At 44.1% G+C, this 124,950-nt stretch overlaps 3 protein-coding genes across 4 annotated transcripts; all 3 read left to right on the top strand.

The window, feature by feature from the left end:
• The first annotated feature begins 3,287 nt into the window (after positions 1-3,287).
• Positions 3,288-58,778, top strand: LOC121575405. Its single transcript, XM_045222875.1, has 10 exons — positions 3,288-3,436; positions 10,482-10,556; positions 11,223-11,964; positions 14,742-14,844; positions 50,443-50,503; positions 51,782-51,785; positions 52,285-52,431; positions 57,915-58,001; positions 58,353-58,470; positions 58,669-58,778. Exons 1-10 carry the CDS (start codon positions 3,288-3,290, stop codon positions 58,776-58,778), a joined length of 1,596 nt encoding a protein of 531 aa, XP_045078810.1.
• A 1,321-nt stretch (positions 58,779-60,099) lies between these two features.
• Positions 60,100-78,755, top strand: LOC121574707 (transient receptor potential channel pyrexia-like). The gene is made up of 17 exons (XM_045222683.1): positions 60,100-60,177; positions 61,008-61,149; positions 61,432-61,553; positions 61,688-61,774; positions 61,889-62,039; positions 62,139-62,300; positions 69,065-69,174; positions 69,328-69,451; positions 69,580-69,591; positions 69,778-69,865; positions 70,225-70,336; positions 70,622-70,734; positions 71,186-71,339; positions 72,123-72,246; positions 72,395-72,599; positions 78,033-78,251; positions 78,509-78,755. The coding sequence occupies exons 1-17, from the start codon at positions 60,100-60,102 to the stop codon at positions 78,753-78,755; spliced, it is 2,250 nt and encodes a 749-aa protein (XP_045078618.1).
• Positions 78,756-79,962: 1,207 nt separating this feature from the next.
• LOC121569444 (E3 ubiquitin-protein ligase UBR2) lies at positions 79,963-121,785 on the top strand. Of its 2 annotated transcripts, none has more exons than XM_041880419.2 (46): positions 79,963-80,071; positions 87,406-87,665; positions 88,146-88,224; positions 88,833-88,943; positions 89,173-89,303; positions 89,430-89,568; positions 89,663-89,725; positions 89,877-89,997; positions 90,196-90,303; positions 90,542-90,630; positions 102,358-102,456; positions 103,162-103,325; positions 103,454-103,553; positions 103,922-104,050; positions 104,187-104,370; positions 104,476-104,537; positions 107,420-107,530; positions 107,943-108,008; positions 108,115-108,237; positions 108,334-108,397; positions 108,578-108,702; positions 109,359-109,411; positions 109,597-109,748; positions 110,478-110,632; positions 110,767-110,869; positions 111,180-111,289; positions 112,358-112,441; positions 112,532-112,713; positions 112,848-113,047; positions 113,280-113,373; positions 114,318-114,476; positions 115,255-115,346; positions 115,526-115,601; positions 115,728-115,876; positions 116,414-116,469; positions 116,598-116,694; positions 116,821-116,888; positions 117,100-117,235; positions 117,438-117,534; positions 117,687-117,817; positions 117,932-118,040; positions 118,584-118,640; positions 119,148-119,225; positions 119,582-119,752; positions 119,829-119,930; positions 120,145-121,785. In XM_041880419.2, the coding sequence occupies exons 1-46, from the start codon at positions 79,988-79,990 to the stop codon at positions 120,284-120,286; spliced, it is 5,265 nt and encodes a 1,754-aa protein (XP_041736353.2). In that variant the 5' UTR covers positions 79,963-79,987; the 3' UTR covers positions 120,287-121,785. The 2 variants fall into 2 exon arrangements, with proteins under 2 accessions (XP_041736353.2, XP_041736361.2); XM_041880427.2 differs by lacking the exon at positions 102,358-102,456 and adding an exon at positions 102,168-102,266.
• Positions 121,786-124,950: the final 3,165 nt, after the last annotated feature.

Here is a 124,950-nt window from a genome sequence, read left to right as displayed (position 1 = left end):
TAGTCAAAGCCCAAACCTCAATCCAATTGAGAATCTGTGGTTTGACTTCAAGATTGCTGTACACCAGTGGAACCCATCCAACTTGAAGGAGCTGGAGCAGTTTTGCCTTGAAGAATGGGCAAAAATCCCAGTGGCTAGATGTGCCAAGCTTATAGAGACATACCCCAAGAGACTTGCAGCTGTAATTGCTGCAAAAGGTGGCTCTACAAAGTATTCACTTTGGAATAGTTATGCACGCTCAAGTTTTCTGTTTTTTTGTCTTATTTCTTGTTTGTTTCAAAAGTAAAAAATATTTGGATTTTCAAAGTGGTAGGCATGTTGTGTAACTGAAATGATAAAAAAAGAAAAAAGAAATCCATTTTAATTCCAGGTTGTAAGGCAACAAAATAGGAAAAATGCCAAGGGGGGTGAATACTTTCGCAAGCCACTGCATATAGCAATCTTTACCTCAGAAGTTGTCAAAAAGTGCTTTGCAGTAACCTAATTACATAAACTCTTCTATGCAGTTTTATTCAGATTTAAATAGAGACCACTGGGAAAATCAATGCCAAATAAATGCGTGTCTTTTCAACTGGTTGTAGTTATTTTCCCACAGTCTGACTGTATGCAGTTGAAGTCGGAAGTTTACATACACCTTGCCAAATACATTTAAACTCAGTTTTTCACAATTCCTGACATTTAATCGTAGTAAAAATTCCCTGTCTTAGGTCAGTTAGGATCACCACTTTATTTTAAGAATGTGAAATGTCAAAATAATAGTAGAGAGAATGATTTATTTCAGCTTTTATTTATTTCATCACATTCCCAGTGGGTCAGAAGTTTACATACACTCAATTAGTATTTGGTAGCATTGCCTTTCAATTGCTTAACTTGGGTCAAACGTTTTGGGTAGCCTTCCACAAGCTTCCCACAATAAGTTGGGTGAATTTTGGCCCATTCCTCCTGACAGAGCTGGTGTAACTGAGTCAGGTTTGTTCTGCCCACAGATTTTCTATAGGATTGAGGTCAGGGCTTTGTGATGGCCACTCCAATACCTTGACTTTGTTGTCCTTAAGCCATTTTGCCACAACTTTGGAAGTATGCTTGGGGTCATTGTCCATTTGGAAGACCCATTTGCGACCAAGCTTTAACTTCCTGACTGATGTCTTGAGATGTTGCTTCAATATATCCACATCATTTTCCTTCCTCATGATGCCATCTATTTTGTGAAGTGCACCAGTCCCTCCTGCAGCAAAGCACCCCCACAGCATGATGCTGCCACCCTCGTGCTTCACGGTTGGGATGGTGTTCTTCGGCTTGCAAGCTATCCCTTTTTACGTCCAAACATAACGATGGTCATTATGGCCAAAGAGTTCTATTTTTGTTTCATCAGACCAAAGGACATTTCTCCAAAAAGTACGATCTTTGTCCCCATGTGCAGATGCAAACTGTAGTCTCGCTTTTTCATGGCGGTTTTGGAACAGAGGCTTCTTCCTTGCTGAGTGGCCTTTCAGGTTATGTCGATATAGGATTCGTTTTACTGTGGATATAGATACTTTTGTACCTGTTTCCTCCAGCATCTTCACAAGGTCCTTTGCTGTTGTTCTGGGATTGATTTGCACTTTTCGCACCAAAGTACGTTCATCTCTAGGAGACAGAATGCGTCTCCTTCCTGAGTGGTATGAGAGCTGCGTGGTCCCATGGTGTTTATACTTGCGTACTATTGTTTGTACAGATGAACGTGGTACCTTCAGGCATTTGGAAATTGCTCCCAAGGATGAACCAGACTTGTGGAGGTCTACAATTATTTTTCTGAGGTCTTGGCTGATTTATTTTAATTTTTCCATGATGTCAAGCAAAGAGGCAATGAGTTTGAAGGTAGGCCTTGAAATACATCCACAGGTACACCTCCAATTGACTCAAATGATGTCGAGTTTTAATGACGCCAACCTAAGTGTATGTAAACTTCCGACTTCAACTGTATCTAAAGCTGCTAGCTCCAGATCTATCATACAGTCTGAGCTGTGCTAGCTGTCTCGCATGGTCGAACTTCCAGCTTTCAGCCCCAGCCAACTTCATTACCACCATATCATTACAAAACAAATCCACACTGTTGAACCGAGAAAATGAACCAGATCAAATTAATTTATGTTTATATATGTGCGAGTCATTTGGCGTGCCAGGCTTCTCGGGGTGAAATTATTTCCCGTCTATGGATTAGTGCACAAACGAGGACCTCTCTCTCTCTCTCTCTCGCTATCGCACCGCTCTCTCTTTAATAAGCTCTTTGCTGTATTGAGAACCTGTTTGCGCTGCTTGCCACAGCTTATTTGCATCACAAATTCCACACGGTTCTCTGAAAATGCACTGCATGAAACAAATGCTAATGTATTCATTTCCTGCTTATAGAAAATAGATATTTGGACTTTACAGATCTAGAGTGCTATGTGTAAATACTGGGGCTGATTTGGAATGGAATGGCAGCTACCATTACTACAAGAAAAGTGACACTTTAAGATAAAGCATTGACTGCTGGTGACACAAGCACACATTTCAGAACTGTTTCTATTTCATATTTTCCATTTCACCCAATCATCTGAGATGTGTGTGAGATTTGATATATTAGTTGCTGTTTTCCTGGCTCTCCTCCAGTGAAATGCTGGTGTTTTGAAACAAACATTTCCTGCTGTTTACGCGACTATGTTTTTTGACAGGAAAGAGATTCTGTGGTTTTTATTTTCTCCCTTAAACTTGAAAGAAAAGCCACATTGAGAGCTACAAACAAACTTCAGGGAGATAAACTTAAAAAATCTAACTTTAAAGGGTAAATCCGCAGTTGCTACATTCATTTTTGAATCTGAAATAAGTGATGGATTTGCATATCATTTCAGTGACAACATGAACAAAAATCCTTTAATTGTGCATTTTAGTTGAGATGGAAAATGTATTTCCTGAAAATTGCAAACCAGCTGTATGGCAAATTATGAGGTAGCGATGTACCTAAAGACAGATCAAGTGATCATTGATTTAAATATTGAAATTATCTATATCTGTAGGCATTTTGATATATTTGTATCTAATTTACTGCAGTGGTATGGGACTAATCTTATGGCTGGTTTACAGTCAATCTGACAAAAGGTTTGTACAGTGCAATGTGACATGACGTCATACCTGCTCTAAACCAAGCTTTAAACAACAGTGTGGTAACCTCTCTCTCTCTCTCTCTCTCTCTCTCTCTCTCTCTCTCTCTCTCTCTCTCTCTCTCTCTCTCTCACCTGCAGGGTTGTGATCTCCCGGAGCAGAATACGATGCACATGGTTCTACCTCCCCCTGGGTCAGCCTGGCACTCTGACCTGGCCCTGCAGCACCGTCTGGGTCGGGGGGTGGAAAGCATTACCCGCCTGGACCTCACCACCTCCAGCATGCCTACCACCTCCACTGGCCTGCGAGCAGAGAGGTGAGAGTGTGTTCCATTTATGTTCAGGTGTTTCTTCCAATGGTTAAGAGTGCAGTTAATTTAACCCACCGGCCACTGTCCACTGTGTTGTGTTCCTGAATGTCGGATCTTGGGAGTTCCAATTGACACTGTCCGTGGTGCTGAATCTAAACAATGCTATTAGGGCTACTTTGCAGATTTTTTGTTCTTACTATTCTTCATGACAAAGTCACCCTCAGAGACAGAATCTGTGTGTGTGTGTGTGTTCGCATGTAACCATGCATGCTTTGTCTTCCATAAACTCTAAAAGCATAGACAATTACACAGTAATAAGTAGGGCCAGGACGATACCAGTATTGCGATACTTGTTAGTATCGTGGCAAAGAAACAAAACACAAAGCGGAATCAACTTCTTTAGGAAAACAAATCAAATCAAAGTTTTTGGTCGCGTACACAGTTTTGTGTAGTGAAGGTGCAGTGAAATGCTTATGTTTCTATCTCCAACAGTGCAGGACTATCTAGCAATACAATAACAATACACACATCATCCAAAAGTTTGAAAAAATTACAAGAATTAAGACATATGAGAACAATCAATGTCAGAACGAGCAATGTCAGAGTGTGCATAACATTAGGATCACCTTCCTAATATTGATTTGCTTCCCACAGTTGTGTCAAATTGGCTGGATGTCCTTTGGGTGGTGGACCATTCTGGGTACACACAGGAAACTGCTGAGTGTGAAAAACCCAGGAGCATTGCAGCTCTTGACACACTCGTACCGGTGCACCTGGCACCTACTACCATACCATGTTCAAAGGCACTTAAATCTTTTGTCTTGCCCATTCACCATCTGAATGGCACACATACACAACTCACATCTCAACTGTCTCAAGGCTTAAAAATCCTTCTTTAACCTCTTAAATGTAAAGTCCCCATATTTGGGGACCCTATTTGATTTTTTAAATTCAATTCAGTTTGGTATGAGAACGGTAGCCCCTATCTGCAAAAGCAGGGTGTCTGCGGAAAGCTGGGTTTCTTGGCTATTGATCGGTGGTGTGACTTACTACCATATATGGGCATACGAATATATAAGGGCAGGCCGAGCCGATGACCTCATTTCAAGATGGCTGCTATCTACATTCCGGTTAGCGTTGTGAAGCATAAACGAAATAGACATGGAATACGTTGATACACACCGAAAGCCTGGACTTCACAGATCATGAGGATATATTATTTGTCTGCCTGTGACCTACAGTTATTGATCACCAGCCCCGAGAGTCGTTTTCATCAAACAGCAAACATCTTACAAGGTAAGCTTCGATTTGGTCTGTGTTTGAGCTATAGCTACATGGGGGTTATCAAATTTATCTAAAACAAATCTAACCTATTGCCAGTGATATCTGATGATGTATGACTTAATGGCAACATCGAATGTCCACGGAGTGACTAGATCTTTGCCCATCAAAAAGATGAAGTCGCCTATTTACGTGCTGAAGGCATCCATTACACTACTACTATGGCAACTTGACGGTCTTGTAACCAATGAGATAAGCTTTCCAGGGATATGCAGTTGACCTGGGTGGGACAAAGCAAGGCCTAGAACCTTTTATGCGTAAAGCGAACTATTGCTACCTGGCTCAGAGACGAGACTCACCGACTACATTACATTGTAAACAGATTTCATCGCTTTAGCATAAAAGATGGCTTCTCAAGGGTGGAAAAAAAAGTCAAAACTAAGAATATTGAACAGGAACCTAAAAAAAGGATTTCGACTCGGCCGAAGATTGCATTTAAGAAGGATTGCATCCACTTTTAGATCTGTAAGTAAATTATTTTTATGACTTTATATACCTAATTTACTATATGTATTTCAATTTTTATAAGTTGTCTGCATTTTGTGCTTTGTATTTAGTTTACATAGGCCTATGTAACAAGTAATTTTAATGTTGTATAATAGTAGTTATTGTCTATGTTTCATATTAGTTCACTGCTGTTCTAAGTTTTAACCTTGTAACTTTGGAGAGGCCACTAAACTCTCATGGCCATTGTTTATTTGTGGTTCTCACCTCTGCCTTTGTCTCCAAAGTGTTACTGTTTGCATTGTGTGTGTGCTTCACACCTTCTATGTGAGTCACTGTACAGATAAAGTTTAGGCTTGGTGTTTTTACTTTACAGTAATGCCATTTTGTAAATGTAGTCAACTGTAATTCTGTGTGTCTTACAACAATATATCCCTTTATTTTATTCACCACAGAGTGGAGGATGCAGAGGATTTGGATTATGACGTTTGGGAGCCACCCCTCCCCAGTAAGCGCCCCCTACCGGTCAAGGTCTTCACCCTCCACTGCTATGTCAATCACCCTGTCTGATGGTTCTACATCCACTTTTCATAGACCTCTTGGAAAAATAAAATAGGGGCTTGTGGCACCATTCGTCCTAACAGAATCGGTTTCCCCAAGACCAAGGTAAACAACATGACAAAGACAGTGGAGAGGGGGACCATACGTTGGATCAGGACTAACAAGCTGCTTTTTGTGAAATGGAAGGACACTAGGGAAGTAACCATGCTCACCACACAGCATAAGGCATTCAATAACAACCATGTCTCTAGGAGGGTGAAAAATGCCAATGGGGCATGGGTGAGGAGGAATGTCCCCATTCCTGTTTCTGTGAAGGTCTACAATGCCAGCATGGGGGGTGTCGACCTATCTGATGCTACCAGATCCTCCACAAGACCAGGAAGTGGTATAATACTTTTTTTTACCACTTTGTGGACATTGCTACAGTAAATGCTTTCATTCTCCACAAGCAGATGGCCAAAGCAAAATGTCAAACCCCTCTCTCCCAGTTGGCCTTCCGAGAGCAACTGGTGTTGGAAATGGCTGAATTGGGGGCCCACACATGCCAAAAGGAAGAACTGCAAGCATTGCACAAAACACTAGGGGGGATATGCCAGATCTTCTGTCCGAAATGCCAGTTCATTTTTTGTTTCCTGGCAGAGAGGGACTGCTTCAAAGACTATCACGACATGCACAAGCTACGGTGAAAGTGAAATCTAATCATCTACACCTGGGATGTAAAACGAACACGAATGCCATTTGTAAATAGTTAAGCTTATTTCTATTTTTTTTTTATTTTTTAGTGAAGGACACGTGTGTTTGTGTTTGATAATACATTTTTATATATTATTTTATGTACACTACCAGTCAAAAGTTTGGACACACCTACTCATTCAAGGGTTTTTCTTTATTTTTACCATTTTTTACATTGTAGAATAATAGTGAAGACATCAAAACTATGAAATAACACATATGGAATCATGTAGTAAACAAAAAAGTGTTAGACAAATCAACATATATTTTATATTTGAGATTCTTCAAATAGCCACTCTTTGCCTTGATGACAGCTTTGCACACTCTTGGCATTCTCTCAACCAGCTTCACCTGGAATGCTTTTCCAACCGTCTTGAAGGAGTTCCCACATGCTGAGCACTTGTTGGCTGCTTTTCCTTCCCTCTGCGGTCCGACTCATCCCAAACCACCTCAATTGGGTTGAGGTCAGGGGATTGTGGAGGCCTGGTCATCTGATGCAGCACTCCATCACTCTCCTTCTTGGTAAAATAGCCCTTACACAGCCTGGAGGTGTGTTGGGTCATTGTCCTGTTGAAAAACAAATGATAGTCCCACTAAGCCCAAACCAGATGGGATGGCGTATCGCTGCAGAATGCTGTGGTAGCCATGCTGGTTAAGTGTGCCTTGAATTCGAAATAAATCACAGACAGTCTTGACATGCAGCAAAGCACACCATAACACCTCCTCCTCCATGCTTTACGGTGGGAAATACACATGCAGAGATCATCCGTTCACCCACACCGTGTCTCACAAAGACACGCCGGTTGGAACCAAAAATCCAGACCAAAGGACAAATGTCCACCGGTCTAATGTCCATTGCTCGTGTTTCTTGGCCCAAGCAGGTCTCTTCTTCTTATTGGTGTCCTTTAGTAGTGGTTTCTTTGCAGCAATTTGACCATGAAGGCCTGATTCACACAGTCTCCTCTGAACAGTTGATGTTGAGATATGTCTGTTACTTGAACTCTGTGAAGCATTTTTTGGGCTGCAATTTCTGAGGCTGGTAACTCTAATGAACTTATCCTCTGCAGCAGAGGTAACTCTGGGTCTTCCGTTCCTGTGGTGGTCCTCATGAGAGCCAGTTTCATCATAGTGCTTGATGGTTTTTTCGACTGCACTTGAAGAAACTTTCAAAGTTCTTGAAATTGTCCGTATTGACTGACCTTCATGTTTTAAAGTAATGATGGACTGTCGTTTCTCTTTGATATTTTAGCTGTTCTTGCCATAATATGGACTTGGCGACCGGGAGACCCATGGGGCGGCGCACAATTGGCCCAGCGTCGTCCAGGGTAGGGGAGGGAATGGCCGGCAGGGATGTAGCTCAGTTGGTAGAGCATGGCGTTTGCAACGCCAGGGTTGTGGGTTCGATTGCCACGGGGGGCCAGTATGATTTTTTTTTAATAATGTATGCACTCACTAACTGTAAGTCGCTCTGGATAAGAGCGTTTGCTAAATGACTAAAATGTAAATGTTGGTCTTTTACCAAATAGGGCTATCTTCTGTATACCCCCCTACCTTGTCACAACACAACTGATTGGTAAGAAGGAAAGAAATTCCACAAATTAACTTTTAAGAAGGAACACCTGTTAATTGAAATGCATTCCAGGTGACTACCTCATGAAGCTGGTTGAGAGAATGCCAAGAGTCTCATAGCAAAGGGTCTGAATTTCTAAAAATCTGTTTTTGCTTTGTCATTATGGGGTATTGTGTGTAGATTGAGGGAAAAAAACAATTTAATCAATTTTAGAATAAGGCTGTAACGTAATAAAATGTGGAGAAAGTCAAGGGGTCTGAATACTTTCCGAATGCACTGTATGTGAATGGTGTGTATAAATCAGGGCTCTCCAACCCTGTTCCTGGAGAGCCCTGGTATGGACAGTATATTTTTACATTTTTATGAATAGAAAATGTGTGTACAGCAGTAATTATATGACTAGAATATAGTATATACATATAACGTGAGTAAAACCGTATGTAAACATTATTAAAGTGACCAGTGTTCAATTACTCGATCTACATACAGCAGCAGTCTCTAAGGTGCAGGGTAGAGTACCGGGTGGTAGCCGGCTAGTCACAGTGTCTAAGGTTCAGGGAAGGGTACTCGGCGGAGGCCGGCTAGTGATGACTGTTTATCAGTCTGATGGCCTGTAGATAGCTGTTTTTCAGTCTCTCTGTCCCAGTTTTGATGCACCTGTACTGTCTCCACCTTCTAGATGGTAGCGGGGTGAACAGGCCGTGGCTGGGGTCCTTGATGATCTTCTTGGCCTTCCTGTGACACGTGGGGTGCTGTAGATGTCCTGGAGGGCAGGCAGTGTGCCCCTGATGATGCGTTGGGCTGACCTCACCAGCTCTAATGTTGGAAACAAACATCATTATGTTGTCATCCAGAGTCACATTTATTTGTTTTCCAAGCTATAGCACACAATATGTTACATACTGTAAGTCGCTCTGGATAAGAGCGTCTGCTAAATGACTAAAATGTAAATGTATACAGCAGGTTTTTTAAGGACCAAAGAGTTCGCGTTTTCATTTTTGCCATGGAAAACATATTGCGATACTGGTATCTTCACAGCCCTAGTAATAAGTGCTATTGTTGCCAGTTTTCCAGGAAAGCATTTTGGCTCAGTATGAACACATAGAAAGCTCAGATGTGGCCTTGACATGTGTGCCCTATTTGAACAGTGTAACTGCTCCCTGAATGCAGCCTTCTAAACAGTTAAATGGGATTCATCAGTCAGTCTCCAGACATCTGTGGGAAATGAGCATGCATACAGGTATTGTAAAGGCAAACGTTTTAAAAACCGTCCTCTGCCTGCCCTCCACCCTCACCTCCCTCCGTCTCTCATCCCTCTTTCCTCTCTTCCATCCAGCCCATCATAAATTCTCCTTTATCTGCCCCCTCCATTCAGCAGGCTCTCCATCCATCCTCCAGTAAAGGCATTACCATAATGGAGGCCTCTCTCCCAGGAAAAATAAATTAGCCATGGGAAGGCTTATAAAGCCACTCCGCCCCATTTATTGGGTATCGTGTCAAGGTAGCGCAGCCCACTCCGGGCCCCATCCTTTTAGCTCTAATGAGAATGCTGTTCCTTCCTCGTCCCTCTCACTGTGTGTGTGTGTGTGTGCGTGCATGTATTCGCACGTGTGCAGGAGAGAGAGAGAGTGTGCGTGTGTGCTGTATGAATGTGTGCTTGTATGGTCTCGTGACTTTAGTAGGCAGGACGCGTCCTCTTCTCTTTACTAAATCATTTGCCATGAAGACTCTGGTTGCTTTTCTCTGCTAATTGGATCAGTGTCTGTGTTCTGGGCTGTAGTCAGACAGACAGTACAGACTGGAGATGTTCCTTGTCTTGTCTCCCACACACTCCTCATAACATCATCCTCTCATCAGACGGGGGCTCCTTCAAGGCTTGTTCAAGGACAAATGCTGACACAAATAGGACGTGCTCACCTACAGATTCCGTAAGGGCATTATTCAATCACAACCGTTTACAAGGCTATGATGATAATATTAAACATGGATAGGGTTAATGGTCTTACATAGGACCTATTCTGGGGCGTCAGAAAAACACTAGGTTTTTTACCTGCTACACTGGACGTGGAACTTTTCCCGGCGTGAGGAAAGCGCAAGCCATTTTATCGTACTTTTCTCGGGCGTGAGCTATGCCTTTGAAATCTTGAAAATAGAACCAGAGCATACCTTTTGCGCTGAGCAGGATCAATCTAATAAAATAAGTGCTTAGATTGCACAATATCTATGACATTATGGGGATAGTACACGTCTACTTCTACCATCAGTGTCAAATCTCCTTTATGAGAGCTCAGTCACACCTGTTGCTGATGTTAAGTGGTCTATTGGTTTCATTTCAGAGTGGCTACAATGGGCTACTGTCATTCTATTGATAGAAGCATGTGTTGTTTGGGATTGTGTTCCTAGAGCCCGACCTCACAGCAGCTTCTATGTGTACTGCAAGAGTGTGTGTTGGGCCATCCAGCCGGGGAAGCTACGAGTGTAGACCCGGGTGAGCCGGGTAAGTCAACCAAGAATGTAAGACTACAATACTGTAGCCAAGAACCACTGCTACATAGGAACTCTCACTGAGAGGCACTGATCTTAAGCTACACTGTCTCTCTGAGTACAATCAAGTCACTTAGACAGGTAGGTCCGCAGCGTACAATAATCCCACACAGAGCGACATACCCTCCCTCTAGCCTCTCCATTGTTCCTGTATTACACTAGCAATAAATATGTTTATTCTCAAATGGAAATATTCAGTCACAAATCTCCACAGTAACTCAGCAGTATTCTCTGCCTGTCTGTGCAGCCTGCAGCCATATTTACCTCAGGTCCATATGGGACTTCTATGTGTGTGTGTGTGTGTGAGTGGGCTGGAGTCCCACAGCTCAGGATCCTGCCATTGTTTAGACTGAGACTGAGTGACACCTCTAAGCCCACCTGCCTGCTCTGCCGCCTCTACCCCTCTGGGACTGTTTGTCCACTGTCGCCATGCCAACTGTCCACTCTCCGTGTCAGTTTCCTGCTAGGGCTGGTGATTACCTACCCGAAGCTTGGAGAGGACCCAGTCAGTACCTTCAAATCATCTTTCCCTCAACATATCACCAGAGCTGATATCCAGTCACTCCCACAATCAAATCTAACGTCCCTCCCCATATCCAGACAACCCAGAGCAGATATCCAGAGTAACATTCTTTCCCCTCTGACCACTGTCCTCACCATCATGGCCCTGTCTCCATACCTGACCACTGTCCTCACCATCATGGCCCTGTCTCCATACCTGACCACTGTCCTCACCATCATGGCCCTGTCTCCATACCTGACCAATGCCCTCACCATCATGGCCCTGTCTCCATACCTGACCACTGTCTTCACCATCATGGCCCTGTCTCCATACCTGACCACTGCCCTCACCATCATGGCCCTGTCTCCATACCTGACCACTGCCCTCACCATCATGGCTCTGTCTCCATACCTGACCACTGTCTTCACCATCACGGCCCTGTCTCCATACCTGACCACTGCCCTCACCATCACGGCCCTGTCTCCGTACCTGACCACTGCCCTCACCATCACGGCCCTGTCTCCATACCTGACCACTGCCCTCACCATCATGGCCCTGTCTCCATACCTGACCACTGTCCTCACCATCATGGCCCTGTCTCCGTACCTGACCACTGCCCTCACCATCATGGCCCTGTCTCCATACCTGACCACTGTCCTCACCATCATGGCCCTGTCTCCATACCTGACCTCTGTCCTCACCATCATGGCCCTGTCTCCATACCTGACCTCTGACCAGCTGAAGCTGCCACTCACACTGCTATCTCCCCCAACCACAGTCTCACAGACTCCCCTGCATCCACCCCATCCATCTGAGACCCATCACTCTCGAGATAGACCTGTCAGTTACAGAGCGATGAGGGGTGTGTTTGTGTGTCTGTGTGCACGTGTGTGTATAGCAGGGGGCCTCAGTCACTTAGGTGAGAGTGTAGGAAATTAGGCTCAGTGAGTTCCTGTCCCTGAGGCTGGTATTAGAGTAGGTGGTAATGAGCATGCTGCTCTCAGTGTGTGTGCCCCCTGCTGTGATTGTGTGTGTCCGTTTGTGTGCGTTTTTTTTTTTTGTGCTTGTTCAGTGTGCTGTATTGACAGAGGGACTGTAATAGACTGAGGTGAGCACAGGTCATGTCCTCGAACTGACCAATCAGCTTAGCCGATAGAGTGGGGTCCCTCTTCTGCCCACCAATCATATAGCTCGGTCAATGCTGTGAGATTAGCACAGCTACCACAGAGACCAGCCCCTATTTGTTAAAAAATAATGAAATTAAAGCTTTGCGGGATGGAGACGTTCAATCTGCTCCCAGTAAAAGAAGGAGAGGAAGAGAGACACAGGGGAACAAAAGGCGATGCATTTCTGAATTATTCATAACTGCTTTTCTCATTAATCATTTATATTTAGAGGGAGGTGTGTGTGTGTGTGTGGTGCGCAGACACGCCAGGGGTCTGTGTGACCTTTCCTGGCTGTCTCTGAGCAGGTGTGTGTGTAATCTCCACGCAGGATCCCCTCCCTCTCTCCCCCATGCCTCCCCCCCACCCAACAGGGGAGTAATGATTTTCTTAACCTTTTCGGAGCCTTATTAAGGCCGCTGTCAGAATGTGTAAATGCTTATGCTAATGAGTGGCATGCAGGAAGAACAGAGTAGGATGGGGAAGGGGGAGAGAGATCATCCCAAAACAATTAGGATGCAGCAAGCGACCAACGTCTAAATCTGCACCATGTGACCAGACAGTAGCAATGTTTCCGATGCTGTGGTGATGATGGTGTGTGGTGAAAAACTGAGGACACTTAATGATCTCCCTCTCTCTTTCCCTAGCCCTCTCTCTCTCTCCCCCCCATCAAAAATGAAATGCTAATTAGCTGCTAATGTGGCTATCATAAAGAACTACAAATGCCATGGTGATCTGAACGAGACTGCCAAATCGAGGCAAAGGTAAGAATCTCTGGATGAACTTTCTAATGTTAGGTAAATGTAGTAATGAATAAATAGGCTACATTTCTTTAAATGGATAATTCTGTGAACTGTCTTGTGCAAGTTTCAAATTTGCACAATACCTGTTAGCAAAGGTATCAGCTAGAGATGACATGCAGGAGCTTGCAGGGATTTGTAGTTTTGCATGATGTCTACTTTGATGCTAATTAGCATTTTCGAATCTGAGAGTAAATAGAGCCGCATATATTGATAAAGGTCACCTTGTCTGAGAGAGATTTACATGGTTATCAAAACGTCACGCCAGGATAAGCCTACACGAAACACAGCCCTTAAGTGTTTCTAAAATCCCCTATGGGAAAAATGAATGGTGGAAAAACGATTGGAACCTTATCCCTGTTTGACTGCTAGGTTTTATGGCTATTATGACACCTCCACTGTATGGCTTTATAGACAGACTTAGGTACACACACACGCAAGCCCTCACACACACTCTCAAGCAGGTAGACAGACGCACACCCCTGGTCTCTCCCTTCTGCAGTCCCTCCCTCCTGCAGTCCCTCCCTCCTGCAATCCCTCCCTCCTGCAATCAGTGGCTCCAGACAGACAGAGCTGTGATTCTGTCAGTGTGGTATATAATAAATGAAGGTCAGACTCAACAGCCATGCTGTCACTGCCTCACCCACAGAGGATAAGAATGGAAGGCCAGTCCGTCGCCTGGTTCCTGCCGCCGAGACAATGGAGCCCAATTACAAACGGCCTCATCTCAATTCAAGGTCTCGCCGCTAGGAGCGTGATTGAAGTGGGGCCGTACAATTACCCTCCTGAGTGGAGCATTGTTTTCCTCTGCGCTCCTCTCGTGTGCTGCTGCTGCCACTTAGCACAAACAGCTCCTAGCTTCTTGGTTTGTTTAAAAGGACAAACGGAGGAGGACACACAGCTACTGTAAGACTGCTTCTGGTTTAAGAAGCTCGTTGGCGGTAAGAAGTAAAGGGGTGCTCTCTGGCTGAGTGAGTGGGTGCTTGCTAGGACTCTTGAGTGTAATTAGTGGGTGCTAGATGGGAGAAAGTTCACCCGAGGAGAGGAGAGGGTCTGAAGGAGTTTTCTGGCTGGGGTTGGACTGGCTTAGTTTATTTAATTGATTTAGGCGTTACTCAACCAGGTCAGTTAATTGAGTAATTTAACTCATTTGCAATTAATGGTTTGAAGCAATACGTGAAGTCATGTGCAGATGTTGGGGAGAGACGTCATCTGTTAGAAGAGGGTAAGAATGAGAGATGTGTGATAGAGAGACAAGGAAGCAGGTGAGGAAGATGGATCTGGAGAGAGACCACACACACCTGTATCCTCACTAAAGTCGATGTTGCTCGATTACGTTACCCGTTGTGAACGGTTTCACCCCCCCTCTCTCAGTATCCCTGGCCCTCTTTGTCTTTGTAGCAGCCATGATATTATCAGAACAAGATCAGGCTGGCGGCAGGGGGCTCCTCTGAGACCTCCAGTCCTTCACTGCTGCTTTTCCTGGAGGGCACTATCTGTCTTCCCCTGCCTCCCGCACTAAATGAGTCCCCCCTGTGGGGCTATGATAGAACAACACACACACACCCTCTCTCTCTCTTACAGAGTCTGTTTCAAGTCAATGATACTTCATTGGTATAAAATGTATCTGTCTGTCCTCCTGTCCACTCTGTAGGAGTCCAGCAGTCTAGACTGCTTCCACATGTACTGTGTGACCCGCCTCAACGAGAGACAGTTCATCCACCACCCAGACGGCGGCTACTCATTTCCCTGTGCAGGTAACTTCTGTGGATGTAAGTCAGTTGCACTAACGAGTTCTGGCAAGAGATTGTATGATTTGTGGTAAGACTGTGAGCTGTTGTAAGACTGTGTGTGTGTATCTGTGGGTGTGTGTGCTAGTTGTGGTAAGACTGTGTGTGAGGGGCCTGTCAGTGATGGATTGTGGCTGCTCCCTGGCTGCAGCGAGAGGGATATGGTATCAGAGCTCTGTCCTCACAGACACACAGACTGCCCTTCTCCCTGCCCTCCTCTGTGCCCTCCTGCACTGGGACATCCGTTAGTGCCACTGTGTAATGGGGCTCTGGGGAAGACCACTGATCCTCCACCACTGACAACACCCTCTCTCTCATCTCGTTCTCTCTCTCTCTCGTCTCGTTCTCTCTCTCTCTCTCGTCTCGTTCTCTCTCTCTCGTCTCGCTCTCTCTCTCTCGTCTCTCATGCCGTGGGAGGAGGGGTTGGTTCGTTGGCAGAGAGCAATGGCTAGCTAGTATGCTAACTATTCTAGCTAACTAACTGGCTGAATAAGTTGACGACGTACTCACTCAAACTGTCAAAACGAACCCAAACTTTACACAATGTTAGACACGGACACGAATGATCTGTTTGGCGTGTTAACACACTGGTGGTTTGTTGTAACCGAGTATTGGAGCTAAACCGTGTTATTGGAGGCTGGCATGCTAGTTGGCTATGGCGTCATAGGATTCGGTGCCCTGGGCGGCTTTCACAGAAGAATACTGTACCAAGTTAGCTAGCTGAATAAACTAAGTTAGTCTATTCCTAGAAAACATTGAACCGCTGCAGTTTACAACAATTATAATTTCTAAAGTGGAAGTTGGGAGAGTTATATTTGAGTGTTTCAGTGAAATGTAAGTGAGGGAGGCAACTGACAACTGTTCTGCAGCCAACAAGGCAGAGTTCATCTCAGCCTATGCTACCCTCCAGTCCCTCGACTTCTTGGCGCTGACGGAAACATGGATTACCACAGACAACACTACTACTCACTACTACTCCTACTGCTCTTTCCTCGTCTGACCATGTGTTCTCACATACCCCGAGAGCATCTGGTCAGCGCTGCGGTGGCACAGGAATCCTCATCTCTCCCAAGTGGACATTCTCTCTTTTTCCCCTGACCCATTTGTCTATCTCCTCATTTGAATTCCATGCTGTCACAGTCACTAGCCCATTCAAGCTTAACATCCTTGTCATTTATCGCCCTCCAGGTTCCCTTGGAGAGTTCATCAATGAGCTTGACGCCTTGATAAGTTCCTTTCCTGAGGATGGCTCACCCCTCACAGTTCTGGGTGACTTTAACCTCCCTACGTCTGCCTTTGACTCATTTCTCTCTGCCTCCTTCTTTCCACTCCTTTCCTCTTTTGACCTCACCCTCTCACCGTCCCCCCCTACTCACAAGGCAGGCAATACGCTTGACCTGATCTTTACTAGATGCTGTTCTTCTACTAATCTCACTGCAACCCCCACCAAGTCTCCGACCACTACTTTGTATCCTTTTCTCTCTCGCTCTCCTCCAACACTACTCACTTTGCCCCTACTCAGATGGTAATGTGCCGTCGCAACCTTCGCTCTCTCTCTCACGCTACTCTCTCCTCTTCCATCCTATCATCTCTTCCCTCTGCTAAATCCTTCTCCCTCCGATCTCCTAATTCTGCCTCCTCAACCCTCCTCTCCTCCCTTTCTGCATCTTTTGACTCTCTATGTCCCCTACCCTCCCGGCCGGCTCAGTCCTCCCCTCCTGCTCCGTGGCTTGACGACTCATTGCAAGCTCACAGAAGAGGGCTCTGGGCAGCCGAGCGGAAATTGAGAAAAACTAGTCTCCCTGCGGACCTGTCATCTTTTCACTCCCTCCTCTCTACATTCTCTTCCTCTGTTTCCACTGCTAAAGCCACTTTCCACCACTCTAAATTTCAAGCCTCTGCCTCTAACCCTAGGAAGCTCTTTGCCACCTTCTCCTCCCTGCTGAATCCTCCTCCTCCTCCCCCTCCCTCCTCCCTGTCTGTGGATGACTTCATCAACCATTTTGAAAAGAAGGTTGATGACATCCGATCCTCATTTATTAAGTCAAATGACACCGCTGGTCCTGCTCACACTGCCCTACCCTATGCTTTGACTTCTTTCTCCCCTCTCTCTCCAGATGAAATCTTGCGACTTGTGACGGCCGGCCGCCCAACAACCTGCCTGCTTGACCCTATCCCCTCCTCTCTTCTCCAGACCATTTCCGGAGACCTTCTCCCTTACCTCACCTCGCTCATCAACTCATCCTTGACCGCTGGCCATGTCCCTTCCGTCTTCAAGAGAGTGAGAGTTGCACCCCTCCTCAAAAAACCTACACTCGATCCCTCTGATGTCAACAACTACAGACCAGTATCCCTTCTTTATTTTCTCTCAAACTCTTGAGCGTGCTGTCTCAAGCCAACTCTCCTGCTATCTCTCTCAGAATGACCTTCTTGATCCAAATCAGTCAGGTCTCAAGACTGGTCATTCAACTGAGACTGCTCTTCTCTGTGTCACGGAGGCTCTCCGCACTGCTAATGTTAACTCTCTCTCCTCTTCTCTTATCCTTCTAGACCTATCCGCTGACTTTGATACTGTGAACCATCAGATCCTCCTCTCCACCCTCTCCGAGTTGGGCATCTCCGGCGCTGCTCACTCTTGGATTGCGTCCTACCTGACAGGTCGCTCCTACCAGATGGCGTGGCGAGAATCTGTCTCCGCACCATGTGCTCTCACCACTGGTGTCCCCCAGGACTCAGTTCTAGGCCCTCTCCTATTCTCTCTATACACCAAGTCACTTGGCTCTTTCATGTCCTCACATGATCTGTCCTATCATTGCTACGCAGACGACACACAATTAATTTTCTCCTTTCCCCCTTCTGATAACCAGGTGGCGAATCGCATCTCTGCATGTCTGGCAGACATATCAGTGTGGATGTCGGATCACCACCTCAAGCTGAACCTCGGCAAGACGGAGCTGCTCTTCCTCCCAGGGAAGGACTGCCCGCTCCATGATCTCGCCATCACGGTTGACAACTCCATTGTGTCCTCCTCCCAGAGTGCAAAGAACCTTGGCGTGACCCTGGACAACACCCTGTCGTTCTCCGCTAACATCAAAGTGGTGACCCGATCCTGCAGGTTCATGCTCTACAACATTCGCAGAGTACGACCCTACCTTACACAGAAAGCAGCACAGGTCCTAATCCAGGCACTTGTCATCTCCCGTCTGGATTACTGCAACTCGCTGTTGGCTGGGCTCCCTGCCTGTGCCATTAAACCCCTACAACTTATCCAGAACGCTGCAGCCCGTCTGGTGTTCAACCTTCCCAAGTTCTCTCATGTCACCCCGCTCCTCCGCACACTCCACTGGCTTCCAGTTGAGGCTCGCATCTACTACAAGACCATGGTGCTTGCCTACGGAGCTGTGAGGGGAACGTCACCTCCTTACCTTCAGGCTCTGATCAGACCTTACACCCAAACAAGGGCACTACGTTCATCCATCTCTGGCCTGCTAGCTCCCCTACCTCTACGGAAGCACAGTTTCCGCTCAGCCCAGTCAAAGCTATTCGCTGCTCTGGCACCCCAATGGTGGAACAAGCTCCCCCACGACGCCAGGACAGCGGAGTCACTGACCACCTTCCGGAGACACTTGAAACCCTACCTCTTTAAGGAATACCTGGAATATTATCAAAGTAATCCTTCTTCCCCCACCCCCCATTAAAAAATAAAAAAAGTGTTTTTCCCACTGGCTATCATAAATTGAATGCATTAATTTGCAAGTCGCTCTGCATAAGAGCGTCTGCTAAATTATGTAAATGTAAATGTCTCGTTCTCTCTCTCTCGTCTCGTTCTCTCTCGTCTCATTCTCTCTCTCTCTCCCGTCTTGTTCTCTCTCTCTCGTCTCGTTCTCTCTCTCTCATCTCTCTCTCTCTCATCTCGTTCTCTCTCCCGTCTCGTTCTCTCTCGTCTCGTTCTCTCTCTCCCGTCTTGTTCTCTCTCTCTCTCTCCCGTCTCGTTCTCTTTCGTCTCGTTCTCTCTCATCTCGTTCTCTCTCTCATCTCGTTTTCTCTCTCATCTCGTTTTCTCTCTCATCTCGTTCTCTCTCATCTCGTTCTCTCTCTCGTCTCTATCTCATCTCGTTCTCTCTCTCATCTCGTTCTCTCTCTCTCTCTCATCTCGTTCTCTCTCTCGTCTCGTTCTCTCTCTCGTCTTGTTCTCTCTCTCATCTCGTCTCGTTCTCTCTCTCGTCTCGTTCTCTCTCTCGTCTCGTCTCGTTCTCTCGTCTCGTCTCGTTCTCTCTCTCGTCTCGTCTCGTTCTCTCGTCTCGTCTCGTTCTCTCTCTCATCTCGTTCTCTCTCTCATCTCGTTCTCTCTCTCATCTCGTTCTCTCTCTTGTCTCGTTCTCTCTCGTCTCGTTCTCGCTCTCTCGTCTCGTTCTCGCTCTCTCTCATCTCGTTCTCTTTCTCTCTTGTTCTCTCTCTTTCACTCTCACTCTCTCTATCCTTCACTTTACTATTGCCCCTTCCTCCTCACTTTCTCACTTCTAACTGTTTCTCTCCCCATCTTTGCCTGTTCTCTTTCTTCTCTGGCCTCACTTATTCCTTTCTTTTTCGTCTCGTTCTCTCTCTCTCGTCTCGTTCTCTCTCTCTCTCCTCTCTTTTCGTCTTACTCACACAAGAGAAGGACACTTCTGTTGGAGTTTGTTCACTTTGATATCCACTCTTTCCTCTCAATGCCAGATGCGGCTTTGCAAAGTGGATGTGTCTCTCTCTACGTTTAGCAGGTGTTTGGGAGTGGGTATGTTTAAGCCTCGGCTATGGAATTGTGTGGGTGAGTGTGTGTGTGTGTGTGTGTGTGTGTGTGTGTGTGTGTACGTGCATGCATGCGCTCACGTGTGTGCCAAGCAGCGTTCCTAGTCTGTGTGTTCAGGCGATTCATCACTGTTTCTGCGTCTGCAGACAGGAGATTGTGCAGAAAGGTCAGACTTCATCCTCAAATGCCATTTCCACGTTTAAATAACTTTTAACAGCCCAGCCAAAGCACACTTGCCCAAAAGGCATGGATGAAAGGAGAAAACAAGTTGAAGCCAGCGACCACTGAATTTAAAATAAAGATTGGGCCAAACCGATAAAGAGTTTGTGCTAGGAAGGCTGAAGCAGCTTTTCTCAGAGAAAACTATGCCGGAGCCAGATGAAGTCCTAACCTTCTTTTGAGATGTTTTACACACAACTATATTACATGGTTCAAAGACATGAAACCCTGCAGAATATCCCAGTTTAACATTCACACAGAGCACTTGCTCTTTAAAGGTAACTGTAGCTATCTGCATAATATCCCTACACGCTCTCCTTGTCTTTATACAACTCTGGCTCCTTCTCTTCTTCATTTCTCTTCTCTCACCCTCCTTCTCTCTCTACAATTGTTGAGCTGTCAGGAGCTATAACTTCTTTTGAGTGACAGGTAGTGTGAGACAGATTCGCTGTTAATCATTTCCCCTCTTTTCTCTCGTTCATGACCACTGCCTACAGTAGTATTTCAGACTTAACTAGAGTTGGTTTCCAACAGCAACAGTGAAACCTTAGAGGCTGTCTCTCTGATATGCTCCTTCTCCAAGGGGATCTAGGGTTAAGACTCCATCTTGTCCTCCCTCCAAGGATACTCTGCCGGGGTCACCATATCAAGCAAACACTATCTCACACTCAGGAACTGTAGAGTCTGCAGTACTAACAAACCAATGAGCTTCTTCATATGTGCACTGTGTTGTGTCAGAGATTGGGGGATAAATGGTGGGGTTGTCACAAGGTGCAATGATTCATTTCCTGCACTGTCTTTTTGGGGTCTCTGGGCGCGGATGGCCACCCGGGTTAGCATGTTAAACATGCTAAGCCAGCCCGTTGGCTGGGGGAGAGGTAAGAAAAGTTGGAATTTCTGTTGTACTGTTGGACTCCTGTAATACCACAGAGATACAAAAAAACAAAACATTAAAACCTATATCTATCTCCGATTCATATTCCTATGAGGACAGGGAACTACTGGCGACATATTCTTCTGTTATGGATTAATATTTTCATGGACATATGCATTTGCTTTATCAGTCTAATCTTGTAAAAAAAAACTATCTGCTCTTGATTAATATTCCTTTTGGGCCCTGTATCTGCAGTAGATTTATATTCCTCTGAGGATTTATATTTGCCCCATATAAATATTCCTGCATCAGCTGTAGATTGATACCCCTGTGAAGACCTTTATCTGCTATGGATTAATAGAACCAAGAACCAAGATCTGCTGTTGATTAATATTCCTCAAAAGTATCCCTGGTATCCCTGGCTCTATGCGTTCTCTGGAAAATAATGCAACTCTGTGGAAGGTCAGTTCCACTCCGCTAGTGCATCGTGGAACACACCTTCCACGTCGTTCATTATTTTCCAGAGAACACACAGCCCCTCGTTGATTATTCCTGTTATACCATGGCTATAATTTAACACATTTGCCGCTAGAAATGTGTTAATTTGCTGGTAGAAATGAAGTAGCTAGCAAGTTTACTAGATAGCTACAGTAGTTGCCATGGTAACCAAACAGACTTACTAGTTTAGCCAAACCATCAGTCCTAGCTTGAATTAAATCGAATTAAACAATGCCAATAATGTTTTCAATTAGACTTTTGCTTTCAAAAGGAGCTCAAACATGGAACATGTAAGAATGAACTATAGCCATTGAATTCTACGGTGCAAATATAATGTGCGTTATAGGGAAATAATGCACACTCTAGAATGCCTTTCAAGCCAATCAGAAACAAGTATTCAACAATGCCATGGTATAAATATTAATAATCCATTGAAAACGAATTCTCCTTGAGAAAAGATAGGTCCTATTTCATATCATGTACATACACCGAGACCGTGGGACAAAGAAAGGACGCAAAACAGTTTGAGCAACTACTGGGACATTATAAACAAACACAGATTAGGTAAAAGGCAGTTAAACAGTATGTAATGAATTGGCAATTAATATCTATTTGGGCTATTTGACATTAGGTTGTTGATTCTAATCCCAGTGTTGAGTCTTTAGCAGAAAGTTGCAAACTTTTCACCAGAAGTGGTGTGTGTGAGCATCGAAGAAATGAGACAGTAATAGAGTGAATATTGACTCCATGCACTCTAGAGATCACTGTTATATTCCGGTGAGGGCTCTCTACCCCCCTCCGCCCCCAACCCCTCAGTCCATCCAGCCCCCCGTGCTGCCTCCCTGCCTTTGAACTCCAGAACCTCAAAGCCCAGCTCTTGGCTGCACTAGGGCTGGCACAATTACTGTATAACCGTATTACCGACGGTTATGGATGAAGACCGTCATGAAAATAAAATAACCATGATACACTGTATACATTTTTTTAATGGTTGTGTGTGTGTGTGTGTGTGTGTGTGTGTGTACTGCTCTAGAGGAGATCTGCATGGAGGAATGGGCCAAAATACCAGCAACAGTGTGTGAAAACCTTGTGAAGACTTACAGAAAACGTTTGACCTGTGTCATTGCCAACAAAGGGTATATAACAAAGTATTGAGAAACTTTTGTTATTGACCAAATACTTATTTTCCACCATAATTTGCAAATAAATTCATTAAAAATCCTACAATGTGATTTTCTGGATTTTTTTTCTCAATTTGTCTGTCATAGTTGACGTGTACCTATGATGAAAATTACAGGCCTCTCTCATCTTTTTAAGTGGGAGAACTTGCACAATTGGTGGCTGACTAAATACTTTTTCCCCCCACTGTGTGTGTGTATGTGTATATATATATATATATATATATATATATATATATATATATTATATATATATAACAGTGTGGAGAACAAGTATTTGATACACTGCCGATTTTGCAGGTGTCCTACTTACAAAGCATGTAGAGGTCTGTAATTTTTATCATAGGTGCACGTCAACTATGACAGACAAATTGAGGGAAAAAAATCCAGAAAATCACATTGTATGATTTTTAAGTAATTCATTTGCATTTTATTGCATGACATAAGTATTTGATACATCAGAAAAGCAGAACTTAATATTTGGTACAGAAACCTTTGTTTGCAATTACAGAAATCATACGTTTCCTGTAGGTCTTGACCAGGTTTGCACACACTGCAGCAGGGATTTTGGCCCACTCCTCCATACAGACCTTCTCCAGATCCTTCAGGTTTCGGGGCTGTCGCTGGGCAATACGGACTTTCAGCTCCCTCCAAAGATTTTCTATTGGGTTCAGGTCTGGAGACTGGCTAGGCCACTCCAGGACCTTGAGATGCTTCTTACGGAGCCACTCCTTAGTTGCCCTGGCTGTGTGTTTCGGGTCGTTGTCATGCTGGAAGACCCAGCCACGACCCATCTTCAATGCTCTTACTGAGGGAAGGAGGTTGTTGGCCAAGATCTCGCGATACATGGCCCCATCCATCCTCCCCTCAATACGGTGCAGTCGTCCTGTCCCCTTTGCAGAAAAGCATCCCCAAAGAATGATGTTTCCACCTCCATGCTTCACGGTTGGGATGGTGTTCTTGGGGTTGTACTCATCCTTCTTCTTCCTCCAAACACGGCGAGTGGAGTTTAGACCAAAAAACTCTATTTTTGTCTCATCAGACCACATGACCTTCTCCCATTCCTCCTCTGGATCATCCAGATGGTCATTGGCAAACTTCAGATGGGCCTGGACATGCGCTGGCTTCAGCAGGGGGACCTTGCGTGAGCTGCAGGATTTTAATCCTTGATGGCGTAGTGTGTTACTAATGGTTTTCTTTGAGACTGTGGTCCCAGCTCTCTTCAGGTCATTGACCAGGTCCTGCCGTGTAGTTCTGGGCTGATCCCTCACCTTCCTCATGATCATTGATGCCCCACGAGGTGAGAACTTGCATGGAGCCCCAGACCGAGGGTGATTGACCGTCATCTTTAACTTCCATTTTCTAATAATTGCGCCAACAGTTGTTGCCTTCTCACCAATCCGCTTGCCTATTGTCCTGTAGGCCATCCCAGCCTTGTGCAGGTCTACAATTTTATCCCTGATGTCCTTACACAGCTCTCTGGTCTTGGCCATTGTGGAGAGGTTGGAGTCTGTTTGATTGAGTGTGTGGACAGGTGTATTTTATACAGGTAACGAGTTCAAACAGGTGCAGTTAATACAGGTAATGAGTGGAGAACAGGAGGGCTTCTTAAAGAAGAACTAACAGGTCTGTGAGAGCCGGAATTCTTACTGGTTGGTAGGTGATCAAATACTTATGTCATGCAATAAAATGCAAATTAATTACTTAAAAATCATACAATGTGATTTTCTGCATTTTTGTTTTAGATTCCGTCTCTCACAGTTGAAGTGTACCTATGATACAAATTACAGACCTCTACATGCTTTGTAAGTAGGAAAACCTGCAAAATCGGCAGTGTATCAAATACTTGTTCTCCCCACTGTATATATATATATATTTATTTATTTGGTGGAATGAATAGCTGTCTGAAGACGGGACGGCCAGACATTCAAGTTGAAAGAAGCCAGGTGTTGTAGCAAACGAGTCTTCGGTTGCCTAGGCAGTTGCACACAGAAATAGATTAGATTTAGATTTTAGTCATTTAGCAGACACTCTTATCCAGAGCGACTTACAGTTAGTGAATGCATACATTATTTTTTTCATACTGGCCCCCCGTGGGAATCGAACCCTCAACCCTGGCGTTGCAAACGCCATGCTCTACCAACTGAGCTACATCCCTGCCGGCCATTCCCTCCCCTAACCTGGACGACGCTGGGCCAATTGTGCGCCGCCCCATGGGTCTCCCGGTCGCGGCCGGCTACGACAGAGCCTGGATTCGAACCAGGATCTCTAGTGGCACAGCTAGCACTGTGATGCAGTGCCTTAGACCACTGCGCCACTCGGGAGGTTATGGATAGATGGTTAAATAGAATGAATAGAATGTGCTTAGAACCTCTAATCCTGGAAATTTGACTGGTAAACTGTCTTTCCTATACAGTGCCTTCAGAAAGTATTCATACCCCTTGACTTATTCCCCATTTTGTTGTGTTAAAGCCTGAATTCAAAATGGGTTAAATTTCTCACCCAACTACACACAATACCCTATATTGACAAAGTGAAAACATGTTTTTGATTACATGTTAAAATTACCTTTGGCAGCCATTACAGTTGTAAGTCTTGCTGGCTAAGTCTCTAAGAGCTTTGCACACCTGGATTGTACAATATTTGCACATTATTATTTAAGCTTCAAGCGCTGTGAAGTTGGTTGTTGATCATTGCTAGACAGCCATTTTCAGGTCTTGCCACAGATTCTCAAGCCGATTTTAAGTCAAAACTGTAACTAGGCCACTCAGGAACATTCAATGTCATCTTGGTAAGCAACTTCATTGTATATTTGGCTTTGTGTTTTAGGTTATTGTCCTGCTGAAAGGTGAATTAATCTCCCAGTGTCTTTTGGAAACCTAGGATTCTGTGCTTAGCTCTTTTCCGTTTATTTTTATCAACAACAAAAAAACTCCCTAGTCCTTGCCGATGACAAGCATATCAATAAGATGATGCAGCCACCATCATGCTTGAAAATATGAAGAGTGGTACTCAGTGATGTGTTGTGTTGGATTTACAGAAAAGAGGTAGTCATTAAAAAATCATGTTAAACACAATTATTGCACACAGAGTGAGTCCATGTAACTTATTATGTGACTTGTTAAGCACATTTTTACTCCTAAACTTAATTAGGCTTGCCATAACAAAGGGGTTGAATACTTATTGACTCAAGACATTTCAACTTTTCATTTTTAATTAATTTGTCAACATTTCAAAAAACATAATTCCACTTTGACATTATGGGGTATTGTGTATAGGCCAGTGACTCACAATCTCAATTTAATTCATTTTAAATTCAGGCTGTAACACAAGAAAATGTGGACAAAGTCAAGGGGTGTGAATACTTTCTGAAGGCACTGTATACACTGAGTGTACAAAACATTAGGAACTATTTCCATGACATAGACTGACCAGGTGAATCCAAGTGAAATCTATGATCCCTTATTGATGTCACTTGTTAAATCCACTTCAATCAGTGTAGATGAAGGGGAGGAATCAGGTTAAAGAAGGATTTTTAAGCCTTGAGACAATTGAGACATGGATTGTGTATGTGTGCCATTCAGAGGGTGAATGGGCAAGACAAAATATTTAAGTGCCTTTGTAGTAGGTGCCAGGCGCACCGGTTTGAGTGTGTCAAGAACTGCAACGCTGCTGGGTTTTTCACGCTCAACAGTTTCCCATGTTTATCAAGAGTGGTCCACCAGCCAAAGGACACCCAGCCAACTTGACACAACTGTGGGAAACATTGGAGTCAACATGGGCCAGCATCCCTGTGGAACGCTTTCGACACCTTGTAAAGTCCATGCCCTGACGAATTCAGGCTTTTCTGAGGGCAGAAGGGGGTGCAACTCAATATTAGGACGGTGTTCTTAATGTTTTGTACACTCATTGTATATAGAGTTAGGCCAATGTGGTTTCTGTCTGTACGTTCCACGTTCTCCTCCATTGCCGTTAAGTGATAATTGAGGCTTCCGTGTGGTCCTCTGTAGCTCAGCTGGTAGAGCACGGCGCTTGTAACGCCAAGGTAGTGGGTTCGATCCCCGGGACCACACATACACGAACATGTATGCACGCATGACTGTAAGTCGCTTTGGATAAAAGCGTCTGCTAAATGGCATATTATTTATTTATTATTTGTGCAGTTTAATTCTGATCGTTTTCAAAACCTATGAATATGTTTGGTGTTTTGGTGTGTGTTGACGTGTCTGTGTTTGTGTCCCTCACCTGAGTTGTGTTGACTGACCTGTTGGCTTATCTCAAATGACAGATGGGTTGTCTACTGTGTGTGTGTGCGTATATGCATGTGTGCATGCATCTGCATATAGGTAGGTGTGTGTGTGTGTGTGGTGTCACTGTCTTGCCGGTGGCATTAGCGTCTCATCAGAGCGGTGGATGGAGCAGGCTCCATTAATCCTCATCACAGTGGCTGTCAGGACTGCGAGGGAGCAGTGCGTCACACACTCCTTAATCAAAGACGTAATTAGCCAATAATTAGTAGGTTGGAAGTATGGATTAGAAGAAGAAAAAAAACAGTTTTACTTCCACCGTCTGAGAGGCCAAATTGATGTGCAATCTGCCCATGTGTTTGGCCCAGGCTGACAGGAACAGGCAGGGATAGATGGTTGGAGGGAGGGATGGAGTGCAGACAGTAAGATGCACTGTGTGTGTTTAGGCAAACTATTCCTGTGGGGTTCTAGTGGAAGTGTTCACTGTGGAGGAGCTGAGGGGAGCGACCAGGGGTTAAGGTGCATGTGTGTGTCTGCGGCGACCCTCTCTTATGTCTCTGCCTCAGCCTCAGAGAGACGGAGATTGAAAAAGAGAAATGTTGATTGAGAAGATGGATTCTCAAGGTGAGCTTGTTGAGGGAGAGGGACGCAAACGGTCGCTTTTGTCGCTTACTGGTCGGGCTGGCTCTGTGAGATATGAATGAATATTGTTCCTTCTAACCAGCTTTTGTTTAATCTAGTCTTTTGTTTTGTGTATTATTTGTTATTCTTAAAAATATATTTGGGGTGGGGTCAGACCCGGCGCCAGGATAAAGTGACTAAGGGGGCAGTTGAAATCCCTCAGGGACATTCTACCACCCTACGGACATTTACCCTGCCTCCACCCCCCCAAATGGACATTTATCATTATTACAGTTGTAAATATGTATATATTATAATAATAATAATAATAATAATAATAATTGTTATTATTATTTCATTATTATTGTTTCATTCACTTCTCTTTTTGACCTGCATGTTGGCTTAAGAATTTCACTGTACCCTGCAATTACATCTGCGACCATGTGCATGTGACTAATAAACTAATTGAATTGATCTAATCTAATATGGCACAATACACATTTGTGGATAAAATTTGACCCACGTAATCAATTAAGCAATGCCTGCCTACCATAAACTAATTTACAATATATACAGTTCCATTTACAACCACGAAAACCAATAGGGAGTTAAGAACCATAATAGCATGTATCTATTTCTATGATGAAACCATACTGATATGTAGCTATACCCAGGGGCGTCATTTGGGTTCTTCCATTGGAATTATATTGAATTCTGGTTATATCACGCTATACCGCAATAAACACAAAAGTGTCAGGTTGGCGCGAAGTCTCCGCTGCACTCTATCAGAACCATGAACAGCGCCCTACACACTAAAACAAGATTTTGATAAAAACCAACCAGCTAGATTGTTTCTTAACTTTTCAGAAAAGTTGAAGCCTCCTTGATGCTCTGTGCAACTTCCTGAGTAATCAATAATTCCATTCTCCCCGAAATCTTCTTGTAAGATTCCCCTCAAATGCAGTTGGATTAGTTGAGCTTTCCTTGGATGTAGCTTGCTTCTTCTGTTCTGACTGAACACGCTTGTCAAAGTGGAAAATGAGTTCTTGCATATAGTTGTGTACGCCCCAAGTCAATCCATGTTTCAATGCAGTAAGCACGGTCGGCATAGCAGAGAGAGGCCCAGAGAATCATTGCAGGATATCAAGTGGGGTCTATTTGGAGCGTGCGATTTCAGTCTGCAAAAACAGGCGAGCTTCCACCAAATTTGTTTTGCTTAGGTCGAGCAGTGGTTCCACCTTTTTCACGTCATGGCTCTCTGGGTCAAAGGCACACAGGGTCTCCACCAGTTGGCTGTTGCATTCGCGGAATCGTTCTGACATTTCACCAATGACGGCATCCAACAGTCTTTTACACTTAGTGTCTTCTCCTCTGTCCTGCTGGCCTACTGTACTGTACACCACTTATTGCTGGAGATGTGTACTTACAGTGCCTTCGTAAACTATTCAGACCCCTTGACTTTTTCCACATTTTGTTATGTTACAGCCTTATTCTAAAATGGATAAAATAGTTTTCCCCCCCTCATCAATCTACACACAATACCCCATAATGACAAAGCAAAAAATTGTTTTTATAAACAATTAAAATAAATATCACATTTATATAAGTATTCAGACCCTTTACTCAGTACTTTGTTGAAGCACCTTTGTCAGCGATTACAGCATCGAGTCTTCTTGGGTATGACTCTACAAGCTTGGCACATCTGTATTTGGGGAGTTTCTCCCATTCTTCTCTGCAGATCCTTTCAAGCTCTGTGAGGTTGGATGGGGAGCGTTGCTGCACAACTATTTTCAGATCTCTCCAGAGATGTTAGATCGGGTTCAAGTCCGGGCTCTGGCTGGGCAGCACAACGACATTCAGAGACTTGTCCCGAAGCCACTCCTGCGTTGTCTTGGCTGTGTGCTTAGGGTCATTGTGCTGTTAGAAGGTGAACCTTCGCCCCAGTCTGAGGTCCTAAGCGCTCTGGAGCAGGTTTTCATCAAGGATCTCTCTGTATTTCTTTCCCTCGATCCTGACTAGTCTCCCAGTCCATCACACCACCACCACCATGCTTGACCTTTGGTATGATGTTCTTACTGTGGAATGCAGAGTTTGGTTTTCGCCAGGCATTACTGGAACCATGTTGTCCAAAAAGTTATACTTTTGAATCATCTGTCCATAGAACGTTCTTCCAAGAGTCTTGATGATCATCCAGGTGCTTTTTGGCAAACTTGAGTCAACTTTTTGGACGAGATGGGTCCCATTATGCCTGGCGAAAACCAAACTCTGCATTCCACAGTAAGAACATCATACCAAAGGTCAAGCATGGTGGTGGTGGTGTGATTGTTTGGGGATGCTTTGCTGCCTCAGGACCTGGACGACTTGCCTTAATAGAAGGAACCATGAATTCTGCTCTGTATCAGAGAATTCTACAGCAGAATGTCAGACCATCCGTCTGTGAGCTGAAGCTGAAGCGCAGCTGGGTCATGCAGCAAGACAATGATCCAAAACACACAATCAAGTCTACATGAAAATTGCTAAAAAGCAACAAATTGGAAGTTTTGGAATGGCCTAGTCAAAGTCCAGACCTAATCCCAATTGAGATGTTGTGGCAGGACTTGAAACGAGCAGTTCATGCTTGAAACCCACACGTCAATGAGTTAAAGCAGTTCTGCATGGAAGAGTGGGCCAACATTCCTCCACAGCGACGTGAGAGACTGATAAACAACTACAGGAAGAATTTGGTTGGAGTCATTACAGCTAAAGGTGGCACAACCAGTTATTGAGTGTAAGGGGGCAATTACTTTTTCACACAGGGGAATTGGGTGTTGCATAACTTTGTTTATGAAATAAATATGTAATTGTTGTGTTATTTGTTCACTTATGTTCCCTTTTATCTAATATTAGGTTTTGGTTGAAGATCTGATAACATTCAGTATCACAAATATGCAAAAGTAGAGAAAATTAGAAAGGGGGCAAATACTTTTTCATAGCACTGTATATATCTTTTTTGTTACTGTTCGACTAAAGAAATCTCGGTCAACCAACAGCTTATCGACCAAACAATCGACCAGTCAACTAAATGGGGTCAGCCCTAGCATAGAATATTGAAATATTTGCTGACACATTTTGGAGCAAGCTGCAATAACTGCAGTAATCAAGTAAAGCAGTTATACTGAAGTGTTCTTTTTTAAAGGTAGGACTAGATTTCCTGTCCTTGTGGACACTTCTGACATCTCTGCATCTCTCCATCCTCCTCCCCTCTCGCAGTGCTATCTAGTGGTTTTCTGCAAATGAAGCTGTGCTGCATGCATGTGAAAGTAATGCCTTGTAAAGGCTTTGCCATCAGAAGATGAGATAAAGTACTCTCTCTCTCTGCTGCACTGCTTTTAAGTGACAGCCTTTGAAGTGAAGGCAATTAGTTCTTACTTTGTGTTTCGCCATGGAAATACTGGGATTCTGACCACAAAGCCCACTGGGCAAAAACGGGTTGGATCAATGTTGTTTCCACGTAATTTCAACAAAACAATTTAATGTGATGACGTTGAATTAATGTGGAAAACTGATTGAATTTGCAAAAAGTCATCAACATAAGGGAATTTAGACTTTTACTTTTAACCTAAATCCAATTACATGGTGCCATTCTTTTTTTAAATTTCACTTTGAATTCACGTCAGTTGTCAACTCAACCAAATGTAAATCAAAACTAGATGTTGAACTGAGGTCGGTGCCCAGTGGGAGGAATCTGTAATGTGAGAGTGTATGATTGGACTGGTCGACTTCCCTCTCCCAGGTGTGTGTGACCAAAATGTGTCACTGTCAGTTTCTGACAGTTAAGATCATCAGTCTTCCTCTCCCAGAAGTGTGCATGGTTGTCTGTGTGTATGACATTTTTGTTAGTGGGTAGATCAGCTTTAATATTGCAGATAGATTGTGGCTTCTATCAATGTAATTGTCTTTATCATTTCCAATCCCCCATATATTTTAAAAAATTAAATAATATATATATATTTATTTGATTTTTTTCCTTTATTTCCCCCCCCTAACCCTACTACCCCTCCCTAACTAATGTAAACTAATGGACAACAACAATTAGGCTTCTACTTTCAGCTTATACATACTATATACATTTTACATGAATGATCTTTTGTTTGTTTTTAGTCCCATCCTTCAGCTAACCTCAACGCCTCCCATCTATCTCTGAACACCATCCAGTTTTGATTTCTATTTGCTGTGCTATGATATTTCACAAAAGGTCTGAACCTTTTTATTCTCATAGTTTCAACAGATTGTAAATTAAAGATAAACATTTTTGCTAAGATTATTATTATTATTATTATATTATTGATTGATTGACTATGACTTTTCAAATCACCCAGCAGCGCTATTAGCAGAGTTAGCTCCAGGTAAATGTTGCAATTCTTCAGCCATTCCTGAACCTGCGACCAAAAACAAGCTACAAGGACAGTACCAAAACAAATGATCTAATGATTCTGTCTCTTCGCAGCAAAATCTTCACAGCTGGGATAGTTGTATCCCCCATATACAGTGGGGAGAACAAGTATTTGATACACATTGAAAGAATATGGCACCACAACAAACCTGCCAAGAGAGGGCCGCCCACCAAAACTCACGGACCAGGCAAGGAGGGCATTAATCAGAGAGGCAACCAAGAGACCAAAGATAACCCTGAAGGAGCTGCAAAGCTCCACAGCGGAGATTGGAGTATCTGTCCATATGACCACTGTAAGCCATACACTCCACAGAGCTGGGCTTTACGGAAGAGTGGCCAGAAAAAAGCCATTCTTTAAAGAAAAAAATAAGCAAACACGTTTGTTGTTCGCCAAAAGGCATGTTGGAGACTCCCCAAACATATGGAGAAGGTACTCTGGTAAGATAAGACTAAAATCAAGCTTTTTGGCCATTAAGGAAAACGCTGTGTCTGGCACAAACACAACACCTCTCATCACCCTGAGAACACCATCCCACACAGTGAAGCATGTTGATGGCAGCATCATGCTTGGGGATATTTTTCATCGGCAGGGACTGGGAAACTGGTCAGAATTGAAGTAATGATGGATGGCGCTAAATACATGGAAATTCTTGAGGGAAACCTGTTTCAGTCTTCCAGAGATTTGAGACTGGGACGGAGGTTCACCTTCCAGCAGGACAATGACCCTAAGCATACTGCTAAAGCAACACTTGAGTGGTTTAAGGGGAAACATTTAAATGTCTTGGAATGGCCTAGTCAAAGCCCAGACCTCAATCCAATTGAGAATCTGTGGTATGACTTAAAGATTGCTGTACACCGGTGGAACCCATCCAACTTGAAGGAGCTGGATCAGTTTTGCCTTGAAGAATGGGCAAAAATCCCAGTGGCTAGATGTGCCAAGCTTATAGAGACATACCCCAAGATACTTGCAGCTGTAATTGCTGAAAAAGGTGGCTCTACAAAGTATTGACTTTGGGGGGGTGAATAGTTATGCACGCTCAAGTTTTCAGTTTTTCTGTTTTTTTTGGTCTTATTTCTTGTTTGTTTCACAATAAAACATATTTTGCATCTTCAAAGTGGTAGGCATGTTGTGTAAATCAAATGATACAAACCCCCAAAAAATCCATTTCAATTCCAGGTTGTAAGGCAACAAAATAGGAAAAATACCAAGGGGGTGAATGCTTTCGCAAGCCACTGTATTACTATAATTGGGGATTCATCAATAAATGGGGGGAAAACACAAGATAAGTTTATACGCTAAATAAAAATAAAACCCCTTGCAACCTTGAGGTACCAAAGTTACAATCTGATGCCGCGTTCAAAATAACTGGGAACTGGGAAATTTCCGACTTCCGACTTCAGTGCGTTCAATACAACTGGCAACTCGGGGAAAAAACGAGCTCCAACTGGGAAAAATCATTTTGAACGGTCATCCAACTCGGAATTCCAACAACTTTCTAGAGCACCGACTTTCCGACCTGAAGATCATTGACGTCATGATTTCACCTAGTATTTTTCCGAGTTCACAGTTGTCTTGAAAGCCCAATTAGTCAGTCGAGTGAACTATCCCTTGTTATAACATCTTTGGTCTGACATATGCTTACGTGACAACCAGAATGCATTGTATGATGTCAACAAACATGGCGCCACACATAGCCGGCAAATAGCTTAGAATTAGCTCATCATAATCAGTACAACATCCAAAAAAGTATTTTACACACTTGTCCATTAAAATCTATCCAAGAATCGAAATGCATGAGTTGTCACTAGTACTTGAAAACGTGAAAAAAACTATAAATACATTATGATCCATACGTTCATACAGTGTGCTACAACAGAAACGACAACACTATATACAGAAAATAGGCCACTTACTTTGATAGGAACGCACACATGTCCAAAGTACAATTTGTAAGGAAAACAACCATGAAGGCAATGTGGGCGCCAGCCTGAAAATGTGCTGGGGGAAAATGTTTGCGCAAGGCCTGTTCTGACTAGAGATGTGCAATGTCTTCATACTTGATCTGGGGAAACACTAGAGAAGTGCTTGGGCTCTCATTGAAGAGAAAGTTTGTCCGGCTCAGTAAAGACTCAAACATAAATTGTCCACAACAGTAAAATGGGCTACTTCTTATGTGAATTAACGAGGAGGCAGAACACACCTCAATTCCAACTGTTGTTAGAAAATACAACTTGTTAGAAAATAATTTGAAATTGACAAGTTGAAACATAGCCTATAGATAATTAGCAGCCAGCGTGCCTTGGTTTGAGGGCAGTGTGGGTAACTGTCATGTTGCGTAACAATCACATTTTGGAACAGTGAGAAATTCTGACATCACGCAGGGGCAACGGTTAGAGATATTTGGAACTCGTGTGAAAAGGTTAAAAATTAAAAGATTAAATACCTTATTCAGACCCTTTGCCATGAGGCAGGAAATTGAGCTCGGGTGCATCCTGTTTCCATTGATCATGCTTGAGATGTTTCTACAACTTGACTGGAGTCCACCTGTGCTAAATTCAATTGATTGGACATGATTTGGAAAGGCACACACCTGTCTATATAAGGTCCCAAAGTTGACAGTGCATATCAGAGAAAAAACCAAGCCATGAGGTCGAAGGAATTGTCCGTAGAGCTCAGAGACAGGATTGTGTCGAGGCACAGATCTGGGAAAGGGTACCAAAATATTTCTGCAGCATTGAAGGTCCCCAAGAACACAGTGGCCTCCATCATTATTAAATGGAAGAAGTTTGGAACCACCAAGGCTCTTCCTAGAGATGGCCGCCCGGCCAAACTGAGCAATCGGGGGAGAAGGGCTTGGTCAGGGAGGTGACCAAGAACCCGATGGTCACTCTAACAGAGCTCCAGAGTTCCTCTATGGAGATGGGAGAACCTTCCAGAAGGACATCCATCTCTGCAGCACTCCACCAATCAGGCCCTTATGGTAGAGTGGCCAGACGGAAGCCACTCCTCAGTAAAAGGCACATGATAGCCCGCTTGGAGTTTGCCAAAAGGCACCTAAAGGACTCTCAGACCATAAGAAACAAGATTCTCTGGTCTGATGAAACCAAGATTGAACTCTTTGACCTGAATGCCAAGCGTCACATCTGGAGGAAACCTGGCCCCATCCCTACGGTGAAGCATGGGGGTGGCAGCATCATGCTGTGGGGATGTTTTTCAGCGGCAGGGAGACTAGTCAGGATCGAGGGAAAGATGAATGGAGCAAAGTACAGAGAGATCCTTGATGAAAACCTGCTCCAGAGAGCTCAGGACCTCAGACTGGGGTGAAGGTTCACCTTCCAACAGGACAACGACCCTAAGCACACAGTCAAGACAACGCAGGAGTGGCTTCGGGACAAGTCTCTGAATGTCCTTGAGTGGCCCAGCCAGAGCCCGGACTTGAACCCGATCGAAAATCTCTGGAGAGACCTGAAAATAGCTGTGCAGCGACGCTTCCCATCCAACTTGACAGAGCTTGAGAGGGTCTGTGAAGAAGAATGGGAGAAACTCCCCAAATGCAGGTGTGCCAAGCTTGTAGCGTTATACCCAAGAAGACTTGAGGCTGTAATTGCTGCCAAAGGTGCTTCAACAAATTACTGAGTAAAGGTCTGAATACTTATGTAAATGTGATATTTCAGTTTTTTATTTTTAGTAAATTTGCTAAAATGTCTAAAACCCTGTGTTTGCTTTGTCATTACGGGGTATTGTGTGTAGATTGATGAGGAAAAAATATATTTAATCAATTTTAGAATAAGGCTGTAACAACAAAATGTGGAAAAAGTAAAGGGGTCTGAATAAGAGATTCTCCAAAATTGAAATATTCCAGGCATTTATATATAAATTCCAGTCGTACTTTATCAAAAGCCTTTTCAAAGTCAGCTATGAAAGCAGGCCTGGTTTCCCAGATTTTTCATTGTGTTCTATTGTTTCCAGTACTTGTCTTATATTATCTCCAATGTATCGTCCATGTAAAAGACTGATTAGGATGAATAATATCTGACAATACCTTTTTAATTCTATGCGCTATGCATTTTGCATCACAACACTGAAGTGTAAGGGGCCTCCAATTTTTTTAATGGACTGGATCTTTATATTAACCATCTGGGTCCTGTTTCAGTAATAGTGAAATCAGACCTTCTGGTTGAGTATCTGATAATCTACCATTTTTATAGGAGTGGTTAAACATGCCAGTAACGGTCCTCTGAGTACATCAACAAAGGTTTGATATACCTCAACTGGTATGCCATACATTTGACATTTTAGTCATTTGGCAGATGCGCTTATCCATTGCGACTTACAGGAGCAATTAGGGTTAAGTGCCTTGCTGAAGGGCACATCGACAGATTTTTCACCTAGTTGGCTAGGGGATTCGAACCAGCAACTTTTTGGTTCCTAGCCCAACACTCTTAACCGCTAGGCTACCTGCGTGTATGTGTCAGTGTGTGTGTTTTGTGTGAGTAAGAGACAATGTCCCCTCTTATCGCTCTCTTGCATGTGTCAGTGTGACTTCAAAAATGAATATTTGACACAATTGAGTGTAGGTTTGTGTAGTCCTATTGCGATGAACGTGTATCTCTCAGGTGTGTGTTCCCTCCTTCCCTCTAAAAATTATCTTATTTAGCTTCTTGCTCCTATTTCAGACAAGTGTGATCCCAGGGCGCTCTCTCTCCTGCATGTTTCTCAGCGGCAGGCGCATCTAATTTAATTCAACTAATGACTAAAACTTCAACTAAAACATCCTCCCTTGTCTAGTTTAACCTTCAACACACACGCACATGCACACACACACATACACACACACACACACACACACACACCTTCCAAAACTTTAAACAGTGTGTGTGTAGACAGACAGTGTTGATTCCTGGGGAATAATGTGTGTGATGTCCTCCTGACAAGGGGTTTGGGCTGGGGAAGGAGACTGTGTCATTTGTTACACAGGGGCAATTAGAAATCACGTGTAAACAACACTTGCCTGAGCTTTAGTAGACAGTCGCCGTGCTAACTTTGAGCCAGGAGGAAAAGGTGAACGTCGGTAATGGAACTCATTTGTCAAAAGCCTGACCTTGTCCAGAATTGCGTCTGTCTTTAACATGGATGTAAAAAAACACTCCTCATAATATGAAGGATACAAACCATGCAGGCCCTTCCAGCTTGGCCCCATGGGCTAATGCATCAACAAGGGACTGGCCATTACATATGTATTTTGGATTGTTTAAAATACATATACAGTGCAATCGGAAAGTATTCAGACCACTTGACTTTTTCCACATTTTGTTTACGTTACAGCCTTATTCTAAAATGGATAAAATTAATGTTTTTCCTCATCAATCTACACACAACACCTCATAATCACAAAGCAAAAACAGGTTTTTAGAAATGTTTGCTAATGTATTACAAATATAACCCAGAAATACCTTATTTACATAAGTATTCAGACCCTTTACTATGAGACTCGAAATTAAGCTCAGGTGCATCCTGTTTCCATTGATCATCCTTGATTGGAGTCCACCTGTGGTAAATTCAATTGACTGGACATTATTTGGAAAGGCACACACCTGTCTGTATTAGGTCCCAAAGTTGACAGTGTATATAAGAGAAAAAACCAAGCCATGAGGTCGAAGGAATTGTCCGTAGACCTCAGAGACAGGATTGTGTCGAGGCACAGATCTGGGAAAGGGTACCAAAACATTTCTGCAGCATTGAAGGTCCCCAAGAACACAGTGGCCTCCATCATTCTCAAATGGAAGAAGTTTGGAACCACCAAGACTCTTCCTAGAGATGGCCGCCCGGCCAAACTGAGCCATCGGGGGAGAAGGGCCTTGGTCAGGGAGGTGACCAAAAACCCGATGGTCACTCTGACAGAGCTCCAGAGTTCCTCTGTGGAGATGGGAGAACTTTCCAGAAGGACAACAATCTCTGCAGCACTCCACCAATCAGGCCTTTATGGTAGAGTGGCCAGATGGAAGCCACTCCTCTGTAAAAGGCACATGACAGCCCGCTTGGAGTTTGCCAAAAGGCACCTAATGACTCTCAGACCATGAGAAACAAGATTCTCTGGTCTGATGAAACCAAGATTGAACTCTTTGGCCTGAATGCCAAGTATCACGTCTGGAGGAAACCTGGCACCATCCCTACGGTGAAGCATGGTGGTGGCAGCATCATGCTGTGGGGAAGTTTTTCAGTGGCAGGGACTGGGAGACTAGTCAGGATCGAGGGAAAGATGAATGGAGCAAAGTACAGAGAGATCATTGGTGAAAACCTGCTCAGGACCTCAGACTCTGCTGAAGGTTCAGCTTCCAACAGGACAACGACCCTAAGCACACAGCCAAGACAACGCTCGGAGTGTCTTTGGGACAAGTCTCTGAATGTCCTTGAGTGGCCCAGCCAGAGCCCGGACTTGAACCTGATCTAACATCTCTGGAGAGACCTGAAAATAGCTGTGCAGCGACACTCCCCATCCAACCTGACAGAGCTTGAGTGGATCTGCAGAGAAGAATGGGAGAAACTCCCCAAATACAGGTGTGCCAAGCTTTTAGCGTCATACCCAAGAAGACTCAAGGCTACAGTGGGGAAAAAAAGTATTTAGTCAGCCACCAATTGTGCAAGTTCTCCCACTTAAAAAGATGAGAGAGGCCTGTAATTTTCATCATAGGTACACGTCAACTATGACAGACAAAATGAGGAAAAAAAATCCAGAAAATCAAATTGTAGGATTTTTAATGAATTTATTTGCAAATGATAGTGGAAAATAAGTATTTGGTCAATAACAAAAGTTTCTCAATACTTTGTTATATACCCTTTGTTGGCAATGACACAGGTCAAACGTTTTCTGTAAGTCTTCACAAGGTTTTCACACACTGTTGCTGGTATTTTGGCCCATTCCTCCATGCAGATCTTCTCTAGAGCAGTGATGTTTTGGGGCTGTCGCTGGGCAACACAGACTTTCAACTCCCTCCAAAGATTTTCTATGGGATTGAGATTTGGAGACTGGCTAGGCCACTCCAGGAACTTGAAATGCTTCATACGAAGCCACTCCTTCGTTGCCCGGGTGGTGTGTTTGGGATCATTGTCATGCTGAAAGACCCAGCCACGTGTCATCTTCAATGCCCTTGCTGATGGAAGGAGGTTTTCACTCAAAATCTCACGATACATGGCCCCATTCATTCTTTCCTTTACACGGATCAGTCGTCCTGGTCCCTTTGCAGAAAAACAGCCCCAAAGCATGATGTTTCCACCCCCATGCTTCACAGTAGGTATGGTGTTCTTTGGATGCAACTCAGCATTCTTTGTCCTCCAAACACAACGAGTTAAGTTTTTTCCAAAAAGTTATATTTTGGTTTCATCTGACCATATAACATTCTCCCAATCCTCTTCTGGATCATCAAAATGCACTAGAGCAAAATTCAGACGGGCCTGGACATGTACTGGCTTAAGCAGGGGGACACGTCTGACACTGCAGGATTTGAGTCCCTGGCGGCGTAGTGTGTTACTGATGGTAGGCTTTGTTACTTTGGTCCCAGCTCTCTGCAGGTCATTCACTAGGTCCCCCCGTGTGGTTCTGGGATTTTTGCTCACCGTTCTTGTGATCATTTTGACCCCACGGGGTGAGATCTTGCGTGGAGCCCCAGATCGAGGGAGATTATCAGTGGTCTTGTATGTCTTCCATTTCCTAATAATTGCTCCCACAGTAGATTTTTTTCAAACCAAGCTGCTTACCTATTGCAGATTCAGTCTTCCCAGCCTGGTGCAGGTCTACAATTTTGTTTCTGGTGTCCTTTGACAGCTCTTTGGTCTTGGCCATAGTGGAGTTTGGAGTGTGACTGTTTGAGGTTGTGGACCGGTGTCTTTTATACTGATAACAAGTTCAAACAGGTGCCATTAATACAGGTAACGAGTGGAGGACAGAGGAGCCTCTTAAAGAAGAAGTTACAGGTCTGTGAGAGCCAGAAATCATGCTTGTTTGAAGTTGACCAAATACTTATTTTCCACCATAATTTGCAAATACATTCATTAAAAAATCCTACAATGTGAGTTTCTGGATTTTTTTTTCTCATTTTGTCTGTCATAGTTGACGTGTACATATGATGAAAATTACAGGCCTCTCTCATCTTTTTAAGTGGGAGAACTTGCACAATTGGTGGCTGACTAAATACTTTTTTTCCCCACTGTATATTCGCTGCCAAAGGTGCTTCAACAAAGTACTGAGTAAAGGGTCTGAATACTTATGTAAATTGAATATTTCCGTGTTTTTGCTTTGTCATTATGGGGTATTGTGTGTAGATTGATGAAAAAAACTACAATTTAATACATTTTAGAATAAGGCTGTAAAGTAACAATGTGAAAAAGGTATAGGGGTCTGAATACTAACGCATCATGCAAGAATTTCAATGATTTTACTCAGTTACAGTTCATATAAGGAAATCAGTCTATTGAAATAAATTCCTTAAGCCCTAATCTATGGATTTCACATGACTGGGCAGGGATGTAGCCATGGGTGGTAACATAATGTAATGATGGACTGTCGTTTCTCTTTGCTTATTTGAGCTGTTCTTGCCATAATATGGACTTGGTCTTTTACCAAATAGGGCTAACTTCTGTACCACCCCTACCTTGTCACAACACAACTGATTGGCTCAAACGCATTAAAAGGAAAGAAATTCCACAAATTAACCTTTTAACAAGGCACACCTGCTAATTGAAATGCATTCCAGGTGACTACCTCATGAAGCTGGTTGAGAGAATGCCAAAAGTGTGCAAAGCTGTCATCAAGGCAAAGGATGGCTACTTTGAAGAATGTCAAACATAACATATTTGATTTGTTTAACACTTTTTTGATTACTACATGATTCCATATGTGTTATTTCATAGTTTTGATGTCTTCACTATTATTCTGCAATGTAGAAAATAGTAAAAATAAAGAAAAACCCTTGAATGAGTAGGTGTGTCCAAACTTTTGACTGGTACTGTATATTCAAATGTTCTTCTTCAAATGATGCTATTAACACTTGGACCTAACCCTTCCATCTCAAAGGAGAGTTCAAACAACACAGGGAAGGCTAGAACCTTTTATTCACAAGGGTTATTCTATTCAATTCTCCAGCGGTGCTAGACCCCCGTCCTCTCAGTCCTTTCTATGTAGATGAAATCTAGACCCAGTCAGTGTGTGACGGACTCAGCCTGGTAGAATAAGCCATCTCATCTCTAACAGTGGGCTTATTAACTGGGTCATTAGGTATGGCTGCTCTGCAGTCAGCATACTGTCTGTGCTGACAGACAGGCCTTGTGGTCATTAGACCATCTATCATTAGATGGCTTAGTTACAGACCGACAAACAACACAGCGCCAACTAGGAAGCCTGTTATGATCTCTGGGTTATGTAAGGTAGCTAGTTAAGGGTGACTACCTAGGGTGGCTTTCACCATACAAATAGATAGATCTCTATGGTTTTGATGGGTAAACATTAGTGAGGTCATCATTGTGCGACCAGATAGTCAGGCCAGGGCTGTATTCATTAGTTGCAAACAGTTGCTAAACGTTTTGCAACGGAAAACAATAGTTTTTATTGGACAAATTCAGGTAGGTCCCTCCTCGTTTCGTTCTGTTTGCTTCTGTTTGCTTCCGTTTCGTCCGTTTGGTTCCTGGTGAATAAACCCCAGGTTAGTCTGTTATTAATAGGTCAACACCTTTGATCACCACTTTGGTCATGCAAACATTCAAATATTCCATGTTATGTACATGGAAAGTAGAGCAGCAAGTTGATAGCAAATTGATAGTACGACCTGGAGTGTCATTTCGAAGTAATTAGAGGTCACGTTAGTATAGTTGGAGTTTTTTTAGTTTTTTGCCCATTGTGTCAAGAATCTCTCTGTTTTATTTTCAGTTGCACAGTATTTGGTAGCATTGTCTTTAAATTGTTTAACTTGGGTCAAATGTTTTGTGTAGCCTTCCACAAGCTTCCCACAATAAGTTGGGTGAATTTTGGCCCATTCCTCCTGACAGAGCTGGTGTAACTGAGTCAGGTTTGTAGGCCTCCTTGCTCGCACACACTTTTTCAGTTCTGCCCACAAATGTGCTATAGGATTGAGGTCAGGGCTTTGTGATGGCCACTCCAATACCTTGACTTTGTTGTCCTTAAGCCATTTTGGCACAACTTTGGAAGTATGCTTGGGGTCATTGTCCATTTCAAATACCCATTGGCGACCAAGCTTTAACTTCCTGACTGATGTCTTGAGATGTTGCTTCAATATATCCACATCATTTTCCTTCCTCATGATGCCATCTGTTTTGTGAAGTGCACCAGTCCCTCCTGCAGCAAAGCACCCCCACAGCATGATACTGCCACCCCCGTGCTTCACGGTTGGGATGGTGTTCTTCGGCTTGCAAGCCTTCCCCTTTTTCCTCCAAACATAATGATGGTCATTATGGCCAAAAAGTTCTATTTTTGTTTCATCAGACCAGAGGTAGGGGGGCTAGCAGGCCGGAGGTGGATGAACGTAGTGCCCTCGTTTGGGTGTAGGGTCTGATCAGAGCCTGAAGGTAAGGAGGTGACGTTCCCCTCACAACTCCATAGGCAAGCACCATGGTCTTGTAGTAGATGCGAGCCTCAACTGGAAGCCAGTGGAGTGTGCGGAGGAGCGGGGTGACATGAGAGAACTTGGGAAGGTTGAACACCAGATGGGCTGCAGCGTTCTGGATAAGTTGTAGGGGTTTAATGGCACAGGCAGGGAGCCCAGCCAACAGCGAGTTGCAGTAATCCAGACGGGAGATGACAAGTGCCTGGATTAGGACCTGTGCCGCTTTCTGTGTAAGGTAGGGTCGTACTCTGCGAATGTTGTAGAGCATGAACCTGCAGGATCGGGTCACCACTTTGATGTTAGCGGAGAACGACAGGGTGTTGTCCAGGGTCACGCCAAGGTTCTTTGCACTCTGGGAGGAGGACACAATGGAGTTGTCAACCGTGATGGCGAGATCATGGAGCGGGCAGTCCTTCCCCGGGAGAAAGAGCAGCTCCGTCTTGCCGAGGTTCAGCTTGAGGTGGTGATCCGACATCCACACTGATATGTCTGCCAGACATGCAGAGATGCGATTCGCCACCTGGTTATCAGAAGGGGGAAAGGAGAAAATTAATTGTGTGTCGTCTGCGTAGCAATGATAGGAGAGACCATGTGAGGATATGACAGAGCAAAGTGACTTGGTGTATAGAGAGAATAAGAGAGGGCCTAGAACTGAGCCCTGGGGGACACCAGTGGTGAGAGCATGTGGTGCGGAGACAGATTCTCGCCACGCCACCTGGTAGGAGCGACCTGTCAGGTAGGACGCAATCCAAGAGTGAGCAGCGCCGGAGATGCCCAACTCGGAGAGGGTGGAGAGGAGTATCTGATGGTTCACAGTATCAAAGGCAGCAGATAGGTCTAGAAGGATAAGAGCAGAGGAGAGAGAGTTAGCTTTAGCAGTGCGGAGAGCCTCTGTGACACATAAGAGCAGTCTCAGTTGAATGACCAGTCTTGAAACCTGACTGGTTTGGATCAAGAAGGTCATTCTGAGAGAGATAGCAGGAGAGTTGGCTAGAGACGGCATGCTCAAGAGTTTTGGAGAGAAAATAAGGGATACTGGTCTGTATTTGTTGACATCGGAGGGATCGAGTGTAGGTTTTTTGAGGAGGAGTGCAACTCTCGCTCTCTTGAAGACGGAAGGGACATGGCCAGCGGTCAAGGATGAGTTGATGAGTGAGGTGAGGTAAGGGAGAAGGTCTCCAGAAATGGTCTGGAAAAGAGAGGAGGGGATAGGGTCAAGCGGGCAGGTTATTGGGCGGCCGGCCGTCACAAGTCGCAAGATTTCATCTGGAGAGAGGGGGGAGAAAGAAGTCAAAGCATAGGGTAGGGCAGTGTGAGCAGGACCAGCTGTGTCATTTGACTTGGAGGTGTACCTGTGGATGTATTACAGAAGTAGTTTTGATGCAGGAGGGACTGGTGCACTTCACAAAATACATGGCATCATGAAGAAGGAAAATGATGTGGATATATTGAAGCAACATCTCAAGACATCAGTCAGGAAGTTAAAGCTTGGTCGCAAATGGGTCTTCCAAATGGACAATGACCCCAAGCATACTTCCAAATTTGTGGCAAAATGGCTTAAGGACAACAAAGTCAAGGTATTGGAGTGGCCATCACAAAGCCCTGACCTCAATCCTATAGAAAATCTGTGGGCAGAACTGGAAAGGCGTGTGCGAGAAAGGAGGCCTACAAACCTGACTCAGTTACACCAGCTCTGTCAGGAGGAATGGGCCAAAATTCACCCAACTTATTATAGGAAGCTTGTGGAAGGCTACCTGAAACATTTGACCCAAGTTAAACAATTTAAAGGCAATGCTACCAAATACTAATTGAGTGTATTTAAACTTCTGACCCACTGGGAATGTGATGAAAGAAATAAAAGCTGAAATAAATCATTCTCTCTACTATTATTCTGACATTTCACATTCTCAAAATAAAGTGGTGATCCTAACTGACCTAAGACATGGAATTTTTACTAGGATTAAATGTCAGGAATTGTGAAAAACTGAGTTTAAATGTATTTGGCTAAGGTGTATGTAAACTTCCGACTTGAACTGTACACATATATACACTACCAGTCAAAAGTTTGGACACCCCTACTCATTCAAGGGTTTTTCTTTATTTTTTACATTGTAGAATAATAGTGAAGACATCAAAACTATGAAATAACATACATCATGTAGTAAGCCAAAAAGTGTTAAACAAATCAAAATATATTTTATATTTGAGATTCTTCAAATAGCCACCCTTTGCCTTGATGACAGCTTTGCACACTCTTGGCGTTCTCTCAACCAGCTTCATGAGGTAGTCACCTGGAATGCATTTCAATTAACAGGTGTGCCTTCTTAAAAGTTAATTTGTGGAATTTCTTTCCTTCTTAATATGTTTGAGCCAATCAGTTGTGTTGTGACAAGGTAGGGTGGGTATACAGAAGATGGTATTTTAACAAATAGGGCTAAGTCCATATTATGGCAAGAACAGCTCAAATAAGCAAAGAGAAACGACATTCCATCATTACTTTAAGAAATGAAGGTCAGTCAATACGGAACATTTCAAGAACTTTGAAAGTTTCTTCAAGTGCAGTCGCAAAAACCATCAAGCGCTATGATGAAACTGGCTCTCATGAGGACTGCTACAGGAATGGAAGACCCAGAGTTACCTCTGCTGCAGAGGATAAGTTCATTAGAGTTAACAGCCTCAGAAATTGCAGCCCAAATAAATGCTTTACAGAGTTCAAGTTACAGACACATCTCAACATCATCTGTTCAGAGGGGACTGTATGAATCAGGCCTTCATGGTCGAATTGCTGCAAAGAAACCACTACTAAAGGAAACCAATAAGAAGAAGAGACCTGCTTGGGCCAAGAAACACAAGCAATGGTCATTAGACTGGTGGAATTATGTCCTTTGGTCTGGAGTCCAAATTTGAGATTTTTGGTTCCAACCTCCATGTCTTTGTGAGACGCAGTGTGGGTGAACAGATTATCTCCGTGTGTGTGTGTGTGTGTGTGTGTGTGTGTGTGTGAGGGTGTGTGTGTGTAGCTGTGATGGCAACTCCATTCTCTCGATGTTGATTTCCTTCAGCACAGTGAAGTCATTTCATTCCTGACCCCAGGAATTGATATCAGTGTTGCAGGAGTTGATATCAGTGCTGTAGTAGTTGATATCAGTGCTGTAGGAGTTGATTCTCTGGGAATCTCATCTCTTGGATCAGATGTATAGAGTGGTACGGACAGTTAGATTAATGACTTGGCTTCTCTGTCCTTTCAAAGCCATACATCCCCCCCAGCCAACAACCCCATAAACAATAAGAGTCCCTTGGCAAACAAGCAGCTCTTGTAATCTCAGATTTCAGGCCAGATCCACATTAACCAAGATGCTGCACTAAAAGGACTTACGCTAGCCCAGGTCTGGGGACCCTAGGACAGAGTAAGTACTAGGCCCATAGGAAACCTGTGTACAATGACAGTGATCCTATTAGTTCTAATACTGTATGTAATTGTATGTGTCCAACCTTCAACTGTCCATGTTTCTCTGTAAGGAGCTGATCAGTGGAGCCTCCTACACAGACACAGTTAGCTGTAGGTAGGGCCCTGTAGGCTCCATCATGCTAATGTCGCTAGTCTCTTCTGGAGTCTCGTACGCCACAGCGCTGCCGCGGTTGTCTCACTGTGCTTATACAAATCCATCCGACGAACGCTAATCACGTCGAGCCCGAGCTGGGAAGGAAGGTTCCGATGGGGGAATGTGAAAAAGAGGAAGAAGGAAAAAAACAGACAGTGACTTTTGTCTAAATGCAATTAAAGATACAGATGGAGTCCACTCTGCTGCTCAACTGAAAGGACAACCAGTTAAGAAGAAGATCAGCTTCTCTCAGTGTCAAATCAATTCACTCTGCACTTCCTTAATGACTGTTGTTTAACCGTTGTGCTCGTTAGTTTATTGATCCCTTCATAACAGTGTGTAAAATTGCCTTTAGACGTCCGCATTGAGCTTGTACGGCTAAAGGGAAAAGACGGGCGTCAGAGGATGTGGAGGGGCTGGAATGGTTTGTTATCATCGGTACATGATGTATCATCTCTATCAGTAAAGTATATATTGTAATTTGTAATATAAAATAATTACACTTTGATAAGAGCAAGAGTATCACTTGGCTCTGATGTAGTTCTAAAATAAAGCCATTGCAACCAGTTGCAATGCATTGTATAAGCCATTTCAAAGTAAAACCCTGCACACACACTCTGTCTAACTGAGGTCGTGTCTACACTTGACACTTACATGCGACTTCTGCAATCAGAATACAAAGATCGCATTGAAAAGACGGGTCGCTTTGTGGTCTGATTGTGTTCAGATCTGGCTGACCACTTCAGGAGGTGGTCAGGGATGCATTGACTGCAGATTTCTCCTCAGTCTGGACTCAATCAGGCTACCGAAAGCGCATACAGTGGGCGATTTCATCAGCACTCCTCCCACAAGTCTCCAGAAAATGTGTGTTTTGGGACCGAGAGGCACCTTTTCATTAAAACGTTGGAGGAAATACGTTGCTAGCGTGTGAGGAATGTGTTTGCTGGCCTCATAAATGCTAGCTAGCTAGCTAATATTTAGAAAAACGATTTATGCTAACCCATTTGCAATCCCTTTAGCGTTGCTTGCTAGTTTGCTGGCTAGCTACAGAGGTTAGCTGGCTAGTTAGCTACTGCCACCAGTTGTTGTGTTATTATCATATTTATCCTATTCCACCTTTTGTAGAATGCATACTGGTATTTGAATATATCCGCATAATTTTCCTTCCTCATGATGCCATCTATTTTGTGAAGTACACCGGTCCCTCCTGCAGCAAAGCACCCCCACAGCATGATGCTGCCACCCCCGTGCTTCACGGTTGGGATGGTGTTCTTCGGCTTGCAAGGACCCCCTTTTTCCTCCAAACATAACGATGGTCATTATGACCAAACAGTTCTATTTTTGTTTCATCAGACCAGAGGACATTTCTCCAAAAAGTACGATCTTTGTCCCAATGTGCAGTTGCAAACCATAGCCTAGCTTTTCTATGGCGGTTTTGGAGCAGTGGCTTCTTCCTTGCTGAGCGGCCTTTCAGGTTATGTCGATATAGGACTCGTTTTACTGTGGATATAGATACTTTTGTACCGGTTTCCTCCAGCATCTTCACAAGGTTCTTTGCTGTTGTTCTGGGATTGATTTGCACTTTTCGCACCAAAGTATGTTAATCTCTAGGAGACAGAACGCATCTCCTTCCTGAGTGGTATGACGGCTGCGTGGTCCCATGGTGTTTATACTTGTGTACGATTGTTTGTACAGATGAACGTGGTACCTTCAGGCGTTTGGAAATTGCTCCCAAGGATGAACCAGACTTGTGGAGGTCAAAAAAATTGTTCCTGAGGTCTTGGCTAATTTCTTTTCATTTTCCCATGATGTCAAGCAAAGAGGCACTGAGTTTGAAGGTAGGCCTTGAAATACATCCACAGGTACACCTCCAATTGACTCAAATGATGTCAATTAGCCTATCAGAAGCTTCTAAAGCCACGACATCATTTTCTGGAATTTTCCAAGCTGTTTAAAGGCACAGTCAACTTAGTGTATGTAAACTTTTGACCCACTGGAATTTTGATACAGTGAATTATAAGTGAAATAATCTGTCTGTAAACAATTGTTGGAAAAATTACTTGTGTCATGCACAAAGTAGATGTCATAACCGACTTGCCAAAACTATAGTTTGTTAACAAGAAATGTGTGGAGTGGTTGAAAAACGAGTTTTAATGACTCCAACCTAAGTGTATGTAAACTTCCAACATCAGCTGTATGTGTGATGGGATGTACAGTTGAAGTCGGAAGATTACATACACTTAGATTGGAGTCATTAAAACTAGTTTTTCAACCACTCCACAAATTCCTAAAACAGGGAATTTCTACTAGGATTAAATGTCAGGAATTGTGAAAAACTGAGTTTAAATGTATTTGGCTAAGGTGTATGTAAACTTCCGACTTCAACTGTATAGGCATTATGGATAGTATGTGGATAGAATAGTATATAGTATATCTGAAGAATACTTGGATTGAATAGTATGTGTACAGCAATAGTTGAATAGGATGGCCTTGACTAGAATATGTAAACAATATTAAAGTGACCAGTGTTCCATTATTAAAGGGACCAGTGTTCCATGTCTATGTACATAGGGCAGGGGGGTAACATTAGGCTATAAAGGTACACATTTAACAGGATTCATCAAGGATTCATGAACAGGATTATCAAAATACCAACAAAAAAAACATTTCAGCACTGTCTCTCTCTGGCCAGCTCCCAAGACGCGGCCAAATCAGAATGCTACTTTCTAGTTGTCTATCACTTTGTCCACATCAATATTCTCTGTAATTTCTCATTCAACAAAAACAATTGCAAGGTAAGAGAGGCGCTTTATTTAAAAGTTTTAATCAACTTCAGGCGGCTGTAAGACTGCTCTGCCTGCGCGCTGCTGATATATAGGCTAATAATAGAGTTAGCCTAAAGATGAAATTAAATTGACAATAGTCTGATGGTTGAGAATATTAATTGATTGTTAAATTGTAGGCCTATCTGAAGAATATGATGAAAAGTGCAGCTAGGAATTGACACAGAGGCAAGGAAGCAACGCCAAAAAGAATGACACATTTAGCTTCTACAGAATCACATTTTGATGTCTATATAGTATCAGAAAAAGAACATTCTGTGGTTTCCAAATCACCTATCCTTGCCAAACAACTCGTAAAAATTACCCCTTGAGCTCTATTTCAAAATAGCCTATATATTTTTGGCAGAATTATCACAATTCCTTGCACTCCCTGTACCTGCACTCTCAATACTCAAAGCACAGTAATACTGCATATTTAAACAAAACAATATGCCATTCTGTTGTTTTGAAATGAATAATGTTCTTTAAGACCTACCGTAACTCATTTACAATTAATGATCTTTGTGATGGTGTTTGTTTAATAGATTTTAACACTTGTGGTCCTCTGTAGCTCAATTGGTAGAGCATGGCGCTTGTAACGCCAGGGTAGTAGATTCGATCCCCGGGACCACCCATACGTAAAAATGTATGCACGCATGACTGTAAATCGCTTTGGATAAAAGCGTCTGCTAAATGGCATATTATATTATACTTGAATTGTGGTGTTTTAGTGGTTTTTCATTTGTTCATATAGCCTACAGTTACACAAACTGAAGAAAATGCTATTGTGTTCTTTAACATACATTTTATTTTGTATTATAATCTTACTTAAGACCTTCATGAACACAACTAAATTATTATTTTTGGGTTTGCATTATGAAATGTATTTATTAGACTGTTAGAATGTTGACATCCAAAAGACTCATCATTGGCTCAAAGGGGTGTCCGTCGAGGCCAGGCTTTTCTAGTGTTAAACAAATGCAGATATATATTACTTATCAATGCCAAAATACCTATTTTGTAAACTAAATATAGAAATCAACAACAACAAAATCATAATAGAATTGTATTCTGCTTGTGACCATTTCTTGCAATATGACAAACGTTCTTGTGGGCCCCTCTCATTGGCTGCCATGGGTACGCGGTACCCATTGAAGCTCCGCCCCTGGCTGTGTAGTTCCAAGGAGAAGCCTTTGGTCCAAAGCACACAATTTACCTGTGAAGGGGACCACATAATTATACCCAGCTTGTTAAAAGAGGATAGAGGACCCCACACGCCTGGTTGGTCACACATACATACACACACCTGTGTCACAGTCCATTTGCTGCGTGTGATTGTCCTATGTAGATTTCAGACAGCTATATGGAGGACAGCTATATGGAGGACACAACATCCCATTGATGTTCTACTACTCTGCTTCTCGTGGGAATTTCTGGGCTGTGATGAGGGTCCTTGTCTCTCACAGTTAGACCTGTGCTGGATATGGAGTCTTACACGCCGCCTTTTTCCAATGAGTGTGTGGGTGTCTACGTGTTGTGTGGCACAAATGACAGTGTTTGTTTTGCTCATTGACGATGATCAATCTCTCTCCTCCCTTTCTATCTCCTTCCCCTTCTCTTTTTCTTTCTCTCTCTTTCCCAATTTTCTTCACTCTCTTTTTGTCTCTAGCTGGCTGTCCAGACTCTCTCATAACGGAGTTGCATCACTTCTGGGCCCTCTGTGATGAACAGTGTACCCAAACAAACAAACAACCCCACCCCAAACTCCTATCTAGAGGGAAACTAGAATCCCTACCTCTACCTCCACCCAGCCTCAACCTCAGCCATCCTGTCTCACTCAGGTCACATGGGAAATCTGCCCCTGGTCTCTGTCACATTGTCACATCTGACACTCCTTTAATTGTCTCCTCTGGTGCCACAGCTCCAAACAGCCTATGGAGCAACACCTCTCTCTCCATCCATCCCTCAACCCCTCAGCCAGGGAGAGCAGGAGTCATTCTCTTCCTCGGAGTGGACGAGAGGGTTTTAAAAGGGAGCATCTAATTCTCTCCACTCTACCGCTCAATACACTTTATTCACCCTCTATACCAGGGGTATTCAAATCTTACCCTACGAGGTCCATAGCTGATGTTTTTTTTCTGTTCTACCTGATAATTAATTGCACCACCTGGTGTCCCAGGTCTAAATCAGTCCCTGATTAGAGGGGAAGAATGAAAAACAAAAAGCAGTGGAACTGGCTTCGAGGTCCAGATTTGAATTTTAGGGCCCCATACTATCCTGATCTTCAACACTTCTATACTTCCACTGGGAAGTAGTGTTCTTTGAAATATCTCACCAATAAAAATGACCATAAGCCTGTTTTTCTATTTTCTGCCATTCACTCCTGAGACTCTTCAGGCAAACACACTTTCTTCAACATTATTTCAATTTACTCCAACATAGTATTATCACGTTTGCCATAATAAATATAATGAACTAATGAAACCATGCTTCTATTGCATGAGTCATTGGCATGGCTTTGAATTCTAAATCTGAATACTTAATCAACTCTAAAGGTGACCTGTGGCTCCATCACTCAGTGAAACACTCCATTCTGAAAGCTTAAAGGGATGCTTCGAGGTTTTGGCATTGAAGCCCTTTATACTTCACGAGAGTCAGATTAAGAGTCAGATTAACTCTCTGCATCCAGTATGGAGAAATGTAGAGGTAGTTTCGCGAGCCAATGCTAACTAGATCTAGAGCAATGACTGGAAGTCTATGGTATCTACTAGCATAATAGCAGTTACCATAGAATTCCAGTCATTGCGCTTACACTAGTTAGCAATTGTGCTAATGCTAGTTAACAACTTCCTACAAAATGCACGCAGGGACATAAAAATGGTATCCACAAGTTCATTTGACTCTGGGGAAGTAGATAAAGGGCTTCATTAAAAAAATCCTGAAGTATCCCTTTAAGTTGTGTGAACTGGATGGTTAAAAGCCCCTCCCAGAGCTGGCCGTTTATGCAGATATGTGATTGATGAACAGTGTACCCTGTAGCTCAGTTGGTAGAGCATGGCGCTTGCAACGCCAGGGTTGTGGGTTCGTTTCCCACGGGGGGCCAGTATGAAAATGTATGCACTCACTAACTGTAAGTTGCTCTGGATAAGAGCATCTGCTAAATGACTAAAATGTAATTGAGGCATGCATTAAAGAAGGCAATTAGCCTTTGTCACAAACACAATTAGCATGACTATGTGTCTGGTCATAATAATGCTGTGGTTGTGTGTACGAACTGTATAATGTGTACCTGCTTGTGCATGAATGCACCTTTTATCTCTCTCTCTCTCTCTCTCTCTCTCTCTCTCTCTCTCTCTCTCTCTCTCTCTCTCTCTCTCTCTCTCTCTTCTTATATCTTTCTCTCATTTAAAGACTTAAAGACATGAAATACTGTATTGCCAAAGCAGAAATTCATAAATAGTTGGATAACTAATGAAGTAACTACTGAATCTCTCTCTGAGTGTATCAGTAGAAGCAGTACCAGCGGTATGCAGCAGAGGAGGGCCTACTCCAGATGGGAGGAGTGTTGTGTCCAGCCCTTGGCTGTGGAGGAGGCCTGATACCTGAGGACGACAGAAGGATGATCCTGTGTCTGCTCAGCAACGGTTTGGGATGCATGGTGAGACACGCATCCATGCACATATATATATATATATATATATATATATATATATACACATACACATACATACACACACACACGCGCAGCAACAGCACACACACACACACACACACACACACACACACACACATGCAACCACACAACACATGAAAAGACACACACACACACTCACAATGTATTTACAAAACAATTTAAATAAACATGTAGAGCTCTCCCTCTCTGAATGTTCTTCTACTATTGTTCACTGCCCTTAATTTAGATTGGGTACCCTGACCCTTGACCCCTCCCCATCTCTTCTCGGATTGGTGTTTCCATCAGCAACGCCCCTCCCTGCCCTCCATCACGCAAATGCAATCATAATACAATTAAGATGTAATTATGACACAATTTGCATGATGTTCTCTAATTAGCCAGTCGATTAAAGATTAGGATGTAGTTCACCATTCATTAGTGCTGACTGATTGCATGTTTGCAAACATCAACACACGTCATTACAGGGCTCTCTCTCTCTCTCTCACACACTTTTTCTTTCTCTGTCTCTCTCTCTCTCTCTCTGTCTCTGGCTCCACTAATGGAAACAGCAGCCTAGCTTAGGAAACAAGATTCATTTATTGGAGCCACAGGAGTCTCCTTGCCTTTAAAGAGATATCTGTCTCTCAAGACTGCTGTTTTTAAAAGTGAGAAAGAGATCTAGAGAGAAAGAGTTTGTGTGTGTGCGCCTGTGTTTGTCGCTGTGTGTGTGTATGAACGCGCGCGTGCATTCCAGTCCATCCAGAGGTCTGGGGGAAGCAGATAAACCCTTTATAGGTGTCAGGCTGCTACTATAAGAGGGGGGTCCTATCACTTTAACACTCTCCGAGATGCAGTTCTCTTTCAGGGGGGTTGATGTGCTCAAGGCCGTGGGATATTGGTGAGCTGGCTTCTCTTACAGACTCCACATACAGTATCAGTCAAAGGTTTGGACACACCGACTCATTCCAGGGTTTTTCTTTATTTTTTACTATTTTCTACATTGTAGAATAATAGTGAAGACATCCATCCAAACTATGAAATAACACATATGGAATCATGTAGTAACCAAAAAAGTGTTTAACTAATTCTATTTTAGATTCTTCAAAGTAGCCACCCTTTGCCTTGATGACTGCTTTGCACATTCTTGGCCTTCTCTCAACCAGCTTCATGAGGTAGTCACCTGGAATACATTTCAATTAACAGGTGTAACTTGTTAAAAGTTAATTTGTGGAATTTCTTTCCTTAATGTGTTTCAGCCAATCAGTTGTGTTGTGACAAGGTAGGGGTGGTACAGTGCCTTGCAAAAGTATTCATAATGCTGTGTGTGTGTCTGTGGTTGTGTGTATAAACTGTATAATGTGTACCTGCTTCTCTCTCTCTCTCTCTCTTCTTATATCTTTCTCTCATTTAAAGACTTAAAGACATGAAATACTGTATTGCCAAAGCAGAAATTAATAAATAGTTGGATAACTAATGAAGTAACTACTGAATCTCTCTCTGAGTGTATCAGTAGAAGCAGTACCAGCGGTATGCAGCAGAGGAGGGCCTACTCCAGATGGGAGGAGTGTTGTGTCCAGCCCTTGGCTGTGGAGGAGGCCTGATACCTGAGGACGACAGAAGGATGATCCTGTGTCTGCTCAGCAACGGTTTGGGATGCATGGTGAGACACGCATGCATGCACATATATACACACACACACACACACAACTTCAAAGTGGTAGGCATGTTGTGTAAATCAAATGATACAAACCCCCAAAAAATCCATTTTAATTCCAGGTTGTAAGGCAACAAAATAGGAAAAATGCCAAGGGGGGTGAATACTTTCGCAAGCCACTGTATACATTTTAGTCATTTAGCAGACGCTCTTATCCAGAGCGACTTACAGTTAGTGAATACATATTTTTTTTATACTGGCCCCCCGTGGGAATCGAACCCACAACCCTGGCGTTGCAAATGCCATGCTCTATCAACTGAGCTACATCCCTGCCGGCCATTGCCTCCCCTACCCTGGACGACGCTGGGCCAATTGTGCGCCGCCCATGAGTCTCCTGGTCGCGGCCGGCTGCGACAGAGCCTGGATTCGAACCAGGATCTCTAGTGGCACAGTTAGCACTGCGATGCAGTGCCTTAGACCACTGCGCCACTCAGGAGTGTACAGAAGATAGCCCTATTTGGTAAAAGACCAAGTCCATATTATGGCAAGAACAGCTCAAATAAGCAAAGAGAAACAACAGTCCATTACTTTAAGACATGAAGGTCAGTCAATACAAAAACTTTCAAGAACTTTGAAAGTTTCTTCAAGTGCAGTCGCAAAAACCATCAAGCGCTATGATGAAACTGGCTCTCATGAGGACCGCTACAGAAAGGAAGACCCAGAGTTACCTCTGCTGCAGAGGATAAGTTCATTAGAGTTACCAGCCTCAGAAATTGCAGCCCAAATAAATGCTTCACAGAGTTCAAATAACAGACACATCTCAACATCAACTGTTCAGAGGAGACTGCGTGAATCAGGCCTTCATGGTCGAATTGCTGTAAAGAAACCACTACTAAAGGACACCAATAAGAAGAAGAGACTTTCTTGGGCCAAGAAACACGAGCAATGGACATTAGACCGGTGGAAATCTGTCCTTTGGTCTGATGAGTCCAAATGTGAGATTTTTGGTTCCAACTGCCGTGTCTTTGTGAGACGCAGAGTAGGTGAATGGATGATCTCCGCATGTGTAGTTCCCACCGTGAAGCATGGACGAGGAGGTGTGATGGTGTGGGGGTGCTTTGCTGGTGACACTGTCTGTGATTTATTTAGAATTCAAGGCACACTTAACCAGCATGGCTACCACAGCATTCTGTAGCGATACACCATCCCATCTGGTTTGCGCTTAGTGGGACTATCATTTGTTTTTCAACAGGACAATGATCCAAAAACACACCTCCAGGCTGTGTAAGGGCTATTTGACCAAGGAGAGTGATGGAGTGCTGCATCAGATGACCTGGCCTCCACAATCACCCAACCTCAACCCAATTGAGATTGTTTGGGATGAATTGGACTGCAGAGTGAAGGAAAAGCAGCCAACAAGTGCTCAGCATATGTGGGAACTCCTTCAAGACTGTTGGAAAAGCATTCCTCATGAAGCTGGTTGAGAGAATGCCAAGAGTGTGTAAAGCTGTCATCAAGACAAAGGGTGGCTACTTTGAAGAATCTAAAATTTGATTTGTTTAACACTTTTTTGGTTAGTACATGATTCCATATGTGTTATTTCATAGTTTTGATGTCTTCACTATTATTCTACAATGTAGAAAATAGTACAAATAAAGAAAACTCTTGAATGTGTAGGTGTGTCCAAACTTTTGACTGGAACTGTACATAAATCAATACTGCCCCCGTCCCTGTCTTTTTTATGTCCTCCCTGCTAGTGTTTGTGAGCTTTAGGAGCCACCTGCTGCAGCTCTGGCAGGATGTACAACTCAGATAGGCCCTGGCGGACCCGGCTGCTGCCGTAGGCTCAAATAGACTCTGTGGTCAGGAGAGGCGACCTGTAAACATGCAATAGGACTGGTTATCTCTCTGGACCATGCAGGTCCTCGTCTCGTCCACCAGCCGGCTCTCGGTTGCAATTAGAGGGGGATGAGATTATACAGGCCCCAGCACAGAATCTGAACTCAGTCAGTGGAGGGGTTTAGGGGTGGATAGGGAGAACTGCAGGGTATGTGTAGGTGTTCTTATACTGTGTGTCTGTGTGTGTGTGTGTCTGTTCGTGTTAGAGAGATAATCATGCAATATTCCCTTGAGACTTTTGTGTGTCTGTGTAATTTTAGTTAGCCGATGTACAGCAAGAGAGTGTTTTTATGTCTTGTGTCTTGAGTGACGTGATTGTGTGAGAGTCAGAGGCTTTCTTCTTATGAGAGAGAGTGATGAAGAGGGAGATGGAGAGAAAGTAATGGTGTCAGGGATGACTTTGGCACTTCATCAGTAAGCTCTCTCACAGAGCTGCTGTCACACTTAGTTCAAACCTTCACATGTGCCACATGCTTCTGTACTGAGACAGACTCTGCAGTGTCCTGAACCTACACTACAAAACTATGTCAGTCTGTCAGGTGTGTGTGTGTGTGTGTGTGTGTGTGTGTGTGTGTGTGTGTGTGGCTGAGTGGGTGGGTGGGTGTTCCAATCACCAAAGGCTAAACACCCAGCTGGCCAATGGGCTGGTGCGTGAGGGCCTGTTAGTGTGACCATGTATTTGTTTGTGTCAGTGTATGTTTGTCCTCTGAGGGTGCTGTCTGGGGTACTGTGATCCGTTGTGTTGCTCAGTGGAGGGAGGCGAGGGGAAATGGGTTTATCAGCCACCGGAGCCCTGCTACACCCACTCATGTGTCTTCCACACTCCATTGGGCAGCTCTGTCTCTGTACCATCCATGCAACCCACCCACTGGCCAGCCCTCAACCCCTCAACCCAACACTCAACCCTCACCCCCACCCCCCACCCAACCCAACTTAGCTAGACAAAAGACTTAGTCTTTTTTTGCTGACCAAGTGACCTGATCAGGAAGAACAGAACCCTGGTCATAGGCTTTTGTAGATAGGCTCTAGCCGTCAAACAGTTTTCAATTTGAGTTTGTTATAGTGATATGACGCTTCTGCTGAATTGAGACTTAAGGCAAGCTACTGTGAATGTTGCAGTAAAGCATTAAAAAGTACAATCAGGTCACTGTGCTACAGTTTAGTATAGTGTTGAGTCCTGCACATCGCTGTGTGTCTCAGACAAGCTTTTTGCGAAGACGCCACGGGCGTTTGATGAAGCGACTGTTCAGAATTTTCTGCCGAAGATGGTGATGGAGGCTCATTGAGGGAAGACTGGGAAAGAACGAGGGAGGGGGAGGAAGAAAGCGCCTGTCAGAAGCGCTCCTCTTCTCCCCTCGTCTCATCACAGGCGGCACCATGCAGGAGTTTGGAAACAAAGAGGTGTCTGTCACCCAGACCCTGAGAGGAGATCTGCTATCTGCCACACTTAAAAACAGAAGATAATATAAGGAAAAAACAACAACAAGCCCCTTCGATGAAGTGCAAAATCACTGTTGCGCTCCAAAAGATGCAGTCTAGCTAAAAATACAAAGCATCTTCTAGACTTTCACATGCAGGTTGGGTGGCTGCTAGTGGGGGAGCATAGAGAGATAGCACCACCCAGTGTCTAGCTTAGGAACTTGTATACAACCTGTGAGAGAAAATGCAGCCGGTCATTAGATGCCTTGAAACCAGGGGTGCATCTCAATAGTCAAAGATGGCTTCCTCTCCACGACTCGTTTCCCTCATCTGCAGTGATGTGATGGGACTAGAACGATGAAAGCAAATTCATGGCTGACATCCATTGGAAAGGAAAGGGAGCCACTATAGACTATTAAGATGGATCCCAGTTCAGGTTTTCAGTGTGACTAAATGGATAATGTTATTCAGGCAACGTGTTGTGTGTCTCCTTGAGTTTGTGTTCTGCTGTGACTGTAAGGAGGGGTTCCATGAGGGGAGATGTTGTGTGAGGTCAGCACCTGTCACAGGAGGAGCTGTGCAGGTAACTGAGCCAATCAGCTATGTGCTGCTCACTGATGCATTGTCTCTGCTGCCCCCTACTGTCGACATAACCAGCATTAGTATCTCAACACTGAAGAGGGAACGCTCTGAAACACACTTGTAATGGCTTGTAACAGTTCATAATTCAGAGTTGTGAGTAAATATGAATTTAGAGATATTTTATGCATTATGTATGACTTGAGTTTTAAAACATGCCACAAGATGGCAATCCTAAATCAACCACCATTTTGCACACCATTCATTGTATTCACTCAAGAAATACTCCCTGTCTCTCTCCACCCCCACCCCCGGTCTCGCCTCTCTTTATTCTCTCCCTTGCCCCCCCTCCCAGGGTTATGTAGTGGACGATGAGGCAGCTCTTCAGGCTCAGTGGGAGCATGCCCCCCTGGAGACTATAGATGAGACCACCCGCCCATGTCCACATTGCAAGGTCCCTGTGGAGAAGAGTGGTAAGGCACTCTGTTTCTCCATCCCTCCATCTCTCTCCATCCATTCTCTGATCCTTATTCCAATATATACACATTATGTTCTATAGCTACATTTTTATTTTGCCCTTAACACTACCCTCTGCAGTGGGAACAAAACTGTATAATAGATTTCTCCTTCTTGCCTGTCTGTAATGTTGTGTTTCTATACTGTGTTCCCAGGGGGCTGTATGCACATGGTGTGCCCCCCTGCCCAGTGTAAGTTTGAGTGGTGCTGGATCTGTCTTGTGGAGTGGAACAGGGAGTGTATGGGCAACCACTGGTTTGGCTGACTCTATGACCACAGGAAGGCATGCTGCCACTCAGGAATCCGTACCAAGGATTGGAATGCAAAATCAATCATGTGTTTTAAAGACTCAATAAAGCTTTGCCCTGACCTATCACAAACTCTCAAGCAGTGACCTCATTGCCTTCAGTCACATTGTTTAAAGACAGAACTGTTATCCAGCTTTAACTGGACAATATAGTGGATTACACTATATTCTTGTCTCTGCGTTCGTTGTACATCACAACCTTGTTATAAGAATACAATTATATCTGTGTTTATTGTCTGTGTTTATATAATAATATATGCCATTTAGCAAATGCCTTTATCCAAATCGACATACAGTCATGTGTGCATACATTTTACGTATCGGTGGTCCCGGGAATTGAACCCACTATCCTGATGTGGCAAGCGCCATGCTCTATCAGATGACCACTCTTTTAGTCTTTATGTAACTCAATGGTCTGTAGTCTTTCTCTTTTTCACTTGCTTTGTTGACCTAGAGTGGACTTTAGCTCTTCAACAATCCACCCTTCTTATAACATTATTGTGGCACCTGTCAATCACATTGCTATGGAGACCACGTCCTGTCAAACAATGACAGCTCTGAGCTGTCGCTGCATGTGGCCAAGTCATGGAGTTGTCATTTTGGAGGCCTTTTCTAAGATAAAAATAGATATGAAAATACCATTGGAAGGCATGTCTAGGCATGAAACTGGTTGTTTGTCAAGAGTGGGGCCACATGTGTGTCAGGATGCATACTTGGTGATTATATATACCTTAACAAGCTAAAATACATCTGCAATGAGCACACATTAGCTGATAAGAATCCATAAACATGCACAGAGTTAACAGCTCAAACAAACTCCAATGTTGTTAAACATTAGAAGATAAGACCATTGCTTTGTCAGTGTCATTGCCTGTCAACTTTATGACATAAAGGCTGTTTAGGCTGTTGCAAAACAAGCACATGTGTCAGACATGGGTCAGAATGTACCATATTGTTCAGGTACAGTAATACAGGTAGGGAACACTTCTCACTTGCAAACAAACAGCTTGAATGAGAAACAGTGAATGGGCCTGCAGAAGACGTTCCTTCTATCTGCCTAACAACAATCCACTCCTTATCTCTCTGGATCACAAGGCTTTAGCAGGTTCAGAATCTCTCGGAATCTACCAACTCCCTGTGTTTTGAGTGAAAGCCTTTGTTTGGAAATAGCAGCTCATTGCAGAGGTACTGTACCTACACTGGCAGGCTGGTCGCAGTCATATTGAAGCTGTGTGGTTAGTTGTTTACAGAGAGGCCTTCAGGCCTGGAACACAGCAGGATGAGGAGGATGAACCAGGTTAGTGCCCCTGGCCATGACAACCCTGCCATGGAGATGACTGATGGAGTGGTCAACCAGGTGAGGAGAAAATGGCACTTTGAAGTTTAATCAATCAGCCTCTCAATGTTGTTATTTGCAGTGGGGTTATCTGTACTTCATTTTACTATTTATATTTTTGACTACTTTTACTTCACTACATTCCTAAAGGAAATAATGTACTTTCTTCCCATACATTTGACCTGACACCCAAAAGTACTCATTTTGAATGCTTAGCAGGACAGGAAAATTGTCAAATTCACGTACTTATCAAGAGAACATCCCTGGTCATCCCTACTGCCTCTGATCTGGCGGACTCACTAAACACACATGCTTTGTTTGTAAATTATGTTGGAGTGGGCCTCTGGCTATCCATAAAATAAAATAAACAAGAAAATGGTGCCGTCTGATTTGCTTGATATAAGGAATTTGAAATGATTTATACTTTTACTTTAACTTTTGATACTTAAGTATATTTGAGCAATTACATTTACTTTTGATACTTAAATATATTTAAAACCAAATACTTTTAGGCTTTTACTCAAGTAGTATTTTACTGGGTGACTTTCACTTTTACTTGAGTCATTTTCTATTAAGGTATCTTTACATTTAGTCAAGTATGACAATTGGGTACTTTTTCCACCACTGGTTATTTGTTTATATTTTTTCATTTCTTTCTAGAGTAATCCGAAACCCTCTTCTCAACACATTTTCAATCATCGCTACTCAGTTCCAAACTGTATATGATTATAGAGTGGTGTGTTACTATACTTGCTATTATTGGGTGATACATTTTAGTATTGGACATTTGAGTATGCTATGATGCAGTACTATGTACTGTAGTGTGATGTACTGTATGTGTGTCACTGCAGTCTGAACGGCAGCCAGTTGATGAAACTCAGATCTCTAAGACATCAGTGTCGAGTGCTGTGAGGGCAAATGCCCAGTGGGCATCTTACACCTGCAGCCGCTGGAAACTAGCCTGCCTTCAGTGTGTGAGGAGAAAACCCATAGGTACCATTGCAGATAACACACCAAACTCAGATAGGACTTCAAATACTCAGCACTCTTTCAGTGGACACTGGACACCACCGACTCACAGAATAACTGACAATTCAGATAAACTACTCTAACCGCCTAACCCCTGCATGCCAATATCAAGTGATTTAACCATTCAACTTCCGGTGCCAACTGCAGTTCATTCCACTGTATCTCAGCCCTTTACTTCAAGGAAGTTTCACTCACTCTCTAGTCTCAAATTGATATAATACAGTACGATAACCTTTTTGTTTAAAGGGGAATTCTTTGAGAGCATGTACAAAGGCCTGGCGGATGGAGGAGATAAAAGCTTCAACCTCAATAAAAGTCTGCTGGACCATTTCAGAGATCTGGCTTCCAGCAATCAGGACACTGATGAGGTAAGGGGTGGATGGCATTCTGCCTTTATATTGTAAATTGGGGCTAAAGGTATAGATTAAGATATAGATTAGATATGGTCTGATTGAAGGCTGGTGATATGATTCAAACAATCACTCATCCTGTTTGTTCATAGGTAGACTTTCAGTACCTGAATGATGTGATCGTAGATGGAGCCGACCCCAACTCAACAGACAGATTCGGACAAACTGTCTTACATGAGGTGAGACTTAAGTCTTTACACGTTATCAAATGACTCAAATACCTGTTGTGGCAGATCGTTCTCAGTGGCCTCCAGACAGTGTGTGTTCAACAGGGTTCTTCTGCCTGGTTGTAGATCTCGAGGGCGTGGAATGTGGACATGATGCATTTCTTCCTGGAGAGGGGGGCTGATTTTCTGCGTCCTGACTCCTACGGGGTCAGACCTCTGCATGTTGCTGCAGCTCTGGACTATGTGGAGATGATCCACTTCCTGTTGGAGAGGAAAGGTCAGAGATCAAACGTGTGTGTGCCACTTACTGTATGTGTGTGAGTACTTTTAATGTGTATTGTACTGTAGATCACATATGCATGTCCCGTCCCTTCAGCTGACATTGGTGCTACGACCAACATGGACCATCAGACGCCTCTCCATTACGCAGCTAAGAACGACACGGTGGGGGCACTCAGGGTGCTGCTGCAGTATGGGGCAGACATCTCCGCACAAGACTACAAAAAGAGAACCCCTCTACAACTGGCTGCCAACCTAGGTACTACTACCCTTACAGATGTAGGATCTTAATTTGAGGAAAATAATCCTGCAACAACAGGAATCAAATAAAATAAAATAAAATGTTATTGGTCACATACACATATTTAGCAGATGTTATTGCGGGTGTAGCGAAATGCTTGTGTTCCTAGCTCCTACATTGCAGTAGTATCTAATAATTCACAACAATACACAAATCTAAAAGTAAAATAATGGAATAAATAAATATATAAATATTAGGACGAGCAATGTCGGAGTGGTATTGACTAAAATACAGTAGAATAGAATACAGTATATACATATGAGAAGAGTAAAGCAGTATGTAAACATTATTAAAGTGACTAGTGTTCCATTATTAAAGTGGCCAGTGATTCCACGTCTATGTATATAAGGCAGCAGCCTTTAAGGTGCAGGGCTGAGTAGCCCGGTGGTAGCCGGCTAGTGATGGCTATTTAACAGTCTGATGGCCTTGAGATAGAAGCTGTTTTTCAGTCTCTCGGTCCCAGCTTTGATTCACCTGTACTGACCTCGCCTTCTGGATGATAGCGGGGTGAACAGGAAGTGGCTCGGGTGGTTGATGTCCTTGATCTTTTTGGCCTTCCTATAACATCGGGTGCTGTAGATGTCCTGGAGGGCAGGCAGTGTGCCCCTAGTGATGTGTTGGGCAGACCGCACCACCCTCTGGAGAGCCCTGTGGTTGCGGGCTGTGCAGTTGCCATACCAGGCGATGATACAGCCCGACAGGATGCTCTCAATTGTGCATCTGTAAAAGTTTGTGAGGGTCTTAGGGGCCAAGCTGAATTTCTTCAGCCTCCTGAGGTTGAAGAGGCACTGTTGCGCCTTCTTCATCACACTGTCTGTGTGGGTGGACCATTTCAGATCGTCAGTGATGTGTACGCCGAGGAACTTGAAGCTTTCCACCTTCTCTACTATGGTCCCGTCGATGTGGATAGTGGCGTGCTCCCTCTGCTGTTTCCTGAAGTCCACGATCAGCTCCTTCGTTTTGTTGACGTTGAGGGAGAGGTTATTTTCCTGGCACCACTCCGCCAGGGCCCTCACCTCCTCCCTGTAGGCTGTCTCGTCATTGTTGGTAATCAGGCCTACTACTGTTGTGTCGTCTGCAAACTTGATGATTGAGTTGGAGACATGTCTGGCCACGCAGTCATGGGTGAACAGGGAGTACAGGAGGGGGCTGAGCATGCATGCTTGTGGGGCCCCTGTGTTGAGGATCAGCGAAGTGGAGGTGTTGTTTCTTATCTTCAACTCCTTGGGGCGGCCCATCAGGAAGTCCAGGTCCCAGTTGCACAGTGTGGGGTTCAGACCCAGGGTCCTAAGCTTAATGATGAGCTTGGAGGGTACTATGGTGTTGAAGGCTGAGCTATAGTCAATGAATAGCATTCAGACGAAGGTATTCCTCTTGTCTAGATGGGATAGGGCAGTGTGCAGTGCGATGGCGATTGCATCGTCTGTGGATCTATTAGGGCGGTAAGCAAATTGAAGTGGGTCTAGGGTGTCAGGTAAGGTGGAGGTGATATAATCCTTAACTAGCCTCTCAAACTAGCCTCTCAAAGCGGTGGTCCTCTGTAGCTCAGCTGGTAGAGCACGGCGCTTGTAACGCCAGGGTAGTGGGTTCGATCCCCAGGACCACCCATACACAAAAATGTATGCACGCATGACTGTAAGTCGCTTTGGATATTTGCGTCTGCTAAATGGCATATTATTATTATTAAAGCACTTCATGATGACAGAATTGAGTGCTACGGGGCGATAGTCATTTAGTTCAGTTACCTTTGCTTTCTTGGGTACAGGAACAATGGTGGACATCTTGAAGCAGGTGGGGACAGCAGACTGGGATAGGGAAAGATTGAATATGTCCGTAAACACTCCAGCCAGCTGGCCTGCGTATGGTCTGAGGATGCGGCTAGGAATGCTGTCTGGGCCGGCAGCCTTGCGAGGATTAACACGCTTAAATGACTTACTCACGTCGGCCACAGAGAACAAAAGCCCACAGTCCTTGGGAGCGGGCCGCATCGGTGGCACTGTGTTATCCTCAAAACGGGCGAAGAAGGTGTTTAGCTTGTTTGGGAGCAAGACGTCGGTGTCCGATACGTGGCTGGTTTTCCCTTTGTAATCCGTGATTTACTGTAAACCCTGTCACATACGTCTCGTGTCTGAGCCCTTGATTTGCGACTCGGGCCGGACCGGGCTGACGACGCGCACCCCTGGCTTGGTGCGGGGTGCAGGAACAGGCACGGGCTGTGCCGGACTGATGACGCGCACCACTGGCTTGTTGCGGGGAGCAGAAACGGGCCGGACCGGGCTGACGACGCGCACCCCTGGCTTGGTGCGGGGAGCAGGAACAGGCCGGACCGGGCTGACGACGCGCACCACTGGCTTGGTGCGGGGAGCAGGAACAGGCCGGACCGGGCTGGCGACGCGCACCACAGGCTCGGCGCGGGGAGCAGGAACAGGCCGGACCGGGCTGGCGACGCGCACCACCGGCTTGGTGCGGGGAGCAGGAACAGGCCGGACCGGGCTGGCGACGCGCACCACAGGCTTGGTGCGGGGAGCAGGAACAGGCCGGACCGGGCCGGCAACGCGCACCACAGGCTTGGTGCGGGGAGCAGGAACAGGCCGGACCGGGCCGGCAACACGCACCACAGGCTTGGTGCGGGGAGCAGGAACAGGCCGGACCGGGCTGGCGACGCGCACCACAGGCTTGGTGCGAGGGATAGGAACAGGCCGGACCGTGCTGGGAACACACACCACTGGCCTTGTGCGGGGATCAGGAACGGGCCGGACCGGACTGGTAACACACCCCAGTACCTCTCGCCGTGCCTCTACACTCTCCTTCCCCCTCATGACCAATGGCCCCCGTAACCTGGTGGCCTCCTCTCCTAGTCCACAAACTCGCCCTGTAGCTGCCTCCAGCAGCCCCGTCGTCCATGCCGTGTGCCCCCCCCAAAAAATTACTTGGGGTTGCCTCTCGCCTGTCCGACGACGGCACGGTAGGCGCCGTACCTCCTCTCTCGCCAGGGCTTTAACTTTTGCCCATGGCCCTTTGCCCGCGAACATGTCCTCCCAAGACCACCATTCGCCCACCTGGGACATCGCCAACTTCTCCAGTTCCTTTCCCGGTGTTTGCTCCTGAACACGCTGCTTGGTCCTTCTTTGGTGGGATCTTCTGTCACGATCGTCGTAAGAACCGGACCAAGGCGCAGCGTGATAGGCGTACATCTTTTAATGAGTACTATACATCAAATAACAAAACAACAAAACGATACGTGAAGTCTACAGGTTCACCAACACAAACCTATACAGAACAAGATCCCACAATAAACTAGTGCCAACCGGCTGCCTAAGTATGGTTCCCAATCAGAGACAATGAGAATCAGCTGCCTCTGATTGGGAACCACCCTGGCCAACATAGAAAACACGAACTAGAACGAAACATAGAAAATACAACTTAGACACTACACACCCTGGCTCAACATTAAAGAGTCCCCAGAGCCAGGGCGTGACAGTTACCGCCGCTCTGATATCCAAAAGTTATTTCTGGCTGTATGTAATAACACAAAACAGGTTCTGGGCTAATAATGTAACAAATAACACACAAAAAAACAAAATACTGCAAAGTTGCTCAGGAGCTAGAAGCAGCGCTTCCATGTCTGTCAGCACCATCTTACTATGTGGATTATAATGAAGGGACATTTTTGTAGGGGTTGATAAATTTTTCATTAGAGCAAATCAATTCTGAAATTTCAAAGTGGAAATGACAAACTTTAGAAGCCTTTTTAAAACTCAAATAAACTTTTTAAAAAGTTTGCATTTCCTGCAACAAAAGAGTGATCAAATTACAGTTTTTCTCAGTCGCTTTGGTGCATTTTTCACATCATCCCTAACATGTGCAAAATAATAAGTGCATTTCTCAGAACAATTTGTACAAACTGCAATATACAATAGATATGTTTCTAAAGCTAGTCAGTCACTAAAAATCCTTAGTACATCTCTCAAAAGTAAATATTCATGCCAATGATCATGTCAGTGTCATCAGAATGATAAGTCATTGAGTCATTGTTCACGAACAAGGTTGTCAAAATGTTTAGGCATGTTGTCAATGGAACTGTGTACTTTGACAGTATTACCTGATGTAAACTTAGGCTACAGTTTGGATGACAGTTACTGTATTGAAAATGCACAAGGCTGCACTTCTATGGCATATATCAATTTCAACAGTACTATTTACATATTACTGTATGTGGGTTATTGATTGAAAGAGACTGGACAACCCAAGGGGCACAAAGGAAAAAAAACTAAATTAGAAAGAAACACAGGAAACCACCCCTAAGGCACAACTTTGCCCACAGCACTGTTCTAGTGCTGTCTCTACACATCCAGACGTTCCTGTCTGTCAGCCCACATATTCTCATCCACATCACACCGGATATTTTCCCTTCCAATGCAACGTGGAAAGAATCTTTTGGAATGCCTTATCCATCCTCTGCAGGCGTCTACTGTGGTGTCCTCACATGCTGCATCCATTGCAGCCAGCAGGGTTATCTGTGTGTGTGGCTGACGATCGTACACCTTCCACCTCCATGCTGAAAAGAACTCCTCAATTGGGTTAAGGAATGGTGAATAAGGTGGGAGGAATTCTATGAGCATCCTCGGGTGGGTCACAAACCATTGCCTTATGATGTTTGATCGATGGAAACTCACATTATCACAAATGACCACATACTTTGGCAAATCCTCTCTAAACAGACCCCTCTCATCATCAGGGATGAGAGCCCTGTAGAGAGTCTCTAAAAAGTTGAGTAGATGCTGGGTGTTGTATGGCCCTAAAAGGGGGATATGGATTAGGACACCATGCTCCGAAATAGCAGCACACATGGTGATATTTCCTCCCCGTTGGCCTGGCAAATCCACAGTAGCTCTGTGACCGATGATATTCCGACCCCGCCTTCTGCATTTGGTCAGGTTGAAGCAAGCCTCATCCACGTATACAAAGTTGTGAGAGGGTTCACTTGATTCCAACTCCATTATACGCTATATCCCAGAACACACAGTTGAATTTGTTTTGGTAAGGAAGAATGACATAAAATGTACATATATTGCATGTTCCTTCCACAGCAATGGAAATGTGTGCAGTTTATGCTTACTGTACTATGTAACACTATAAAATGTTGCTGTAAAGTAGTTACATAGATATATGTTTTACCTGTACATACTGGTACCGTAGCTCCTTAACTCTGTCCTCATTCCTTTGGAATGGTACACGGTACAGCTGTTTCATACTCATCTGGTTTCTATGCAGCACCCTGTCGATGGTTGAGATGCTAACCGTATGGATGTTTTCAAAGACATCGTTGTCTTCTATAATGGTCCTTTGTATTTCCCTGAGTCTCATGGCATTGTTTGCTCGGACCATGGTGCAAATAGCCTCCTCCTGTTGAGGTGTGAAAAGGCGTCCTCTGCCACCGGTTTGAGGTAATCTTGCAGTCCTATGTGTGGAAAAATGCAGTGATGCATCGCACACTTTCACATAGACAAAAACTATGCGAACACACATTTTACTGTAAAACATACAGGTGGGTGCATGTAAGGTGCAGTATGTATCTGTATAGAGTATATTTCTGTATGCTGTGAAATACAAGTGGACTACTGTAATATGAAGCATTGTAGGAAGTATACAGTATACTGCTTATATACAGTAACAGTGCACTGTACATTGGTGGACATACCTGTTCTCTCTTCGAAACGTTTGTACTATTGAGGACACGGTTGATCTCCCAATATTCGGCTGCACCCTTCGACCCGCCTCAGCCATTGTAAGGCCATGATTGACAACATGGTCTACAATAGTGGCCCTTATGTCATCAGATATGCGCCTATGTCCTCTTCTGCCTCTTCCTCTGTTTTGCCTTCCACCACGCATCCTTGCTCCTCTTCTTCCTCCTCTTGGCTGTTGACCCTGTTCGTTTCCTGGTCCATCCATTATTGGAAAATTGCAACTCTGTGTTGTGGTCTGTCTATATATGCTTGCCAATTGATTCTTCATGAGATGCACCTTTGAGCAATTTAGACAACTGGTTGATTGTTGGTTGAACTAACACTTTACATTCCTTCATGAGTGAGGGTTAATTTCACCTGCACGATTCAGCAATTTACGTTTTTGTACAAAAGGTCTAATAGAAATGTGTAAAACTATGCTTGACAGTTTATGACAAATAGTTCAAAAAATTTTGCATGTAATGGCTTATGCAAGGAACTAATGCCTAGATGTTTTGAGGGGTAAGACTATTCAACAGAGAACCATCTACTATATTTTGATCAACATGACATGAGCAATTGAAAATGTGGAAAAAAGCTGACACTTGTACATTATCAATTGCAATATGTACAAAAGCAATTGCAATTTGTTCAAAGGAATAAGAAATTGCTTTAATGATGTGCACAAGTGACTAGATGATTTGGAATTTGTACAAGTAGTATCAAGAATTGCACTTTTGATCTAAGAAATGCACCAAAGCGACTGAGAAAAACTGTAAGATCCTACATCTGTACTTGCCTCTTTGTGCACTGTTGATTCAGTGCATTTCACATTCAATGCGTTGTTTTAGAATAGAATAAAACACAACTTTATTGTCCATCTGTAGATGGAAACGTGCCCTCGACCTCACCTTACAAATAACTACATTGGACATTACACAGTTATACTGTACCTGATCATACTGCTTTTGTGGTGCTCCTGTGTGTATTCAGACCGGAGTGAGGCTGCACGGACGCTAATGGTACTGGGGGCAGATGCTGGAGTGAAGGACTCTGATGGTCAACTCTGCATCACCACCATGATTGACAAGATAACCTCAGTGGTAAATAAGGGTTGGATGGTCACGGACCCAATGAGTTACAGTATAAGGCTCCAATTGTATAGTTTGGCCTGACAATGTGCTAGTTGTTGTGAATTAGTGGGTTCTGTATGTGGTCATCCTATAGCTTTGTTTAGCTCTCTTTGGTCTTGTCAGGCTCATTTGGCGCTGAACCAGTTCCATGGGACTGACCGGATGACCAGGCAGCAGTTCTACTACCTCCACCTGCTGGAGCCAGAGCCACCCTGCAAGCAGAATCCGCAAGGACAGGGCTCACAAGGTAACCTGTTTAAACAGTAAAATAAATAAAAACTCTTTCCACAGAACCTCAGTGGGTCAAACCATGCAACCGTCGCCTAAACTGTAAACTTTTTTGTCATCTCTAATTTCTCTTTTCTTGTCTTCTAGAGAGAGTGGCCAGTGAGCCTACACATCACCAGTATGTGCTCCTCTTTAAGGCTAAACAGACTAATAAAGTGATAATGCATGAAAACTAAAATGGAGGACTACGTATGAGTCAAATTTGTCAAATGAGTCAACTAATTTGATGATAATTGCTGTAGGAATATTCTCTGAGATGTTTTTTCTCTCTCTCGCCACGGTTAGAGTTCATAGTGCACCAGGGAAAGCTGGATCTCATCATGCACCCTGTGGTTTTAAAGCTCATCACTGTCAAGTGGAAACTATATGGCTGGTCAGTTCATCAGACAGACAGACAGACAGACAGACAGACAGACAGACAGACAGACAGACAGACAGACAGAGAGAGAGAGAGAGAGAGAGAGAGAGAGAGAGAGAGAGAGAGAGAGAGAGAGAGAGAGAGAGAGAGAGAGAGAGAGAGAGAGAGAGAGAGAGAGAGAGAGAGTGGCAGGTGTGTCAGAGGGGCTCTGTCTCTCCTCTTGCCCCCCTCCAGTCTCCTGCTCTCTCATAAATAAGATACACTATATCCCTGACCATTCACGCAGTTAGACACATAGCTAAACAGATCTGTTAATACAGTACTGAATGGTGGTTCAGTATTTCACTCGGAATAGTAAACTGGTGTCTCTGTAGGTTGGTGGATTGGATACTACTACTCCTCGACTTCCTGTTTATCGTCTCCTGGACGACCGTGGCCATCTCTGTGTCTGTCATCCGAAACAAGGACCCTTATGTTTTCCCTGAGGTGAGAAAGTGAAGGAGAGAGGGAACATTACTATTTTTTCCCCTTTTTTTTCACATAGACTCTTCAGAACTACATTAAAAGGGTGATGTTTAAGATTCACACACATTTGAATCCTTCATTTGGATCCAAAATGAAAATATAAAGGTCCCAACTATTTTACAGGTCATACAGATGCTTGGACATGCTTGGATTGCTCATGAGTCATTGATAAAGTCATTGTGGACTCCATTGTAACAGCTAATGGGGATCCAAATAAATAAATATAAAAGGTATATCTTCCTGTAGGACTGGTGGCGTGTGTTTGGGGTGGTGGTAGCTCTGGGGCTGACAGTGTTGGAGGTGGGCCGGGAGGTGGCGGAGATGATAGGCTCCAGGAGGAAGCTGAGGAGCAGGCAGCGGTGATGTGAACGCCGGATCAACAATGACCTGCGCTGCCTCCCCATGTGGCCCGAGGTACAGCACCTTTTCTCACCCAGTAGACACACATAGACACACATCTTATTGAAGTTTCTAGACCTGATCTAGGCTTACACAGTTAACCAAATTAAACTGAATTAAGATCTAAGGAGAGTCCTCCTATTGGCAGTATGCCCTTCGTAAGGCTACAGGTTGTTATAATCCCACTGAGAATGTAATGTGCAACATGACATATTCTTTACATTTTTTGTCTTCCTGCTCCAAAGGAAAAAATATTATTGGAAGAGCAAATCAAGATCATCCACTGCATGAAGGGAAACTACTTACAAGACCCCTGGTAAACATGTTTGTGTTCTACACGATACATCTCATATGGATATGATTTAACTAACTGGCAAGCAGGCAATGATATCGATTTTGGCTGTGTCACAGGAACATCTTTGATTGGCTGGTGTACATTCTGCTGATGGCAGTGTTTGGGATCCATGTGGCAGATATCTTCTTGCTGGCAGGCACACTGCGAGACTACAGCCTGCGCCTCTTCGCTGTGGTCATAATTTTCCTCTGGCTCCGGCTGATGAAGCACGTCTGAGCTTTCAGGTGACCACACTGGCAACCACTAAATAGATTCCTCTTTTTGGCACCATTTCTTTACTTGATCTCACTATCCCTTCATTTTAGAGCACCAATCTGGTGGAGATTAATGAGTCTTTACTTCCGAACTTCACTATTCATGACTGTTCCTTGGTCCCCAATGGATCATGGAAGGGACCAAAAAAAGGGAAAACATAGCTAAATAGATCACCTGGACCGGTGTTAGGTTCTCATAGCAATGCATATTGTTTATGGGGTAGCTCAGGTATAATAGTGACACCTGGTCAGCGTCCTCATAGGTACATGATGTTCTCAGGTTCCATGACAACAACACCTGAATGGGGCGCTACATTGTCCCCCCCTGTAGCCATGACAACAAAGGAACTAGAGCTCATAGGCCCCAATATGGTCATGGCCCTCATGTCCAAAATAGGATACTTTTTTGAAATAGCATGTCTGGATATTTTCAAGTATAAAGTAGCCAAATATGCTGACCCACATAATACTTATACAGCTGATCTTAAAATCATTGCACCTGCTTCTGCATATTCCACAACATTACACCAATACCACTACCTTTCATCCTCATTTTGTACAGGGTTATTACATTTACATTTTAGTCATTTAGCAGATGCTCTTATCCAGAGCGACTTACAGGAGCAAATAGGGTTAAGTGCCTTGCTCAAGGGCACATCGACAGATTTTTCACCTAGTCGGCTCGGGGATTAGAATCAGCAACCTTTCGGTTACTGGCACAACGCTCTTAACCACTAAGCTACCTGCCGTTATGGGTCCTTTCATTGTCATGCTGGGGAAGATTGAGGATGTCCTACGTTTCCTCTTCCTATATGCAGAGATCTTTATCCCTTATGCATGTGTTTTCTGGATTATATTTGGAGGTAAATTGGGCAACAAATTTGATCAAACAGATACCCACAATATGAGATAGTATACCCTACTGTAGCTGTCCTAGTATGAAAAAAAATATGCATAAACAAATATATTTACAGTAAGTCTGTCTGAGTCTGTGTGAACTGTCCTCCCCAGGTCAGGTGTCAATACCCAGTATGCGGACTGTGCCCCAGCTGCTCTACAGCCTGTACCGCATCACTCTGGTGGATGAGTACGAGTTTAATGCCATTGTTGAAGTGGACTCTATCATGGCCCACTTCCTCTGTGGCACCTTCCTGGCTCTGTCCTCCATTCTGTGTGTCAACCAGATGATTGCCCTCCTCTCGGACACCTTTCAAAGGTAAGGGCCGCTAAAATTATATTTGGTGAGCTAGGGGATCCGTATGCATATAAGCCTTTACAGCTTCGAATCAAATCAAATCAAATCAAATTTTATTGGCCACATGCGCCGAATACAACAGGTGCAGACATTACAGTGAAATGCTTACCTACAGCCCTTAACCAACAGTGCATTTATTTTTAATAAAAAAGTAAAATAAAACAACAACAAAAAAGGGTTGAGAAAAAAAGAGCAGAAGTAAAATAAAATAACAGTAGGGAGGCTATATAGACAGGGGGGTACCGGTGCAGAGTCAATGTGCGGGGGCACCGGCTAGTTGAGGTAGTTGAAGTAATATGTACATGTGGGTAGAGTTAAAGTGGAAAAAAAATAAATAATAATAATATGCATAAATAATTAACAGAGTAGCAGCAGCGTAAAAAGATGGGGTGGGGGGGGCAGTGCAAATAGTCCGGGTAGCCATGATTAGCTGTTCAGGAGTCTTATGGCTTGGGGGTAGAAGCTGTTCAGAAGTATTTTGGACCTAGACTTGGCACTCCGGTACCGCTTGCCGTGCGGTAGCAGAGAGAACAGTCTATGACTAGGGTGGCTGGAGTCTTTGACAATTTTGAGGGCCTTCCTCTGACACCGCCTGGTATAGAGGTCCTGGATGGCAGGAAGCTTGGTCCCAGTGATGTACTGGGCCTTACGCACTACCCTCTGTAGTGCCTTGCGGTCGGAGGCAGAACAGTTGCCATACCAGGCGGTGATGCAACCAGTCAGGATGCTCTCGATGGTGCAGCTGTATAATTTTTTGAGGATCTGAGGACCCATGCCAAATCTTTTCAGTCTCCTGAGGGGGAATAGGCTTTGTCGTGCTCTCTTCACGACTGTCTTGGTGTGTTTGGATCATAATAGTTATTTGGTGATGTGGACACCAAGGAACTTGAAGCTCTCAACCTGTTCCACTACAGCCCCGTCGATGAGAATGGGGGCGTGCTCAGTCCTCTTTTTTTTCCTCTAGTCCACAATCATCTCCTTTGTCTTGGTCACGTTGAGGGAGAAGTTGTTATCCTGGCACCACACGGCCAGGTCTCTGACCTCCTCCCTATAGGCTGTCTCATTGTTGTCGGTGATCAGGCCTACCACTGTTGTGTCGTCGGCAAACTTAATGATGGTGTTGGAGTCGTGCCTGGCCATGCAGTCATGGGTGAACAGGGAGTACAGGAAGGGACTGAGCACGCACCCCTGAGGGGCCCCTGTGTTGAGGATCAGTGTGGCAGATGTGTTGTTACCTACCCTTACCACCTGGGGGCGGCACGTCAGGAAGTCCAGGATCCAGTTGCAGAGGGAGGTGTTTAGTCCCAGGATCCTTAGCTTAATGATGAGCTTTGAGGGCACTATGGTGTTGAATGCTGAGCTGTAGTCAATGAATAGCATTCTCATGTAGGTGTTCCTCTTGTCCAGGTGGGAAAGGGCAGTGTGGAGTGCAATAGAGATTGCATCATCTGTGGATCTGTTGGGGCGGTATGCAAATTGGAGTGGGTCTAGGGTTTCTGGGATAATGGTGTTGATGTGAGCCATGACCAGCCTTTCAAAGCACTTCATGGCTACAGACGTCAGTGCTACGGGTCGGTAGTCATTTAGGCAGGTTATCTTAGTGTCCTTGGGCACGGGGACTATGGTGGTCTGCTTGAAACATGTTGGTATTACAGACTCAGTCAGGGACATGTTGAAAATGTCAGTGAAGACACTTGCCAGTTGGTCAGCGCATGCTCGGAGTACACGTCCTGGTAATCCGTCTGGCCCTGCGGCCTTGTGAATGTTGACTTGCTTAAAAGTCTTACTCACATCAGCTATGGAGAGCGTGATCACATAGTCATCCGGAACAGCTGGTGCTCTCATGCATTCTTCAGTGTTGCTTGCCTCGAAGCGAGCATAGAAGTGGTTTAGCTCGTCTGGAAGTCTTGTGTCACTGGGCAGCTCGTGGCTGTGCTTCCCTTTGTAGTCTGTAATAGTTTTCAAGCCCTGCCACATCCGACGAGCGTCAGAGCCGGTGTAGTACGATTCAATCTTAGTCCTGTATTGACTCATTGCCTGTTTGATGGTTCGTCGGAGGGCATAACGGGATTTCTTATAAGCGTCCGGGTTAGAGTCCCGCTCCTTGAAAGCGGCAGCTCTACCCTTTAGCTCAGTGCGGATGTTTCCTGTAATCCATGGCTTCTGGTTGGGGTATGTACGTACAGTCACTGTGGGGACGACATCATCGATGCACTTATTGATGAAGCCAGTGACTGATGTGGTGTACTCCTCAATGCTATCTGAAGAATCCCGGAACATGTTCCAGTCTGTGCTAGCAAAACAGTCCTGTAGCTTAGCATCTGCGTCATCTGACCACTTTTTTATTAACCTAGTCACTGGTGTTTCCTGCTTTAGTTTTTGCTTATAAGCAGGAATCAGGAGGATAGAGTTATGGTCAGATTTGCCAAATGGAGGACGAGGGAGAGCTTTGTATGCGTCTCTGTGTGTGGAGTAAAGGTGGTCTAGAGTTTTTTTTCCCTCTGGTTGCACATTTAACATGCTGGTAGAAATTAGGTAGAACGGATTTAAGTTTCCCTGCATTAAAGTCCCCGGCCACTAGGAGCGCTGCCTCTGGATGAGCGTTTTCCTGTTCACGTATGGCCTTATACAGCTCATTCAGTGCAATCTTAATGCCAGCATTGGTTTGTGGTGGTAAATAGACAGCTATGAAAAATATAGATGAAAACTCTCTTGGTAAATAGTGTGGTCTACAGCTTATCATAAGATACTCTACCTCAGGCGAGCAAAACCTCAAGACTTCCTTAGTATTTGATTTTGTGCACCAGCTGTTGTTTACAAATATACACAGACCGCCACCCCTTGTCTTACCGGAGTCAGCTGTTCTATCCTGCCGATGTAGCGTATAGCCCGCTAGCTGTATGTTGTCCATGTCGTCGTTCAGCCACGACTCGGTGAAACATAAGATATTACAGTTTTTAATGTCCCGTTGGTAGGATAACCGTAATCTTAGATCATCCAATTTATTCTCAAACGATTGAAGATTGGCTAATAGGATTGATGGGAGAGGCAGTTTACTCGCTCGCCATCGGATCCTTACAAGGCACCCCGACCTACAGTGGGGAAAAAAAGTATTTAGTCAGCCACCAATTGTGCAAGTTCTCCCACTTAAAAATATGAGAGAGGCCTGTAATTTTCATCATAGTTACACGTCAACTATGACAGACAAATTGAGAAAAATTCCAGAAAATCACATTGTAGGATTTTTAATGAATTTATTTGCAAATTATGGTGGAAAATAAGTATTTGGTCACCTATAAACAAGCAAGATTTCTGGCTCTCACAGACCTGTAACTTCTTCTTTAAGAGGCTCCTCTGTCCTCCACTCTTTACCTGTATTAATGGCACCTGTTTGAACTTGTTATCAGTATAAAAGACACCTGTCCACAACCTCAAACAGTCACACTCCAAACTCCACTATGGCCAAGACCAAAGAGCTGTCAAAGGACACCAGAAACAAAATTGTAGACCTGCACCAGGCTGGGAAGACTGAATCTGCAATAGGTAAGCAGCTTGGTTTGAAGAAATCAACTGTGGGAGCAATTATTAGGAAATGGAAGACATACAAGACCACTGATAATCACCCTCGATCTGGGGCTCCACGCAAGATCTCACCCCGTGGGGTCAAAATGATCACAAGAACGGTGAGCATAAATCCCAGAACCACGCTGGGGGACCTAGTGAATGACCTGCAGAGAGCTGGGACCAAAGTAACAAAGCCTACCATCAGTAACACACTACGCCGCCAGGGACTCAAATCCTGCAGTGCCAGACGTGTCCCCCTGCTTAAGCCAGTACATGTCCAGGCCCGTCTGAAGTTTGCTAGAGTGCATTTGGATGATCCAGAAGAGGATTGGGAGAATGTCATATGGTCAGATGAAACCAAAATATAACTTTTTGGTAAAAACTCAACTCGTCGTGTTTGGAGGACAAAGAATGCTGAGTTGCATCCAAAGAACACCATACCTACTGTGAAGCATGGGGGTGGAAACATCATGCTTTGGGGCTGTTTTTCTGAAAAGGGACCAGGACGACTGATCCGTGTAAAGGAAAGAATGAATGGGGCCATGTATCGTGAGATTTTGAGTGAAAACCTCCTTCCATCAGCAAGGGCATTGAAGATGAAATGTGGCTGGGTCTTTCAGCATGACAATGATCCCAAACACACCGCCCGGGCAACGAAGGAGTGGCTTCGTAAGAAGCATTTCAAGGTCCTGGAGTGGCCTAGCCAGTCTCCAGATCTCAACCCCATAGAAAATCTTTGGAGGGAGTTGAAAGTCCGTGTTGCCCAGCGACAGCCCCAAAACATCACTGCTCTAGAGGAGATCTGCATGGAGGAATGGGCCAAAATACCAGCAACAGTGTGTGAAAACCTTGTGAAGACTTACAGAAAACGTTTGACCTGTGTCATTGCCAACAAAGGGTATATAACATAGTATTGAGAAACTTTTGTTATTGACCAAATACTTATTTTCCACCATAATTTGCAAATAAATGCATTACAAATCCTACAATGTGATTTTCTGGATTTTTTTCTTCTCATTTTGTCTGTCATAGTTGACGTGGACCTATGATGAAAATTACAGGCCTCTCTCATCTTTTTAAGTGGGAGAACTTGCACAATTGGTGGCTGACTAAATACTTTTTTCCCCACTGTATGTCCACGATATCTCCGTCTCTTTCTCATGCGAATGACGTGGATTTGGGCCTTGTCGGGTGTCTGTAGGATATCCTTCGCGGCCGCCTCGTTGAAGAAAAAATCTTCGTCCAATACGAGGTGAGTAATCGCTGTCCTGATATCCAGAAGCTCTTTTTGGTTATAAGAGACGATGGCAGAAACATTATGTACAAAATAAATTACAAATAACGCGGAAAACACACATAATAGTACAATTGGTTACATTTACATTACATTTTACATTTTAGTCATTATCAACAATATACCGTACTTGAGTGAGTACATGACTGTAAGCTCATAAGAATGGCGCCGGAGAAGATGGCTGCCGTTTTACAGCCCCCTGGTCTAAGGCACTGCATCGCAGTGCTAACTGTGCCACTAGAGATCCTTAGACCAGGGGGCTGTAAAACGGCAGCCATCTTCTCCGCCGCCAACTGTGCCACTAGAGTGCCTTAGACCAGGGGGCTGTAAAACGGCAGCCATCTTCTCCGGCGCCATTCTTATGAGCTTACAGTCATGTACTCACTCAAGTACGGTATATTGTTTGTCTACATCAGGTATAAGTGTTTGTCTCACTCTCAACAAACAAACATATCACTCAGTATGCATCTGTCACTCTCAGCATCAGTATGAATGAGTGTATCACACTCACTGTGTGCATGTATCTCTTCTGTCAGGGTGTATAACAATGCACTGGCCAATGCAGTGATGCAGCAAGCAGCCATTATCCTGCAGGTGGAGGAATCCATGCCCCGTCTCTGCCGTTTCTATGATGACCAGCACATCCACCGCTTCTGTGCCTCGCTTGGGGAGTTTTACGATGATGACATCAGAACTGACCCAAAGCGGCATGCAGAGATGAAGACGATCACCACTCAGATCAAGGTGCCAGGATGGTACACAATCTTTAACACCTGCATTTGAACTGTACGTCTGTATATATCTGTGTCTGCCTGTGGGTGGTTAAGCTCAGGGAGGGAGAGTGCTTGTTTCTCTTAAACATGCTTTTTTACTTGTTCCGACACTTCAGGAGACCCTAGATGAGTTCCTGGAGATGCAAAACGAAGTGAATCGCTCAGAACAAGGAAGATCTGATGAGAGTGACAGGGGCTCAAAGTAGGCACAGCACTGCCTCTCTTTTACCTGAATTTAGGAGTATGACACAGCTTCGCTGTATTGTGGAATATTTCCAGGCGTGTGCCAAGATCTATCTCTTCTTGTCTATCCTAGGGGAGGCGCTTCTCATCCCCTGTGCAGGGGGAACGCCTACAGACTCTGCAGAGGCTCCAGATGGACCAGACCCAGCAGAACCAGACCTCAGTGCCCTGAGGGCAGACATGAAGATCCTGCAGCAGGCCCTGATCCACCAACTGATCCAGTCCCAGACCAGCTCATGTTAGTACTAGGTTGACCTCACAGAGAACCTTCTGTATAGGGCCTATATACTAAGACAGACCAGATAACTAGTCTAGTGCAGTCTGACTGGGTCAAAGACTAAACAAAGAGTAAAGTCCATTCAAAACCAGAGAGAGTGCATATATAGAGAGCTAAAATCTGAGTCTTTACACATGATGACGTAATTCGTACTGACATCATTTAAATAAGAGAAGGCCTACCATAGAAATATAATCTATGGAGTTTACTCTTTGTTTAGTCTTTGACCTCGTCAAACTGCACTACATTAATTATATTTATATTAGGCCTACTATGTTAACCTGTCTCTGTGCCTGTTTCTTCTGTGTATATCTGTGCTAGAGTATATGTTTCACAGTCTCCTGTCTGTCCATAGCTGATAGATTACATTATTGTGTCTCTGTGCAGGCGTGGGCTGTGGTGTGAAGGCAGCAGAAAGCACTGGGTCAGAGACCGTCGAAGCTCCACCATACAGGTGAGGTATCACTGGTTTATGCATCTTGGTTTTCTGTAGTGTCTCTTTGTTGTAAGCCTGTAATTGCATGGTGCACTCTGCAGATGGCCACAGTGTGTCTCAGAAGTCTGTCTAATTTGACCTGTTTACTTTGAACTCATTAGTGTTGTAATCTCCAGTCCTCCAGGGCCTCAACAGGCTGACTCCTCGATGCTGAAGATGACTGTAACCACAGAGACTGCACCAGCACCAGCAACCAGAGATACAGGACCAGGAAATAAGGATGAAGCTTAGATTATGATGCTGGCTTTAAATGTGAATTAGCAATGGTCCACTAATGTCTGGCAGTCTGTCTATACAATCTCAATATTATTATTGTACAGTGTAAATAAAGCTATTGCACATATGCCCTTTTGCAATTACTTTATGGAGTATGTCACTACAATTATCATCAGCCTCATCATCATCATCACAACAACATCATCATCATCATCATCACCATCAGCAGCAGCATCATTATCCTCATCATCATTATTCACCCTTTGAACGATTCTGATTTTACAACTACAGCGTGTCTCATGTCCCCAGTGCATCTTAGAAAAAAAGTAACCTAGGTTGGCTTTCCCTGACCCAGTTGTGTCAGCGTTGATCGTACACAGCCTCTCATTTCCCATTAGTCAGTTTAAAAGTTCCCCAACTCTCTCGCTCGCGCTACTAAGCAACGGCTGATATCCGTTTCCTTCGACACTGGGAGAGGGAGTGAAGATGGCGGCGGCCGAATCTGATCGTGAAGTACCGTCTGCGCTGTGTACTGAATTCCTGAATTTCTCTGTCAAAGACACAGCTTCGGTAAGCGACAGTTTTCATATGTGTATATATTTGATGTAATTTTTCTTATCAAAGGGATCAGAGCGCACCAATTTCATCTATCATATTTATTTCCCTATTTTTCCATCTCGATTTGTTTTTCTTCGATGCGATGATGGCCTCGCTAACAGTACGGGAACTTGGCGAACGCTTACTAGCTAGCTAACGTTAACTAGCCTTCTAGAAAATTGCATTTTAGCTAATATATGGAACAGCATAAATGTAAGAATGATTGGATGTGATAATATACCAGATATTTTATATTGAGAGATGTGTCCAGGATTATATATAAAAAAAAAAACTTTAGCTAGCTAGCTACCGGTAACTAGCTAGTGTTTTTCTGAGCTAGCTAGCAAAAGCTAGCTGTTCACTTGGCAGACAAAACAATATTAATTTGCTCGTCTCTGCTGCTGCTGTTGCTGCTGTTGTTGTTGTTGTTGTTGTTGCTGCTGCTGTTGTTAACTCCATAGCTAACACAGCAGTAGCGATCCTGGCAAGCTTGCTAACCAAAACCCCGTAACATTAGTGCTGGGCGATATCTTTCAAATTTATGATTGTATTTGCCGTTATTTTAACTATGGTTTTAAATAATAAAAGTTCCAAATATGCTTAAGTTCTAAATATGACTAGTATGGGACTCTACTCTAGTGTGGCAACACACAAATGAAGTGATTTCAATGGGGCTTTCTCCATTCTGATTGTTTTATACTGTTCGATCTACTTTTCAGTATTTTCATCAATTTCTGCGTTTCCTGCACGTTTGTTATCATTTCCACACTGCCACGTAGGGCTGCATTATAGATATGCATTATGGGCAAACAATCTAGGCCTAGTTTATTGGTGAACTGTTGGAATCATGGAAATATAATTATTATTGTATTTCAATAGTTGGAATATAGTGGGCAGCACTTTGAATACATTGTTGTTTGACATGACAACAAATGACTAAGCCAGGGAGGAATTATTGTGACAGGGTAGGATCCAAAGTGTTGGTCAGTGTTTCCCAGGGGACCGTATACGATGTTACATTACATGTTTTCTCATGTAATTACACTACATGACCAAAATAATGTGGACACCTGCTCGTCGAACATTTCATTCCAAAATCATGGGTATTAACATGGAGTTGAAGCTTAAACAGCCTCCACTCTTCTGGGAAGGCTTTCTACTAGATGTTTGGATTATTGCTGGGGGACTTGCTTCCATTCAGCCATGAGCGTTAGTGAGGTTGGGCACTGCTTTTTTGACACCACAAGTTCTGCAGGCTCTAGTTTTGTCTTATCGTTTATTGTGAGCGGCACGTCTTGCTCTTCAGTGTAATCAGAGGACTGATATAAATACTATGCATGCCAGTCTCTCTTGGCTAAGAGTTGAGGACAGACTGACTGCATCAATTCTTCTTTTTATAAGAAACAATGTTGTTGAAAATCCCAAATTGTTTGCATAGTCAATTTAGACACAACTCTGACACACACACTTACCCCACCAGACATGCTGCCAGGAGGTCTTTTCACAGTCCCCAAATCCAGAACAAGTTCAAGAAAGTGTACAGTATTATATAGAGCCATTGTTGCATGGAACTCCGTTCCATCTCATATTGCTCAAATAAACAGCAAACCTGGTTTAAAAAAAACAGATAAAGCAACACCTCATGGCACAACACCTCTCTCCTATTTGACCTAGATAGTTTGTGTGTATGTATTGATATGTAGGCTACGTGTGCCTTAATTTTTTTTAAATGTATGTAGTTCTGTCTATTAATGTTTTGTATTATGTCATGTTTTGTGTGGACCCCAGGAGGAGTAGCTGCTGCTTTTGCAACAGCTAATAGGGATCCTAATAAAATACCAAAGATGTTGGGTGATTAGGCCTGGCTCGCAGTCGGCTTTCCAATTCATCCCAAAGGTGTTCGATGGGGTTGAGGTCAGGGCTCGCTTTGTACACATGGGCATTGTCATGAGGCGGAAAGCACATTTGACATTTTTAAAGCAAATTTCCTGCAATTCTACACATTTTGCCATGGACTATGTCATGTTTCTTATGCTATCTGAGTGACTTCCCAATCAATGGGGGACCAATGACATGACATTTTTTTGAAATGTTAGATTCTCTCTGACTAGTTTTTATTCTGATCTTATTTTAAAAATATATTACTCCATTATCTTTTCTACATACTTTATATCTGGTTTTAGTCGTTTAAGTTCACACTGAAAATGTTCTACAATCCCGAAAACTATGCAAAACATTTTTTTTATTGTACTTTTTTTGTAGTGGCGGCATGCCGTTGCTAAAATAATATAGGATAAGCACTGCAGTGAGAGAGACGAAGGGATAATTATTTAAATATTTTTTATTGTATTTTGCCCCCTTTTTCTCCCCAATTTCAATCTTGTCTCATTGCTGCAACTCCACAACGGGCTCGGGAGACGAAGGTCGAGTCATGCGTCCTCCGAAACACAAGCGGAGATACAGACTCTAATAAGTCTTCTGTTACATTTCTACATTTTATACGTTGGAGCAGTGCGAGCAAAGTTGATACTTTGTATAATTTCATTGCCTGGTATAACCAAGAGCACAGGCCAGTCTGAGTAGGCTTTGCAGTTGCACGTTCGCTGTCACGCAGCCTCTGAGTGAGAGGAAAATGGAGCACAGCTTCGCGACAGGCATGCTTGCAGCTTTAAAGCAAAGAATGGCATCTCTCTAGCCCAAACGGGTAAAAAAAAAATGACCCATACAGTGGGGGAAAAAATTATTTAGTCAGCCACCAATTGTGCAAGTTCTCCCACATAAAAAGATGAGAGGCCTGTAATTTTCATCATAGGTACACGTCAACTATGACAGACAAAATGAGAAAAAAAAATCCAGAAAATCACATTGTAGGATTTGTAATGAATTTATTTGCAAATTATGGTGGAAAATAAGTATTTGGTCAATAACAAAAGTTTCTCAATACTTTGTTATATACCCTTTGTTGGCAATGACACAGGTCAAACGTTTTCTGTAAGTCTTCACAAGGTTTTCACACACTGTTGCTGGTATTTTGGCCCATTCCTCCATGCAGATCTCCTCTAGAGCAGTGATGTTTGGGGGCTGTCGCTGGGCAACACAGACTTTCAACTCCCTCCAAAGATTTTCTATGGGGTTGAGATCTGGAGACTGGCTAGGCCACTCCAGGATCTTGAAATGCTTCTTACGAAGCCACTCCTTCGTTGCCCGGGCGGTGTATTTGGGATCATTGTCATGCTGAAAGACCCAGCCACGTTTCATCTTCAATGCCCTTGCTGATGGAAGGAGGTTTTCACTCAAAATCTCACGATACATGGCCCCATTCATTCTTTCCTTTACACGGATCAGTCGTCCTGGTCCCTTTTCAGAAAAACAGCCCCAAAGCATGATGTTTCCACCCCCATGCTTCACAGTAGGTATGGTGTTCTTTGGATGCAACTCAGCATTCTTTGTCCTCCAAACACGACGAGTTGAGTTTTTACCAAAAAGTTCTATTTTGGTTTCATCTGACCATATGACATTCTCCCAATCCTCTTCTGGATCATCCAAATGCACTCTAGCAAACTTCAGACGGGCCTGTACATGTACTGGCTTAAGCAGGGGGACACGTCTCGCACTGCAGGATTTGAGTCCCTGGCGGCGTAGTGTGTTACTGATGGTAGGCTTTGTTACTTTGGTCCCAGCTCTCTGCAGGTCATTCACTAGGTCCCCCCGTGTGGTTCTGGGATTTTTGCTCACCGTTCTTGTGATCATTTTGACCCCACAGGGGTGAGATCTTGCGTGGAGCCCCAGATCGAGGGAGATTATCAGTGGTCTTGTATGTCTTCCATTCTCAATTTGTCTGTCATAGTTGACGTGTACCTATGATGAAAATTACAGGCCTCTCTTATCTTTTTAAGTGGGAGAACTTGCACAATTGGTGGCTGACTAAATACTTTTTTCCCCCACTGTATTACCGAAGCTACCTTTTTTCTTCCTGAGCGATTTTGCACACATTTTATATAATTTCACAAACCATGCCGCGGGCTGTTTTTAAACTAATCTCAGGTCGCTAATTATTGGTTTGATAACAAACGTTGTTCAGTCATGTTACCTAGCTAGCTTACAACCTGCTAACTTGACAGTAGGTCTAGGCAAATTTGATTGGCTCAGGAAGAAAGGAAAGGGGTCTTCTGCTCATGAGATGTGCTTCAAAAGTACGATTCATATAGGCCAAAAGTAAACCTAAACTATATTTCTGGTACTCCTTAAATTATGTTTGGTGCCTAATGTTTTTAAAGCTGGGAGCAGTGTTTGTGTGAGAGAGAGAGGGAGACCGAGAGTGAGTGTGTGTGTTAACTGAAGTGAAGAAGGTTTCATGCAGTGTTTTCCCCTTATGCATGTATATTCATTCCTCCAGACAAATCACAGTTAGGCCTTTGCAAATATGAGCAAATCAGCCATTCTATGCAGTATTCTATTATACAGTGTGAAGTTAAATTCAATTGGTGTTGTGTTGAGTAAAAGTGTGAATATCAGTGACAGTGTTTTGTGTAGCACGTGTGTATAACGTTTATAAACGGGAACAAGCATCCGGGGGACGGGGTGAACAGGATGCTAGGCCACTGAATTTGTCCCCCCGTGGTATTGAGATATTCCTCGGTATCGTGATACTTGGCCTGGTATCGTTAGTAAAATGTTAGAATCGTGACAGCACTACAAAGTACTAGGGTAGTGAATTGATGTTAGCTTCAGCTGTAAGTTAGTAAGGAAAGTTGGCCTACAACGCTGGAAGCTACCGGTATCTTCTAACATTGTAAAGTGTTCTAGCCTGTAATGGACATTGTTTTGCGACCTGTAATTAACAGTTGCAATTTCCTACATGCTGCGGTGCATTATTCAAGTCTCTTAACTTCTGTAGGGAGCTAACATGATGCAGCCCAGAGAGTGCAGTGGTTCCTCAGGACATGCTAGAGCTAGCAATGAGTAAGTGGAGCAGGCACGGTGCTCTCGCGTTATAAGGGAACATCGGCTGTGCTGATAGCCAGACTTGGTCCTTTTTCAATCAGAAATTCACTCAGGCTGTTTACCATTGAAAAAAATGGTCAGTTCTGCTTAAGGGGGTGGCTCTCCCATAAATACCAGTGCTGTAGCAGCTGGGTCTGGTCTACTTAGTTCATTGACTGTAATTCAGAGGTACTGTATATAATGACGAGATGGTCTCAGGGGTTGCATTAACACAGAATTCTGTGTTTTTCACACAAAAACTAAAAAGAGAACGCATAAGAAATATCTTTGGAAACTCAGATCTAAAATGCTTCTTAGTTTAATTTCTGCTCGGCATCAGACAAATCTTGTGCTTCAGTTGCACTTCTCCACTCTGAGAATTCACAAACAGGCATCCTATCAGCTACTTTTTTCTGTGTAGCCTACTTTTCTCCAGTAAAATGCAAGATTAACTTTAAGCAAAACATTAGGGAATGTAGCTGGCTACATTCTTTCTATGATAACCATTAGTGGACAGATTGACGGGTGTGGACCCTCTCGCTTCACCTCTTCCTCTCTGACTAAACTAACGTGACCAGCTACTTTTTTTTTTTTTTACTACCACCCTGGTGACCAATTAAAAATCGCTGTTGCACTGCCAAGTCAAAGGGTATTTTGGTCACTGTCTGGAACTCTATAATACCCCCTGCTGGTAGCCATGTATTCTTCTAACAGTAAATTCAATGTCCTACAAAACGTTGCAGTTTTACAAAATGAGGCCTATGCGCACTCACAATGGCAGATGCACATTTTGCACGCTCTTCCTAAAGCTATATCAAATATCTCAGTGGTAAAATAGGTACTTGCTACAGAGCTCAATATTGAGAGGAGAAATAAAAATTATACCTACAGAAAGCAGAGTACCTGTCTTCAACAGTGACAACTGTAGTTTCTTCAAAGGCTTTCCCGCGATATGATTTTGAAATCAGAAAGCCTATGGGCACAAACCCACCGTCGCTGGACCAGACAGGACTGGCAAAAAGTGCTCTTCACTGACGAGTCGCGGTTTTGTCTCACCAAGGGTGATGGTTGGATTTGGGTTTATCGTCGAAGGAATGAGTGTTACACACGAGGCCTGTACTCTGGAGCGGGGTGGAGGATCCGTCAAGACAGGAATGTCAGGGTTCTGCCATGGCCAGCAAAGAGCCCGGATCTCAATCCCATTGAGCACGTCTGGGACCTGTTGGATCGGAGGGTAAGGGCTAGGGCCATTCCCCCCAGAAATGTCCGGGAACTTGCAGGTGCCTTGGTGGAGGAGTGGGGTAACATCTCACAGCAAGAACTGGCAAATCTGGTGCAGTCCATGAGGAGGCGATGCACTGCAGTACTTCATGCAGCTGGTGGCCACACCAGATACTGACTGTTACTTTTGATTTTGACCCCCCCTTTGTTCAGGGACACATTATTCAATTTCTGTTAGTCACATGTCTGTGGAACTTGTTCAGTTTGTCTCAGTTGTTGAATCTTGTTATGTTCATACAAATATTTACACATGTTAAGTTTGCTGAAAATAAACGCAGTTGACAGTGAGAGGACGTTTCTTTTTTTTTGCTGAGTTTAGATAATAATAATAATAATGATATGCCATTTAGCAGACACTTTTATCCAAAGTGACTTAGTCATGTGCACATACATTTTTACGTATGGGTGGTCCCGGGGATCGAACCCACTACCCTGGCGTTACAAGCGCCATGCTCTACCAATTGAGCTACAGAGGACCACATGAGTCATTCAAAAAATCATGTTAAACACTATTATTGCACACAGTTAATGTGAATTGTTAAGCACATTTTTACTCCTGAACATGTTTAGGCTTGCCATAACTAAGGGGTTGAATACTTATTGACTCAAGACATTTCAGCTTTTCATTCTTTAAATTAGTTTGTGAAAATGTAGGAACACATAATTCTGCTTTGACATGTGTAGGCCAGTGATGACAAAAATCTAAATGTATTCCATTTTAAATTCAGGCTGTAACACAACAAAATGTGTGGAAAAAAACAAGGAGTGTGAATATCAATCAATCAATCAATTTTATTTTATATAGCCCTTCTTACATCAGCTAATATCTCGAAGTGCTGTACAGAAACCCAGCCTAAAACCCCAAACAGCTAGTAATGCAGGTGTAAAAGCACGGTATACTTTCAGAAGGCGCTGTAACTAGGTCAAATTCGTACAAGTTGGACCTGGACTGTGTTCACACATGCCACATGCCCTCAAGTCTGAAAGTCTAATAACTGGTTTGTTATAATATTCACGTCTCACTGTTGCCCCCCTCTACACAGAAATGGCTCCAGGTGACTGATCTGTACAAGGAGGTGTACCAGCACCTGGCCCGCTATGTCCCAAAGATCTACTGCCTGGGGCCCAACCTGAACCCCCAGAGTGAAGACCTGCTGGCCCAGATGCTGCTGCAGGCCCCTCTGGAGTGGTACCTTTGTGGGGAGGACCCCTCCACGGGCCTGGCCAAGCTCGAGCAGAACAACCAGCCCTCACAGCTCTGTGGACATGTCTTCAAAGTGGGAGAGCCCACCTACTCATGCAGGTGGGGGTAGTTGAGGTCTCATTCAGACAGACGGAGACGCGCGCACACTCACATACTAGCTGTCCTTTCCTGTGAGTTGGCCAGGTGAATTGGGTCAGGTTGGTCCTGTGTTAAGTCACAGAGGTCAAACCGTAAGCTTCCTGGTAAGCGGTACTGTCTGGATAAGGTCGAGGTCACTTCTGTTTACAGGATCAGCTTGCCAATACTAGTCAATTCCTTACACTCAATTGTGTGTTCAATGGAAAACCATTGCGATGCATACCCATGCTTATTGTACTGCATAGCCTAATTGTACATCCATTCCATGAGTATTGCTGTTTTCATTTTTCCTGAACTCCTCCTTTTGTATTGGCTTTGAGTAACATGGTCACCGGGTCATGTTAACATGGGATCAAGACATGACCTGATGGAACGTTGGAAGACAATGTTAGACACTGGCTGTCCCTCCTGCCTCACTCACAATCAATCTCTCTCCTGCAGGGAATGTGCTGCAGACCCCACCTGTGTGCTGTGTATGCAGTGTTTCCTGGGCAGTGTGCATAAAGAACATCGCTACAGGGTAAGAACGACAACGCAACCTCCACCACACACAAAATGGTTCAGTATTAGCAGACTAGCAGCCTAAACTATGGCTAGGTTTCAGTAGAGGCGCTGTCGTGGAATGAGTAAGTGAGTGGGTGATTGCCATGAGACGGGTCACTCAGTAGCTGCTCTGAATCCAGGCTGAGGATCAGGCAGGCTAATCCCATTTGGGGCTGGCCACTGCTGCCATGTGGGCCTCAGGATGGGTGCACCTAGGCTCCTCAGCTCTTTTTACCCAGAAGTAGGTACAAGTTGCCCCTAAGCACTGATACAGGGTCAGATATATAGTTTTAGTCCTATTAACGGTTAAGGTTGGGGGTAGCGTGAATTGATCCATGGCAAATTTGACCTTGAATGCTGACTCATGCATTCTGGTCTTTCTTACTTGTGTTTGTGTTCTAGAGCATTGTAGAACATTCTAGTTCCGGGCAGCAGATGTACGTATGTCTGTTACAGTTTATGTAGAAGGTTCTAGTTGTTGTCGTCTTCCAAATGTAAATGATCCAGAAGCTTCTCTGTCTGCTGCATATTACTGTGTGTGTGTACACAAGTGTTGACTTGCCTCACATCTCGTCTGCCCTCCAGATGACAACCTCCGGGGGAGGGGGATTCTGTGACTGTGGAGACACAGAGGCCTGGAAGAAGGGCCCTTACTGTCAGAAACATGAGCCCAACATCAGTGACTCCTGTCAGGAGGTGAGCATCTCTTAGCCCCAGCTATATCACGTCTCATTGACATCCAATAACAATACACAGTTCATTCACTGCTGTTGCTCTTACACTCAATATTGCGTTACAAGTTGTTACAGATTGCTAATTGCCACTTTAAAATAGGCTATTTCATTAGATTTAATCATCGTTTGAGTTCGACACTCCCATAGTTATATTTGGCTGATCACAACATTATTTCATTGTCTATTTGCAGGATCCCCTGGCCTACCTCTCAACAGACATGATTGCCCGCTGCTATAATGTCTTCTCCATTGTTCTGAAATATGCCGTGGACATGCTGACCTGGGACAAGGAGGACGAGCTGCCCCCGGGCCTGGAGCCTCCGTACGTATACACACAGGAAGTAATTTCTGATCAGTTTTCACGTTCTTGCTGGTCGTCATGACAACCCGATGATTTCAATCTATAGCCAGTTGACATTTCATGTCTGTCTGTCTTTTTATTTCTCAGAGACCGAAGTGACACCTATTACTGCATGCTCTTCAATGACGAGGTGCACACATACGAGCAAGTCATCTACACCCTCCAGAAGGCGGTCAACTGCACCCAGAAAGAAGCAGTCAGCTTCGCCACAACAGTAGACAGAGATGTGAGTCGTGTGTGTGTAACCTGCAAACCTACGGCATCAATGACTAATGGCTTGATATGTGTGTAATCATTATTTTGTATCTCCTACTATACAGGGAAGGAAATCGGTGCGCTTTGGCGACTTCGCGTTCTGTGAGCAGGCCAAGTCAGTCATTGTGGTGAGTAGCCTGGTCTGGGGAGCTGGATGTATCTCATTGAAATCTCATGAGATGACAGATACCCGCATCCCACCGCTGCCACCAATTAAACCGTTAACAGTCATTTTTCAAGAGTCTATATATTAATCAGTGTGTGTGTGTGCGTGTGCAGAGGAACACGAGTCGTCAGTCCAAGCCCTTGCGGGTCCAGGTAATGCACTCCTCGGTGGTGGCTCACCAGTGCTTCGCTCTCAAAGCCCTCCACTGGCTGGGCCACGTAATAGGATACTCAGGTCAGTCTCCTTCCGCTCTCCTGACTATTAACTTGAGTATTGTCTACCTGCCGTTGGATTCTATTCTCCGTATCCTCTTGAAATATAAAGAACTTAACACAATATTTTATTAAATGCCACTCATAAATGGTTCATTGGGGGGGAAACCCGCGTTTGCGCAAGGGCCCATTGACAGTAGTTGTGTGTGTGTGTGTGTAGATGCTCTGAGGAGGATCCTGTGTCAGGTGGGCCTGGAGAGGGGGCCAGAGGGAGAGAACTCCTCCCTGGTGGACACACTCATGCTCTGTGACTCCAAGATGTGGAAAGGTGAGGAGGAAATGCATCCTTTTAGTTCTTCTGCCAGGTTTGGGAACAATTCCATTTTAATTTCACTCAATAATTTTAAAAAAATCTCATAGATTTTTTTATTTTAATTCACTTTAAGATTTTACTGAATTAGGACGGCATTGACCGACCCCCAACCCTGTCTCCTGCAATGCACATAAAACATAAACAACACTTCCATGAACACTGTTCTGACTCTAACACCCAATTTCCACTCCAGGAGCCAGGAATGTCTACCACCAGCTCTTTATGAGCAGCCTTCTCATGGACCTCAAATACAAGAAGCTGTTTGCTATCCAGTTTGCAAAAGTAAGCCTCTTCTTTTGATCCTTAATATGAAGAGCCAGTATGGCTGCCTATCACAGCTATGTGGGAAGTCATAGTGCATTCTGCATTAGGAGAAGGGCTAATGTCAAACCGCTTCTCCAGCTGACCCCCTTTAATGAGGAACTAATGTGTCAACATCACATCAGCAGGGGCGAGGATTTAGTCCTAATGTACATAAGTGCTAGCTCAATGTTTCTTCTGTGTAAACATACTAGGGATGCAAATTTCGTTCAATTTTGCTGCCGACTAACTGAGCCTCATTACCGGTCAACAAACTGTTCAAAAAAAATAATTAGTAAAATGATGTGACCAACAGAAAATACTATCAGAGGTCTGTATATAATGACGAGATGCTTATGTTTCCGCCCTAACAATGGGAGTCGTCCCAAGGCGGGAAGGCCCAGCATAGGCCCAGAATTAGCCCATAGAAACGCATTGGACTTATTTTGGACAGATTTTGGCGAGAGTTCAACTTCTCGCTTCGCCTCTTCCTCTCTGCATATAAGGACCTGACATTTTTCATTAAGAGCTTAATGGAAACATGCAGCAATAGCAAGCCTGTCGACTTACAGTCAAAAGGCTATAGCATGTCCTGTAATGAAGCAGCTAATAAAACATAATTTTCAAACATTTGCCCAAATGCAATTTGCAGAAAACACAATTCTAAACTGCGCACCTAATGCGAGCAATAGTGTATGTGACAGAGATGAAAATCTCTGTAAGAAACTTAGAAAGAGTGGGTATCTAATAGCAACTACTATGATGGGTTGCTAATATGACTAGGATTGTGCCTTTGGCTTCTGGACAATGAAAGAAAGTTGATATGAAAACTAATAGAACAGCAGAGAAATGCTGGTTGATGGCATGAGGATGTCTTTATAAAAAAATTGCCTCCACATTTCTATGAATGGATTTTCACAAGGTAAGACATGGCTCATTATTTGAAGTGAAGTAAAATGTTCAGGTATAGCTCATATAATTAAAAAGGTAATGTCGGACATTATTCATTCTAATCAGTTAGGTTTTTTTACATGGAAGATACATTGGAGATAATATAAGGCAAGTACTGGAAACAATAGAACACTATGTAAAATCTGGGAAACCAGGCCTGCTATTCATAGCAGACTTCGAAAAGGCATTTGAGAAAGTACGACTGGGGTTTATATATAAATGCCTGGAGCATTTCAATTTTGGAGAATCTCTTATAAAATGGGTTAAAATCATGTATAATAACCCTAGGTGTAAAATAGTAAATAATGGCTATTTCTCCTAAAGTTTTAAACTGTCAAGAGGAGTGAAACAAGGTTGTCCACTATCGTCATATCTATTTATTATGGCCATCGAGATGTTAGCTATTAAAATCAGATCCAACAATAATATCAAAGGATTAGAAATCCAGGGCTTAAAAACAAAAGTGTCATTGTACGCTGATGATTCATGTTTTCTTTTAAATCCACAACTTGAATCCCTCCACAGCCTCATAGAGGATCTAGATACATTTTCTAACCTCTCTGGATTACAACCAAATTATGAAAAATGTACTATATATTACGTATTGGATCGCTAAAAAGTAAAAAAATTACATTACCATGTAGTTTACCAATAAAATGGTCTGATGGAATACATATCCCAAATGAAATAAATGATCTCACTCCAATACATTTGAATAGAAAGTTAGCAAAAATAGATAAGATCTTGCTACCATGGAAAGGTAAATACCTGTCAATTTGTGGAACAATCACCTTGATTAACTCTTTAGTATTATCTCAGTTTACCTATTTGCTTATGTTCTTGCCTACGCCTAGCGAACAGTTTTTAAAATTATATCATCATTATATCAATCATTTTATTTGGAACGGCAAGCCAGACAAAATTAAACGGGCCTATTTATATAATGAATATGAATTCGGAGGACAGAAATGATTAAATATTAAAGCATTAGACCTATCACTAAAAGCTTCAATCATACAAAAGTTATACACTGCTAAAATAAATAAAGGGAACACTAAAATAACACATCCTAGATCTGAATGAATGAAATAATCGTATTAAATACTTTTTTCTTTACATAGTTGAATGTGCTGACAACAAAATCACACAAAAATGATCAATGGAAATCAAATGTATCAACCCATGGAGGTCTGGATTTGGACTCACCCTCGAAGTTAAAGTGGAAAACCACACTACAGGCTGATCCAACTTTGATGTAATGTGCTTAAAACAAGTCAAAATGAGGCTCAGTAGTGTGTGTGGCCTCCACGTGCCTGTATGACCTCCCTACAACGCCTGGGCATGCTCCTGATGAGGTGGCGGATGGTCTCCTGAGGGATCTCCTCCCAGACCTGGACTAAAGCATCCGCCAACTCCTGGACAGTCTGTGGTGCAACGTGGCGTTGGTGGATGGAGCGAGACGTGATGTCCCAGATGTGCTCAATTGGATTCAGATCTGGGGAACGGGCGGGCCAGTCCATAGCATCAATGCCTTCCTCTTGCAGGAACTGCTGACACACTCCAGCCACATGAGGTCTAGCATTGTCTTGCATTAGGAGGAACTCAGGGCCAACCGCACCAGCATATGGTCTCACAAGGGGTCTGAGGATCTCATCTCGGTACCTAATGGCAGTCAGGCTACCTCTGGCGAGCACATGGAGGGCTGTGCGGCCCCCCAAAGAAATGCCACCCCACACCATGACTGACCCATCGCCAAACCGGTCATGCTGGAGGATGTTGCAGGCAGCAGAACGTTCTCCACGGTGTCTCCAGACTCTGTCATGTCTGTCACATGTGCTCAGTGTGAACCTGCTTTCATCTGTGAAGAGCACAGGGCGCCAGTGGCGAATTTGCCAATCTTGGTGTTCTCTGGCAAATGCCAAACGTCCTGCACGGTGTTGGGCTGTAAGCACAACCCCCACCTGTGGACGTCAGGCCCTCATACCACCCTCATGGAGTCTGTTGCTGACCGTTTGAGCAGACGCATGCACATTTGTGGCCTGCTGGAGGTCATTTTGCAGGGCTCTGGCAGTGCTCCTCCTGCTCCTCCTTGCACAAAGGCGGAGGTAGCAGTCCTGCTGCTGGGTTGTTGCCCTCCTACGGCCTCCTCCACGTCTCCTGATGTACTGGCCTGTCTCCTGGTAGCACCTCCATGCTCTGGACACTACGCTGACAGACACAGCAAACCTTCTTGCCACAGCTCGCATTGATGTGCCATCCTGGATGAGCTGCACTACCTGAGCCAATTGTGTGGGTTGTAGACTCCGTCTCATGCTACCACTAGAGTGAAAGCACCGCCAGCATTCAAAAGTGACCAAAACATCAGCCAGGAAGCATAGGAACTGAGAAGTGGTCTGTGGTCACCACCTGCAAAACCAGTCCTTTATTGGGGGTGTCTTGCTAATTGCCTATAGTTTCCACCTGTTGTCTATTCCATTTGCACAACAGCATGTGAAATGTATTGTCAATCAGTGTTGCTTCCTAAGTGGACAGTTTGATTTCACAGAAGTGTGATTGACTTAGAGTTACATTGTGTTGTTTAAGTGTTCCCTTTATTTTTTTGAGCAGTGTACTTAAATCCGAATTGGTTCTCTAGCAAATTAGTAAGATTGTCTCACCCAATGTTCAAGAATGGCCTTATTCAGATTACAACCTCACACTTTCAGTTATTTGAAAAGGAAATAATCTCCCAAATATCACTATTTCTAAAACAAGCCATAGAAAGTTGGTTGCAATTTCAATTTAATCCTCCAGAAACAACAGAACAAATAATGCAACAAATATTGTGGTAAAACCCAAATATACTAATCGAGGTATAATCTTCGTAAATGATATCATCGGTAGGACTGGTGGAGTTATGTCGCACATGCAGCTAACAAAAACATATGGAAATGTCTGCTCTACCCAAAATTACAACCAAATAATTGCAACATTACCGCAAAAATGGAAGAGGAAAGTGGAAGGGGGAAAATGTAAGGAACTTGTCTGTCGGCCTTGCATTAAAGAACATAATTGATTAAAGAAAACTTTGATAAATAACAAAGTATACCAGTTTAATTTAAGGACCAAAGGATTGACAGCCGTCCCATATGGATTGCAAAATAGTTGGGAAGAGGTTTTTGACGTACCGATCCCATGGCATAGTGTTTATGAACTGATACGCAAAATGACGCCGGATTCAAAACTTTCAATGATTATATAAAAATGTTGCTACCAATAGAATGTTATTTATATGAGGGATACAATCTTCCCAGCTCTGCAGATTTTGCTGCAAAGAAACAGAATCATTAGATCATTTGTTTTGGTACTGTCCATTTGTAGCTTGTTTTTGGACACAGGTCCAGGAATGGCTAAAGGATTGCAATATTTACCTGGAGCTAAACCTGCAGATAGCATTACTGGGTGATCTGAAAAGTCAAAGTCAATCGATCAATAATATAATAATACTTTTAGCAAAAATTTTTATTTACAATCTGTAGAAACAATGAGAATAGAAAGGTTCAGAACTTTTTTGTAAAACATCACAGTACAGTTGAAAAATATATGGCAAATAGAAATCCAATATGGATGGTGTTAAGAGATAGGTGGGTGGTGTTGAATGGAGTTGAAGGATGGGACTAATAACAACTAATAACAACAAGATAACTAATAATGTAAGCATACTGTGTCCATAATAAGTATATAGGTTATACAGTGAGGGAAAAAAGTATTTGATCCCCTGCTGATTTTGTACGTTTGCCCACTGACAAAGACATGATCAGTCTATAATTTTAATGGTAGGTTTATTTGAACAGTGAGAGACAGAATAACAACAATGAAATCTAGAAAACACATGTAAAAAATGTTATAAATTGATTTTGCATTTTAATGAGGGAAATAAGTATTTGACCCCTCTGCAAAACATGACTTAGTACTTGGTGGCAAAACCCTTGTTGGCAATCACAGAGGTCAGACGTTTCTTGTAGTTGGCCACCAGGTTTTCACACATCTCAGGAGGGATTTTGTTCCACTCCTCTTTGCAGATCTTCTCCAAGTCATTAAGGTTTCGAGCCTGACGTTTGGCAACTCAAACCTTCAGCTCCCTCCACAGATTTTCTATGGGATTAAGGTCTGGAGACTGGCTAGGCCACTCCAGGACCTTAATGTGCTTCTTCTTGAGCCATTCCTTTGTTGCCTTGGCCGTGTGTTTTGGGTCATTGTCATGCTGGAATACCTATCCACAACCCATTTTCAATGCCCTGGCCGAGGGAAGGAGGTTCTCACTCAAGATTTGACGGTACATGGCCCCGTCCATCGTCCCTTTGATGCGGTGAAGTTGTCCTGTCCCCTTAGCAGAAAAACACCACCAAAGCATAATGTTTCCACCTCCATGTTTGACGGTGGGGATGGTGGTCTTGGGGTCATAAGCAGCATTCCTCCTCCTCCAAACATGGCGAGTTGAGTTGATGCTAAAGAGCTCCATTTTGGTCTCATCTGACCACAACACTTTCACCCAGTTCTCCTCTGAATCATTCAGATGTTCATTGGCAAACTTCAGATGGGCCCGTGTATGTGCTTTCTTGAGCAGGGGGACCATGTGGGCGCTGCAGGTTTCAGTCCTTCACAGCGTAGTGTTACCAATTGTTTTCTTGGTGACTATGGTCCCAGCTGCCTTGAGATCATTGACAAGATCCTCCCGTGTAGTTCTGGGCTGATTCTTCACCGTTCTCATGATCATTGCAACTCCACGAGGTGAGATCTTGCATGGAGCCCCAGACTGAGGGAGATTGACAGTTCTTTTGTGTTTCTTCCATTTGCGAATAATCGCACCAACTGTTGTCACCTTCTCACCAAGCTGCTTGGCGATGGTCTTGTAGCCCATTCCAGCCTTGTGTAGGTCTACAATCTTGTCCCTGACATCCTTGGAGAGCTCTTTGGTCTTGGCCATGGTGGAGAGTTTGGAATCTGATTGATTGATTGCTTCTGTGGACAGGTGTCTCCCTTTAAGAGTGTGCTCCTAATCTCAGCTCGTTACCTGTATAAAAGACACCTGGGAGCCAGAAATCTTTCTGATTGAGAGGGGGTCAAATACTTATTTCCCTCATTAAAATGCAAATCAATTTATAACATTTTTGACATGCGTTTTTCTGGATTTTTTTGTTGTTATTCTGTCTCTCACTGTTCAAATCAACCTACCATTAAAATTATAGACTGATCCTTTCTTTGTCAGTGGGCAAACGTACAAAATCAGCAGGGGATCAAATACTTTTTTCCCTCACTGTAGGTTGAGAGCTTTTGTGAAAGAGCACAGTTAGAAAGATATGGCATATAGAAGAAAACTGGATGGACATCATGAAAATGATTGGAGAGGTTGAGGGTAGAGGAAGTTCAGGAATAAAAACAAACAAAATAGAATTCTTGTAAAATTAACTGTCCATAAAATGTATATAGTATGTATAAGCTGGAAGGCCTAAGCATTGTTGTTCACTAGTTTACTCCAATTAGGGAAGGGGTGGTGGGGTTGGAAAGTAATAAAGGGAAATATATAAAAAAAAGGAAGTGTGTGTGTATGTGTATATTTATGTATATACACTGCTCAAAAAAAATAAAGGGAACACTTAAACAACACAATGTAACTCCAAATCAATCACACTTCTGTGAAATCAAACTGTCCACTTAGGAAGCAACACTGATTGACAATAAATGTCACATGCTGTTGTGCAAATGGAATAGACAACAGGTGGAAATTATAGGCAATTAGCAAGACACCCCCAATAAAGAAGTGGTTCTGCAGGTGGTGACCACAGACCACTTCTCAGTTCCTATGCTTCCTGGCTGATGTTTTGGTCACTTTTGAATGCTGGCGGTGCTTTCACTCTAGTGGTAGCATGAGACGGAGTCTACAACCCACACAAATGGCTCAGGTAGTGCAGCTCATCCAGGATGGCACATCAATGCGAGCTGTGGCAAGAAGGTTTGCTGTGTCTGTCAGCGTAGTGTCCAGAGCATGGAGGCGCTACCAGGAGACAGGCCAGTACATCAGGAGACGTGGAGGAGGCCGTAGGAGGGCAACAACCCAGCAGCAGGACTGCTACCTCCGCCTTTGTGCAAGGAGGAGCAGGAGGAGCACTGCCAGAGCCCTGCAAAATGGCCACAAATGTGCATGTGTCTGCTCAAACGGTCAGCAACAGACTCCATGAGGATGGTATGAGGGCCTGACGTCCACAGGTGGGGGTTGTGCTTACAGCCCAACACCGTGCAGGACGTTTGGCATTTGCCAGAGAACACCAAGATTGGCAAATTCGCCACTGGCGCCCTGTGCTCTTCACAGATGAAAGCAGGTTCACACTGAGCACATGTGACAGACGTGACAGAGTCTGGAGACGCCGTGGAGAACGTTCTGCTGCCTGCAACATCCTCCAGCATGACCGGTTTGGCGGTGGGTCAGTCATGGTGTGGGGTGGCATTTCTTTGGGGGCCGCACAGCCCTCCATGTGCTCGCCAGAGGTAGCCTGACTGCCATTAGGTACCGAAATGAGATCCTCAGACCCCCTTGTGAGACCATATGCTGGTGCGGTTGGCCCTGGGTTCCTCCTAATGCAAGACAATGCTAGACCTCATGTGGCTGGAGTGTGTCAGCAGTTCCTGCAAGAAGAAGGCATTGATGCTATGGACTGGCCCGCCCGTTCCCCAGACCTGAATCCAATTGAGCACATCTGGGACATCATGTCTCGCTCCATCCACCAACGCCACGTTGCACCACAGACTGTCCAGGAGTTGGTGGATGCTTTAGTCAGGGTCTGGGAGGAGATCCCTCAGGAGACCATCCGCCACCTCATCAGGAGCATGCCCAGGCGTTGTAGGGAGGTCATACAGGCACGTGGAGGCCACACACACTACTGAGCCTCATTTTGACTTGTTTTAAGGACATTACATCAAAGTTGGATCAGCCTGTAGTGTGGTTTTCCACTTTAATTTTGAGGGTGACTCCAAATCCAGACCTCCATGGGGTTGATCAATTTGATTTCCATTGATAATTTTTGTGTGATTTTGTTGTCAGCACATTCAACTATGTAAAGAAAAAAGCATTTAATAAGGTTATTTCATTCATTCAGATCTAGGATGTGTTGTTTAAGTGTTCCCTTTATTTATTTGAGCAGTGTATATGTATGTATGTATGTATATGTATATATATATATATATATATATGTATGTATATGTGTGTGTATGTATATATATATATATATATATATATATATATATATATATATATATATATATATATATATATATATCTATATATATATTTATTTATTTATTTGCGAGTAGAAAAAAAACATATGGGGGATTGGAAGTGATGCAGACAATTACATTGATGGAAGTTACAATCTATCTGCAATATTAAAGCTGATCTACCTCCTAAAAAATTTATAAAATCAAAAAATCAAAATCAGGTTTCAAACAATTATATTGCCTCAAGTTCACATTGCAAAGTGATGGGTGATGTAATGGTAGGCAGGCTATAGCCTATGTCTGGGCTTACAAAAGCAAGTTTCACTCCAGTAGCCTACAGGCTTTTTGAGGAGATACAGTGGGGAAAAGTATTTTGTCAGCCACCAATTGTGCAAGTTCTCCCACTTAAAAAGATGAGAGAGGCCTGTAATTTTTAATTAATGAACTGACATTTGACATTTTGTCATTTCTGTGTGGAGTCGGTGTGCCAAAATGAATCAAGGTGAGTCAGTTTAAACTCAGATGCCCTTGTATTTCAACACCCATCTCAAGATGCACATACAGTGGGGGGAAAAAAGTATTTAGTCAGCCACCAATTGTGCAAGTTCTCCCACTTAAAAAGATGAGATGCCTGTAATTTTCATCATAGGTACACGTCAACTATGACAGACAAATTGAGAAAAGAAAATCCAAAAAATCACATTGAAGGATTTTTTTATGAATTTATTTGCAAATTATGGTGGAAAATAAGTATTTGGTCACCTACAAACAAGCAAGATTTCTGGCTCTCACATACCTGTAACTTCTTCTTTAAGAGGCTCCTCTGTCCTCCACTCGTTACCTGTATTAATGGCACCTGTTTGAACTTGTTATCAGTATAAAAGACACCTGTCCACAACCTCAAACAGTCACACTCCAAACTCCACTATGGCCAAGACCAAAGAGCTGTCAAAGGACACCAAAAACAAAATTATAGACCTGCACCAGGCTGGGAAGACTGAATCTGCAATAGGTAAGCAGCTTGGTTTGAAGAAATCAACTGTGAGAGCAATTATTAGGAAATGGAAGACATACAAGACCACTGATAATCTCCCTCGATCTGGGGCTCCACGCAAGATCTCACCCCGTGGGGTCAAAATGATCACAAAAATCCCAGAACCACACGGGGGGACCTAGTGAATGACCTGCAGAGAGCTGGGACCAAAGTAACAAAGCCTACCATCAGTAACACTCTACGCCGCCAGGGACTCAAATCCTGCAGTGCCAGACGTGTCCCCCTGCTTAAGCCAGTACATGTCCAGGCCCGTCTGAAGTTTGCTAGAGTGCATTTGGATGATCCAGAAGAGGATTGGGAGAATGTCATATGGTCAGATGAAACCAAAATAGAACTTTTTGGTAAAAACTCAACTCGTCGTGTTTGGAGGACAAAGAATGCTGAGTTGCATCCAAAGAACACCATACCTACTGTGAAGCATGGGGGTGGAAACATAATGCTTTGGGGCTGTTTTTCTGCAAAGGGACCAGGACGACTGATCCGTGTAAAGGAAAGAATGAATGGGGCCATGTATCGTGAGATTTTGAGTGAAAACCTCCTTCCATCAGCAAGGGCATTGAAGATGAAACGTGGCTGGGTCTTTCAGCATGACAATGATCCCAAACACATCGCCCGGGCAACGAAGGAGTGGCTTCGTAAGAAGCATTTCAAGGTCCTGGAGTGGCCTAGCCAGTCTCCAGATCTCAACCCCATAGAAAATCTTTGGAGGGAGTTGAAAGTCCGTGTTGCCCAGCGACAGCCCCAAAACATCACTGCTCTAGAGGAGATCTGCATGGAGGAATGGGCCAAAATACCAGCAACAGTGTGTGAAAACCTTGTGAAGACTTACAGAAAACGTTTGACCTGTGTCATTGCCAACAAAGGGTATATAACAAAGTATTGAGAAACTTTTGTTATTGACCAAATACTTATTTTCCACCATCATTTGCAAATAAATTAATTACCAATCCTACAATGTGATTTTCTGGATTTTTTTTCTTCTCATTTTGTCTGTCATAGTTGACGTGTACCTATGATGAAAATTACAGGCCTCTCTCATCTTTTTAAGTGGGAGAACTTGCACAATTGGTGGCTGACTAAATTTTTTTCCCCACTGTACTCTCGCGATGTCTGACAGGTGGTAGTCTATTCCGCTCGTCAAACTAGGCTCAGTATGCTGAGTATGCTGAGCACGTTGTGATTAATGAAATGCCTGACGACTAACGAATATACACACGCGGCAATTTAATTCCTCTCAACATTATGCAAATTACCTATAGAAAGATAAGCATGACCGGTCAAATGTATTTCCGTCAGCTAACCGATTTAACGGTTAACCGTTAACATCCCTAAAACATACAGTTAGGCTATAGCTATTAAAGAGAATTTGATACTGTCTTGAATTGAAGATTGATGTGGCAAACAAATGTAATGTATGAATATATATGAGTGTTTCATAAAAAGATCATCCCATGAGTTCTCTTGACAGACTGACACCATACCCATTTGGTCATGTAAACACACACACATTGCCAGTTTCCCCACACACACCAAAGCAGGTATAGTCTTATCACAACAGTAGATTGAGGCTGGCAAGGGTGTTTTGGCACCAGGCCTGGATGGGGCGTTAACTGCTCCCATCACATCCTTTTACTCTGTCCTCCTGGGTGGCATAGCTGAGAGGATGGAAAGACAGCAGGCTTTACCTCTGATCTGCTTTCCTCTCAGCCTGCTTGGAATGTAACACAGCCCCACACACTCCCAATCCCTATCGGACCCGCTGACCCCAAAATCCTAGGATGTCCGCTCTGTTCACACACACCCAAAGCCAAAGTTCTACAGGTGTCCTGAGCTGAACCTGAGACCATAGATATGCACTCACTAGATCACACGAGCTAAGACTTAGACAGGATATTTGAAAAAATTGGCTGGCCAAAATCTTACGTGGAGGAATATTGAATCCAAACTTTGATTAGACTCAATTGGTCTCTGTTGCTATCTTGTGATTCTATATCTATGCTCTCTGAGACCTGGGTGGTCAAGGACCAGAGGGCTTTAGAGGCTTAGCAGGGGGAGTAGGATGAAGTTGCCCTTAGACACTGATCTGAGGTCAGTTTTGCTTTCCCCCTCCAAAAATGGTTAAGCTTACGATTTGGCAAGCAAGCTGATCCTAGATCTGTGTCTAGGGGTAACTGCTCACCAGAGCTTAGAAAGGGATTGTGGGAGGGGGAAGGGGGGGCCCACGGCCTTTGCCTAGGAAGTGAATGTCCCCCTTGTTATTTAGAATTACCGGCGCCTCCAGACAGATTTTATGGAGGATGATCACGAGCGTGTAGTGTCAGTGACTTCTCTGTCAGTTCAGCTCTTCACCGTCCCCACCATGGTGAGTACCCCCAACCCCACGCCTGACCGCACACCTCTCAACACACACACCTTCTCTTCTTCTCTTGTCTTCCCCATGCCACTGCTGTTAGAATTATGAGCGCTTGCAGAGCGACTATGTGAAAGATGACCACGACAGGGAGTTCTCGGTCACTGACCTCTCGGTGCAAATGTTCACAGTGCCCTCCCTGGTGAGTACTGGCCGCACGGGTCGGGGTGACGTGAGTTAGTTCCACCCGAGATGGGACGCATGCTGAAAAATGTTAGACTGTTAATTGATGTCATGTCCATAGAGAAAAAGTATGGCCATCTTAATCACGATTGAAAAGGCTGTTGCATGCCAAGCTGATGTTGGATGTGATTTTTCTTAAGTAAAACAACATTATACAGCTAGGATCCCATTTCATGTGTTTATCACAATAACTATTATTTAAATGAAAATGTTAAATATTTGTGATTGTCACCCTAGCGAAAAGTACGCTGTTCCAGTTGTAGGCTAATGCTGTAGTGTAGTTTAAAGGGATACTGCGAGATTCTACTTACCCAGAGTCTGATGAACTCGTGGATACCATTTTTATATCTCTGCGTGCAGTATGAAGGATGTTAGTGGTAGTTTTACGAGCCAATGCTAACTAGCGTTAGCGCAATGACTAACTCTACAGGTAGGGTAGCATAACCGCTAACGTCCTTCATACTGCACCCAGAGACATAAAAATGGTATCCACGACTGGGTAATTAGGGCTTAAATGCCAGAATATCGCAGTATCCCTTTAAGGCTGTAGTATATTGTCATATTTTTACATAGATTTGCCTAGATTGATTTGCCAAGATGATTTGACTCCAGAATGTCCTGCTACTTGAGGCCTCTAACCCTCTTCCTCTCCCCCATGGCCCAGGCGCGGATGCTGATCACAGAGGAGAACCTAATGACCACCATAATCAGGACCTTTGTGGACCACCTGCGCCACCGCGACCTGCAGGGCCGCTTCCAGTTTGAGCGCTACACCGCCCAGCAGGCTTTCAAGTTCCGTCGTGTCCAGAGCCTCATCGGAGACCTCAAGTAAGATGAATGCGCGAACACTTACACACACACACAAACACTGGGCAATGTGTGTGTGTTGATTAGTTGAGTAAGTGTTGTACAAAGCCAGTGTGTGTTGTGAACAATATTGTTGTGTGTGTGTGCAGGTACGTCCTCATCAGTCGGCCCACAGAGTGGAGTGACCAACTCAGGGAGAAGTTCCTGGAGGGACTGGACACCTTCCTGGAGCTGCTCAAGTGCATGCAGGTAAGGACAAGTCACCAATAGTGGTGGGAGACTGGGAGTCCATAACCCCTCTGGGCATGATTGAGACTATACAGGTCTATGGAACAGAGTGATGATGTGTCTATGTGCATCTCGGTAGTCTAAAGGTCTCTCTTTGTCTCCCCTCATTCACTAACACTGCCCTAAAAAATAAGATTGGTGAAAGAACTATGATGGTAGCCTAGCCTTTAGTAGAACTTGCTTCCACCTGTCCAGTTCTTTCACATCAGAGAAGATAGAGGAAATTAGATTAGAGGAATACATTTTAGACTAATATGATCCTCCCCATGTCTGGTTCATTTGGGGGTAGTGTTAAGGAGAGTCTGTGCGTTCTGTCTCGCCCTAATCAGGGAATGGACCCGGTTGTGAGGCAGGTGGGACAGCACATTGAGATGGAGCCTGAGTGGGAGGCAGCCTTCACTCTGCAGATGAAGCTCACACACATCATCTCCATGATGCAGGAGTGGTGCGCCACAGATGTGAGTGTCTGGACATATACATGTGCACATGAACACACACACTTTCTCTCTCACAAACTCACACTCTATTGCTCACTCACAAACATGCACCTGCCTTTTCTCGCCTGTGTTCCTACTGTTTTTTGTGTGTGTACAGGAGCGTGTGCTGATTGAAGCCTATAAGAAATGCCTGACAGCACTTACACACTGCCACAGTGGCTTCACCGACGGGGAGCAGCCCATCACACTTAGCATATGTGGACATTCTGTGGACACTATCCGCTACTGTGTCTCTCAGGAGAAAGTCAGCATCCACCTGCCTGTGTCCCGCTTACTAGCAGGTAGGACACATGCACACAGCTGAATGACAGACCATTAATGGTTTGGCTATGATATTGACGGAGAGTCTACACATTGTTAATATGGTCACTGCTTTTTCTGTTTAGGTCTCCACGTTCTCCTCAGTAAGATAGAGGTGGCCTACAGATTCCCTGAACAGCTTCCACTGGTAAGTAGGGCTGTTACGGTGACTGTATTACCGCCACACCGGCAGTCACGGGTCATGACCGCAGAAAATTCCACGTGACTGTTTAGTCATGGTAACTAGGCTTCTCCAAGCTCTGATGCTGCTGATGGTCATTAGTAGCCTACCAAACTTGCTAACTGCCTGGTAACTCAGCACTCTATTGTCCCTCTAATCACTCTGACATCAATGCAAATATAATCCAAAATGTAATCAAACAATTAATGAGAGCCCATGAGCCCATGTTGCGCAACATTTCGATAGGCTATGCAATTGCGAGAGAAAACAGAGTTTTGATGGCCTATTATATTTATTTCTCAACTTTCCTAATATTAAGCACATTGCTTCCCTTTATAACAGGAGTATAGCCTACCTGGCTGGCATGAAAATGAACCATGGGAAAGCGTCCTCCATTCACAATTGAAGTGCATAGATGACATGTTTTTTTCCCCCTGCCCCTGTTTCGAGACCGGTGCATGATAATGGTCCATTCTAAATCAAAACAAATTTCACAAATATATTATTTAGTATATGTAAATACAAGATTAAATCAAGAATAGTCTGATGGGTGACAATATTAGCCTATCACTTGTGAATGATATATTATCACTTGTGAATGATGCCCAGCTTGTGTGCAGTAAGGCATGAAACAGCGCATGCTTTTCTTTTGAGACTTTTTCTTATCCTAATCGCACACCTCATGTAGCCTAGCCCATAGGCCTATATTTTCTGATAATGTTTGTATTACAACTAAAGTGGCCAAATAACTTCTTAAAATTAAGCAGATTAATCAACCGGTGTAGAGCCTAACTGGCATACATAGGCGGCGCGTGAGTTTCAAGTTTGGGGAAGAACATTTTTACCATAAAAATGCACCTATATAATAAAGCATTACATGCATAATTGCAGTCACTTTTGAGAATGGTGTTTTCCCGCTAATTGATAGCATTTTGGAACATTCACGCTTATAGCCTTCTGCCGTGTGCGCATTGCTGTGCTTATAATGTGAAGAAATAGCCTAATAGTTTATTAACTTTTATTAGTTTTTTTTTATTCAAATCTTTTTTGTTTGTTGTTGTTGTACATTTACCCCTTTTTCTCCCCAATTTTGTGATATCCAATTGGTAGTTACAGTCTTGTCCCAACGCTGCAACTCCCTGCGGACTCGGGAGAGGCGAAGGTCGAGAGCCATGTGTCCTCCGAAACACAACCCTGCCAAGCCACACTGCTTCTTGACACACTGCTCGCTTAACCCGGAAGGCCAGCCGCACCAATGTGTCGGAGGAAACACCGTCCAGCTGGCGACCGAAGTCAGCTTGCAGGCGCCCGGCCAAACCCTTCCCTATCCCAGACGACGCTGGGCCAATTGTGCGCCGCCTCATGGGTCTCCCGGTCACGGCCAGCTCTGACGCAGCTGGCTGTGTCAGCCTCAAGCAATGCAGTGCCTTAGACCGCTGCGCCACTCGGGAGGCCCCAGTTTATCAACATTTTAACCTAAACGTTCTGATCTGTTGCGTCAGCCTCATTGCTTTTAAAAGGTTTTTTGATGCTAGTGGTTGTATTAATCTGTCGCTGTCCCAGACTATGTTTGGAATATTTATTTGTCGTACAGAAGCACAAGTTGACCAATAGCATAGGTCAACTTTTGTACTATGGGGGATAGTAGATTGACATAGGGTAGTGCTTTTGCGTTAGGCCTGCTCATCTTGTTGGCTGACAAAGTAAATGTGGACAGTTCTTCTTTTCAATATGCGCCTCGGAATTTGATAAGGACACGCGCAGTTGCGTCACAGATGTGTCTGTCTTCACTTGTAGCCTGTGAGAAGGACCCTAGATGCCTGCTAGGACCCAATCACGTGACAGGTATTGGTTAATAAGAATTGAGATGCAGTATCTGAGAGAGCCATGTGAGTGAGAGGTGCTTCGGAGCACAGTGGGGAGAAGGGAATTATGATTATTATATTTAGTCCAAGGGCACAACGGCCACTGGCTGCAAAAGGTATGGATTTGTTTAGGGAGACGGCCACACAAAGGGGATGCCGCCAGGAAATTCGAGGCATTATCAAGTGCTTGTCAAATTGTGAGTGAGAGACTGATGAAGTGTGTACAGCCTGCGCAAAAAACAAAGCGGAGCTCATGTCTTTTCATGAAACTTTTTTCAAATCATCATTAGTCGCATCATGCAGCCTTAGAATGTATTAAAAATCAAAACATATAGCCCAACGTTTGTATCACAACTAATGTTACATAAATAAGTAAAGTAAGCATATAGGAGGATCGGTTTCTTTGTTAACCGCTCAACACAGAATAGCCGCATGTGCGCACTTCCTCAAATCGTTTGGAGAAAATATCCTTTCTTTTTTATTCAGCTTTGTTCAATTGTATTCTTCATACTATAAAATAATGCCACGGAATTCTAAGCAAATCTTGTCTGCTAAATGAACTAGAGTAGCCCACAGCCATTTGGCACAGCCAGATCAGGGCCTAACATAAGGACAACTCAGTATGCTATTCTGTTCTTCTGAAATGGACTACATTTTCTTCATATCATGTTTCTTTAGACCGGGCTAAAATAAATAATGGATTTATTGTGATGGTGTAGGCTATATTAAATTGATTTATTAGACTTGTTAAAATGTGGATGTTCCAAAGGTCTGCGTCAATGGCTTGTAGGCTATGCGTAGAAGCCAGGTGATGCTAAATGTGTTTTTCAATTACCGTGAGACGGCAGTTATTTGCTTGACTGTAATGTAATGCCTGCCACAGCCCTAGTGGTAAGCTTGCAGGAGTGTCTCTGTGTATTGTTGTAACAGCTTGCCTTGGCAAAACGTGTGTGTCTTCTAATAAATATATCTCATTGTCTACAGAGTGAGCTAAGCCCCCCCATGCTAATAGAACACCCCCTTCGCTGCCTGGTCCTCTGTGCCCAAGTGCACGCTGGGATGTGGAGGAGAAACGGCTTCTCATTGGTCAATCAGGTAACATTTCCCCTTCCATCACTATATTACCTTTCTTACTCTGCGCTGTATATCAAATCAAATTTTATTTGCCACGTGTCGAATACAACAGGTATAGACCTTACAGTGAAATGCTTACTTACAAGCCCTTAACCAACAATGCAGTTTTAAGAAATAAAAAAGTAAGTTAAGTAAAAAAATAGAAGTAGCAAATAATTAAAGAGTAGCAGTAAAATAAAATAACAATAGGGAGGCTATATACAGGGGGTACCGGTACAGAGTCAATGTGCGGGGGCACCGGTTAGTCGAGGTAATTGAGGTAATATGTACATGTGGGTAGAGTTATCAGAACACTAACACGTGTGTTGTTGTTGTTGTTGTTGTTCTTGTGGCATTTATAATGAAGATAGTTCATAGTGTACTCTGGTTGCAGATCTACTACTACCACAATGTCAAGTGCAGAGTGGAGATGTTTGACAAGGACCTCATTATGCTGCAGGTCAGTTTGTTGCTTCAGCTGACAACATAATGATGCTAATGTTAAACATCGTGTTACAGGCTTTAACAAGTGTGCGTGTCTGTCGATGTTTGTGTGTTCTCTACAGGCCGGAGCTTCCATGATGGATCCCAACCACTTCCTGATGATAGTCCTGAGCCGCTTCGAGCTCTACCACATCTTCAGCTCCGCCGACTGCAGGAAGAGATACAACAGGGAGAACACCAACAAGGTCTGCTCTCTCACTGACAATGACAACTTCGATTAGGCTTTATACTCTTGCTTAAACTCAGTGTGTGTCCATCTCTGACTGACCTGTGTCTGTTAGGACTTGGTCCAGCAGAGCAACACTCTAATAGAGGAGATGCTGCACCTCATCATGATGGTTGTGGGTGAGTGCCACACTATGCTACTGCTCATTAGGACTTGTTTTGTTTCAGCATACATTGTTTGAGTACTCTGAGCCTCTGTTTGACTTGTTTCCTTTATGTTATTGACCTTTTTTAAAGGTGGGTAAATGGTTGTGGTTTGGCTGGCGGTACAATACCTGATGGGTATGTGTGTTGTTTCAGGTGAGCGCTTTGAAGCTGGTATCGGCCAGGTGGAAGGCTGTGACGAGATCAAGCGGGAGATTATTCACCAGCTGTGTATTAGACCCATGGCCCACAGCGAGCTGGTCAAAGCCCTGCCTGAGAACGTAAGGCATTTAGCTCTCTCTGTCTGTCTGTGTCTCTCTCTCTTCTCTTCTCTCTCTCTCTTCTCTCTCTCTTCTCTCTCTCTCTCTCTCTCTCTCTCTCTCTCTCTCTCTCTCTCTCTCTCTCTTCTCTCTCTCTCTCTCTCTCTCTCTCTCTCTTCTCTCTCTCTTCTCTCTCTCTTCTCTCTTTCTCTCTGTCTCTCTCTTTCTTCTGTCTCTGTCTCTGTCTCACCACACCTAGATCAGGCTGACTTCCCGGCTGCAGTTTTCACTTGGAATAGCTCAACAACGAGTTATAGCCAAAAATATTTAACTGGTGACATAAGCTGTCCTGGCATCTGCTTAGACAGCTCCCATTTCCCATGATCTACACATAATCTGGACTTTTGAGTTGGATGATTTCACTGCAAATGAATTAATAGTGTATCTATTTGACTAGCCTGTCACCTAGTGGTGAATCTAGGCAGTGCAGAACAGGTGCAAGTCAAAAGCTAGTAATCTCGGACGGTTAACCCAGAACTAAAATCTTGCATGATTTGGTCAGATATGTTTACATAGTCTGTCCATTAAGCTTGGCCAAATTACCGCTACAAATGGCTTGGAACAAGGCTATTCTAAAGCGAACCCCAGTATGTGTCTGACACTACTCTGTCCCTTAGGAGAACAAGGAGACTGGTATGGAGAGAGTGATCGACTGTGTTGCTTCGTTTAAGTAAGTAGCTTTCTTTAGTTGTTTGATGTTACATTAAGATTCAACTGACCACCCAGGTTGTTAATGTAAAATAGTTTGTTCCTGTTTACTTGGCTAAATGAAGATCAGACAATTGGATATGGATGATGCGCTCATTGTGTCCAGTTGTGTGACATGTTGATCACGCATGCCCTTTGTGCCCACAGGAAGCCTGGCGTGACAGGCAGAGGGCTGTATGAGCTCAGGCCAGAGTGTGCCAAGCAGTTCAACCTCTACTTCCACCACTACTCCCGGGCTGACCAGTCCAAGGCAGAGGAAGCCCAGAGAAAGCTGAAGAGACAGAATGGAGAGGACACAGGTAGAGAGTCTCAACCAGAAACACTTCCTTCATCCCTGTGGTGTTGGTCGTGGGATACAAGAACATCTTGAAATTAGTATTAAATGGAATTGATTATATGTGATTATTGCAGACATTGTGGTGATTGGTTGTGGTCTTTCAGCGGTGTCAATCGAGTGCTGCTTTGTTCTGACTATATACACTAAGTGTACAAAACATTAGGAACACCTGCTCTTTCCATGACAGACTGACCAGGTGAATCCAGGTGAAAGCTATGATCCCTTATTGATGTCACCTGTTAAATCCACTTCAATCAGTGTAGATGAAGGGGAGGAGACCGGTTAAAGAAGGATTTTTAAACCTTGAGACATGGATTGTGAATATGTGCCATTCAGAGGGTGAATGGGCAAGACAAAAGTGCCTTTGAGCGGGGTATGGTAGTAGGTGCCAGGCGCACCGGTTTGTGTCAAGAACTGCAACGCTGCTGGGTTTTTTACGCTCAACAGTTTCCCATGTGTATCAAGAATGGGCCAACACCCAAAGGACATCCAGCCAACTATACACAACTATGGGAAGCATTGGCGTTAACATGGGCCAGCATCCCTGTGGAATGCTTTCGACACCTTGTAGAGTCCATGCCCCGACGAATTTAGGCTGTTCTGAGTGCAGAAGGGGGGGGGGGGGCAACTCAATATTAGGATGGTGTTCTTAATGTTTTGTACACTCAGTTTAAGTATGTGTGTGTTGTAGCCCTCCCTCCTCCAGTGCTGCCCCCGTTCTGCCCGCTGTTTGCCAGCCTGGTTAACATTCTGCAGTGTGACGTGCTGCTGGGCATGCTGGGAGCCGTGCTGCAGTGGGCCGTGGAGCCCAGCGCAGGACACTGGTCTGAGTCCATGCTGCAGAGGGTGAGGGAGACCAGGACCACACTGTGTGTGTGCGTGTACATGTGTTAGAGAAAGTGTGTGTGTTAGTGTCCTACTTAGTTTATTTGCGGGACCATTAGAGGTATCTCTGTACATAACTTTGTCTCTCTCTCCAGGTGCTCCACTTAATAGGCATGGCTCTACTGGAGGAACAGCAGCAGTTAGAGAACAGTAGTGAAGACAGTGACGTCTGCTTCAACTTCACCCTCAAAATGTCCTGTAAGTTTCTCTCTCTTAGCCTGGGTTCCAGTTTGTTTGAGTTATCATTCCACTGCTTGCCACTCCTTGTCATGCTAAACATGATGCGGAGTACAAGGAGTGGATTGTTAGCCTGAAATCCAGAACGTGTTTTGCTAACTTTCTCTCCCTCTCTGTCACTCTGAAACTGTATCTGTGAAACTGAAAAGGGAGAATACCTGCACACTGTGAAGTTTGACAGTTTGAACGACCCAGATTTTTAAAATAGCACCATTTGTAATATTTCCACTACTTTTTAACTAGTGTATATACTGCCCTGTGTGTATCCTAGGCCCAGGGGAAGCCCCCAGTAACACAGCCAGTGTCCTGGCCCTCCTGGAGAACCTACAGAATGCCCCTCACCTGGAGGTCCACAAGGATATGATCCGCTGGATCCTCAAGGTGGTGCAGCGTTATTACAACCTCCACTACCAATACAACTCTCACAGTTAGGGTGACCACATTTGAATTACCCAAATGTGGGACAACGGGAAGATTTTGCTGGACAGTGTAGCCTATACATGAATAATTTTTCCCCACACACACATCTCCTTCCCGCTGGCATGTTGCCTTCTCTTTTGCCTTGCGCAAAATTTTGTGATGCATAAATGAGACCACTTGTGTGTGTGTGTGTGTGTGGCTGTTTTATGAAAATCTGGGAATATTTGGCCAAGGAAACATTTCTGGTTGGTCTCAGGGAATGTAAACAGTTAGGAAGCGAGACTTTTAAAAGAAACGGGTTTGAGTGAAGTAGCAGCAAATACGTTGAATGAGCATGGAGAGCCTGAAATGACCTTATCTTTCAGTCTAACACGGCTATTTACTTATTTTTGTAGCTCTTCGTTAGACGCACACTTTTTGTAAGTAGTTAACTATCCTCTCCAAGTTTATCTGGAATTTACCCCGAAAGGATTTGACAAATGTGATTGGGTGACGATATGACATTGGCCTCCTGCACTGTGCAGAAGATCAGATCTCAACAACGATTGGAGAAGTGTTTAACATCACCAGTAACACATCCTTATGATATATCTTGTCATAAGTGCAACGTGACTGCAAAAGATACAGGTTGGAATGTCTATTCTCGTCAAATGAATTGGATGTTTCCCTAAAATACGGGACAAATCAACACTTTTTGTAAAAAAATGATTTGTTGATAAAATCCGGGACATGTTTGTTTGGTTGCGGGACAAAGGGTCAACATTCGGGACTGTCCCGCACAATCTGGGACATGTGGGCACCCTACTCACAGTAGACATCTTATCCAAGGGTGACATCTAGCATTTGAGTTGGTACACTGCAATATTGTACATGCCATGGCCACCAAGAGACAGCATGCAACCAGTGGTCCTCATGACTAATACATATCCACGATTACTTCCAATGTCAGAGTACAAAGATTTATTATTATTATAATTTATTCTGTACCTTTACTGTTTGCCGAGGTAATATTATTGTGTCCCTGTGCAGACGGTGGCCAGCATTAAGACAATGCGGGAACGTACCGTCTCCACCTCTACAGTGACCGCCAGCGGCAGCCACAGTCAGGAAGAGGTGGGTCTAGTGCATCTATGACCATTTCTTTGGTTTCTCATGAATTTAATTCAAAAATATATTGCCACATCTGCGTCTCCCCTCCTTCAGACAGTGTGTGATAAGGACAAGGCAGAGAGGAAGAGGAAGGCGGAGATGGCTCGCCTTCGCAGGGAGAAGATCATGGCCCAGATGTCAGAGATGCAGAGACACTTTATCAATGAGAACAAGGAGCTGTTCCAGCAGAGTCTGGAGGAGCTGGATGCCTCCACCTCTTCCTCACTGGAGCACAGGTACTGACAACACACACAGTTTTAAACTCTATCCCCCACCACACAAATACTTGTATTTCACCACCCAATCCCCACCCTAAACTCAATCAAACTTTATAAGCCTGTCTCTCATCCCCCCCCCCCCACTCCTGCAGCCCCACGTCGTCAGATGCAGCCCTGGTGTGTGTGGGCCCCAGGCGGTCACGTCCCGGGGAGAAGAGGCAGGTTGTTACGTGTATCCTGTGCCAGGAGGAGCAGGAGATCCGGGCTGACGGCAAGGCCATGGTGCTGGCTGCTTTCGTCCAGCGCTCCACCGTCATGTCCAAGAACCGCAAAAGACCACCGCACGACCCCGGTGAGAGAAAGAGAGAATGGAGGGCCTTAGGTCACAGATGGGTAGAAGTTGCCCTTAGGTACAGATCTAGGATCAGCTTTCCCTCCTCCAAATTGTTACTTTAACGATTAAGATCAGTGTCAACGGGCATCTTCATCCTACATCCCTTCCATGGTCTTGTCTATTTCTGGGTTTTGTCTGTGAATGATATACTAGCATTGCTTGAGTTACCTCTTTGGTGTGTGTTTTCCAGAGCGTTACGACCCTCTCTTCATGCACCCTGACCTGTCGTTTGGCACACACACAGGCAGCTGTGGCCACATCATGCACTCTCACTGTTGGCAGAGGTGAGCCAGGCTCATGGTTCTACAACACACTGGTAGTAGAGGACCCGATATGCATAAATATGTTTTGGGGGAGACCCGTTCCGAGGATAACTAGACTGTTCCGTATATACCTGGTCGGATCCAGACCCGATCTGAGTGAGAAAAGCAGCGGAAAATAAAAAATGAAAGCTACTTTATTAACCAGAGCTGATAAAGCGCGAGGGAGAGGAGATAAGAGGCAGGGGCCGTGTTGAGTGGGGAGGCTACTGAGCGAGTGACAGGGAGGACGGAGGGAGAGACAGCAACCAACCAAGCCGACTCGCGCTATAGTAGACTAATAGCTGCCATAGCTAGGTTATTTATCATCCAATATGATTACGTAGTACCTGTCTTGACTACTGCATCAAACCGGGAGAGGCTAGTTAAGCTAGCTAGCTAGGTTTATTGAGGATGCATTCGCTTTCTCGTCCTACACAGTTCTCCTTTAACTTTTAATTTGATCATTTTAATTCCATCTTCCATTGATTAGATATCTCCTAACTTTTGCCACATGGACACTCTGACTGTAGCCTATTGCCGCTTTGATGACTTATGATTGGCCAACAACATGCTACACTGGCCACTCTCTTGAAAAGCAAAGAGCAGCAGCATAAATTATAAAATTTCTCCCTCTACCTCAGCAGTCTCATTCGGATCTGTATGGGTCCTTCCGGACAAGTCGGTTAAAATTACACATACCAATCCGACCTGTGACATTATTTAGAATTCTGGATCGGGTCTCGGGTATTCGGGTACAGGTGAATCCGTGAAGATCTCTAACTGGCAGTATACCACATACAGGGGATTGTGTAGAATTGAAGGTTTGGATCTTGAGGTCGAAGGATTCTTTGGGCCTGCAGAGGGGTTGGGTTATGGTCTCTGGAAATGAAAAACTCTGGACAATAGTTTTCATCTCGTGTGTGCAGGTACTTTGAGGCGGTGCAGGCCAAGGAGCAGCGGCGTCAGCAGCGACTGCGTGTCCACACCAGCTACGATGTGGGGAACGGGGAGTTCCTGTGTCCGCTGTGCGAGTGCCTCAGTAACACCGTCATCCCCCTGCTCCCCCGCACTAAGGGCTCCAGCAGGTACCCAATCTCTCTCTCACACACACACACACACACACACACACATAGTCTCATGTTGTTTCCTCCTTTCCTTTATCTGTGCTGATCTGAAAATGGATAGGTGAAAGCAGAAGGTCTATAGTGAATTCTCAATGGTAATTGACTTTCCCCGTCCAATACCGTTTAGATTAGTACAGATGAAGGAGACTAAGAGAGGAAGCCACTTAAGACTATTGAGATGCACCCTCGGTCAGGAAACCAAACCTTTGACTGGTAGTGGGTACATGGCCACAGCAACCACAGACTGCTTAGTGGTTGTCACGAGATTAATCCCCTCTGGTCACTCGCTTCTCATTCACCGGTTCCCCAGTCCATCCCCCCAGTTAAACCAGTGTAATCCCCTTGAGCATTCTGATGTCACTGGTACCACTCTCACACGAGGTCAAGGCTCAATCGTCACCTCCACAACCACAGAGGTAATTCAGGCCATTCACACTTTCACATAGAGAGGGCTGAGAAAAGGTCTCAAAGATTGAAAAACAAAAGAAAAAGTTAGCAAACGTATATGTTAGTTCTTTTTATACAATTCTGGTCAATATTGTAAAATAAAATGTGATTACCTGGTTAAATAGATACATATCAATCAAAGAACGGCTTTGATTCATCTATACCAACAGCCTTGTTATTAGCATGTCAAATGAAGAAGCAAGGGCCAGCCCGTATTAATATGCTGTCCATAAGTGTATTAATGAGTAGGTCAAGGCATTGTCCAGTCCACTGACCGTCTCCCCCTCTCCAGTTGTGAGCAGCCTAGTCTGGGTCAGTGGCTAATTACCAGCGGTCAGCAGATTAAGGCCATGCACTCTGCCCACAGGAAACTCCAGCCCATCAGTGAGTATTGGAACACAGATCATTGTATTACCGCAACACACATTCTTGTCGTCCGACAAATGTCTGTCATTATTACACCGAGGTCCCGTTACACCGGTGTAGAGAGGAAGTAGTGCTAGAAACACTACTGTATGTCTGTGTATGCCTTCATGTTATGTCACTAAACTGTGTGTGTATAGGTGCAGACACTGTTGAAGAGACGGTGGAAGAGGAGTGCCCTGCTCCTGAGGGTTTCAGAGTGGACTACATTCCCATGTAAGTGACCCTTGAGGGAATATGAGAGAAATGCTTTGGGGACAGGACAGTTGACAAAGTCTTGAGATTAGTTTGAATGACTTGTATGTTGACTTGCCTGTGTCTTTTTTTTTTTTTTTTTTTCAGGAATCCCTACTCCAGCACCATAAAGGAGATGCTGACCACTTTTGGGACAGCGACCTACAAAGTTGGCCTTAAGGTACACCCCAATGAGCAGGACCCTCGTGTCCCCATCATGTGCTGGGGCAGCTGTGCCTACACCATCCAGTCCATAGGTGAGAACAACACACACACACACACACACACACACACACACACACACACACACACATTTGTTTTACTATCCTTGTGGGGACCAAACAATTGATTCCAATTCAAAATCTTGTTTTCCCTAACCTTAACCCCAAACCCTTAAACCTAACCCTAATTGTAACCCTAAACCTAACCCCTAAGCCTAAAATAGCCGATTTCCTCGTGTGGACCAGCAAAATGGCCCCACTTGTACAAATCATCCTTGTTTTACTATCCTTGTGAGGAATTCTGGTCCCCACATGGATGGTAAAACCAAAAACGCACACACCGAGAGAAAACAAGATAATAATAGAATTAGAGCAACAAATATAGTTTACAGTGATATAAAACTCATATCAAAGGCACACATGTGGGATTGAGTTATGTCTTCATTATTTAACGAGTAAATGAATGTTTCAAATGCTGCCAATGGTCCACAATGTTCAAACACAACTAGAGCATAGACTCCCATTTTAGAAATGCAACGTTCAACTACATTTTTTCCCCCCTTCCTTTTGCAGAGCGACTGTTGGTGGACGAGAAGAAGCCTTTATTTGGAAGTTTACCTTGCAGACAGGTAACATATTCTTCCTTTAATTCCAACCTACCTTTGAATCAATGGACAGGAGTCTTGTAAGAACAGTTCCTTGTGGAGAGGTGGAGAGAGAGATTTGACGCCAGTGTTGAGTGTGTTTCTGTGTACAGGATGACTGCCTGAGCTCCCTGGCCAGGTTTGGCTCAGCGTGTTGGACTGCAGCCTGTCAGCCCACCGTGCAGGGCCACTTCATCAGACTGTTAGCAGGTAGGACAGACACGATTAACAGGGACCTGCAGGACCACTCCATTTAGGATGGCCTATTCAGTGTCTGAAGCCACCTTCACTTTTTATGTGTTGAGTTATATTGATGGAGTGTGTATGTTTGTGTAGCGTTGATTCCAGACCCCCAGGTGAAGGCCACTCCATGTATCCTGGACATAGACATGTTGCACCTGCTGGTGAGTGCCCCCTGAGCCCCTGACCTCATTCTCATCAACACATCAATAATACAGGCATACATGACCAGTGGCATATCACATCTCCTGGGCTGCCAGATCCTACGCAAACCCATTGTTGACACTACCATAAAACATTTTCCATTGTATATAAGTGTAAGGTCAACACTAATCCCTATGTCTCTCTCTCTCTATCCCTCTCACCCGATTTCAGGTGAGTGTGGTGCTGTCCTACGGGTCGGTCCACTACCAGGACTCGTCAGGGCTGAGTGTGGACGCTGTCCAGCTGCACCTCTTCCACCTCATCACTGTGGCTCACATGGTCCAAATACTGCTCACCTCTGGCCCAGGTAAGGAGAGAGCGAACCCAATACCTGTGTGTGTGTGCTTGCCAGACCATTGGAAAGTTGTCTAAACACCAGTTAAGATCTTACCTTTGGATAGTTGAAGAGAGGGTCGTTCCAAGTCATTGCAGTTAACCACTGTCGTATGCGAAACGTCTTTTGTATGGCATAGAGAAAGGAACTAACATGATATTCTGTGCGTCAACAGAGGAGGTGACCATGGAGCAGGAGAGTGGGGAAGCAGAGCGGGAGGAGGAGGAGGCCATCTGCTGTCTCTACAACACCCTCAGGACACACGTGGGCAGGTGAGGCAACACTAACCCTGTAGCCATGACACATTCAGGGAACTCGCCTATCATATCCACCAAGCAGCCGGTCTTTCCCCAGTATTCTCATGTTAATACACATGTTGTGCTTAAACCATGCTGTGATTTATAATAAGCGTGTGTGTTGACAGTTCCCTACCTGAGGTGGGGTCTGGTTGGCATCTGTGGCGTTGTGTGAAGACGGGTATCCTACCCTACCTGAGAGGAGCAGCACTCTTCTTCCACCACCTCAACGGAGTCCCTACACCCCCAGAGTTGCATGGTTAATACACCCGCGCACAAACACACTCACACTCTCTTTTACTCCACTTTGAACACGTACACGGTACCAAGCATAGCCATGTGGGTGTTGACGTTCTCTCTGTGTCTCTCTTAGCTCTGTGTCCTGGTCAGTGGGAGGTGCTGTGTGGATACCTCAGTCTGCCCTCCAACCTGCTGCAGCTCTTCCACAGTCAACGGGAGCTACTGGAGCCGTTGCTGCAGGGGTAAGAGTCTCCTACACTCACTCACACTCACCAGTAACCTGTCTTTTCTCCTCTTGTATCTTCTGACTGGTTCAGAAGTGCCAGCTACATGGCGACCGATTTTATGTACTGTTTTGGTTTATTTGAATATATTGCGTTCAACCAACGACATATGCAGAAACGTACATACAATGTGATGTCGTACAATATAAAAGTAAAAAGATAAGATCAACCCAACTATATGGACAGTGCATCATCAATGAGTCATAAACAACACATCGGCATACCACTAAATCAATAAATATATATATCAAGTGTCTTCAGTGATAGTGTCATAGTCACACAATGTAACACTTGTGGTCCTCTGTAGCTCAGCTGGTAGAGCACGGCGCTTGTAACGCCAAGGTAGTGGGTTCGATCCCCGGGACCACCCATACACAAAAATGTATGCACGCACGACTGTAAGTCGCTTTGGATAAAAGCGTCTGCTAAATGGCATATTATTATTATTATTATTATTTTTGGATTAAAGTTTGTCTTGCATTTTGTCCTCCTGTCCTGTAGGTGGTGCACTCATCCAGGTGTACAGCAGACCCTGCAGGGAGGTGGCGTTCTTGTGAGGTCAGTCCTGCTATTTTACTGTCTGATAAGATTGGGGAGTATTCTAATGAAGGCCAAACTTTTTACCTTTGCTTAAATAAAAGGCGGCAGGTAGCTTAGCAGTTAAGAGCATTGGGCCAGTAACCGAAAAGTTGCGGGTTTGAATCCCCAAACTGATTAGGTGAAAAATCTGTCATTTTGCCGTTAAGCAAGGCACTGAACCCTAATTGCACCTGTAAGTCGGTCTGGATAAGCTAAATTACAAAAATTTAAAAAAAATATAAAAAACTGAGTTTAATGTTGAGCCTTTTCAATTATATATATATTTTTGGTTGCACCTCGACTCGCGTTGGTTGAGCACCCTCCACTTCTTTGCATTCCTGATATGACCGGGGGGCACTCTGATTACTTATATTGGATATTGGTATAAATGATTTTGTGGTCCGGAGTGTTATTAGAACTGTACGGTTCAATTAGTTGTTGATATTGTTAAGAGCTCTAGGGCTGACCAATTCTTTCTCTGTCCAGTTATCCTCGGGAGTCCAACAGCCTGATTGACCTCCCAGATGACTACAGTGCCCTCATAAACCAAGCCTCCAGCTTCACGTGAGTGCCCAGAGAACAACTGTCATTGGTGCTACGAAGATGTCATAACACAACAGCCTTACAAAATGACAATCAGGAGCGATTTGATGTCATTGCTCTCCTCACTGTCCTACAGAACAGGGTTTCCCAAACTCGGTCCTGCCGCCCCAGTTCCACGTTTTCGTTTTTGCCCTAGCACTACACAGCTGACTCAAGTAACCATCTCATCATCAAGCTTTGATTATTTGAATCAGCTGTGTAGTGCTAGGGCAATAAAAAAAACACGTGCACCCAGGGGGGGGGCTCCCGTTTGGGAAACCCTGCTATAGAAGACCCAATTAGAGTGAATGTGTTTATGCCCTCCTCTCTCCCCCCAGGTGCCCTAAGTCGGGTGGGGATAAGTCCCGTGCGCCCACCCTGTGTCTGGTGTGTGGCTCCATGCTATGTTCTCAGAGCTACTGCTGCCAGACAGAGCTGGAGGGAGAGGACGTGGGAGCCTGCATTGCTCACACCTTCGCTTGCGGAGCCGGAGTAGGCATCTTCCTTAGGTACAGACCCGACCTTGTGCGTGTGTGTGCCTCCGTTCATGAGTGTGCAAGTCTAATGCTGTCCCTTCTGTTGCAGAGTGAGAGAGAGCCAGGTTCTGTTCCTGGCTGGTAAAACTAAGGGCTGTTTCTACGCTCCTCCATACCTGGATGACTATGGAGAGACGGACCAGGGCCTAAGGTGAACAACCCTGCACGTTCACTCATTACAGTAGAGTAGTGGTTCTCAAAATGGCTTCTCAAAAGGTTTGAACAAACACCTGTGCGCACTAGTCTCCCAGAACCAACATTAAGACCCATTGCTGTACATGTTATTGGTCTGTGCTGAAAGATGCCCAGTAGTGGGATTGCTGTGCTCCGCTTTTTTACAGCAGTTTGTCTCTGTGTTTTTCCAGGCGGGGGAACCCATTGCACCTGTGCCGCGAGCGCTACCGCAAGATCCAGAAGCTGTGGCGCCAGCACAGCATCACCGAGGAGATAGGCCATGCCCAGGAAGCCAACCAGACTCTGGTTGGCATCGACTGGCAGCACCTGTGATGTCATAGGTCACATCGACCGGAGTTGGACACACCCCTTCTCCAAACCGAAAGGGGATGGTGGTCTAGGCAACACAGCCCCACCTCTTTCACCCCCCATTTGGAGCTATTTAATTTCTGCCTATTCAAATACCATTAAATTATTTCTAAGGTAGATGGCTGATGTATTGGTTTATTTACAGTTGGATTGCTTTGATACTAAACATTTTGAGTAAGCACAAGGTTTTCCTTCTTACTCTTGTCAGCCAGGGACTGCTCATTTCAGAGTTTGGGCCAAAATCTCATCTGATAGGTCTTGAGGTGAGGCCAGATTGTGCCCTTACCGGTATTGGGATCCATTCTATTTCAATTCCCATGTATTGAAATTTCAACCCAAGAGCTGAAAAATCCTCATTGAAAATAAATTGTGCTTTTCAGCTTTGAATTGGAATTTCAATTAAAGTCCTGTAATGTAAAGACCCAAACACTGGTCCTTACTCTGACAGAGACACTGCTGACCCACACAGGCAGTGTGGGGGTTTAAAAGGTATATTATCCCCCTTGCTGCAATCCATTAGTTACTTTCTCCAGTCTGATGGTCACCCAAATAAACAGTGCTCAGAGAATACAAGCCGATGTAAGGAAGTGTGCAGTAACACACTGGTGTGAATGTTTCCGTGTTTTACTCCTTAGTGCCTGTGTTCTGGTTTTTCGTTTTGTCAGTGTTTATGTTGGAGTGTGTTAAGTATTTTTGCAGGTTGAGTATGTGTGCGTTTTTAATCTATCTGTTTGTCAGTGCTTTGTTTTTAACACTATTTAAGTGAACTCCTTAACCCACAGAAATTAGCCTTTACGCCAAGGCTGTCCCTTCCTTTTTTGCTAATGTGTGTGTTTGGTTGGTTGTAATCCATTTGACTTTTTATCTCATGTGCATTGATGAGGTTTGTTGGTTTTGGTAATTGTTTTTGTATTGTTTTTTTAAAAACTGTTCAGCAGAAACAATGTTTTCTTTTCTGTATGAGAAGAGAATGCAGAAACATATCCCTCAACTGTTTTATATATATGGACCAGTGGGTTTGCCTGACCCGACCTGGAATACAACTCTCGATCTTAGTTATAATCTTTTGGTCAGGTAAAAGTCTTAGCCCTAATCATCTGGATTGTAACATTACCACAGCTACTGTTGGGTGGACTGACCCATTGGGTCAAATATCATCCTTAAAGCTCGGAAACAGAATAGATTAGTCAGGCTCGCAAGGCACTTTAGAGGAACCAACACACACACACTGCTCTCTGATGCAGGGTCTCTCTGATGCTGGGACCTGAAGCCCTATATTCTTCCTCCCATCACTCCGTTGGCATGTTTTCATGGTAACCATCCCCACCCCGTTCTTTGACACGCTCCCAATATCGAGGCTGTATCATTATTATTGTCACAGACTTGTTAATATGTGAATTATTGTATAAATGAGTACATTGTACTATATTGTAAAAGAATACCAAAATAAAAAGGAAAAGGAAGGTCTAAGTGTCTATTTGTGGGCTGGTGGCTTTGGATTAGGTACTATGTATACTAAGGAAATCAATATTATGATACTTGTTTTTGCGATAGTGAATCGATTCAATGGCTTACGAATCTTGGAATCGTGATATTTGCTTATGTTCGTTTAAAGAGGGGGGGTGGGGCAAAACATTTAAATGGCCCCCTTCTTGACAGCTGCAATTCTACACTGCCATGAGGCGTAGAGAGCATTTTGCAGTTTTGCAGCAAATGTCCTGCAATCTACAAATGTTGCCATAGGGTGGTGAGACATTTTTAAAGCTAATTTCCTGCAATGCTCCACATTTTGCCATGATTTATGCCATGTTAATATATCTGAGTGAGAGTGACTAACAAAATCCAATCACAATACATATAGGATCTCAATATGTATCGAATTGTGACATATCGGCATATGATTAGTGTCATGAGGCCAATACCCAGCCTTAATACGAAGATCCTACTGGGTTTAGTACACTGCTCAAAAAAATAAAGGGAACACTTAAACAACACAATGTAACTCCAAGTCAATCACACTTCTGTGAAATCAAACTGTCCACTTAGGAAGCAACACTGATTGACAATACATTTCACATGCTGTTGTGCAAATGGAACAGCAAGACACCCCCAATAAAGAAGTGGTTCTGCAGGTGGTGACCACAGACCACTTCTCAGTTCCTATGCTTCCTGGCTGATGTTTTGGTCACTTTTGAATGCTGGCGGTGCTTTCACTCTAGTGGTAGCATGAGACGGAGTCTACAACCCACACAAGTGGCTCAGGTAGTGCAGCTCATCCAGGATGGCACATCAATGCGAGCTGTGGCAAGAAGGTTTGCTGTGTCTGTCAGCGTAGTGTCCAGAGCATGGAGGTGCTACCAGGAGACAGGCCAGTACATCAGGAGACGTGTAGGAGGGCAACAACCCAGCAGCAGGACCGCTACCTCCGCCTTTGTGCAAGGAGGAGCAGGAGGAGCACTGCCAGAGCCCTGCAAAATGACCACAAATGTGCATGTGTCTGCTCAAACGGTCAGAAACAGACTCCATGAGGACCCGACGTCCACAGGTGGGGGTTGTGCTTACAGCCCAACACTGTGCAGGACGTTTGGCATTTGCCAGAGAACACCAAGATTGGCAAATTCACCACTGGCGCCCTGTGCTCTTCACAGATGAAAGCAGGTTCACACTGAGCACGTGACAGACATGACAGAGTCTGGAGACGCCGTGGAGAACGTTCTGCTGCCTGCAACATCCTCCAGCATGACCGGTTTGGCGGTGGGTCAGGCATGGTGTGGGGTGGCATTTCTTTGGGGGGCCGCACAGCCCTCCATGTGCTCGCCAGAGGTAGCCTGACTGCCACTTTAATTTTGAGGGTGACTCCAAATCCAGACCTCCAAGGTTGATCAATTTGATTTCCATTGATAATTTTTGTGTGATTTTGTTGTCAGCACATTCAACTATGTAAAGAAAAAAGTATTTAATAAGATTATTTCATTCATTCAGATCTAGGATGTGTTGTTTAAGTGTTCCCTTAATTTTTTTGAGCAGTGTATATTGAGTGTGACCTTGAGTGCCTATGTGTGTGTATGACCCATGTAATATCAATATCCCTATTGCTGTGAGAAGCACTTGTCCCAGATCGGTCAGGGCCTCCCAGCATGACCACCATGGAGACAGGCCAGGAGAATAAGGTGGATTATGCGTTCAAGTGCTAGTCGGAACTAGGAAACTTGGACATTTTCGACTTGCTTACTGGTTGTAGTTATACAAGTTGCACGTTCAACTAATCAGAAAGTCGGTCATTTCTGAGTTTCCTAATTCTGACTTGCATCTGAACGCGGCAATAGGCTCCCAAGGCCCAGCTGGAGGAAAGAGCTGATGGTGTAATGAGAACATTTAACCGGTTAACCAGGATTACAGTGAAGCTGAGGTTAGATAGTTTTGAGGTGAGTGAGATATTTTTGAAAGCTTCTTTGAAACATTCTCAGACTCAAACTTGAAATTCATAGAAAAGTCACATAGTAATATTTTAGTACTACACTGAACAAAAATGCAACGTGCAACAATTTCAAAGATTTTACTGAGTTACAGTTCATATAAGGAAGTCCGTCAATTTAAATAAATTCATTAGGCCCTACTCTATAGATTTCTGTTGGTCACAGATACCTTTTTAAAAAAGTAGAGCGTGGATCAGAAAACAAGTTAGTATCTGGTTTGACCACCATTTGCCTCATGCAGCGTGACACATCTCCTTCGCATAAACTTGATCAGGATGTTGATTGTGGCCTGTGGACTGTTGTCCCACAAACCGCTTGCCCACACAACACCACACGCTGTCTGCCATCTGCCCGGTACAGTTGAAACCGGGATTCATCCGTGAAGAGCACACTTCTCCAGGGTGCCAGTGGCCATCGAAGGTGAGCATTTTCCCACTGAAGTTGGTTACGATGCCTAACTGCAGTCAGGTCAAGACCCTGGTGAGCTTCCCTGCGACTGTTTCTGAAGAAATTATTCAGTTGGTCAAACCCACAGTTTCATCAGCTGTCCGGGTGGCTGGTCTCAGACGATCCCGCAGGTGAAGAAGCCAAATGTGGAGGTCCTGGGCTGACGTGGTTACCTGTGGTCTGCGGTTGTGAGGCCGGTTGGATGTACTGCCAATTCTCTGGCAAAAGCTCTGGTGGACATTCCTGCAATCAGCATGCCAATTGTATTTATCTTTATTTAACTAGGCAAGTCAGTTAAGAACAAATTCTTATTTACAATGACGGCCTACACCGGCCAAACCCAGACGACGTTGGGCCAATTGTGCACCGCCCTATGGGACTCCCAATCACGGCCGGTTGTGAGAGCACCTGGAATCGAACCATGGGGTCTGTAGTGACGCCTCAAGCACTGAGATGCAGTGCCTTAGACCGCTGCGCCACTCGGGAGCAATTGAATGCTCCCTCAAAACTTGAGATCTATGGCATTGTGTTGTGTGACAAAATCGCACATTTTAGAGTGGCCTTTTATTGTCCCCAGCACAAGGTGCACCTGTGTAATGATCATGCTGTTTAATCAGCTTTTTGATATGCCACACTTGTCAGGTGGATGGATTATCTTGGCAAAAGAGAAATGCTCACTTAACAGGGATGTAAACAAATTTGTGC

This window comes from Coregonus clupeaformis, chromosome 1 (assembly GCF_020615455.1).
Source record: "Coregonus clupeaformis isolate EN_2021a chromosome 1, ASM2061545v1, whole genome shotgun sequence".
In the NCBI taxonomy this organism is placed as follows: domain Eukaryota; kingdom Metazoa; phylum Chordata; class Actinopteri; order Salmoniformes; family Salmonidae; genus Coregonus; species Coregonus clupeaformis.
This window is presented reverse-complemented; position numbering and strand designations above follow the sequence as displayed.

Bases quoted from the DNA above. Each gene is read 5' to 3' on its own strand.
- LOC121574707 (XM_045222683.1), top strand. From the start codon at position 60,100: ATGAGGAGGATGAACCAGGTTAGTGCCCCTGGCCATGACAACCCTGCC. The intron at 71,340-72,122 runs GTCTGAGCTTTC...TTAACCACTAAG, and splicing joins GGCTCCGGCTGATGAAGCAC to CTACCTGCCGTTATGGGTCC. The intron at 72,247-72,394 runs GTAAATTGGGCA...TGTCCTCCCCAG, and splicing joins TTTCTGGATTATATTTGGAG to GTCAGGTGTCAATACCCAGT.
- LOC121575405 (XM_045222875.1), top strand. From the start codon at position 3,288: ATGCACATGGTTCTACCTCCCCCTGGGTCAGCCTGGCACTCTGACCTG. The intron at 10,557-11,222 runs GTAGACCCGGGT...CCCCATATCCAG, and splicing joins CAGCCGGGGAAGCTACGAGT to ACAACCCAGAGCAGATATCC. The intron at 11,965-14,741 runs GTCAGTTACAGA...TCCACTCTGTAG, and splicing joins ATCACTCTCGAGATAGACCT to GAGTCCAGCAGTCTAGACTG.
- LOC121569444 (XM_041880419.2), top strand. From the start codon at position 79,988: ATGGCGGCGGCCGAATCTGATCGTGAAGTACCGTCTGCGCTGTGTACT. The intron at 89,998-90,195 runs GTCAGTCTCCTT...GTGTGTGTGTAG, and splicing joins CCACGTAATAGGATACTCAG to ATGCTCTGAGGAGGATCCTG. The intron at 111,290-112,357 runs GTGGTGCAGCGT...GTCCCTGTGCAG, and splicing joins TGATCCGCTGGATCCTCAAG to ACGGTGGCCAGCATTAAGAC.